Source organism: Telopea speciosissima, chromosome 6 (genome assembly GCF_018873765.1).
Source record: "Telopea speciosissima isolate NSW1024214 ecotype Mountain lineage chromosome 6, Tspe_v1, whole genome shotgun sequence".
NCBI lineage: Eukaryota > Viridiplantae > Streptophyta > Magnoliopsida > Proteales > Proteaceae > Telopea > Telopea speciosissima.
In genome coordinates this window covers 60,376,964-60,491,846 of record NC_057921.1, presented here as the reverse complement: position 1 = coordinate 60,491,846, position 114,883 = coordinate 60,376,964, and the positions used below count along the sequence as shown (strand labels likewise).

At 38.6% G+C, this 114,883-nt stretch overlaps 9 protein-coding genes and 1 non-coding gene across 15 annotated transcripts; 6 read left to right on the top strand and 4 right to left on the bottom strand.

The window, feature by feature from the left end:
- The first annotated feature begins 17,852 nt into the window (after positions 1 to 17,852).
- On the top strand, positions 17,853 to 22,577 carry LOC122664734 (calcium-dependent protein kinase 26-like). Of its 2 annotated transcripts, none has more exons than XM_043860699.1 (4): positions 17,853 to 18,649; positions 18,748 to 19,044; positions 21,405 to 21,824; positions 21,912 to 22,577. In XM_043860699.1, exons 1-4 carry the CDS (start codon positions 18,061 to 18,063, stop codon positions 22,178 to 22,180), a joined length of 1,575 nt encoding a protein of 524 aa, XP_043716634.1. In that variant the 5' UTR covers positions 17,853 to 18,060; the 3' UTR covers positions 22,181 to 22,577. The 2 variants fall into 2 exon arrangements, with proteins under 2 accessions (XP_043716634.1, XP_043716633.1); XM_043860698.1 differs by having other exon boundaries at positions 17,854 to 18,649; positions 21,909 to 22,577.
- Positions 22,578 to 25,733: 3,156 nt separating this feature from the next.
- Positions 25,734 to 49,788, top strand: LOC122665258. Of its 4 annotated transcripts, none has more exons than XM_043861358.1 (16): positions 25,734 to 25,830; positions 25,908 to 25,998; positions 26,080 to 26,254; positions 26,343 to 26,448; positions 26,783 to 26,865; positions 28,617 to 28,643; positions 34,416 to 34,546; positions 34,728 to 34,841; positions 42,448 to 42,528; positions 42,964 to 43,028; positions 43,559 to 43,615; positions 43,831 to 43,902; positions 44,407 to 44,655; positions 45,853 to 45,965; positions 46,772 to 46,858; positions 49,600 to 49,788. In XM_043861358.1, the coding sequence occupies exons 1-16, from the start codon at positions 25,780 to 25,782 to the stop codon at positions 49,745 to 49,747; spliced, it is 1,650 nt and encodes a 549-aa protein (XP_043717293.1). In that variant the 5' UTR covers positions 25,734 to 25,779; the 3' UTR covers positions 49,748 to 49,788. The 4 variants fall into 4 exon arrangements, with proteins under 4 accessions (XP_043717293.1, XP_043717292.1, XP_043717295.1 ...); XM_043861357.1 differs by having other exon boundaries at positions 46,772 to 46,867; XM_043861360.1 differs by having other exon boundaries at positions 46,772 to 46,871; positions 49,600 to 49,780.
- Positions 49,789 to 52,620: 2,832 nt separating this feature from the next.
- LOC122664939 (phragmoplastin interacting protein 1) lies at positions 52,621 to 56,529 on the top strand. Its single transcript, XM_043860986.1, has 4 exons — positions 52,621 to 53,178; positions 53,330 to 53,501; positions 55,785 to 55,831; positions 55,912 to 56,529. The coding sequence occupies exons 1-4, from the start codon at positions 52,682 to 52,684 to the stop codon at positions 56,417 to 56,419; spliced, it is 1,224 nt and encodes a 407-aa protein (XP_043716921.1). The 5' UTR covers positions 52,621 to 52,681; the 3' UTR covers positions 56,420 to 56,529.
- A 1,525-nt stretch (positions 56,530 to 58,054) lies between these two features.
- On the top strand, positions 58,055 to 79,875 carry LOC122666011. Its single transcript, XM_043862127.1, has 9 exons — positions 58,055 to 58,207; positions 58,360 to 58,568; positions 62,154 to 62,241; positions 65,276 to 65,633; positions 65,923 to 66,006; positions 68,787 to 68,884; positions 77,847 to 77,972; positions 79,088 to 79,177; positions 79,472 to 79,875. Exons 1-9 carry the CDS (start codon positions 58,055 to 58,057, stop codon positions 79,598 to 79,600), a joined length of 1,335 nt encoding a protein of 444 aa, XP_043718062.1. The 3' UTR covers positions 79,601 to 79,875.
- A 611-nt stretch (positions 79,876 to 80,486) lies between these two features.
- LOC122664943 lies at positions 80,487 to 81,594 on the bottom strand. Its single transcript, XM_043860991.1, has 2 exons — positions 80,945 to 81,594; positions 80,487 to 80,858 (listed from the first exon to the last, which is right to left on the bottom strand). The coding sequence occupies exons 1-2, from the start codon at positions 81,425 to 81,427 to the stop codon at positions 80,586 to 80,588; spliced, it is 756 nt and encodes a 251-aa protein (XP_043716926.1). The 5' UTR covers positions 81,428 to 81,594; the 3' UTR covers positions 80,487 to 80,585.
- A 2,113-nt stretch (positions 81,595 to 83,707) lies between these two features.
- Positions 83,708 to 91,066, top strand: LOC122664941 (post-GPI attachment to proteins factor 3-like). The gene is made up of 5 exons (XM_043860989.1): positions 83,708 to 83,945; positions 89,012 to 89,273; positions 89,359 to 89,555; positions 89,908 to 90,095; positions 90,550 to 91,066. The coding sequence occupies exons 1-5, from the start codon at positions 83,851 to 83,853 to the stop codon at positions 90,834 to 90,836; spliced, it is 1,029 nt and encodes a 342-aa protein (XP_043716924.1). The 5' UTR covers positions 83,708 to 83,850; the 3' UTR covers positions 90,837 to 91,066.
- A 1,262-nt stretch (positions 91,067 to 92,328) lies between these two features.
- LOC122664942 lies at positions 92,329 to 93,392 on the bottom strand. Its single transcript, XM_043860990.1, has 3 exons — positions 93,163 to 93,392; positions 92,803 to 93,023; positions 92,329 to 92,726 (listed from the first exon to the last, which is right to left on the bottom strand). Exons 1-3 carry the CDS (start codon positions 93,371 to 93,373, stop codon positions 92,343 to 92,345), a joined length of 816 nt encoding a protein of 271 aa, XP_043716925.1. The 5' UTR covers positions 93,374 to 93,392; the 3' UTR covers positions 92,329 to 92,342.
- A 2,099-nt stretch (positions 93,393 to 95,491) lies between these two features.
- On the bottom strand, positions 95,492 to 97,951 carry LOC122664940 (UDP-galactose/UDP-glucose transporter 2-like). Its single transcript, XM_043860988.1, has 7 exons — positions 97,678 to 97,951; positions 97,217 to 97,245; positions 96,911 to 97,112; positions 96,535 to 96,777; positions 96,289 to 96,390; positions 95,976 to 96,083; positions 95,492 to 95,873 (listed from the first exon to the last, which is right to left on the bottom strand). The coding sequence occupies exons 1-7, from the start codon at positions 97,801 to 97,803 to the stop codon at positions 95,610 to 95,612; spliced, it is 1,074 nt and encodes a 357-aa protein (XP_043716923.1). The 5' UTR covers positions 97,804 to 97,951; the 3' UTR covers positions 95,492 to 95,609.
- A 3,123-nt stretch (positions 97,952 to 101,074) lies between these two features.
- On the top strand, positions 101,075 to 101,150 carry LOC122666441. The gene has a single exon (XR_006333630.1). It is a non-coding gene; the product is annotated as a small nucleolar RNA U31b (small nucleolar RNA).
- Positions 101,151 to 107,002: 5,852 nt separating this feature from the next.
- Positions 107,003 to 110,277, bottom strand: LOC122664012. Of its 2 annotated transcripts, none has more exons than XM_043859686.1 (3): positions 109,250 to 110,277; positions 107,856 to 107,991; positions 107,003 to 107,757 (listed from the first exon to the last, which is right to left on the bottom strand). In XM_043859686.1, exons 1-3 carry the CDS (start codon positions 110,081 to 110,083, stop codon positions 107,186 to 107,188), a joined length of 1,542 nt encoding a protein of 513 aa, XP_043715621.1. In that variant the 5' UTR covers positions 110,084 to 110,277; the 3' UTR covers positions 107,003 to 107,185. The 2 variants fall into 2 exon arrangements, with proteins under 2 accessions (XP_043715621.1, XP_043715622.1); XM_043859687.1 differs by having other exon boundaries at positions 107,856 to 107,985.
- Between the last annotated feature and the right edge of the window lie 4,606 nt (positions 110,278 to 114,883).

Sequence of the window (114,883 nt, the reverse complement as noted above, 5' to 3'; positions counted from 1 at the left end):
GGGAAGCACAGGTCCATCCAAGAGCCCAGAGGGACTACAGAGTACAGAATACAGAATGCTATAAAAGAGGAGTTCTGGGAGGAGAGAGAAATCAGTGAGGATCTTCCCCAAGAATTAGAGCAGATTGGGATGAAGTAGGGAGATGCTCATGGAATGGTGTGTGATCAACAGATGCCATTAATATTGAGGTGACGTTTGAGATGGCTATAAGATTAAGAATTCCCCCATGCACTAGAAAAATGTTGGGCAATCAAGAAAAACTACATGGGATGAGTATACCTGAGACGAGCATGGGAAGGTGAGTGACGGACAACACTATAAAGGACAGAAAAAGTAATAAATGCATTCATGGAAACCTTTGGGAACCATCAATAGGAACGAAGGTAAGGGAAAGTCTACTAAGATGGTTGAGTCATGCACAACAAAAGTAAATGGCTGCACCCATAAGGAATAACATCATTCACACTTTACGGTGTAGGAGGTTAAGTCAATAGAAACAAAAAAAAATACCACAGAGGTTCTGATTTGACAAAACCAATGTCCAACAAAGAAATGAAATCTGGAACAAGATTCATTAAGCCAACCCCAAATAGACGCGGTAAGACTGGGTTGGGTTGAACAAAGGGAACCCCTCCAGATTGGTCACGTTCAAATTCTCCTCTCCCAATCAACTGTACAGCGCATAATATAACTCGTCCTCCCAATTTCGTCCATCAAAGTTTCTTTTTCTTTTTTTATTTGGCCTCATTTGTTTCCACATAAAATGCCTTGAATATGAAAATATTACCGTAAATTTTTCATTGCTTGTTTCTTCCTAGGTTTTTAAAAAAAAATAGAAAACTTACAAGGTGCCCCCTTATTTGCCAGCCTTTTGGTTGGCAAGTTATCCTTATAAATTGGGCTAAAATTTCACCAAATAAAAATATACTCAAAGGTTCTGCTCAAAATGCCTTTAAAAGGCCAAACAAACACAAAGATTTACAGGATATTTTCAAGCACGATTTTGACCTTACATTTTACTTACAAATATTGAAAACTTTTTGAAAAGTTTATATGCAATATATCCACTTAAGGTAAAAAAAAAATTACCAGAGAGCCTTAGGCTCCAATAATTTCTAGGTACAAGCCATTAAAATGAAAATTTACAAGTCAAATCTCACTTCTTTGGTACTGGTTTTACACTTGAAGATCTCCTTTTACACGGATTTTACCTGGAAACAAACTGAGCCTTCAGAAAAATTTGCACAGAAGGTTGTTTTTCTTTTACCACGAGTCCACGAGAGTTCAACTGGACTCATTTACAACATTAAGGAGGATGATATGGCCAAATGTAGAGCCCCTATTGAAGGCCCACTAAACTTCCACCTAAAAGAATTCTAGGTTTGCTTATATCACTTTGCTAGTCTTTACCCAGCCAAGCCATCCCAATAGATATGAGATATCCATAAATGTAACCTCTCCGTCACCGATAGCTTTAAGCTTGTGATGCAGGAATTGTTTGCCACTAGAAGGGTTAAAATGGCAAACCCTGACCATCCATTTGATAAGAGCCCTTCCTTATTAGTCATATACATGCTACCTCTTCCACATGATCATCATAATTCTCAATGTATTGGACATTCATCCCATTCACAATGGCACTTTTTTTTGGGGGGGGAGGGGGGGCCAAATAAACAAAGCTTGCCGAAAATGGCTCTTTCTGCCACGTGGCAAATGGCGAGGCCAATGATCTGACAACTTGCACATGAAAACAGGGTAACTTGGGAGCACCTCAGTTTGTCATGATTAAACAAGCTCCAAATCTTGTTTACGTAGGCTCATAACCAAGGTGCAAGAACTCGCGAGACCTCCGCCAATATCTCGCTATTTCAAAATCTCAAGACGAGATGAAGGTTGAAATAGCTTTATACCCCAACTTGGTCGAAATCTCACTCGACCCGACCGAAATTTCAACCCAAACCCCATTATTTAAGTGTCAAATCTCGACCGAGAGGCGAGATCTCACCTCTAACTCAACCGAGAGCCGCCTTTGCTTGCTTGTGAGCTACTGCTTCTTCATTTTTCACCTAGATTTCGACATAGAACCTGCCGAAGACATCATTCAGCTACAACCGTGGAAGACTTGTTCATGATTTGTGATTCTTCATCTCAATTCTGTGGCAACCTATGTGCAACACTACAGCAACACTATGACGTGGGAAGACTTTGTGGAATGTTATGGGACTGAATACGTGATTTGGTCATATGGCATGGGATGATAGATGTAATCTGTTAAACAGATTGATGGATATTGTACACTTTTACATTTGTAGTGTTTATTTAAGTTGTTTTATATTCATTGTATGATTTGATTGCACTAAATTACTAAATTGTGTAGAATAGGGCCTATTAGTACGTCGTCACCTACCAATCTAGGGTCCGAAGTGAAATTCTATTTGGACTTTGTTTTTGCAAAATCTAAGTGTTCCATTGTGTTTAAATGGTCTAAAATAGGCTGAGTACCAAGTTTCAGCCCCAAAATAGGTCTAAAACCCACCGAAACCAGCCATCGAGTTGAAAAAAAAAAAAATTTACCCCAACTCGCTTTTTGGCCAGGTCGAAACCTGTACTCGAGACGAGTTCTTGAACCTTGCTCATAACTAATTTATCTATAAGACGCTATTACATTATTAACCTCTATATATGATCTCGTCAGGTCTGATCCCAGAACCCAGACCAAGATTGACACAAACCAGCGCTAAAGGAGGAATCATTATGCCAGACTGAGACACAAATTTATGGGCTAATATCCACATCATTGGATTGGAGAGGACCATTACAGATCAGTAATTCGAGATTCTCTCACACCCTTGGAACTCTCCTGTGTGATCATTTCAGTTCTTTTATACATTGAACTCATTGGTCAAAAAAACTACAAAAAAAACAAAGGAAGAGGTTTTGTTATTTTCAGAGGATGTATTGTTTGTTTTACTATCTTACAGAACCAATAAACCTGTGGGTAAGATATAAGAATGGCACTATAGGCGCACATGAAACAAACATTATTAGAACATTGAGATGCTGGAGACATAGGGATCATTAGAGATTCAATTACATCATAAGATAATAATTCAAATTTACAAATCAAAACAAAAAATCTAAGCCGAAAAAGTTATTGAAATGCTTTCTTTGGCTGGGATTAAAAAAAATATTTATTGTTTACCAACAATTTTCTGCATTTTATATTTAATAACATTTTTAATTAATGTCTCCAAAATGCTCAAATTGAATATGGACATTTATTACACTGTGTGAAGCATTAGTATTAAATAGTGCAAGAAGGTAATTTCTAAATGAGTAAAGGGAAACTATATGGAAGTGATCATAAAAGATAAAATCACAACAACCTTACGATGAAACTCATCTAAAGGAAAATGCAATACAGAATTTAGACTGATGGATAACTGAGAGGACCAATTCTGAAAGATTTAGGACCCTATATAATAACATTATTTAACTTAGAGATGAAGGTTCAAACTGGGACCGACTCCAATCCATCTTTAGTTTTAAGTTATAGAATGTGTAAAATGTTTAAGCTTGATTCATTAAATTGTGTTTATTTCATGTGTAGATTACTGTATGACGTGTTAATTTTACATAAACACCATTCCAGACTACTGAATGTAAAGTGTCAGCGTTAACTAATTAGGTTCCTTCTTAGAAGATTGCAGAATTACTCATTAATAACTATTTGTTGCATTTATCTCCCAGAAAATTTTGCATCATGTCCAATGAAAACGCACAACCCTGGACAACTAAAATCTAATATTTCAATTATATTCAATTATATTCTTTCTTTTTTTTCCCTTGGGGGAGAAGGAGAGGGCAACTCTAGACAAATTCTTTCCGCTGTATGTTTCTGATATGTCAATTAGTTGATCTACAGTCTAGGGCCCAAACTACATATGGAATAAATATATATTGTACTCGGGATAATTGGAATCTCCAATTGTGTAAAATAATCCTAACGTATGACTTTGACAAATAATGAACTTGGAAAAGGCCACAAAAAAGAAAAACAATAACATGATGAATAAATATTCCGAGGAGATTATCAAAGGAAGTTCACATTAGGTGCTATATAATTAACAGAATCTCACTGAATAACGTATAAAAACCCAAGGTTGATTGATTAATGATTATGCTGCCAATAAAATTCATGAAGATACAATAAAAGGGAGTACAGAATAGATGGCGATATGTAATACAGATAAAAGCCATAAGATTTTAATCATTGGGTTAAGTAGGACGTTTTAAGAAAGATGCCAAAAAGGAGATATTCTGAGATGAATACCTATAAGAAAATTTCTGAGATGATCATCCAGAAAGGAGAAATTTTGAAGGAACCATCAAGGGGTCGAGCAGTTGCTTTTCAAAAAATTAATAATAACAAAGGATCCAGTAGACAATCGGAGTATAAAAAAAAAATTAAAAAATAAAAAATAAAAACAATCAAAAAGGTAGAAGGTATTCATCAAACATGATGCACCACTACCAGGCAACTTTGCGATCTATTACTACAAACATGAAGCATACTTCTTCAATTTATAGGTTCATAAGCTCTTCACTTTGAACAGCATTGTCCACAGCTCCCCAAATTCTAGCAAGAAACAGTAAACAGAGCAAACTGAAACAGATACAGTTCACGAAAACCGATAATACACATAGATTCTCACGCACATTGTCCAATCCTTGTAAACTTAAACCAACAGAATGAAAAGTCCAACAAACATTCATCAATATCTTCCCAAACCATAACGGACGAAGAGATAAAGATGCAAACTTTTAATCGAAGTTACTAAGAAACGATATCAAAGCAGACCTAGGCAACGAAACTGTGAAACACATGAACATGCAAGAATCCCAGCAATTTCAACAATGACGAGGCCATGCAAAAGGAAGAATCAAACATGCAAGATAACAAAAAATTCGAAGCAAAACAACAACAAAAAAATACTATAAAGAAAGCAACGAAGCAAAATAAACTTCCGTACTGAATGATCGAACGGCTGAGAATGAAGGAGACAGTTGAAGAGATCACTTAAAGAGTCTCTGTTCTGTCACAGTCTGGAATTTGAAGCAACGGATACTCCAATATCAAGTTCTGTTTTTGAGACTTCGATCTTCAGAGTTCAGACAAGAAAGGAGGGAATTTTAGTTTAAATAGTTAACAAGAAGCGTTAAAATCTCCAATTTACCTAAGAACGAAAAGCAAAAAACAGTCTCTCTCGAGTCTCGGGAGTGAAAAAGAAAGCCAAACAACAATCGGCGTCAGCGTCGAACTAAAGCGCCGTCGGTTTGTTTCGGAGTTCGGACTGGTTTACCGAAGTCGCCGAGTTCCAGATGGAGAAGACTCTGTTCCACGAGAAAAGGTTATGACGTCAATGTACTATACTTTCATACCCTCACATTTTATTTATAATTACAATACCTACCCCTTGGACCTTGGCGGAAAAAAAAAACTAGTATTTACCTTTTATGACCGACACCTGTCATTACAATACCAATTCTTTGGCTAAAAAAGACTATTAACAACTGTATATGACCGACACCTGTACACCTGTACATGGAGCTTACCAGCGCATTAAAAACAAGATTTACAAAAGAGAAACTTTTCTCTTTCATCCAAGGGGAGACAATCAAGAGCCATTATATCCCATTCTCCTCTCCATCTGTATAAAGTCAAGGATTTAAAAGGTAGAAATAAAGTTTCTCTTCATCCAAGGTGAAGACAGGCAAGGGCCATCTCTATCCCTAAAATCACATGTGATGATAATAAAGACAAATAACACTATAAGAATTAAAAAGAAAATTAGTTTTTTTTTATCCAAAATAAGAAAAGAATTTCTTCATCCAAGATGATTTGATATTATCATTATTATGGAAAAAGTTGGGCATAACTTAGGGTATCCAACATCTGTCTTTTTCTCTTCTCTTTTGAAAAAAAACTTCATTATCCTCCTATGTCCAATCTTGTAAAACTAGCGACATGTCCAACCCTCCCTTATTATTAATTATTTATCTTTATTTACAAAAAAATCAAAATATCTTTTCTGTATTCAATTAAAAAGTTATCTTTTCACAAGTGGTGAAGGGAAACTCACATTCTTAAAAAAAATCTAATGCAATTCCAAAGAACCCTAAGGATTTCTAATGGTTGTTTCAATTGTTTCTCACTTTGAAATTGCTAAGGTTTTGCATACCAAAAAATTAAATAAATAAATCATTTAGGTGAAAAAGTTGCGACTCAATTATCAAGAAAAACAAAACTTAAGTCACTACATCCCCTTACTTTTATAGGTTTTGATGCCCAAAAATCCTATGCCATATGTTTGTATTGAAATTATAACCCATGTCTCTCACAACTTTGGTGAGGTTATCCAAATTGTTTCCTATTTTTTGCATGATGGTTATGATACCATCGGTAACAAGACCCAACAAGAAAACAAAAAGTCTTGTGATGGGCCTTTCCATTCCATATTGAATAAATTTTAAATGATAGTGTCAGTCAAGTTACTATAATTATATATATATATGAGCAAGAACGCCATCCAGTCGTGTGTTTGGGTGTGTACTTGCGCCCAAACGCAGTCGACATGAAATGACCCCCACCCCTATAGAAAGGTAGGAGTATGCCAGTCATTTTGCATCCAACTATGTTTGGACGCAAGTACACGCCCAGATGCACAACCAAGTGGCTTTCCTTTTCCTTATATATATATATGTATATAATTATAAAATATCTGTTGTTTTAGGCATAATAGCAACAATTGCATTTTTATCATATAATTTAGGGATAATGTACATTCTCTGTCGGAGAGTGTGGTTACACCAATGGTCCCTACGTCTATATCTTTCCTCCACCATTAGGTGGTAGAGATGTCATTTTATACAAGGGAGGAGATAGATAAACACAGAGAAACGTTGGCGTAGGCCACACTCCCGAATAGAACACATTTTCTTATAAATTAAAAAAAAAATGACAACGGAAAAAAAGATGTATAATTTAGAATTTGTAAGTGTAGATACAAGAAAAACACATGCATGATTAGCTCACGTATAATTCTATATAATTATTGAAAAAATAAGATTAATTTTAACAAATACATTAAATATGGGAGATAGTTTTTTAATCAAACTGTATCTACTCTATCATGACCCAAACGGAGTTGACCATATGGCATATAAGATCATTGAATTTTTAGGAAATTGATAGATGTACAAAGGACTACCGAAGGAATGCATGGACATACATAGGTGGCGATGGAATTACATAAGGGAATAAATGATTGAACTTAATTATTAAATTGACATATAATTTACTTAGACCATCTCTTAGTTAACCAACATTTTAATAGTAATATTTCATGCCAAAAGTTTCGTGATCAATCAACCACATATGAAACAATAAAAAATGGAATAAATCCCCATCTATTGATACAAATCTGATTTCTTTTCCATTAAACCTAATAAAATAAGCACAAAGCATGTGAGAACGTTCCAAAAAGAAGGGAAGGAAAAAGATTAGAAAGAAACCAGTAAGAGCTAGAGTGGGTGAGAAAAAAAAAAACAGGAGTGCTCTATATGGCTGATCATAAAAATTAGGATAAATTTAGAAACAAATTTAAAAAATGGCATGATCGTAATTTATTTAAGAAGAGAGTCCTAAGTTATCATTTGAATAAAGAGGTATAAAACTTAAGAAAAAAGTCTAACAGGGTCAAACCCTTCAAAGGGTTAACATGATAGAAAAAACAGACGTGGTAAAGCGAAAAGACAAGTCGGCTGCAATTGGTACAAATCCGAACAGCAATAGATTCGGCGCAGCTTCTCCTTCCATCGGCTTTTGGTTCCCAAAATTTTTCGCACTTTTTATTTTTGAAAATATTTTTTTCCCCGATCACTGTGGAAAGCGTTACTTGCGTAGTTGCGTTGCGTCACGTGCGTTACGGAGTAAGAAAACAAAGCGTTTCAAAGGAAAACACGTTCTCTCTGACAGTGTGAATAGTGCGGGCGAATGAGAAGCGATGCTGGAATGATACACGGGTCGGATTTTACGAGGCGATGTTCCTAAAATGGTAAATCCCTTATATTGGACCGTACCGTAAGGCGTGAAACATGTCTTGTTGCTACGTCCCGAAATGGAAAGTATCAGATTCGACCGGATCGGATATGGATTTTTTTTTTTTTCTTAAAAAAAAGATATCGACTTTTTTTGAGTTTTTTCTATGCAACCAAATACCATGGGTAATGTGGTGCACGGTCGGACCGGTCCAGCTTAGGTTGGTTTGAATTAGGTCTGTACATACATTGGCTCAAATCGATGTTAAGGCAAGTTTCGATTTTGAACTGGCCGGTTTGTTTTTATCGGGTTTGTCTTATCAGGTAATTATTAATTTTAATGATTTTTCCCTTTGATTTCTAACATTTTGTTTATGTATTCTTAAAATCCCCAAATAGAACACTAACATTATAAGGGTGTCAAAGTGTAACTTGAACCGAACAGACTAAGCAGTGCAATCAAAATTAGACGACAAAATGCATCAGTTGAAACTAAAAATCAGACCAAATCCAATAAAAAATGGAGACTGGACCGTTATTAACCAAAAACCCAAAAAAAGATTTCCAATCAATTTTGTTATGTATCTATGTAAACCCGAATGGCCAAATTCCACTCCTTGGCTCCATGAGTTTTGTGCTCAAAATGATTTAGGTTGCTCACGAGTTCATTCTCAATAAATCATTTTATTACAAAAAAAAAAGATGTAAACCCGAAACCAGACTGGACCACATGATAGTAGTCCAAGTACAAACCAATATAAAAAAAAAATTAATAAGACCGGACCAAACTCAGTCCGAAACCTAAAACATGGTGGATAGTGGGTCCAATAGCTATTGTCCGACAGTTCATAAAGCCCAAATTTTATATTTTTTTGTAGAATAAGCCCAAAAATAAGAACAGGCCCATTGGGCTATTTGATTGCGGATATTGACTGTTGGGTACAAGCACAACAGCCCAAAAGCCCAATTCTAAGAGAGCCCTAAGGCTTAGGGCGCGTTTGGTAACGATCTCGGGAGCTGTTTTTCAAGCCCGGGAGTGTCTTGGGACCAGAAAAATGGAATCTAATGTTTGGCAAAACTGATTCTGATTTTCACTCCTAAAAACGAACCGGGTACCAAAGCTGGTCTGGAGATTGGTTTGGAGAAACATGGTTACCCATGTTTCTCACTCCCAAGATCAATTTTAGGGTAACTTGGTAGGTGAAATCCCGATAAAATCTTAAAATCTTTAGGCGTCTCCACGATAAAAAAAACGAAGGCCGCTGGACGTCTTGACGGCAAGACGCAAGACTCAAGAGCATCTCAGGTATTCTTCTTCTTTGTTCTTCTGCTTCTTCTTTTTCTTCTTCGTTCTTCTTCTTCTTCTGCTTCTGCTTCTGCTTCTTCTTCTTCTTCTTCTTCTTCTTCTTCTGTTGCTTCTGCTTTTCTTCTTCTTCTTCTTCTGCTTCTTCTTCTTCTGTAAATTCGTTTTTTTCCTTCATTCTTGTTTTAAAATTTGTATTTGTATGTTTCTTTTTTTCTTCTTTAAATTTGTATTTGTATGCTTCATCTTATGCAGTTTTAGAAAATCTGCAATTTCCATTAGAGGATGTTCTGTGAGAGAGAGAGAGATGGAAGCTATACACTATTTCTTTTGTTTGGTATGGTAACCGTCTCTGTGTTCATAGGAAAAAAAAAAATCAGAATCTTTTATGTGGTAGCTATTGCGTATTCTCAGCTGGATTTGATTAGTGCTCGTTTTTTGGAGAGGTAAATTTCCTGGTTACAAAAAGATTTCTCTAATTCCCTGGTCACGTGTGTGTAAACCAAAAAGCTATAGTGGTTTGGGTTTACATGAGCTTTGTGCACAATAAATCTGTTCTTGGAAGACTTGGCTTGAGTTGTGTAGCGTCTAATATGGAAAACTAAAGTGCATCCAAAATTTAGGATTTTTAACTGTTGAATGGTGGAATTACTACTAGGGGGAATCTTACTCGGTTTCTTTATGTTGGGGATACTCATGTATTTTGTTCAAAAGAAAAAGAGACTGGTTGACATTTATTTTTATCATGTCCTTTCTCTAAAGGTTACAGGTAGCAAGGGTATTAGGATTAAGATCAGAATAATGGCAATAGTTTTAAATTTCTATCCCAGACCATGTTTTACCAAACACCATTTGGTTCAGGAATGATTTCGAGAATAGTTTCAGAACAGGTTTACCAAACGCCTAACAGTAGGACAAAAATGATCTTTCGAAGAAGAAACAGAAAAAGATCATTTTATCGAAGAACACCGTTCTCAGAACGGAATCGTTACCAAACGCGCCCTTAGTTGTTGCCTAGTTGCAATGATCAAATACAGCCATATAGATATGTGGGTCAATCAAGGTTTCAAGCCAGCCAAATCATATCGACTCCATTTGGTTGCAAGAGAAATACAAATATTTTTGTAGGGAAATGAATTATATTTTACAAGAAATGCAAGGGAATTACAAATATTTCCTTTGAAGTGAAAATATTTTACAAGAAATACAAATATTTCCCTCTCCTCGTTTCCCTTGCAATCAAACAAAGTTATCGGGCCCAAATACTGAAATAAAATGTTAGATTTGATTGATCAATTGATGTAGATCATCAATCTGTGGGATTGTAAAAAAAAAAATACTACCAGGAATCTACCCATACATGGTAAGTTTTTTATTTTTTTAACAATATAATGGAAAAAGGTTTAAACCTCAATAGGGTGTTAATGTTATAGGAGAAAGAAGACTGTTAGGCTGTGTGGAGCCCGCACCCAAACACAGGAAACACAAAATGACAACGATCCCCTTCCCATTATGTTATTTATAATTGTTGACGTATGATGACATGTATACATCACATGATGAGATCTGAAGACATACAAAGCCAGTTTTGAGTGAAATACTTGGTCATCTTCTTTTGATAGTTTTTCTTTTATATCGAGTTTCCCTCCACCCACGGTGAATGGTCCATTTACAGAGGAACGGGCAGAAATGGACATTAGAAGGGTATTTTGAAACATACCAAAACCCTAGGATGGTGGATAAACCGTCCTCTATTGGTGGAGGAAAACTTTATCCTTTTTCTTTCTTTCTCTGATAAATAATAGCACTGAGAAGGTTTATCCTACCGAACCAACGAACCCACCAACATTTCCCCATGGGCCTTGAAAAGTATAAAAATCAAAGCCATAAATTTTCTTTCACTTCACCGTAAGTGAAGAAAACTCATGGTTGATAAGAAAATTTTACTAACTAGAGAAGCCCAAATGGAAAAAGCTCCATTGAGACGAAGGTACATAAAAAGGAATAAAAGGTGGGGGAGAAACCCACCAAACACGAGTTAAACAGTGAGATGAAGCCTTCAAAGCCCAATTGTCAGCTTCTAAGTTGAGGCAATGAGGAATAAAGTGAAACAAAACAGAAGCAAAATGAGTAGCTAGCAGATGAATATCATCAACCAATAGTTTGGTGACCCAATCATCTATAGTGGGGGCTATGTTGAGAGCAGCAATGACCGCCTGACAATCCGAGAAGATAACCATATATCGAATGTATAAGCTTTGAGCCAACGGGATTCCCCCACGTATTGCATCAACTTCCATAGCTGACGTACTAAGGATTCAAATCCTCTACTTTCAGGTACAGTCGTTGGATGGACATAAAGACAGGTGGTGCAATGAGAATTCGTTGAAGTAGGATGGAAGTACAGGATTTGAATCCACGAACTAAAGTTTGTACCATGCCTACAAACAACCACACAAAACTATCAATATGCATTACGAATAATCACACCACGTCCACCATGATGTTACCAAGAAGACCAGGCAAACAAAAAATCAAACTAAGATCCCAAGGGAGAAGGAACAATAGTAATGCTAAAGAAAAGGTCGATCGATCTTGTCATAGGCCTTATAAGGTAGATCCATAAATCGCGATTTGCTTTTCCTGAAGCACAAATAGTGAAGAAATACATGAGCAACGTGGATATTATCATAAATGGACCCAATTAGATTAAAAACACTTTGACGTGGACTAATAATTGAGTTCATTAGCGGTCTAAGTCTATTGAAAAAACATTTCATAATGGTTTTATAGATAACAGTGCAAAAACTAAAATGGTGGAAGTGCCCTATTGTCTTGGGATGTTTTGTTTGGGGATAAGAATGATCGCAGTTTTGTTAAACTCCAAATCATTAACAAAGAATTGTTGAACCACTACCACAACATCATTTTCAACAATATCCCAATGGATTTGAAAGAATTTAGCAGGTTGCCCATCAAGTCCAGCGGCCTTGAAAGCACCAATTTGAAAAGCTGCAAATTTGATTTCGACAGCCACAAAGCCAACATAGAGATGGGAACTGTGGGCAGACAATATTTTGGATGGCATATGACTGAGGTAATTAGGGATATTAATTGGGCTTGACGGTGAAAAAGTGTATAAGAAAACCCTAATATGTGTGTACCTAACCCAAAATCAGCAATTAGCAGCAGTTGTGTGACAACAAGTAATGTTACAATTACCCGCTTTTAATCATTTCAAGCAACAAATCTCAACTTTTTCTCTCTTCGGGCCCAATAGACCTCCTCCTAGTGGAGAGGCTCTTCCAACCGAAGTCTATGGGCTTCAAGGTCTTGGAGAGCAGCTCCATTAGAGCTACATTGAATGGATTTGAGTGCCTCTTTGACCTTCCAGATGTCCAACTGGGCAATTCGAAAATCTGAATTGCTTACTTCAATGCTTCAATTTAGATCCAATCGAACGGAGTTTATGGCAAACCTAAAATAAGGCAAATTCGAGACAAGAGAAAGACCAAGAAGACACGAAAACCTCCCGAACCTCGGACCTTTAGGGTATGTATGGCAATCATTCTCTTTCAAAAAATTGATTCTAAGTCAGAATCGATTTTTTTTGTTTCTGGATTTTTTGAGTAATTTTGTATCAACTAATGTTGTATGGTAAAAAATTGATTCTACCTCTGTACTAGCCCACTCCATCACAGAAGAACTGCAACCAGACGAAGCTGAAGACATTGACGTTGACGACGAGCTCCCCATCTTCAACAGACTCTTCTTTATCTTCTTCCATTCGAACCCGTTCATCCCAAACCCACACAGCTGCATATTTTAGCGTGTCGTGTTGAGTCATGGATTTCAGCGGCGTATTTCCCCATGGCTAGCGTCTTACGCCTCTGGATTTGCATAAAGATGGCTTCCTCATTCCATAATAAGCACTCAGGCACCATCTCTGAGACCAGCATACATGTTATCTATATACACAAACTTCTGCCCTTGGTTTTACATTACTTTATATACCTGCAACAATTCTTATAGGCTAAATGGAAAAAATGGTTTTCTTTTCTTTAGGATCCGTCAGTTTCTAGATAGGAAGCATTTGAAAGGAAAATTATTAAGCAAAATCTTTTTCTTTTCCCTCAAATTCTACCTGAAAATTTTGCTTTTTAAAGTAAATTTTACCTGGAAATAAACAGAACCTTACTGTGCTTTGTATTTGCTATTTCTTTTCATGGGTTCCTCATGAAATAGTGCAACTATAAGTGGAAAAGGCTTACCAAGTGAATGCAGTTTATCACTAGGCGGAGATTAGTGCTGCCGGAGGTAGGCGGCGCCACATGTGACTCCTCTGCTGATGGGTCCAAGATCCATGGGTAGAGGGGTGGAGCAGAAGCAAGAAGTGAAGGAAGACAATATGAAAGGTCAGCCAGAGAAGATTTAGGTAAAGGAAGAAGAAGAAGAAACAAAGGTTTAGGGTTTTTTTACAGAGAATATTTGGGTAAAGGAAGAAGAAGAAGCAGCAAAGGTCAAACGTTCGTCTCCACAACAAGTCTTGTCATGTTTTGATGGTAAATTCCATCAATGCCCCTGATTCACTTAAGTCCACATGGTTTCCCCGATTTTTGGTAGAATCAATTCTAAAATGTGAGAAACACCAAAATGGTGTTTCTCAAAAGCTTGCCATAATCTATTTTATCACCTGGTCCGTTTCAAAAAATCACAGAAATGAACTGGACAATCCATACATATTCTGTTTCAATTCTACCCCCAGAATAAAAAAAAAACACCAGAATCCATTTTTTAGAAGGTTACCATACATACCCTTATCCGCTCCAGTACAGTAGCCGTTGCTGAACGCATCATGCGGCGCAACAATGGCCCTGTCTACACAATGGGGCCCGCTATGCACACATGGCCGCTGCTACACCACACGATACGTACAGCAGTGCTGCCTGTACAACAGCGGATAAAAATTCCCGAACCTCTAGATACCCTTTCCATTTTGCCTCAAACCAGAAGCCAATCCTCACTTTATTATTTTTCTAAAATGAGGATTGGATAATATACCAAAATTTTTTTTTTTCTAATAGAAACTGTATTTTAATCCTTAAATCCAATAAATTAGTTGCAAAAAATAGTAAAATTTAATAATCATATTTAAAATATTTTGAAATTAATTACATAATCATAAAATAATGACAACAAAATTTATCATTTTAGTTTTAATTTGACCTCCTTCCTTTTATTTCCTTTGCAACCAGAGTGATCCTTCGTATGCAAATGTCTTCCTTTTAGAGTGTACAATGTCTCACATTCTACACTCAATAGATATACCCAATGTTTATAAAGTCAAAGTCTACACATGTGATTCACTACATTCAGTACACTGTAGAGATTTTGGAATCATGATTGGATACTCAAGGTTGGAGCATTGGCAAATGGGTATTAATTTGCTTCATAAAGCATTATCTAAAGGAGATAAAATTTAGTGGACATTCCAGTGAACTACTAATGGGTATCATATTCTTAAAAAATATAATTTATGTATAAGACCAAGTATTTTTTTGGTAGAAACCAAGTTAATACATTAACCCTTAGAAAAATTGAGGCCAGTTTTTATACATGATCATGTATCTGAAACAGTCAACACTTCAGTCATTCAATAGGAATATTCAATTCTCGTGCACCAATCGAACGACAGAAGCACTGACTGTTCAAGATAGAAGATACATATATATGTTCAATATATAAAACTTTTTTTTTTCACCAAAAAATAAGACAAAATCCATATATTATTTAAGACTTGAGATAAATTACAAAATATACTATGCAATCGATTTAGATACTTAGGTCGCTCTTATTCTATTCATCCATTGATTAAAATGAACAAATATGAATTTATAATTATAAAACGAGAATGATACTTTAAAATAATCTACCTCAGTTTGTAAGTGTGGGTTTAAAAAAAAAAAAAAAAAACAAAAACCCACGTCTACAACTCTACAAGCACACAGGCATTCTTATTTTTATTTTTAAGTTTCTTTAAGAAAAAGGTACAAAAAAGTACATGCTCTTATAGAGTCTCCGTATCTCTTTTCCCATTCAATGCATTGTTTCACTTTTCGTTATTAACTTGGCATGAAAAATGTAACCTGTCATGTAAAATGCCAATAGACCCACAAGGGGTCCATAACATGGTTTTTAGGAGTCCTCATCAATAGGACCACACTCTTTTTTTTGGTAAATAATAAAGTGGTGCATGTACAAGGCCAGGATTTGGTATGATTTCTATTCCAATTTCAGATTTTCATTAAATAGTCAACAAAATAGATTTTTGGTAAAGAATTGAAATTGTTTTGATTGCATCAATTTGAAAAAATGTAGGAATAAAAAATTATTTTGATAGTTTAAATTTTGAGAATAAATTCTCTATATTTCCTTGGGAGAGGATGATGATGGTAGTGGAGGCAATGGTGGTGGTGGTGGTGACACTAACAGAGTGGTAGTGATGGCGGTGGCGATAATGATGGTGGCAATAGGCCAATGGTGGTGTTAAGAACATAAGAAGAAGAAGGATGTGTTTTAATTTTAACTTGAAATTACCACTTCACTCATCAAAATAACAATGTAATCATTAAAGAGCAAAAGTAAAATCAATTTCAACTTTAAAATTGAAACATCTCTTCACCTATTTTACATAAGAGTGTCAAATGGTGTAGTTCTGATTCGATGCACATTTTGCAAAATAGAAATTAAAATCGCATCGATTAAAAATCATTTAAAATATAAATCGTTTTATATGCGATGCAGTTTTAACGTTTTCCATCCGATTTTCGTTATATGATTATATCATTAAAAAGTTAAATGGTCTAAAATCATTGGTATTAATATTTTTGGAGGTAAAATGATCCGAACTTACTAGATACAGCCGATCAGTATCCCAAAATCGTGTTGGCAACTCCTATCTTATGGGTCTCACTCTTGACAAAAACAGGAGAAAAAAGAATTCTTGCTGGGCCCTTTTAGTCCGTTTAACACCGGACAGTATTCTAATATCATCCGAAATACAAGTATACATGTACAGCTAAGCTTAACGTCACTCACAGCTGTCACCTGCCCACAGTTCACGCCAACAAACACAAATTCCACTCACGATTCATTCGAATGCTTGTTATGGGACCCAGCAATCCAATGGGGTTGGGGGGGGGGGGGTGTTTTACATTGGCGTCAACCATCAAACTCATCTGATCGTAACTATTTCAACGGCCAGAAAAGCAGCCGTGAGGCCCGTGACACTGATTAAAGTCTTTTGTTGGCCCCACAATCTCAAAAACGTCCTTTTTGGTTCCGAATTTTACTATTTAGTCCTTCCCTTCGTTTTTTTTTTTTTCCCGTTGAGCAACGTCACTTCGTTGGAAAAAAAATAAAAATTTGCCCAGAATATTCTACTTTCACAGACAAATAAAACATTCGGAAAAAACTCCTGATCCAGTAAGATTCAGTAGTAATTACTAGAAGAACTCAATAATTTTTGTTAATTTCACTGAAGCCCCTCATATAAAGTTTAATTAAACCCGGTTTTCGCGTCCGTGAGAGATTTTTTATTTGTATTTTGAAGAATACCATTTTTAAAACAAAAGAAGTGCTTTCAAACCCACCGGGAAACGGTGGTAGAACGGAGGAACCCATAGATGATCGGTCGGGCAAACGCGGAGCTCAAGCGGAGTTTTTCTACTGTGGTTCTCTCTTTCTCCCCTCCGTTCTTCTTTGAGTGTCTGCTTGTTCGGGTCAGTCTCTATTTACACATTTCTTTATCTCTCCCTCTCTCTCATGTTGATGTTTGATCTTATGAACTCAATTCAAATTGTGGGCTTTTGATTTAGTATCTATTTTATGATGTTGTTTTTTAAATCTGTTTTGAGAGAATTGAAACTAGCGTGTCAGTTTTATCGTGGGTTTCTTGAGATTTTTGTAAAAAATTTGTTTTCTAGAAGATTGCCGGCGGACAAGTGTTTGTTTCAGTTGGTTGAAAGTGATCTAGGGTTTTATCTTTCCGACCATCACCTGCTTGAGGATCCCTGGAGACGTTTAGTACAATTTGTGTCTTTTTTGTTGTTGTTAGAGTTTAAGGGCATTTTCCAGTAAACTTTATGTTTTTCTCCTGTTTAAACTTTAGAAGATTTACATTATCAAGGCCTGCTGAAATTTTTGTTCAAGCAGAATTCAAGGAAGTTGATAAGAGGATGAAAATCCCTTTGCCCGGAAGAGAAATTTCTTTAGTGCTTCTTAAAAATTGTCTAATTATTTTTATTTTTTTGACTTGGGCCTAAAATATATACGATAGGGATTTTTTTTTCCCTGACAATTGGAGTTGTATTGTATGAAATTGCAAACCAGGTGATCAAGCAGGGAAGAATTATAAATCTCTGTTAAAATTCTCATCTTTTCGCATACACTGGATCGACCTCGTTATCAAGCTTCAACTACTACCTCTGAGGTGTTTCCCTGAACCCTGTGGACATGTTACGTGAAGAGGGGTGTCTGGACGAACGTTATAATTTTTAATTTGAAAGGGCTCTTAGAATAGGAAGACTGTAATTTGATCCAAGCGGTATATCTCTGCAAATTTATCAGAGAAAGAGAGAGAGTTCTGTGATTTTCTTATGGCTGTTGCCCAGAGCAACAACATCAATACAACAAAGGCACAACCTTTCAGCTGTTACAAAGTTGCGAGCCTGTCTCAGACTATCTTAGATTCAAGCCAGACCTTGAGATTAGAAGATCAATATGTTTTGGGGGAGCAATTGGGTTGGGGGCAGTTTGGTGTCATCCGTGTGTGCTCAGATAAATTCACTGGAGAGGTGTTTGCGTGCAAATCCATTGCTAAGGAAAGACTGGTCACACTGGATGATGTCTGCAGTGTCAAGTTTGAGATTGAAATAATGACTAGGCTATCTGGGCATCCAAATGTTGTGGATCTTAAGGCAGTTTATGAGGAGGAGGATTATGTGCATTTGGTGATGGAGCTTTGTGCTGGTGGGGAGCTGTTTCACCGGTTGGAGAAGCATGGGAGATTCTCTGAGTCTGAGGCTTGTGTTCTTTTCAGTCATCTTATGCAAGTGGTTATTTATTGTCATGACATGGGTGTTGTCCATAGAGATTTGAAGCCAGAAAACATTCTGTTAGCCACAAAGGCCTCATCGTCACCAATTAAATTGGCAGATTTTGGTCTTGCAACCTATATCAAACCAGGTATTATCTTAATTTTCCTTCAGTTTGTTTCATTACCTCAACCTTTTGAAACATTCTATCATTATGTGTTTAGTTATTTGGATTCTCTCCTCCAACAGGCCAGAGTTTGTATGGGACGGTTGGGAGTCCTTTTTATATAGCACCAGAAGTGCTGACTGGGGGCTACAACCAGGCAGCTGATGTTTGGAGTGCTGGGGTTATTCTTTACATCCTCCTTAGTGGGATGCCACCTTTTTGGGGAAAGACCAAATCAAAGATCTTTGATGCTGTTAGGGCAGCTGATTTACGGTTCCCATCAGATCCTTGGGATCGCATATCTGCATCTGCGAAGGACTTGATCAGTGGAATGCTCTGTACAGATCCCGCTAAAAGGCTCACTGCAGCTCAGGTTCTTGGTATGTTGTCTCCTCTTTGGTTATTTTATTTTCTTATTTATGATCATTGCATTGTTTATTAAGGTCGGATATATCTCGCAGTCATAGATATTATGAGTACCAGGTTCTGATTGTTTACTTTGGATTTAAGGGTCATGGTATGTTGGCTCCTCTTTGGTTGTTTGTAAGGATGATGACCATATGATAAAAGCTTGCTTTTCATACTCTTCATTGTCTGAAGGAAATTTCTTCTTCACCACTATGTAGTTTTTTGTTGATTCATTCTCCTGCCATGATCAGTGAGTGCACATCCTTTTGGATCTTTAACTCTAATCTTAGGTTAGGGTTCAATGTCAAGATTTAATTATTGGTTTAGTTTCTCCTCTTCTCTTTATGAGATCCTCCTCCCCCGCAGGGGCCCAAAAAAATTTAATGGAATAAAAAGATTGTGATTTAATTTCTTTCATTCTAATTACTAGTTGATGTGAATATTTTTTCGTTTTTTTCCCCCGAAGGGGTTCCTTTGTTGGATGAGTAACACTGGTTTTATTAGGGGGAGGATGTGACTTGAGCTAAAATCCTACCGTGCATGATGGTGTCTGAGACACGTCTACATGGGCTAGCTTAGTTCATTATCTCATCTTCTAGAGATTTGCTGATATAATTATAGACAGCTGGATGTTCATTAAGGCTGCCAAATTATGGGCTTCTTTGATGAGATTCCTATTGAGGAGAGACTCATGGACCTTATTCATGGCAGGTTTTGGGACCCAAATTTTGTTCAATCATGTGTCTCACATTCAGAGCATCAGGACCTGTTCTTAGGTGGCCTCCACATGAAGGATTCTTTAAACTAAAATACAATTTGATGATTTGATCTGATACTGTCGTGTTTGTCCAATCTTTGCATTGGGAAAGTTCAAAGTTTAAAACAAAAAGTGTAGGAAAGAGCTAGATCTTGTTTCAACAAATTGAACAGTGATAAAGCTGCTTTCAGTTATGTGCAATTTCTGATATTTAAACATAAATATCAGAATTTCAGGTGGCAAAATTAAACTTGTTCTTGCTCTTATTTAACCTCCTAGCTCTTTTCCTTGTCCTTGATTTTATCATGGCCCTCCCCCTTCCACCATTTAAAACATTGAAGATTGTTACGATTACTTGATAATTGCTGGCTGTATATTTGTATCCTCAATCAATCATTTTAGGTTTGGCTAGTAATAGATTAAGTGATTAACACACTTCGTTCTGGTTATTCTTATGCACTTTGGGAATCATGGAATAAATAGTCGTCAGCATCCTTTCTGCATGCTGTGCATTCAGCCATTCCTCATTTTGGACTAAATGTTTTCTTGACTATTGCATCGTTTATGAATGATGGAGCAGCACCACAGAAAATTGATGTCCTGTTAATGTGACAATATAGCTGGCTGAGCTTTTGTCATAATTTGTTGGTGATTTATAACAATTTTTATTAGAAGTAATCACAATATGGAATGTATAGTATATATAGCCCATGAAGGATGACCTCCACAAAACAAGGAGCACAAATATACAAACTATGAGCTACAGTGGAGTGGAAACCCACCACAAATCCTATAGCTTATTAGCCAGACAACGCTTCCACTGAAGTCGAAGATGAAGCAAAAAGGAATCCATACCCGATGAGCTGGGAGAATCTCCACAGTCCATATCCATCTTTCTGCATTGCTTGTCAAAAAAAGGGGGAAAAAATTCTTTCCCCATCCAGCCAAAGGCACTGAAGGAACGCCTTGCCTCCACAACCTTAGGGAAGGCTTCAGTCTTTAACATTGTGCACCTATAGTGAAGAGAAAGCAAATGAGCACCAGCAGAACTTATTATGAAATTTAGGAGAGAAGGAAGGAAAGAGAATATCGAGTAAGAGAGAATAAATAGCAAGTAAGAAGAAGAAGAAGATGAGAGAGTAATACCCGGGGGGGAGTGGGGAGGGGGGAGGGGGGAGGGGGTAGAGAGCCACACAAGGCAATAATAACCAAGAAACTAAATCCATTCCTATAAAATTCAAAGATAGAGTATAATTCTGGTAATTAGTTGTCAAGGTCTGGTAGTTAACATCTTAAATTCTGACTATTAGATCTGAGATCAGATCTGGCCTACATCTAGCTGTCAGATCGGGACCTCTTTCATTGCATCATCAGGCCCATTATTTGCAGACCAATCAGATGCTCTGATCGATCCTCAGCATCACTAAAGGTTTCTCAATTTGAATTATCCAACTTTTTCAAGATATACTGGGTGTGGTTCTGGTTAGGCTGAAACTCAGCCTTGTTTTTGCAGCTCTTCAATTCTTTCATGTTTCCAGGTTTTGTTTTTAAGTATTGGGTTTTAACCTTTTGCAGATCATGGCTGGATAAAAGATTGTAGGCATGTGGCTGAAGGACCATATGAAAGTGATGGCCTTAGTTGTAGGCAATTGGACTTGGGTGGCAGCTCATTCTCTACTCCATTTGTCGCAAGGAATCAAGATGTCAGCTTTAGCTCTGCTTCACCTCTGCCTGGAGATGCCCAAATAGGCAATTCACCAGCATTCACATGCAGATCATCGTTCTCTTCTTTCTTGCTTGATCCCGCCACACCCTGCACTGCAATTGGTGGTTTTTCTTTCCAGAGCTGTTGTGCATCGACTGTCATGGAATTCTCTTCCCCTGTTCAGTCCATGCCAAGCTTTGATTTTCTTAGCCCAAGCCCGGCAGTAGAACAAAGGAATAACTCTGTGTGTTTCACAGCCAATGTTTCCGGAATTGATGCAATTCAGAGAGGTATTCAAATTTTCACCTTCTCCTAATCTGATCATTGCTTGTTTGCTGAAACTCTGTTAGTAACTATTGTCCTGTTGGGTTGTGCAGAGGCAAACTTGGGGAAGCTCATCATCTTGGATTCTTCTACGTCATTGGGGCATGAGGTGGGAGAGAAGGATCACAAGGCTGTTGAGGTTCGAAGGGGAGTAGGGACACCTGCCTCTAGGGTGTTGGGCATCCACAGTAAGAGGAACCACACGATTGGCCTTGGGGAATTTGAACAGCTTGATCTTATGGTGACTGAGTCAGTTATCCGCTGGGCATCATGCACACATCTTCCAAGTGCACCATCTCTTACGTCCTCTCTTGTTTGTTGATCTGTGAGTGATGGGATGGTAAAAGAGAAAAAGGGGGTGGGAGGAGGGGGGGTTGAGTTTAAGGGGCTAGGTGCAGAGATATGACCCATTTCACGCTTGATCTAACATGTTGTATTGTAGAGGAGTTGGAGAAGCTGAACTCTGGCACAAGTTCGAGTTTCAGCGAGGCTTGGTTGTGGTTGTATGATGAGTTATTCTGCTTTTCTGATGTGAATAGATATTGTTAGCTGTTGCTGCCCGCCCTCTGAAACAGCATGTCTTCGGCACTAACAGGGGTGTGCCACGTGTACCAATTTAAAGGGTCTTGAGAGTTCCAAGTTCAAACAGTTTAATATGTAGAAGATTTTCTGGTGATCTCTCAAAAAAAAAAAAACTCTTTATGTCCATCCCCTTTTGTTATCAGGATTCGATTACTCTGTAGCACTGGTGGTTCAAAATTTCAGTCAATGACACAAAAACCTCCATAACCATGGCTTAAAAAATCGGATTCGAACTGGGTGAATTGGTGGATTCGTATCGTAATTGGGTATCTTTGATTTCGATTTTGAAAAAATGTGTTATGTTTGGCGGATCAAAGACCAATCTCGTTCCTTTATGGTGTAATAGATGTATTTGAATTTTGAAGTGGTGATGGTGGATTGAAAGAATATTTTCACATCTTACTAAATGAAGTCAGTTTGAGTAATAGTGTCAAAGACGATATTATTTATCAAGACATCACATGTTATAAATATATATGTCAAATTAAGATGCGGAAGAGTTTATAAATCGGTGGTTTAACTTAGTTAATCAAGTTGTTCAATAAGAATATTAGCACAAAGAAAATTATAGATGATTGTGAACAACCTAAGGCCTCATGAACAAGAAGTTCATAAAGCCAAGGAACAGAATGCGGCCATTCAGTTTTACATGAAATAGACAAGGCCTTCCTGGCCAGGCTATCAACAATTCCATTGTTAGTCCTGGAAATACAAGAGAATGAAATTGAATAAAATGTCGCTGCTACACAAATTATATTATGGATAATTGGTGCAATGGTGAGAAGTATTGTGGTCACGATTTACAAAATTAAAGATGATATTAAAAACTGCAATAACTATAGAAGCATAAAACTAATGAGTCATACAATGAAGTTATGGGAAAGGGATGTTGAAATCCACCTTAGAGAAGAAATTACTATTTTGGATAACTAATTTGGTTTTATGCCAATAAGATCCACAATGGAAAGTTGAAAACTATATTCTCCAAATAAGCTTACGAAAGAGTTCCTATAGAGTTAATGTGACATATATTAGAGAAGATGAGAGTTTCAAGTAAATATGTTGACAGAATTAAAGATAAATACGTTGGTGTGGTGACAAAGTAAGACCTATAGAGAGTCAATGTATTGAATTCCCAATTACAGTTAGATTAAATCACGGATCAACTTTAAGCCCTTATTTGATTGCGCCTATCATGGATGATTTAACCAGTGACATACAAGATGGGGTTCCTTGGTGTATGCTTTGATGAAATTGTCTTGGCGGATGAGACAAAAACAATGATTAATGCCAAGTTTGAGTTATGAAGATCAATCTTGGAATGAAAAATTGTATCAAAAAATAAAAAATAAAAAATCTTAGAATGAAAAAGGTCTTAAGATAAGTAGAACAAAGACGGAATGTATGGTGTGTAACTTTAGTTACGCTAGGACAGTTAATAAGGTGGTAATTATCGATGAGAGGGAGATCCCACTAAGTGATTATTTAGGTATCTAGACTCAATCATAAATAAAGAAGGTAATATAGAACATGATGTTGCGCAGAGAATTAAAATATGATGGATGAAGTGAAGAGGTACATGTAGAGGGATTATTATCCTCTCCAATTCTTAAAGTGTGGTAGTGTGGCAGTGCTAGGTGGAGATGTCAACACCTGGCAGCTGCCGCATCTAACCGTCCAAGCTCATTGATATGGACCGTTGGATGCGCGGTAGCTACCAGGTGTCGACATCTCCAGCTAGCACTGCCGCACTACCACATTTTAAAGAATTGTAGAGGATAATTTTTCCACTTCTAGAGTGCTATGCGATCAGTGTATAACATTAAAGCTTAAGGAAAATTTTGATAGGATTGTCATACGACCGACTATGATGTATGGTGCTGAATGTTGAGCAATTAAAAAAATATTATATAGATAAACTAAGTGTAGCAGAGATAAAGATGTTAAAACGAATGTGTGACAAATATAGGAGGGATAAAATAAGAAATTATAATATTAGAGCTGAGTCGAGAGTAGCTTCAATACATGATAAGTTGCGAGAAAATTGTTTGAGGTGGCATGGTCATGTTCAATGGAGACCTTGGAATGCTCCAATACGGACGAGGGATTTGATGCAGATAGAAGGAACTAAAAGAATCAATGACAGACTTAAAATAACCCTAAGAGAAGTGGTGAGGAAAGACTTGCATAGCTTGGGCCTCATATCTTCTATGACTTTGAATAAAACTTATTGGAGAGGATCCATGTAGCCGACCTCATTTAATTGGGATAACACTATATTGTTGTTATTGAAAACCTTCTATTAGTGTCGCTTTTTATTTGAGTAGTCTTTAGTATGGAACTTCTCCATGCATACTGCGTAGAATCTGATATCCTTTGGAGTTTTAGGTTCGAACTACGAACATGTCATGCATGGGCGCATGGCATGCCATTGGACTACAAATTTGAGCACCGGTTATGCACCGTCGAAAACTTGAGACCTTCGGTTCTCTTAACATCTGTTTAGTTGCATGGAAAATAAAGAGAAAGACATGAAATTAAATTAATATTAAAGTGAAAATTTTATAATAATGATCTTATATGTCGATGTAATTAACTTCGATATATACTAAATTTGGTTATTGAATTTTGGGAAAAGTCTCTTCGAACATGAGGTGCACGAAATGTCAATTAACATTTCATGTTACTAGACGTTTCCTACACCTCATGTTCAAAGAACCACTATCCTTCATTTTTACTTTATTTTGTAATCTAAATTTCTTTGATTTGAGAAATATTATAGAATCACGAGTACAACATTTTCCCCCTTTACTTGTAATCAACCAGAGTCTATGATTGAGAAAATCAAAATTAGATTGGTCGAATCGGCCATGACTGATCCTGATCCTATACATTTTGAAGAGATCGATTTTAGGGTTTTTAGGACCGAAATCACTGGCTTTTAAATTTGAGAGGCCGATTCTAGGGTATTTAGGACCCATTCCGAGTTTTAAACTATGATTGGAATTGACAATGACTGATTTCTTGCTTCCGAACATGCAAGTATCTTCAATGAGTATGTCAACGTTAATAGGCGGTCGCACAATCCATACCATGGTTTTAAAAATTGGTAATCGGATCATTGGAATCGTCCATGACCGATCCAACATGGCTGATTCACACTCAAAATCCTAAAAATTTATCTGTTTTTGAATATGTGGACCAATTCTAGGGTTCATGAAGGCCGATTCTGATTTATTCCGATCCAGACATACCAACTACGACTTGGAGCCCAACTTGGAACCTAGACTCTTGAGTGACTGACTAGTCGAAGCCGCTGAGATCTAGAGCTCCAAAGTAATGGAGGGCCAAGAAGAAACCAAGCTCGAACTGTTCCTTCAATGGTTGCAGGTTCCACTCCCTGTTATTTCTTTATTTTTATTGTCTTCTCCTTTTCTTTTACTTGACATTCGAATTCTCGAATCCAGGCGAACATGGTCGAATTACGTGGTTGCAGTATCAAATACTGCGGTCCCAATAAAGGTTTCGGCATTTTTTCATCTGACGACGTCGTTGAAGGTAACAGTGGCTTTATTCATTTCACTGGCGAGAGTTACACAGGAATTAATGCTTAAATAAACCTTCTATTACAATTTCCAGGGATTCTACTTGTTGTTCCATTAGATTTAGCGATAACTCCGATGAGAGTTCTGCAAGATCCTTCATTAGGACCGAAATGCAGAGCAATGTTCGAAGAAGGAGAAGTAGATGATCGGTTCTTGATGATTTTGTTGCTAACTGTGGAGCGTCTTCGTAAGAACTCGTCATGGAAGCCGTACGTGGCTATTTGTTTGTTTTTTCATTTCATTCGGTTTCTTGTTTCATCGTTACTCGTTGAGTGAAAATAGTTATCTCTTGATCAGGTACCTCGATATGCTCCCGACCACTTTTGGTAATCCGCTTTGGTTCACTGCTGATGAGCTACAGGAGCTGAAGGGGACAACATTGTACCGAGCAACCGAATTGCAGGTGAAGACCTTAACAATTATTTCAGTTGCATTGGCTGCGGCTCATGAACTCTTAGTTTTGGCTTTTTGAGGAGTTGTGTGCTCAAATCATATATCACTCACCTAGGGAGTTTGGTTTAGTTACATATAAATGTAAAGCATGCCTACTCTGGCAGTACTCGTGAGATTTTAAATTCCTTGAATTACCTTAGCTAAAACATGTACCTTCTTGTGCTATGTCTACCTTGTTTCTGTTGTTGTTATGCACTTATGCATATGGATTATGTAATAGACTTCATCCCAGGATTCTATCATTCTTGCAATAACATCTGATGAGAGACATGTCTCCATTGCAGAAGAAAAAGTTGCAGTTAGTATATGACGACAAAGTAAAGAATTTGGTTAAGGAACTTTTACTTCTTGATGGGGACTCGGAAAGGTAAGAAAAGGTCATGATTCCATCTTATCTTGAATTGCTGACATTACTTAGTAGTTACTTGTTTTTGTTTGCTCAGGTAATTTGAGTTTCTATGTCAGTATATGTTCTTGGTCTTCAGTTTTGGGTGTGCATTGCATTATTCTTGAGGTTGCTTTGATGTAGTTTGGCATTCTACTTGTACCTTCTTTATTATTGCCTGATTAAGGACATTTTAAAGTTATGGAATTCACGATGGTGTCGAGCTGCCGGGACCATTCAGGTGTCTGGATACCAGGATTATTCAGGTAGCTTTCATTCGTTCTTCTCTTAGTTCTAGGCCATTTATTTGGCTGTCTTGGATGCTTTCCATGTGGAGTTTATGTCTATTGTAGAAAATATTGTCTGAACTGTTGTTGAGACAGCAGACTTGGACATTAATATCAGCTGGCCTGTTGGAGTCGCAGACCCAGTTTAGTAACCCTATCAGTTCGTATATTTCTTATTGGTAGAGGCAATCTGTATCATGGATAAACGAGTGTTGATTTACAAGCATCCAAGTTGGTAAACACTCAGTAACTGGACTAGAAATTTTTTGGTAATTTTGAAAAGAAAACTAGATATGAAGTTAAAGTAGGGATAATAAGCCAGTGTACACTGTACAGTTATTCCAAACAGTTGGAATGATTCTAATAATAACTGAGTCTGATGGACCTGGAAAGTTTCAATCTATGGGTATGATAGATATTCGATGTCTCTAGATGAAAATTCATAATTTTTCATTATTTGTAACAGTAGGATCTTTTTTTTTTTTTTTTTTTTTTAAAATGTCCAAATAAATTCAAAGAAACTTTTTTTCCCCTTCTGATGAAAAAATTCAAATAAGCTAAAAGGACCATATTGAAGGGACCCTAGTTTCATTGCAGGCTAGAGATTAATTTCTTTGGCGAACAATTAACGCTATGAAAAGCATTAATACCAGGGGCTATCATTTGGTGCCCTAATAGAGTTTTCAATAACCATGCTTTAACAGGACATGTAGTGGTAAACTGGGGTAAACAGAATCTCATATGGTGCGCTTCTCCACTGTAAAGTTTTCTTCTGTTAATATCTCTGCTATTAGGTGTCAGTGGCACCTTCTTTTGCATAGACTCGAGGTGTACTTGTGCATTATTTCCTTTTATATAGGGGTTATCTGTTCATGTGTAGGCTCTTTACCCTTTTCTCTTTTTCTCCTCTTGCTTCATTAAATTTTTTTTTTCTGACTTCTCCCTCCCCCCCCCCCCCCAAAAAAAAAAAAAAAAAACCTGATTGTAATATATATATATATTTTCTACAGCCTGTGGATGTCTTCTAATCCATGATTTTCTGTCACATGGATGAATTTTGCGGTACAAACATTTACTTTGAAAGTTGTATCCTACAAATGCTTAATTGTAGTATTGACATTACAACAACAGAGCCTAGTTTGAAATTTACAAGTTTTTCATGATTATGTATTTGTTTATTATTAGATCCTTTCGTCTTATATAATTTTAAATTTTCCTTAGCATTATTCATTGCATAATATAATCTAATTTGATGCTGCTTAACTAGCCGACCCATTTAGTTGGGATATGGCTGAATTGAGTTGAGTTGATGCTGCTTAACATTCCATGTCGAACCTTCTTAAACTCTTATTTTATTTTATTTTTCATTCTTATTCCTTTTTTAAGTTTTCCTTTATTGGGTTATAGATACTGAAAATGTGGTATTCTTCTTGATCATCTTACCAGCGAGGTGCAATTTGAAGACTTCCTTTGGTAAGTATCTTCTTGGGGAACTATTGTTATGTAGAAGATTTCTTTTTTATTTGTTTCTTTTTTTTTTTGGAATAAGTGATAGTAGATTATTAAAAGCACCAGCTGACACCCTTCACAAAAAAAAAGAGAGGCTCTTATTAGCAAGAGCATAAGGCTGGGGGAGTGAAACTCCGGCAAAAGATAGTAATAGAAAATTCACTCTAAACACTCCATTCAAAGCACTCAACATGCAATGTTCAAGCTTATCAACCCAATGTCCCTCACTAGCCCAAAAATAATTGATGCAAAATGATCACCAAATAGGGCTTATTTCTTTAGAAATAGGCCTAGGGTTGGGTTATATATATGTTGGGCCTTTGTTCCCAAGGGTTTTTTATGTATTAGGCCACTTTAATGAGCTTAAACTAGGGGTATATAGGTTGCATACGGGATTAGCCCAATACTTAGTTTATTTTCCTATTTTTAGATTGAACCGGTTTAGAATTGGTTGCACCCAATTGGTTCAATTGGTCTAATTTAAGTGAAGTGTTCCTATTGGTTAATAAGTCCTTATATCCTATTGGCTAATATGGAATCTTCTTTTAAATTAGTTATTTTAAGTTAGATATCTTTTAACTTAAGTTAGTAGGGTTAAATAGGTCTTTTACTGTTTTAAATTAGTTAAGTTAGATTAAATCTCTTCCTTCCACGATTTTTGAAGGAAAAGACTTTAAATTGTACTAGGACTTGGCATAAAGCCATCTTATTAATATAGTAAATCGTGGAGGGCTCCCCCACATTGAAATTTGAATTTAAAAGACTGTTTTCTGTTGCTGGCCGACTGCTGCTGCTGTTCTGCTCCTTTGAGTGTGCATCCTTGTGGATTTCAAGGTGGAAAGGGTGGGTGGATTCCTGCGACTCCTTACGCCGTGACGGTTGGGAGGATCTCTCTCTGAAGGTGGTTTTATCCTTCATCATTCAAGCTGCTGCCGGTGGATTCCAATGGTGAGTTTGAATTTAATTTTTGTTTTATCATTCCTTCTCCTTCCCCATTCGATCCATTTATTTTCTGTTTTAATTTCATAAACCCTAATTTATCTAGAACCTATCCAGACCTGTTCCCTCATCAGAATCCTCTCATACTTTGACCACAACTCCTCCTCAACACCCTCCATACTCGATCTAAGTTGCTGCCTCTTCCCATCACTCAAACCCTAATTCCCCTTCATCTCCACTAAACCCTAAATAGCCAAAAACCTGTTCAGACCTAATTAGCCATCCAATTCAGCTCATATTACAGCCGAACCTTCCCCCTAACCCCTCTAATATCTGACCAAAAGCCCTACTCCAATCTCCAACTCAAAACCCTAGTTTTGATAATTTTTCTTAATTTTTAAAACCCGAAACCCTAACCCTAATTCTGCAAGAATTTTAAATTGATCCAAATCCCAATATTTTTATGTCAAAAAGACCCCCTAGACCTGCTGATCATTACCATGTATTACTTTCATTCATAACCCTAGCCTAAACCCTAGATTTGCCCTAAACAGCTCCAAACTGCCTAGCCAAATCAGCAGCTGTATTTAGATCTTGTTGCTTGGCCTCTAATAGGATCCTTTTCCTATTGTGAGCTACATTAATAATCCCAACCAAGCAAACCCACTATTGTTTAGCTCAAATTGGTCTTCTTCACTTATTAGGGGCATAAACTCTATTTTATTGCTTTCTACATCTTTTTCCCCCGCTCTTTCAAATACTTGGGTAAGCTTTTTGTCATTGGTTAAAAATTAAATATTTTTGGTGCATTCTCTTAGGTTGGATTCATTTGGTGATAAATCCCTATCCCCCAAATATTAAGAATGAAAGATGAATTTGTTCATGGCTGATCTGAATTTGGTCCCAGCTGAAATGGTGATCTTTCTGTGATTTTGATCAAACAAATCAATGTAACTGTATGTCTTTACACACTTTCAACCAAAGGCATTGGCGTATTTTGAATTTGCTCCATGTCAAAATAACTGAAATATGTCAACATTTAATTCCATACCCGAACATGAGCAATATGGCGACTTATGGGCTTTTCAGAGTACAGATTCATTAATGGATCTTGTGCCCCCAGACCTCAGATGCTTTTGTTGCAATGAACTTTGTTACAGATCAGAAACTTAACTAATCAGTAGAAGAAAGAAGAAGAATTGAAGAATAAGAGGAGAAGAGTGGAGAATAAGTCACTGCCGAGAGAGAAAAGAAGGCAGCCAGCGATTAGCATTGTTTTCTATCGCAGGACCAGCAAATATATTTATAATATGGGCCAAACGAAATTAGGTGTGGGGTTAGAGGTTGATAATGAAATTACCCCAAGCCCTCACCTATTACAACTTATCAACCAATGACAGAAAAACAGGAAAATAAAATAGAAATCCCACAAACTAAAAGTAACAAGACAAAACTACCCCTAATTCTCAACACTCCCCCTCAAGCTGAAGCATATAGGTCTCCCATGCTCAGCTTGTTGCAACAGGTGCGAAAATTAGGGGCAAGCGACTTGGTGAAGACATCAGCTTGCTGATCTGAAGACGAAACAAACGAAGTCTCAACTAGCTTTTTCAAGACGGCATCGCGAACAAAATGGCAGTCCACCTCAATGTGTTTAGTCCACTCATGGTAAACAGGGTTACTAGCAATATATATGGCTGCCTGGTTATCACAGTACATCTTCATCGGCTTAGACATAGAAAATCCCATCTTAAGAAGTAGGGACCTAAGCCAAATCAACTCAGCTGTAGTGTGGGTACTCTGCCTGTGCACTTGACCGTGCAATAGTAGTCTGCTTTTTACTTCACCACGAGACAAGGTTACCCCCAACAAATGTACAATAACCTGTAGTGGAACAATGATCACACACCGATCCAGCCCAGTCTGCATTAGAATAAGCAACCAGGTCCATATGCCGATTAGGAAGATAAATCAACCCTTTACCAGGAGCACCCTTCAAATAACGAAGGATGCGAATAGCAACATCCCAATGAGCTTTCTGAGGAGTTTGCATAAACTGGCTCAGAACTCCAACAGCAAAAGAAATGTCTGGTTTCATGACAGTAAGGTAAATCAACTTTCCAACTAAACTTCTGTACTGGTGCACATCTTTGAGGGGATTGCCATCATCTACACCAAACTTTTGATGAGGATCCATGGGGATATCCACTGGCTTAGACGCAAGCATACCAGAATCATATAAAAGATCTAAAACAGACTTCCTCTGGGAAAGACTGATACCCTTCTTACTTCTCACAACCTCAACGCCAAGAAAGTAGTGAAGTTTACCTAAATCCTTGTTGTTAGTAAGCCTTTACCTCAGCAATGCCTGACACATCATCCCCAGAAACAATAATATCATCAACGTACACAAGCAGAATAACCAACTTGCCACGATGACGACGAACAAACACAGAATGATCAGAATAACACTGTGAAAAACCGCATGATACAACTGTGGTACTGAACTTCTCAAATCACGCTCTTGGTGATTGTATGAGGCCATAGATTGCTTTCTGCAATTTGCACACCTAAGCACCATTCTCCCCTTGAGCAACATACCCAGGAGGTTGCTCCATATACAGCTCCTCATGAAGATCACCATACAAGAAGGCGTTTTTAATATCCAATTGAAAAAAGGGCGAATCAAAATTAACTACCATAGAAATAAGTAGGCGAACAGAATTCAGCCGAGCAACAGGAGAGAAGGTCTCAAAGTAGTCCACACCATAAGTCTGTGTATACCCCATGGCAACTAGACGGGCTTTAAGCCGCTCAACAGAACCATCTGGAAGGTATTTGATGGTGTAAACCCAACGACACTTAACAAGTTCCTTTCCAGGAGGCAGATCAACCAAACTCCAAGTGTGACGAGATAAGAGAGCATCAATTTCCAAATCCTTGGCCGCCTTCCAACCAGGAAGATGAAGAGCCTCAATATGATTTTTGGGAATAGGTTTGGAAGACAAGGGTAAGGCAAAAGTATGAACTGAAGAGGGTAAGTGAGAAAGGGACACATACTTATCAATAGAATATAAAGCAGTGAACTTTTGAGTGCAAGAGCGAGTACCTTTACGCAAAGAAATAGGTAAGTCATCAGTTGAAGAAGAAGGTGGAGCTTCACTAGCCGAAGAAGTCGGCAGAGGTAGTGAAACAGGTGGAGCCATTGGAACCTCTTCTTGTGGTACTTTCTTGTCACGCCGCTGATAAACCTGTATTGGTGGTGTAGAGAATGGGACAAGTGCAGGGATAGGAGGAGGAGCATTAAGATGCCAATCATCTTCCGAGACAGAGGAGGATGAAGAAAAATAAGAACGGTCCTCAAGGAAGGTGACATCAACACTCACAAAAACCGATGGGCAATAGGGTCATAACATTTGTACCCTTTCTGGGTACAAGAGTATCCAAGAAAAACACACTTAGTGGACCGGGGAGAGAGTTTATCAAAAGGAGCATGGAGATTGTGAGCAAAACAAATACACCCAAAAACATGAGGAGGTAAATGACAACTGGGTTGGTCGGGAAAAACAATGGAAAATGGGGACTTGTCGGCCAGAACAGAAGAAGGCATTCGATTAATCAGGTAACAGGCAGTAAATACCCCTTCACACCAAAAGTGCTTGGGAACATGCATATGGAACATTATAGTGCGGGCAACCTCAAGTAAATGTCTATTCTTACGTTCCGCCACCCCATTTTGTTGTGGAGTGTAGGAACAGCTAGTTTGGTGAATCATTCCATGAGAAACAAAAAAATCCGAGATATCACGCTGAACATACTCCAAAGCATTATCAGACCGAACGATTTTAATAGATAAACCAAACTGAGTTTTAATTTCATTATAAAAATATTGGAATACAGATAGAAACTCGGAACGATCCTTCAAGAGGTATAACCATGTGAGACGAGAATGGTCGTCCACAAAAGTTAAAAAATACATGAACCCACTCCGATTCTTAACACAACAAGGACCCCAAATATCCGAATGAACTAAAGAAAATAAAGACGAACTACAAGCCATAGTGCGAGAAGGGAAAGAGGCACAGTGATGTTGTCCCAATTCGCAGGCTTCACACTCTAACCGAGACACAGACTTAAAAGAAGGAAATAACAACTTTAACCTAACTAAAGACAAATGGCCTAAACGACAGTGCCACTGGAACGGAGTCACCCCACCAACAAAGTCTTCAATCCATCAACCCCGAAAAACAGAGCAGCAACAGGTGGCTGCACACCAGAAAGCTAAAACCGAAGGAAAAATCAGCAGAAGGAGATAAGAGAGGAACCTTCCACTGATTAGTAGAGCTCTGATACCATGTTACAGATCCGAAACTTAACTAATCAGTAGAAGAAAGAAGAAGAAGAGAAGAATAAGAGGAGAAGAGTGGAGAAGAAGTCACTGCCGAGAGAGAAGAGAAGGCAGCCTGCGATCGGAATTGTTTTTTATCGCAGGATCAGCAAATATATTTATAATATGGGCCAAACGAAATTAGGTGTGGGGTTAGAGGTTTATAATGAAATTACCCCCAAAGCCCTCACCTATTACAGCTTATCAACCAAGGACAGAAAAACAGGAAAATAAAATAGAAATCCCACAAACTAAAAGTAACAAGACAAAACTACCCCTAATTCTCAACAAACTTGTATATCTTATGTATTCTCTTTGATATGTATGTCTATATATCTTATGTATTTTCTTTGATGTGTATGTCGTACTCAGATTTGACCCGACTATATCTATCAATTGCATTATGATAGGGCAAACTCTATCTTTTGGACTCGTGCTTTGAACATTCCTTTTTCACGTGCATATGTATTTCCTCAAATGCCTGAAGAACAAGAAAATTGCTGTTCCAGTGAGACGCAAGTTCAGGAGAAGGCTGAAAAAAGTGAGATAATCTTTTTATTTTCTTCTTATTTGTTCATTCTTTCTTAGTTGGGGTTTTCTTGTTCCTGAAAAGTGTGAAAGATGCAGGGTGGGCTTTAGATGAGTTACCATTTCTGTCATTGTTTACTTTTTGAGAAATAATTATTTCCCATTTAACTGGTACTACATACTTCCGATTTTAGGTTGTGGTGTTTCTGGGGTACAGAACAAAACTGGTGAAGATACATCACCTTCAACACAAGGAGAGACTGTTTGGGTTGAGGGCCTTGTTCCTGGAATCGATTTTTGTAACCATGGTATGATTCTGGTTTTGTATGAGTTTATAAACATTTCTGTTTTTTATTATCAGTTTTTGTATATACCTGTTTGTCTGAGACCTCTTTCCTAGTATTTTAAGTTTTGGTCATATATGTGTCTAGGGAAATTAACTGTTTTTAATTTTTATCCTTCTTGTAATTTCATATGGCTTAAAGGGCTCTTTCAATGAATGGACATTTTTCAGCTGAATTTATCAAGCCTTTTAATGCGGATTTGTGGTTGAAACAAACCCGAGACCCAGACCAAGATGAATCGCCCCAACCTTGTTCTGATTCAGTTGGATATTTAGAATTTATTTTATTTGGGATAGCTATTAGACGTGTAGGAAAATTTCGAATTTTAGTTTTATTGAGTTTCTATTTTATTAGTCTATGTTTTAGGAAGTAATTAGGAGTCTTTGATTTTTTGGCTTTCATAAATAGATATGTAACCCAATGATTGGAGTAGTTGATAGAGAATGCAAAAGTGAGTTGGTTGAGTGTGTGCCTGCGTGGCTTGGCAGCTTAGCTGTCGTCTCCTTGCTTCTACCCCCTTTCTTTTCCCTACCCCTGTGAGAGTTTCTTCTTCCTTCTTCTGTCTAGTTATTATTTCCTTGCTGGTCAAATCTGTTTGGGCGGTAGTTGCAACACCCACGTTCTGGTTCTAATCTCTTGCATCATGCGTCTTTTCTCACTAATGCTTTGGGTAGTCCATCATCTCCTTTGGGCGACCCTAACTGCCAAGCTCCAGCAAGAAACCCAGGAAATCAAGAGTTTCAAAGTGAACTCGAATCTAGGTTCTGTTCTTGCACCAGAATTAGTTGCAGGTTTTGAATCTTCTCTTATCATGAGCTGTTAGGTCTGTCATCATTTGATTGAGAGAGAACTCCTCGTTGCGATGCAAAATCCAAAGTTCCAGCTTGGTTGAGTAATTTAGTACTGAATTTGAATGGTCAAAATAGTAGCCAAATAATATCTTTTCGCACAGAATAAAATCTAGATTTAAGAGAAATCAAATTAAACAAAATCAGATGGTCAAACAAGGCTGAAACGGAGATTGAGTTTAACAAATAGCATAGGGAAGATTTGCTGAAAATCTGAACCCAATCGGATGGCCATATCAGCAAATAGGCCAAGTCTTTGCAGCAATAGGACTAGGGGTAAAACAGTAGAATAGCTTTGAAAGTGAAGATAGGTTGCTGATTTTAGATATGAAATTAACCTACAATCAGTAGCTAAATAGGATCACGAAATCAGAATCAGAATTCAGATGTAAAACAGGGTTTAACAAGGTAAAGGGTAAAATAGAGATTTCACTCCTTCATCCAATCGTCTGGTCAGAATTGAATGAGATTTTAATGGGGGACAGAATAGGAGAAGAGGGGAGCTGCAGAAATCAGATTAGCAGGGGAGAAAGAAGAGATAGCATAAGAAGAAGGGGGAGGGGGAAGGAACCGTAGAAGGTGAAGAAGGAGAGGGGGGAGGGGGAAGGGAGTGCACACGCACAAAACTCTTCAATTCATTCTATTCTTCATCTTTAATAATCAATACCGTGGATTACAGCCCAATTTAAAGAAAATAAAATCCTAACTATTTGGATACTAACTAACAAAGAAACCGGAAACACAATCTTATCTCCCTACCCAAAATAAAAGAACTACTAAAATAGATCCTAGCGCTAAGACCGGATTTGCGCAAAAGAAAACTAAAAATCCAAACTGTCCTGTGGGCCCCACATACAGCTGTTGAAGCAATCCAAATCTGGAGGATCTTCCGCAATCCACAGGAAAATAAGGCTGATCGAATGCATCTCCAAGGGACTGGCCCATCTCGGTCGAGATTGCTAAGAGGGTCAACCCGGTTCAGCCCTTGTTCTGCATCAGATTTAAATTGGAGTCCTTAAGTTAGGGTTCTTAAAATTAAATCCAAATTTAGCCAAATCCAACTGCTGGTTTTCTTAGTCTCCAAAAAAGTGCTACGTATAATCTTCTAGAAAGTTGGGTTCTAGTTGTAGGAAAATAGAAGAATACTTGTTAATGGATGAAGAAGATGATGGAATAATAAGAACAACAGATAATAACACCTGTGCTTCACACCGCAAGGTGGTTCGATTGGGTCAAACACCAACCTACCTTGATTACACGCAAGGGGTTCCTTGATCAAACACAAGGGAACTTCAATGGAGAAGAGAGCAGCAAAAGCAGCAATTTTATTTATCAAATTCATCTACAATGTTTTCCCCCCTTACAAACCTATATGAAAGACTTAAAAATAGACTCAAATACTGAGAAGTAAAAGCCTAACCCAATCCTTAACTAATAACGTAACCTAAAGTCTAAACTGACTAAGAAAGTGAAATAATAAAGGAAACAGACTCAAAACAGGACTGAACTTATAGAATCCTACTGCAGCCCAACTAAAACATTTAATAACAAGGCCCAACATTGAAAAGCAATCTCATATGCAACCTTAATACCCATAGTTTAGGCTCATTAAAGTGGCCTATTACATTGAAAACCCCATGGACCAAAGGCCCAACATGTATACAACCCAACCCTAGACTTATTCCTAATAAAAAAAGCCCCATTTCGATGATGAATCTGCATCATTGAGGCTCTTGTAAAGGAGATCTCTTCAAAGATCCCTTATTCCTGCTGGTTTTAGTGTTTGGATGTTGGGGATGACTCTCCCCTTCCCCACGACACCTTATTTCTTCTTTTATTCATCCAATTCCCAATATTGCCCTTCCTTTTTAAGCCTTATTTCATTTTATTTCCTGAATTGCCCACTCCAATATAACCTTATTGTCACCTTCGATAGTTCATCTTTAGGATTTGTTTCCATTGAAGTCCCTTCACCCTCTATTCCGTAAGAGCCATTGAGGATTCCTTTTAATTACACATCTGCCACTCTCTTATAACTTCCAGTTATTATCGTTTTGCCACCATCTCTTGTTATTGACCCATTTAGAGCTTGGGTGGGCCCATAGTGGACCTAGACCGGGTTTTGTGACCACCCGGGTTCTGCATCAATTTGGTATTCTGACAATGGTTTCCTTTATGTTCAAGACCATAGTACTAAAACTCGCGAAATTTCGGTCGAGATATCGAATATTTCGAGTATCTCGACCTGTCCGAAACGAAACACAAGTCCAAAATGAAAAAATGCAATATTTCGAATATTTCGGTCATCTCGTTTGTTTCGAAAATTTCGGACATTTTTGGCATTTTACACCCACAGAAAAATACCATATTTCGACCGAGATTTCGACGAAATTTCGGTATCTCGGCAATTTCGGTCAGACCGAAACACCGAAATGAAACGAAACGAAACGAGATTTAGTACCATGTTCAAGACGAGAGTGCACTTGCCCAATGCGAAAATTGCTATTTTATCGTCAATGAAGGGTAGAGGGACTATTTATCTCACAGTCCGTGGTGGATATGTTATCAAAGACCAACGAGATCATCATTGAGTTTGAGGATGATGTCTTTGTCAAATTCTCCATTTCTCAATACTATGATGGTGCTTATTGTGAAGTGTTTGATTCTCCTCAACGCATTATTAAATTGGGTCGAGAGTAATTAGAAGAACGAAGAGGTGTCGTTGATTACGACAGGAATTTGTGCACCTTACAACCTTCTCAACTGATTAAAAATCTATAGTTTTTCCTATTTTTTTAGATTTTTAATCAGTATACTTGATACATTGCGACCCGGTAAGGTTGCTCCATTGTGACCTAGTGGTCGCGGGTTCGAGTCGGGAAACAGCCTCTCCTCGAAGTGGGCGGGGGGGAGGCTGCGTACATTATGACCCTCCCAGACCATACAATGGCAAGAGCTCATGCACTGGGTACACCCTTTTTTCTTATAACCTTCTCAAATGCACCAGACATTTTCTTCAAGGATTGGTGATGAAGTATGCTCAAAGTCAAAGATGGTGACACTGACAATGCATCCACAGGACGAGCTAACAGTCAAGGGAGACAAGACGATTATTATGGATGAGGCAACAGCAGACTCTATTGTTGCAACATATGTACATATTGAGTTTGTTATCCCCCACATATTTGAAGACACAGATGCAACATCGAAGCTTCATATCTTGGATTTTGTTTGGGTTGCAGACAAGGAGCAGCAATCCCCCGTTATAGTGTTTTTACGGTGATTACTAAATTGGGATCTTGAGGGGGGGGGGGTAACCCCATTTATTTCTTCTAGAAACAAACTTTAGTTTAACACTCAAGTACACATATTTCTACCATTCTACAAAACTCGTGGGCGAGTTTTCTCAACACCAGGGGAATTCATGCAGATTTGTGGTTGAACCGACTCGAACCTGGGAACCCAAACCAAGATGAACTGGGTCCCAACCTTGTTCTGATTCATTAGGATATTTAAAATTTATTTGGGTAAATTACAGATCACCCCCTGGTTTTCAATCGAAACTCAAATCACCCCTTGGTTTTTGAAAAAACTCAAATCAGCCCTTCTACAGTAACGATGTTAGTCTGCTGTTAGTTTTTGGGGTGAAAGGACTATTTTACCCTTGTACTAAAACATTGGAATGAAATTTACAATACTACCCTCTCCATCTCTCTCTCTCTCTCTCTCTCTCTCTTGTAACTCTTGGAGACGACAGCGGCGGTGGCGGTGGTGGTGGTGGTGGTGGTCTAACCTCAGTCTATCCAAACGGAATCGACCCAAACTCAGGCTCATTCCCCAGTTCAACAGTCATCATTTCGTCTCCCACCACCACCGGAGCATCCTTCCTCTGCCTCTCCGGCGTAGGCTTCCAATCCTTCAACCTCCTTCTTCTCCCTTTCTTCTCCCCTTCTTCTCTCTATGTGCAATTCTGATTGAGCATTCGATGTTTCTGTAGAACAGAGGTTACCAGATGACCTAGAACGTAAGCTCTTGAACAGACTATGAAATCAAGTTTTACAGGCACCAGCGCCGTCAGGTTTCCTCCCAAACTGCTCAGAGTCGCTCCACCACCATACATAGGGATCTGGTTTCCAGAAACCACCACTGCCACCGTTCTTTGGCTCTTCCCCAACTCTATTAAACCAACACAATAACAGTCCCAAAAGCTAAAGGGAGGTTGAAGCAAAAAATCTCTGCAAGTTGTATCTACCGGTAGGAGAGACAACCAGCACATTCTTTTCAAATACGGCTTTCATCAGCCTTCAGAGTTCAGCTTTCATCATTCTTTTCTCCTTCTTTTCCTTGATTTTGTGGGGAGCAAGTCAACCTCAGAAACCCATTATCATCATGCAGGTAGGAAATTGATTTCCATTCTCAAACCCATCTTCAATTCCATTTCTGTTTTACCTTTTCCCGTTCTTGAGTTCAACGAATCGAGGAACATTTCTCTGAAATAGGTGGGTTTCTCTCATCAATTTTATTGGATTGAATAAAGGATGAAAAATCCTTCACCCTAGCTTTAGCTTAAGCTTCTCTTATGGCGGAATCTGTCCTTCCCACTAAGAAAACTCCTCATCTTCGCTGCCCACTTCGGATACTCCCATGGCAGCTCTGGTTCTTCTCTCCGGTGAGATTGAGTTGCAGGTGTGAGGAAGAAGATCAAATTTGGAGTTTTTAGTTGAAAGGGTAAAATCGTAAATCAACACTGGTCAAGGGTAGTTTAGGGATTTAAATTTATTTAATTGGGTGACATCATCACTTAACAGCATAAAACTAACATCAAGGACTAATTTGGCATTTTGGGGTCTAAACCAGGGGGTGATTTGAGTTTTTTCAAAAACCAGGGGGTGATCTGAGTTTCGATTGAAAACCAGGGGGTGATCTGTAATTTACCCAATTTATTTTATTTGGGATAACTATTAGACATGTAGGGAAATTTCCAATTTGAGTTTTTTTTATTGAGTTTCTATTTTGTTGGTTTATGTTTTAGGAAGTAATTAGGAGTCTCTTTTTTTGGCTTTTATAAATAGAAATGTAACCCAACAATTGGAGTAGTTGATAGAGAATGAAATAGTGAGTTGGTTGAGTGTATGTCTGCGTGGCTTGGCAGCTCAGCTGTCGTCTCCTTGCTTTCCCCCCTCTCTCCTCTTCTTCTTTTTCTCCCCTCCCCTTGTAAGACCTTCTGTAAAAAAAAAAAAAAAGAGTCCCAGTGCACGAGGCTCCCGCTGCTGCAGGGTTTGGGAGGGGAAAATGTACGTAGCCTTACCCTCGCTTCACAGGGAGGCTGTTTCCAAGTTTTGAACCCGCAACCTGATGGTTGCAATAGCACAACTTAACCGTTGCTCCAAGGCTCGCCTACCGCTTCTTCCTTCTTCTGTCTAGTTATTTCCTTGCTGGCCTAATCTGTTTGGGTGGTAGTTGCAGCCACCATGTTCTGGTTCTAATCTCTCGCATCACACATCTTTTCTCCCTAATGCCTTGGGTAGTCATTCATCATCACCTTTGGGCGACCCTACCTGCTAAGCTCCAGCAAGAAACACTGGAAATCAAGAATTTCAAGCTGAACTCGAATCTGGGTTCTGTTCTTGCGCCAGAATTAGTTGCAGGTTTTGAATCTTCTTTTATCACGCGCTGTTGGGTCTGTTGACATTTAATTGAGAGAGAACCGCTAGTTGCGATGTGAAATCCAAAGTTCCAGCTTGGTTGAGGCTCTAGTAAGGGAGATCTCTTAAAATATCCCCTATTCCCGCTGGTTGTAGTATCTGGAGGTTGGGGACAATTTCCCCTTCCCGACGACACCTTATTTCTTCTTTTATTCTCCCAATTCCCATTATTACCCTTCCTTTTATCTCTTATTCCTTTTTAAGCCTTATTTCATTTTATTCCTCCAATATCAATATAACCTTATTGTCACCTACAATAGGGCATCTTTAGGATTTGTTTCCATTTATGTCCCTCCATCCTCTATTTCCTAAGAGCCATTTAAGATTTCGTTTAACTACAAATCTGCCACTCTCTTATAACTTCCATTTATCGACTCTGTTAGAGCTTGGGTGGGCCCATAACGAACCTGAATCGGGTTTTGTGACCTGGGTTTTGCATCACCTTTTCACCTGGTATGACCACAGTCACCACACTAGGTTTTGCTTTCTTGCATGCTTTTTCTTGTTTTATAGATTATTGTTCCCGCCATAATTGGGTTTTTGTTATTCTCTGTTCCTTGCTCTATTTAATTTCCTTTCCCCTTGCTAGTAATTTTTTTTTTTTTTTTGTGTTATTGATCATTGAAAAGAACAAGAGATATAGAAGAGTTTGCTTCATTGGACCTGTCACCTGTCTATCATGTGTAGTGGTCTAAGAGAATGTAATTACTGTTTATCCCATGAAGAATATAATGTAACTGCTGCTCTATTTTGTCCTATCTTTTCCACCCTATTGGTTCATTTTTTCTCTCGTCTCCTAGATCTCTTTTCTTTTGATAATCTTAAGTAATATTTTTGAAGGCTAAAAAATTTCAAGTTATGTAGATAAGTATGCAGATAAATTTTAAAAGACATAATTGAGTACGAAGCAAATTTATTTTGGAGAATCATAATAATTTCTTAATATTTTGTATCATAATGCTGAGAACATTTTTCATGCTGAAGATTTTCACAGGAGTAGGATGTTTCTTGTTTCAGATTTGAAAGCTGCAGCAACATGGGAAGTTGACGTAACAGGATTGGTAACTGGAGTTCCTTCATCTATGTACCTTTTATCAGGTAATAAATTGTAAGACACAAATTAATTCAAATATCCTTGTAAAAACGAGAGGCACAAAAGGAAGCCAATAGGAAACTTTTGGCTTATAAAGTCATTTTGAGGTGTACCAAACGACCTCCTTTCTTTTATACTTTTAGAAGTTGTCTATGTTTGCAGAGTCCCAGTAGGGTGATAACTTTGGGCTGTAATGCTAAGAAAAGGACTCAATCCAAGGTCTTGGCTACTGCAAGCCAATGACCTTAAAAGCTTAGCTAGCTAGCACCTCCATATAGTCCTGTGGTTATGTCAAGTTCATCTTTCCTCAAATGGTAGCTATGCTTTTTAAAAAAAAATAAATTTCCTGAAGTTCAAATTTAACTGCTTTTGGTTTTGTTTGACTTGCTATATTATAGTACTAATCACCTCATTTGTTCATCTCTTATGCATTGAAAAAGCTGATCAGATTCCCTATCAAATAGAGAAGGAGATATTCATTAGTTATGGCAACAAAGGAAATGAGGTATCTTCTACTTTCCTTGAAGAGGTTCTCTAGTTGGGCCTCAGTTTCTGTTACCACAACCTTTTTGTCTTGTATGTGTTAATCTATAACAATTGGCGATTTCCCACCATCCTTAATACGGGGAATTACTCTGGCTGGATACTTACTATGATGTTTAATCCATAAATATCACAGTTGCATTATATCTGTTTCTATTCTTTCAGTGTCTGGGTAATATAGGCGATGGATATTCCTGAACTAATATATTTTTTCTACCACTTGATAACTTGATTTCGTTTATGTGAGCATTTTCTTAGTTTGTTACTTGTGTGTGTGACTTTCCAATTTGTCTTTCTGGCTCTTTTATGACCACCAATCAATATGTGAGACAGAAAATAATATTTGTAGTGAATAGTTTCTTTATAGAAAATGGGCATTTGTTCTTTTAATTATTACAGCATGATCAAAGCTTATTTCACCCTTCTTCATGATTACAATTGTAGCTTATTTTCACCCTTCTTCACGATTACAATTGTCTCCCATTTTTGCAGGAGCTACTGTACCTCTACGGATTTGTCATTAATAATAACCCAGATGACTTTCTCATGGTAACGTTCTCTACACTGTGTTTTCATACCCACTCATAAGATTGTTATCCATCAATGTCAGTATTTCCTACCCTGTGATGGTGGAACCCGATTACCCCAGTTATCTGATGTTTTCTGGTCAACTTTGAAATATCATTGTGGATGGCGCTAATTGTAAAATACATTTATGAATTATCAGCATATAATTGCATGAAATGCAGTGTTGAATATTGCAGGTTCATTATCCAGTAGAGGCCTTTCAGAATGTTCCATTTACTGAAACCAAAGCACAGCTTCTTGAAACACAGGTCATCCATTTCCCTTCTCTATTTCTTATGTGATTTAGACGCTCATATAAACAAACTTAGTGTAGCTGAATGAGGATGTTGAGATGGGTGAGTGGTAAAAATAGAAAAGATAAATAAAGAGTGAACAAATTAGAACTAATTTAGGAGTAGCTCTAATACATGATAAGTTGCGAGAAAGTCATATGGGATGGCTCTAGTACGAAGGGGTGATTTGATTCAGATTGAAGGCAGTAAAAAAGCCAGGGGTACGCCTAAAATAACTCTAGGAGAAGTGGTGAGGAAAGATATGCATAGCTTAGGATTAGTAACAAGTTATGACTTTGAATAGAGTTGATTGGAGAAAAAAGAATCCATGTAGACCCATTTAGATGGGATAAAGATGAGTTGAGTTGTATCAGGGAATAAAATCCCCTATCCAGAATATGATTTGTTGGTTTCCCTGGAAGCACCATCTTAAATCTCAAATAAAGCTGCTTTATTGATAGATTTGATTGGTGTTTACAGATGGCTGAAATGAGGTGTCTTCTACCTAGAAGTTTGCTGGACCGTGGATTCTTTTCTACACTCCCCCTGCAAGATGAAGCCAGCGATAAATGCCAAAGTGGCTGGGACTGCACATATAGTTGGAGTGGTCAGCGCAAGAAGCCCTCTTATTTGAATAAGTTAGTTTTCCCTGAGGAATTTTTAGCTGCCTTACGGACCATAGCCATGCAAGAGGAGGAGCTTCTTCATGTGTCAGCATTGCTGGAAGAGGTGCAATTTTGATTGAGCAACATATTATGTTTGAACAGTTGTATCTAGGGGTTTTTATGGGCCATCCATGAAGTTGAGATAAATTTGAATTATGTCAGCATGGAACTGTTTGAGATTTAACAAAAAAATTTGCTGAGCTACGGTCCATGTGCACCCTAGTTCTCTGTTGTTTTGAAAGGCTTAAAACCTTATTCTATTCCTAGCAGAATAGCTGGAATGGGTGTCTCATTCCAGTTTCCAAACCTCCTTGTTATCTTCTTAAAGCGGTAAACAGCTTCCAACACCTATTATAACACAATTCATGTAACTTCTTTAAATGTTAGCTGTAGGAATCACTAGTAGGGATGCCAGGAGCTTGACAAAATTCATGTGGACACCCTTTTGAGAGCTAATTAAACTTTCTTCATTCTCTCTTCTTGGTGGCAAGGTGAACAACTGAACATCGTTTGAAAAAATTGAAGAGGAAAGTAAAGAAACTAAGTAATCTGCAATGAATAAGTTGGATGAAAATGACATCAGGAACTGATTATAATATCTGAATATGAACATGAGCAAATGAAAACTGAGAATTAAATTCAGTCATTTTGTGGTCGAGCTGATCGTAGGGCACCTATGTGCATTAGCATGCTTTGACAAGGGAGCGTGCTTATAGCTTGCGCACACCTTACTCAAACAGGGGCATTTAGCTATTGTGAGGCCCTTGCTTGTTAGGTTAGGGGCAAAGCAACCTGACGCGTTGCGGCACCCTACCCTGTCCACCGAGGCTCTGGAGTTTGCCGGATTTAAGTAGGAAATTCTCCATTTGCCTGCTAGCAGCAGAGCGGTTCAATTCCCATTATCTGTGATGTGGCGAAAAAGACTGAAAGAGCCATTATACTGGCAGCCAGCATTTTGGATGGAAATATCATTAGACAAATATGCAGTTGACTACTGAAAATCGATAAGAAATCTTCACGAAGGCAAATAAAGACTATCAAAGATAATATCTCCTTGCCTCTCTTTTTACATTTATTTTTCTTTTACATTGGTGATAGTTTAATTAGTTTCTAACAGAAGATGGAATTTATTCTCTGTATAAGTGTGTGTTTAACTGAACAAAGCTCCAAATATTTCATTCTAAGTCATGAATGTGCTTCTGTTATGCAGTTCTTAGTCCTAATTGTGTTTGTTTAATTCTTTGTTTTTCTCCTCCTCAAGCTTGGATGTGGAGAGGAGAGGCAGCCATCAGCAGCAGAAGTTCAAGCAGCAGTATGGGAGGCTTGTGGGGATTCTGGAGCTCTGCAGTTGCTTGTTGATCTCTTTCATATGAAGTAATCACTGTGCACTATCGAAACAACAATCATTTCCTGATGGTTTTATTGTATAAATTTTCTTTTAGCATTCCAATTGCTTGCCTCTGGTCCAATTTACAATGATAGTTGAACAAAAAAAATTTAAATGGGTATATGAAATTGTGAAAGCTAATGAAGGTGAAAAAACACAAATCCATGGAAGGAACTCCTTTTTGAGAATGTATTCTTTGTGGACATTGAACATCCTAGGATTTGCAGTCCTAGTAGAGTTGTGCATGAAAGTTTAACCTTTTTTTCCCCCTAATAATGTGTGACATGAATATTGAACTTTCTATTTTTGTTAATTATCTTTTATTTTCTCAACTTTCCCCACTCTTCTGGGTTGGATGGTGTGAATAATTTGCTGAATTTAGGGAAAGATAAAGTATTTCAAACATTTGCCTGTGCTCCCTATCATGTTATCTTCTTTTCAATTTTGTCTTGAATGACTATTGGATCTACTTTTGTCTCAAGATAAATGTTCATCTCATTTACTGAACAATTATTTAAAGAGGAACTTGGCTAACGACACCACACTATCCGTTTCTTTTTATTTCCTGTTTATTAACTTAAAAAAGAGTTACAGATATCAGAGTCATTACCGCTATAAAAAATGTTAATTTTTTCTTATTTAAATTTGTTTTCTTTGTCCTAGCTCTCTGACAATTTTATGCTAGCCTACATATCTTGCTTTGCTTTCATGGTTTCTTTGGTTGCTTGTCTGAAAATTCACATTAAAGATTCTCTGATTTGTCAGCCTTAAGAAGTTTTGTTCATTTGCCTAGGATGATGGAGCTTGAAGAAGGTTCTGGAACGGAGGACTGTGATACTGAACTGCTTGAAAAGGCCCACGTCATGGAAATGCCGGAAGAGTACGTAAGGTATGTATCTTTGGCAAAAAATTTCTTGCTAAATTCTTTGAATTGAATTTCATAGAAAGAAACTGTTGTAAGTTAAGTATATGTTTGTTTTCCAATGGAAAATGTTTCCTCAAAATTCAATTTGAAGTTATAAAATTTATTCTGATTTTTTGTCATTTACATGACTAGGAAGCATATTTGTGGTGTGGTTGATTGAGGGGAAAAAATCCAACCATATGACCAGTAGTGTCCCTTAGAGGTGGCAATTATATTTTTGACCAAGATAACATCACCTTTTTCTCTTTCCTTTTTTTAAAAAAAAATTTAATAACGTAGAGGAAGTTAAATTGAAAATAATTTTTGTAAACTTCTTGTATATGTGTGTGTGTATATATATATATATATATATATATTTATTTTTTTTTTTGACCCTGTATAATTTTATTTTTCTTTGAAGATAATTCCTATGAAAAATAGAGGCTTTAGCATGTCAACTATTTTGTTCTCCATTGAAATTGAAGTTATGTCCATCATTTGTAAGCTTAATTCTGCCTTTGACAAGATTTTAGCATTTCCATTTATGTAGAGTGCTACACTGCTACTAGTTCAATACAACTGTGGGCATTTGCATTTCAGTCCTTTCTCCATGTCGCCTCTAAAAATTTTTGTTTTCTGGCAAACTGCCTTTGTCCTATGGTTGTCGGAATAAAGTGATATTTGTTTGGTGGAAGTCTTGCAGTATCTTGTGTCTTTGTCCTAGCAGTAGGTGGCGATTGGTTGGGTTGGTGAATGACCAACCCAATCTGACATGAAGTTGGAGAAATGCTGAAATGCAAACCCTAACTGGACAAGTCCAACTTGTTGGGCCTTTTGCTTGACAGTCAAGTCCAGGAGGCCTACCTGGAGTATGGGCTGGCTTGTGCTGGGCCTTGGGCCTGTTAAAAGAATACAGATTCTAATTAGTGAGCTATTTTGCTTGGTTTTTGTACTTGCATTTTAAAAGGGGGCTTTTGCGTTCAAACAATGTTTAAAAAACAATGTATGTGTGTATATGACATATCGGAAAAGGTTCTCTGAGCTGCCAGTGGAATGGAATCTCCCACACCTCCCCAAGCCAGTGGATGGGAGAGAAAAGATCCTAACCTCACAGCTGCAACCCATCGGGGTACCACCCCTTGCATCTCCTCCTTTCTAAATCTCTTTCCATAGTACATAAGAAAGAATCAAATTAAATTGACACCCTGGATGGAATTCTTCTACTGTTGAAAGCAATTCAGCTTCACCACAGCACTCAATCGAGCTAGAAATGAGAATTCAGTGAACCCTAAAACTTCAAAAAAGGTGAAAACTGAAAAGTAAACACAAAGCGACTTTTTTCCAGGAGAAATAACAGTGTGCAGTGAACCCACCAAAAAAACACCGAAATTTCTTGATAAAATAAGCTCAGGACACTGAATCAAGCCAAACATACTACAACTCCTCTAAAACTACAAAGATGGAAAGAGAATGGAATTGGTTCTGTTTCATTACAGCCAAGAAATCCAGTGAGAGTAGGTGGTAAGTACCTCTTTGGATATTCGAAGCTTTCATGATTCCTCATTAGTTTAGATTAGAAAAAGAACCTCACTGCCGATCTCCTCACTCATCCTCTACTGTGTAATTGCCTGCTTTCTCTGCTTATTCTCCACCCGAATAGTGAACTTAATTCGCCTCGCCTGACCGGATAGAAAGAGCGGCTCTGCTCTGCCAGACCGCAATTCTATCGCTTAAGTAGTCTAAGGAGAAACAAAATTCATAAATGGTTTGTAAAGCTTCGGAAATTTACCGCCACAGACTCACAGGAAACCCATTTCCATTTTCTAGACACCGAATCCTAACCTAACCTCAAATTCCAAGACCCTGATTTTCTAGAACCATTGGCAACCTTCATTTCCACCTTCTCAGCTCTTATCCTCTTATATGGATACAATTCTGAGTCTACACTCCAGACTCGCTTCTATTGAGCTGAAAAGTATCATAATTTTTCAAGGAGTGGGAGACAGCGGGGGAGAGGGGGGAGATGCAAGGGGCGGTTCTCCAGTTGGTTGCACTGGCAAGTGCAGGAGAGAGAGAGAAAGGGGGCTGTGCTCCGGTGGGTTTCAGCGGTGGAGAGAGATGCAGTGGCAACGAATTGAAGGGGTAGGATCTTTTCTTTGCCACCCAACAGTCAATATGGTGCCACCATGTGGAGGTGTGGCAGATTCCATTCCACCCTGGCAGTTCAGAGAATCTTTTCCCTTAACATATACTCATCTTCGTTAATGAAATATAAGTGTATATGCATATATAACTGTGTATTTGTACTACATATCCATTTTATATACCTTCAATGTTCGGTTTGGCTGTGGTCCAAATTTCAACAGGCTTGGACAGATTAGGCATTCTATGAAAACTCCAGGCCCTACCCCACCCAAACATAGGCTGGGCCACCCATTGCCACTCCTACCTGGGAGTATCCTTGGATTCCAAAAAGCATTTTTTTTTGTGAGGGAGAGGGTTGTTTAAAGATTCATACTGGATAATCAATTGTGTGATGGTGTGTTCAAACATGTGTGATATTATTACTTCCCATTTATAGATGCTGCCGCTACAAGATTCACCCATTATTTTAATTTAAAAAAAGAGGCTGCATGAAACATATGCATGCAATTGATAGAGTCTAGATATCTACTGATCTTTTGAGTGCATACTTCTGTATTGGGTCATTGGTGCAGAGATACAGAAAGCAGAGATGGAGGGCAGTTGATGAGTAGGAACAGGTGGTCCAGTATAGTCTATCGACGAGGGCAGAAACAGCTCACTCGCCTGTTCCTGAGGGAAGCAGAGAATGCCCTGCAATTATGCTTGAGTGAACAGAGCTAGTGTTGATGTATGTATAGATATCTGTCTGTTTTGAAAAATTCAATTGAGTCTATTATCTTCTCCAGACAGTCAAACAAGGTTTAACGGGACTGACCTCTTTTTGGTTCTGTCGAAACGTCAAAAACTGGGTCCGACCTTAGTATGCTTGTTAATCTAGGGTTCCAAAAAATGAGATTAGATTAGCTAATCCTGATTCTGGTTGATCTCCTTCCAAAACCTAGGGTTAACACATGTTTTGGTACTTCTGATTCGATCTCGAGATTCAAATCCCAAGTCCATGGTGCCCTTTTTAGTCAGTTTCTAGAACAAATATTAAAAGGGTAATGTTTGGTTTGCAAGAAATGGATAGAAAAAAGAAGAAGAAAAAAAAAAAATAAAAAAAAAAAATATATATATATATATATATAAGACAAAAATCATGATGACACAATGATTGATTTATGTGTGTATATATATATTTCTATCCATTTCTTGCCAACCAAACATAGCAGAGAAATGCCAGCAACAGTGAAAGGTTCCCAAAAGAAACCCAATGAAGGGTTCCCAAAAGGCCCCATTGTGTGTAGATGTGGGGCTTTGGAAACGTGTAGAAGTTAAAAGTTAAATTTGAAAATAAACCTGCACACAGCCCACATGGGCCTTTTGTAAGTTTTCATACGGAAACCTTTCTTAGTAGTCCTAGTATCTGTATTTCATAAGGGAACCTTTCGTCGTGCTAGTATTTTCCTATGGTTTTACCTAAAAAATATAAGTATAGTGGAAATATAGGACTTTTTTTTTTGGGAAGGAGTACAGGGGGACTTTGCACCCAAAATTGATTCAAAGAGGGATTCGCTTTAAAAACAATGAAAAAATGGTTTTAATCAAAAGGCTGGACCATTTAAAGAAAGACTTTAAACTCAGTTTGTTTTCAAGTACAAGAAGGAAAAAGATCCTATGACCCGTTAGGCAGGATACACTACACTCCTGTCCCTATCCCCACCTCTTGAAATAATCTTGCTGTCCTCCATTTATCATTTATTGCATCGTATTGGTGTGCTCGAACAAGATTTTTATTAATGTTTTAGAAATGAGAGAAATAAATAAAAATCAAATGTGAGCATTTCTCCGCTAGCGTTTGCATTCTCAGAAATTTAAGACCTCTCCGTTTTCCCAAGAGGCTTTGGTTTCTTCCCAGTTCCGATTAATGAAGTTAAAAAATATCGGTATGTGCGTCTGGCGGGAGTCGAACCCGGGTGAGATTTCTCTCTTGATAATAGGATTCCTAGGAAGGTTTGGTTCCTTCCGAGTTCCGAGTTCAGACCATCGAAGTCCAAAATTATCGTAATCTGCGTCTGCCTGGAGTCGAACCCGGGTCTATTGCTTGGAAGGCAATTATCTTAACCGTTGGGCTACAAACGCTGTTTATTTGTTATAATACAGTTTGCTTATATAGATTAAGGGAAAAAGATCTCTGTCCGGGAGTGTGGCCTACGCCAGCATTCCCATGAGTCTTTCTCTGTCCTCCCCATGTGAAAAGACACCTCTGCCACCTTATTTTAAGGAGGAGAGAGATAGACTCATGGGAGTGCCGGCATAGTCCACACTCCCGTACAGAAAACTGCTTCCCATAGATTAATTATGTGTTCTATTTGAGTTTATCTCAAAAGAAATATAACTACTTGTAACTTGTAACTACCCTTTGTTTTTCTTTTATTATTTTATCTTTTATATTTTTGGTACTAACACTTTGAACTGCTTCACAAATTTTTATTTCTCTTTAATACTTTGTAACCAAAATTGAACATTTTCTTTGGGGAGAGGGACGGGTAGAGTTAAGATCACATTCACGTACGTGAATGTACGAGAATGGCACATAGTCGTTCAGATGGAATCCACTTTGTGGAACCCACATGGAGTGGATTCTATCTAAACGACTGTGAGCCGTTCTCGTACGTTCATGTCCACGTGAGTCCAACTCGTCTTACCATGTCAAGACAGCTTTTACTTTCCATTGTCCTAAATAATTTCCTTGCTGGAACTTGGTTAGGGCCCAATTTTTGTGACAAGTAAACTTCAAGATTTTTTGTACACGTGAAGTTTCAGCACAATTTGAATTGACTAACTACGAAAACAAAACAATAGAAAATGTAAAACTACCGAAAAAAAATCATGAGAATTATAGGACTACTAAGAGGGTGCATGGTCATATATGCCTATGATCGGGAGGGAGAGTTCATTGAATTGGTTATGAAATTTGATTTGTAGCTTCACTACATCATTTCCTTGATATCCAACGATTGAGATTGTCACTTCTCTGTTCCACACCGCAAAAGCGGAAAGCTTTCCCCCTTTTTCTTTTTGGTTTAAAAAAATCCTTTCATGTAATACTTCTAGGTTACTCGGACCAAAAAAAAAAAAAAAAAAAAAAAAAAAAAAAAAAGAGAGATCATGGGGAGAACATTAAATCACGAGTGAACTAAGATTATTGTGTATGTGGAGGGGATCCAAACTCAACTTATTACATAGTTAGATGATGTAAAAGAGATCAGGGTATTGGTATCCTTCAAACAATTAGCAAAGGAGAGAGCTAGCTATTGTTGCCTATTTTGCTTCTCAATAATCATAATTAATTATTTTAAAATAAAGGCGGAGCTGGTTTGGGCTCAGCCCAGTAGATGTTGGCCTGGGCTGAAGATAAGTTGAGGGGACCTAATATTGGGCTGGAGTTTTAAAAATTCTAGCCCATCTCGGTCTGATTGCATTCCCAAACCCTTGATTCTAATCAGGAAAAGTCGATTAAACATGGAAGCGATTCGCATAGCAACAGAAGCTGTTTTCGCAAGTGGAGAGATTATTCGGAGGTGGTTTTGGCAAGTGAAGAAGAGACTGTTTCCCTCGAAAGGAGTTTCATAAACCCGTAGCCATTATCGCTCTTTGGAAGAACAACGACAGATGGTTTTATCTAACAAGAAGCTCAAACAAAAGCTGAGAGTTGATCTTGCTGAATCTTTTGCAGCAACAGAAGCTGTAGACAAACCAAATGAATCTACGAAACAAGATGTAAAATCTCAAGGTCAGTCTCTTAAAGAGTTATTGAGTTCTGCATCGCATAAGCCCAGATTAACCAAGAGAGAGAAAAGAAGAAAATTTTTACCTTTAAAGGTATCTGAAGGAAGTAACGGCGGTTCTTGTGAAGGGAGCAAGGATACTGTTGCGGAGGATTTGAACGAGAAGAAGAATAAGAAGAAGAGGAAGAGAGAGGATAACAAAAACCAGGAGAGTGAAAATGGAGTCTCAAAACTGAAGGAGAAGAAACCAACGAAGAATTCAAAGAAGAAAAAGGCAAAGAAGAAGAAGACTAAGAAGAAAAAGAAGAACAAGGACGTTGAGCCTGGAAGTGGAGAGGTTAAAGGAGAAGTATTAGAAGGGTCAGCGAAGCTCAATGAGAGGTAAAAACCCCAACCCAGAGGAAGAAACGTTTAACATGTTAATGTGTGATTTGCTGGTTTTTGTTCAGATTGAAGAACGAAACATTCTTAATTTAAATCCTTAGGGTTTCTGTTGTTTGTTGGTTTCTTATGTTCTGTTGGGTTTTTACAGTCAAGTAAGTGGAGATATCGCTGCGAAGGTTTATGTGGGAGGCATCCCATACTACTCCACCGAGGATGACATTAGGAGCTTCTTTGAGGGCTGTGGCACCATAACTGAAGTTGATTGTTTGAGGTTCCCTGAGAGTGGGAAGTTCAGGGGGATTGCCATGATCACCTTCAAGGTTAAGTCCTTAACTATATTGGTTTCTGCCTTCAAGGTTACATGTCCAGTTCAGTTTCAATTTTATCTCCCAGTAACTTTAGACAATTTCATGTCATTTATAACCCTTGTTGTATATGGGTGGTGAAACATCCAAATGCATCTAAAGCCTGGAAATCTAAGAAATGATTTTCGTATGGGACTTTTTTATTTTTCTTCCCAATCAGAAGACCATGGTATAATATAAGAAGATCGTATCCTTCCTCTGATCTGGCTACTTATGAAGTAAGCAAGAAAGAATGGTGGAGCCTGTGGACTGATGATTTCCTCCTGTGGGATGTATGCGTTATTTAAGTTTATTCTGGAAACAAATACTAACTGGTGTTTAGATCTTTGGGTTTATTTACTCAGTTTGAGTTTTAACCTCTGACACCTTATGTGTTGCACACAGTATCTTTTATGGAATGCAATTTCCCTAAAATTTGCTGAAATTTCTAAAACTTGCATTAATGATATTTCAGTAAAAGAAATCTTTGCTCATTGGATTTCAATAAAATATAACCAACTCTACTTGATGTCATGAACTTACCAAATTTTAGTTAAAATACCACGAATTTTGTTTGTAAGACCAGAAAAGATCTCTAAAAATGACTAGAAAACTTTTTTTCCCCTTTTCAAATGCAAAATACATCTCTGTGGAAGAAGTTGATGCTTGTACGAGGATTTGACTGGTAAATTTCCGGATTTGTAAGGTACTAAGGTCTATAAGTTGGGGATACTGGGAAAACGCTATTTTCTGGCTAAGCACCATTAAGATAAATCTCTCATAATTAGTTACATATGTGAAATATCCATTCTGATTTTTTCTCTTAAATTTATGTGAGAAGTATCAATTGAACTTAGTTAAAAATAATAAGAAACATGTTTTCATGACATAAAGTTGTTGGTTATTTTTCTTAGTTTTTTTTTATAGTATGATCAACAGGAGGATAGAAATTTCATTCTTCACGCGCCTTAAAGCAATACATGGCAGACAATAAAGGAGGAATTTGAGATTTTCTTTCTTTTACTTTAAATTCTTGCATGAACTCATTATTTTTTCTGTTGTTGGTGTAAAGTAATACTCAATACTCCATTAAGAAACTAAACTCTCAAATTTCTAATAGCTAAATAGATTCTTGGTCATCCTAAATTATTAGTTATTTAAGTGGAGTAAGAGAGGTGGAGGTAGTTCTTACCTACATGTTTGTTCTAAATGATTACCAAGGAGAATCTCTTTTCTTATACAGTGGAAGCAAAATGAAATTGTCTGATCAACTTTTGATCTCTTATGTTTTGAAATGTAACCATGAATGGAAGAGATAATGTGTCTTGGAGTAAATATTCAGCTGGTAAATGAATGCTTTGGATTAAACATTCAATTAAAAGAAAGGTGAAAAGTTTTCAAGGAGAAGACTTTGGGCATGCCAAATAGGAATCATTGCTCTTATGAATGGGAGATTTTTATGAGTTGTTTATCTGTTGGCCTGATGTCCACTTTGCTGCCTGGGTTGTGGCTCTTCAGAAGATGGTGGGATTGGGATTTGGGGCCCTTTGCAGCCTACCCAATGATATTTGCAGATATCAGCTTCTGCTTTATTTATCCTGTATTTGTTTAGAGTATAAGGACTCTAGTTGGGCTTCTTTTTTTTTTTTAAATAAATGAAAACGGAGATTAATCTAGTGACAGTGTGCAGAATATGACCATTTTATCTCTGTTTTGTCTCTTTTGTTTCTTTGGGGGACTATTATTTCCATCATTATGATGTTCTGCTACTTACTAGAGCAGTAGTGCAATTTCCTTTTGTTTTTACCTCCCCCCAAAAGTACAATTTCCTTTTGCTCCTTATTAAAAACAAGGTTCACCCCTTCGAACCCCTCTTTGTACGTTTCCCCAATTTTGGCTTTGTTTCTATACAGTTGGTTATATAAGGCTTGAGTTCATGGTAAAAGAAATAGAAATGAATGGTTAGGCACCTATGCTTGTTCCAGTTCAGCGTCCTCGACTTGTAGAAATTGTCTAACGGCCTCGTGTTCCAATATGTTTATGTCAAGATATGGATATGGATAGGGATGATTTAAAGTTTAACCTGTTTCCACTTCAGAATTTAATTGATGGTAGGGATGTGGATATGGATTGTCTCATTTGTTTTGTGATCTATTGATTGATTGGTCAAAAGATATATAAACTATGCCTGTTCGCACTTCAGAATGGATGTGAATTTGTCAGTTTACTGTTGATTTTGATGATTACTGCTTATTGCAGACTGAAGCTGCTGCTAAGAGAGCATTGGCTCTAGATGGAGCTGACATGTGAGTACATATGGTATAATTTTGCTCCACGGTAACTTATTCTATTTGGTTATCCCTAGTAACACTTGCTTCTTGTTCAGGGGTGGACTGTTCCTGAAAATTCAGCCCTACAAGACAACTCTGCGTCACGACTCGTCAGATTTTGCCCCTGCTGTGGTGGAGGGTTACAATAGGATATACGTTGGAAATTTGTCTTGGGATATTACGGAGGATGAACTGAGGAAAATTTTCTCTGACTGCAATATACTGTCTATTCGATTTGGTAAGGACAAAGAAACAGGAGAGTTCCGCGGCTATGCACATTTAGATTTCTCAGACAGTCTCTCTCAAGCAATGGCCTTAACATTAGATCAGAAGGTAGTCTCTGGACGACCTGTGAAGATAAGATGTGCTGTTCCAAAGAAGGAAACAAAAACCCGTCCAAGATCAGAAGCTGCAAGTAAGAACAATGAGAATGATAGTCTGAGCTCTGGCAGTGGGAAAAAGAAGAAGAGACGTACTTGCTATGAGTGTGGTGTTCCAGGACATCTTTCCTCAGCCTGTCCCAAGAAGAAAGCAGTTGATCCTGTGAATTCTACTTCAAATTGATCATGTTTGCAATCTTTAGTCTTTTTTAGAGTATTGATGTTGTTTTTTTTCCCCCTGAAGTTGAGATGTTTTCTACCTTCGGCGAATTGAAATGCAAATTTATTTTTCATCAAATGTTTAATCTTCAAACATGCTCCTAAACCAATTCAACTTATTTTTGAAAACCTTTTTATACCTCTATTTTTATTTTTTTTTTGAAAATAAGATAATAGACAACTAAAAAGAAAATGTCAAGTTCTAACACACTTATAGAGATTCAAAAGTAATAAGACAATGTACAATATACGTAAAAATATCTGATAAATATGGATTCCAAGAAGCCTCTGTGCAACACCACAATATTGACAACATATCGGCAAAAGTTTATGTAACTTCCCAAACCATTTTGTTTATAGAGATTGCTTGCAAATTCTTGTAAGGCAAAAGTTTTCAAGCACAACTGGGCATCCTGTATTAAATGCAATCAGATTGGCATAAATGTTAATTCAAAATGACATAAAAAGCCTCTGGACCCTTTATTTGATGAAGTTGATAGAAGAATCTTCCGTGTTCGAAAACATTTCTCTTCTTATAATTACAGGCTCTTGGTCGAAGATCATGATGCCTTTTGATTCTACAAATTCTTATAATTACTAGTATCTGTCAGCAAATTAATTCATTCTACTGTTGTTGTAGTGAGTAAAAAAAGGCCAGTCCAGTTCACCTGATCGCCTATCATCGCCTCAAAATTTTTTTTTTCCTTTTTTGAACGAGAGGTGTTTGGCCTGCGGGAGACTAATTCCCCAGGACTTATGCATGACCCTGCAACAAACATGAACCAGGAGATACTAGGGCCCCCATGTTCACCAAGGAGTTTCCTCTCAGGCGGGTGGCCCCAAGGGGGAGGCAGAGTCGAACCCAAGACCTTCAGCTTCCTTAGGCCAATTGCATTGCCCCTTGAGGTTCATCTGGCCTCAGTTTTATGTTAACAGCGTTGCATCTGACCAATTGCCTTGTGCCATTTGTCATAGTTTTGGATAATAGATACTGTACTACTCTGACTAGGAGGCCCCAACAGAGTATGATGCTCATCAGACGAATATCAGGCAATATGTTTGACGTGGGAACGTTGATATAACCAAACAACCACTACTTTGGTATCTTTATAGGTTGGTCGGAAGAGTCGGAGCCACATAAAACAAATCCTCGTATGAATCAACTTAAGACCAGTCAGTAGTTTGAACTGATCAGACGGTTCTGATAATTCATCTTTTTTTTTTTTTTGTTGTCATCTTAATATGCTTTAAATAGTGCGAGAGATCAAAATTTTGAAAAAGCCTGCTCTTTCGCTCGCTTCTTTAGTTTACCTCAACCTTGATAAACAGGTGCAAACGAAACCAACAACCATGAAATGGATGAAACGATTAGTCCAATCGGGCTCGAACCTCGACACAAACGATTCGTCTGTAAGTTGCATCATTCTTGTTTGAACTTCTACTCCGTTTATTTCAAAAAAACCCTAATTCTGCTCCTGTTATGAGTTGATCTTGTGCTTTCTTCTGAGTCGCATTTGGAGCTTCAATAGTCGCTAGAATTCTAGGGTTCGAGCTTGTTAGTTCTTTCTGGAGCGAGTTTTCAGCCCTTCTTGCTTGAAGTATGTCTTGGGGGATTCCAAATGGAATGCTTATGCTTAAGGCTTCTTGGAAACGACGATGGAATGTCCGTGCTCCTTATATGCATAGATGCCCAGAAGAGGGTTTTGGTAACATGAAGCTTAGAGCGACTTTGTGCAATTGTCTTTTCATAAAGGCATAAAGCGGATGTTACTGGGACGTCAATTGCTTGGTACTGCCCTTTTGCAGTGCTGTCTTCTTGAATTAAAATTAACATCTTTTTCTTGTCTGTCTGGAGAAAAACTGCTGGTGTTTTCTTCAATGTCTTTTTTATTTTTCCTATCGTAGTTCTTATTAATACATGTGAGAAGTGTGAACACCCCTTCCCTTTTTATTCTGATGCAGTTCGGCAGTAAGAGAATAATGGCAGCATATGCCTTTGATGATCACAGGGTAGAACCGTCTCGGCTTCATCCGATTCCGGAACCCAAATTGGATTCTCACCGAGCAGCATCAGCTCAGCAGCATGTTAGAGCCCTCAATGCCCAGTTTGCAAGGTAATGGTCAATCTTTCTACAGAGTGCTTCAACAACCTATTTTTGAAACATATTTTGTTGTTACTTTGCCGTTGCATATGGAGGAATGAAATCATGAGTAGATTACTAGCAAGTCAAATTTTATTTTCTTTAAATCAAATTAGGAGATAATTAACCTTTTAGAATTACATGGTTAAAAATGTGTACAGAAATGTAGACATACATTATTACATATGAATATAAATATAATCATAGATATATACTAGAAAAGACACATGCTTTGGGTGATACTGTAAACTAATGATGCATTTGAGCAGATGTTCTATCTTATCTGTAAAATCTTAACTCAACTAAGCGTTTTACCAACTAAATAGAGTCTGCAATATGGGTTCTGTTCCGCCATTCAACTCTATTTAAGGTCATGTTATTTGTCAAGCATAGGCTATTCATATGTTTTCTCAATGCTTCTTACCAAGTCACTTTTGGTCTACCTGTTTGTCTTTTAACTCTTTCAATGTCAATCATATGACTCCTCCTTACTACTGTACTCAATGGATGCTGTTGCAAAGGCCTGTATCACCGTGAATGACACTCCTTCAACTTATCTTCTGTTGGGGCCACTTCTAGATCACCTTTTTTTTTTAAAATTTCTTGGTTTATCCTGTTTGTTTTTATTGCTTATCCATCTCAACATCCTCATCTCAGCTACAATTATACTAATTATGCATTGTTTCTTTGTCACACAACATTCAGCTGTATACAACATTGTAGGCTTTACATCTGTTCTACAGAAATTCTCTGAGTTTTAATCTTGGATGCGTCTATCACATAACACTTTGAAAGGACCTCTCCACTTCACCCATCCTGCTTTAATTCTATGATGATATGATCTTGTCTTATCAGAAAAAAGTGTAAAATTTTAATTAATTTAAGTCAGTCACAGCATTAATGATGATTTGAATTGATCCTCACTGGAATTTTATTTGAAACTGAAAACAGAGCAATTGTATGTTATGGTAGAAATGCATTTACTAATAAATTTATGGGCGAGAGAATGCTGCCTGGGCCTCTAGAGCCTGCACGTGTGTGCTAGCCAATGGAAGCGCATGTGTAGGCATCAACCTGTGCAGGATTTCCGCCTTTCCATGGGGCAGGGCGGTACTTTCCATGGGGACAGGGCGTTATTGTGTTTACGTGCAGGAGCCACGCTGGCCACGCGACCAAGTAGTATTCTTTTTCTCTAAACTTATAGATACTGTAAATTAGACAGTTAGAGGTATACTAAAATTTAAATTGTTTCCTAATGTTATTCATTGATAAATTTATTTAAATTATAAGATGCTAGTGAATGTTTAGTAAGCTGTACTAACATACTACCAAAGGAACCTACTTATAGGGAAATTGCATTAAAATTGATCATATTTTATTTATTAGTCTGTTCCTTGCTTAAAGTTTTTTAACTATACGGATATTACAATAATCATATGAGTTATGTGTATTCAGTTAATAATCAGTGGTTACATTATAAGAAGGCAAAAAATTATGTACCAACAGTGGTACCACACTGGCATTGGTGCAACCTGCAGCATTGTAGGGTTGCAACTTTGAACAATGGAATCAGTAATGTACTGCTGATACTAAGGATTTAAAATTCGATATTGTAGATAGGATAGGAGACTGCCGATCCGGATCCAATCCTGCTGATACAGCGTGATACTGACCAATTCTGGAGGGGAGAGCGGTGGGATAAGCCTTTGTTGCCTGGATTGGTGCTGGCTGATCCCGATCTGGATCGGCTTATCTGCCTGTGTCAATCCTTTACTCGAATCCATGACTTAGATACACACTGAGGAGAGTGATCAGAAGCGAAAAGTGTTTGCAGTGTGGATAAAATTTATGACAGGATAGTTTTCTACTTTGCCCTGTTTAAATTTTTTTTTTTTTCACTGTTGGAAGTTCTACCTGCAGTGTAAAATTTTTCTCCTGCATTATGGTACTGCCATTGTTACCAGAGTGAAACCCTTATAAGAAAGACACGGTGTCTCTCATGTTAAATGATGAAGTAAAGAAATAAAAAAGTTTGTATAAAACATTTGGGAGAGGGTTCTCTGAACAAGCAGGGTACTCTACACCTCTCACATGATCTTTTTTTTTTTTTCTTTTAAATCATTATTTATCTCTTTTTAAAAAATAATATAATAATTCATTGTGAGAAGGCACAGTGTACACCTTAGGCTCAGAGAGCCTTTTCCCAAAACAATTTTATAAAAACAAGGACCACTACATTGTAAAATTTAATATTGGTTAAAGATATATGACACATGCATCTGATTTTTTAATGGAATTTGCATTGTTCATTGTTCAGAACATAGTTTGTTAAGGTCCAGACTTTAAGAACCCACATGTGAGCTTTGTGTAGCTTGAATTCTTCAGTGTATTTAACTTTTGTGCAGTTCATTGGCATTGGCAGTATGATGATTATTTATGACTTCTCTTTCTTCTGTAAAGAAAAGTTAGTGTGGCCATCAAGTAACAAAAAAGTTTAAAAATCATACTGGTTTGTAAATTATTTGAAAGAAGACAACTCTTTAAAGGAGGTATTGATGTTTAATTAGTTAACTGAAAGCATGCTGGCATTTTCTTTTTATCTTGTCAAATAAGGATCAAACTGTAAATAAGTATTGGACCTTCAGAAACTGTTGAGAGATCAAACTTTTTTTCCCATAACCACAGTAAAGCTTCTTTGTGAGGCTGCATTTGGGGAAAGTATAGATTAATTTAAATAGATGACACTCTTTTAACCTTTAATGACTCAATATCTGAAGTCCACCAACTGAGACAATTTTATCTGAAGTTCTCCATAACGATCTTGACCGATGCTCCATAATCTTCCCTTAAACAATTAAGTTCCAAATTGAAATGAAAACAATTTTATTTCTTCTAAAATTCCTCCATTTTTCCTTATTTTAGTTTGGAAGCAAATTAGAAAATAATGGATCATATCAGAAAATATTCAATGATGGTTTTGGAGTAGGATTGGGTCCCACATGGTTCTGTCTGTTTAGTGGATGACATGTTTTATCCTTCATGTAATACCCCACTGCTACTACTTGAACTGTGGACTTTGTTGTCTTTGATTACTTTTTGTTGGAAGAAAAGAACAAAGGAGAGAAGTAAACTGCAAATCACTTTGAAATAATGGAGTAATCAAACTTAGACAAAGGGTTCAGTTCTTATAAAGTTCAAAAAGACAGTAGTAAGGGTATAACTGGAAGACAAATGTAGAAGGAATGCTGCAAATCTGTCAAAATATTCCAAAAGTCCTTATATGTGTATGGAAAGTTATTACATTTATGGCAATATCCTATGTTGTTCTAATCGGCTAGATTTTCCCTCAATATTTCTTTGAATGCACTTACAGAGGATATATTAATTTCTTGGTCCTCTCACATGCTATGTGCTACTTCCTTTTACTGTTATGAAAATAGTTGGTGTTAATCTTCTATGTTACATACAGTGTAATGAAAATGGCTGTCTCTGCACCCCTCCCTAAAAAAAAGCCTTAATTTCTGTGTTAATGATCCCCCCCTCCTTCTATATGACCAGTTGGGTGCAATATCAGATGCAAAACCACCCAAATGAGCTTTGGGAAGATGGCGTCCAAGATTACTTAGCTCATGCTTCACAAATCATGGTACTATTGATCATTCCTTATGACAAAGGAAGGCCTCATGTATTGCTTGTGCTTATTGAACTGTTAATATTTCTCTGTTATGTACTGTCATTGCTATTGCTACTTGCTAAGTATGCTCAGTCAACTAGTAACAGAAAATGCTAACCTGTTCTACTAACTTATGTTTCTATAGAATTTTATATAAAACGAATATGGAATTTTTTTTGTATTTGATGTTATTTTATTGATGAAACTAATAATGTTGAAGGCATTAGTCTTTATTGTGTATCAGGGCAATAGCATTCGTGAACGCCTTGGCAAGATATCTTGCTTAGTGCTTAAGTTGAACCGCAGGTTGGCACATTGACTATGTCAACTATCAACTCATTAAATCAAAATAACCTGATGTAAATCAGTTGCACTTGGTAGCTCAATCCCAAGACATAAAAAAGGCCAAAATTAGCATCATAGCCTCCTGATTCAGCATGGATTTGAAGGTAAGGTAATTGGAAATCTCCATAGATGGATAGCCAATATAACTCCTCCCATGATGATTGGAAATCTCCTTCCATGCATCATGGGAGGAGTGATGTGCCAGCTCAGCGCAGTTGCAATGGGGAATAATAGTAAGCTCATGTCTGTGGGGTTGCTTTCCATGCAACTTCTTGTTACTATCAATGCTTGTGTTTTAGGTTTGGCATAATTTACGTTTCATATACATTGTCTATTATAATTTTTTTACCTTTTTTTTTTTTTCTACATTCATCAGTTTTTATGTCATAGCTTTTATAGTGCATCAAACTAGGCTTCAAAGTTGTAGCCATTTATTAATGGTTTTCTTGTACTGCTAATCATTCTTAGATTTTTTTTTGGCTGTATATAAACCGGTCCTACTCTACATTACACCACAAAGGGGAGGGAGAGGGGAGGCACCTTTTTGCTCAAAGTGAACGGCTGATCCCTTGACCTCCTGGGACCCTGCAACAACCTGCAAGGGTGCAGACCTAGGAGTTAATTTATATATAAATTATTACTAAGACTCCAAGAGGTTTATGTGTACAGAAATTAATACTACAAAACATTTCATGGCAACGTTTTTTTTAAAACAAAATTTAATTTCCCTGAAGTGTTCCACATTTCACTGATTCCAATTGTAAGATTCTTGTTTCAGCTCTGACTGAATTCACTGAAATTTCAATGTCTAATTCTGTTTAGACTTTCACTTTCACAGTAGTCAGAACTGAATTTGTTTGCAATTATTCCACATCTTATTAGTTCTTTAAATGATCATCTGTTTAATTTTGCTTCCCCAATGAGCTTCTTAGTCGTAGGGTCCCAACTCTTCTATTATCCCACCTCACTTACTATAGCTCCTTGTGGTGTGAAGTGGAAGAAAGAGTGGAGTTTTGACCAGTTAGGGCTTGCTGGGACCTCTTAGACTTTAAGTTTCACATAATCATTAATTAATAATCTATATGCTTTAAATAATTCTTTATTCATTTTTTAGAGGAAAGAGAAAAAATAAATTAAATATTTTCTGTGAGTAGGCGTAGGATGCGCTGGTGGCTCAGATACTGTTTTCCCTAGAAATATATAGGTAATCATGAGGTTACCTGTGGTTGACTTATATGATTGATTTCATGTGCAGAAAAAGTATCTAAAAGGTATATTTTCTTCCTTTCCATCTGATGTGTTTACATAAATACCACTGGACACACTTTTCCCACTTTTGATCCTATCATGTGAGATAGCTAGCTCACCAGCAGGTGATGTAATCACTGCCTAAAATTTATTATATACAGGTCAGATGGAGAGGATCTGTACCTTTTATGCGTCCATTTATTTGTAGTTCTCTTTTCAAAAATGCCTTGGATTAGCCTAATAGAGGTAAAGGGTACTAAATGTATTTCCTTATCTTTGTTGCTTGTTTTGAGTCAGCGAGAATATGTTTTGGAGACTTTTCAGATTGCCTAGTTATTGGGCCTGGTGCATTTGGTAGGAGTTCACTAAGAGTTCTCTCTCTCCCCCCCCCCCCCCTTCTTTCTTCTTATCTTTTCAAGTTATGAAAGGAGCTATTCCAAGACTTTTATGGGTATTAATTGTTTATGGTTGAATGGGCTAGCATCCTTGTTCGTTAAGGAATTTAACAAGGACTACAACATTTGGTATCAAGGAGTATCATCAAGGTGATTTTAATAGATGGGCAATGGGAACATTGAAACAAGGGGCATGGAAACTCAAAAAAATCACTAGGGGCGGTGGTGCTTGGAACTGACAGTTGCACACTTTCTTTTTAAGTTGCTGGTTTTTGCGAATTAAAAATGCAGCATAGCAAGGTCAGCTATCCTATTTTACCAAATTGGTAGGAAGTTAATATGGTTTCATCTTTTTTAGCCTGTCATCCGTCCATAAAATTTTAGCTACATCCACTTTGCATTATAGTCTTTGACAGACTTCTACTACAAGTTTGTCAGTTCTGGGTCTTTCAGTTTCCTTATGATTAGTGGATTTTTCTAGTATTAATTGTTGCTTGTCAATTGTCATTTGGGCCTGTTATGCACTTGGATATTGATTTCTTCAATGCCATCCTGCATCAGTAAAACTTTTGAACTGCCCAGCTTCCAAACTAGTGTTGGACTTTTAATTTTAAAGGCAATGATGAAAGATTAACTCACTGGAATGTGCTTCTTACTAGCTGCTACATATGATCTAAAACACTTTCTGAGTATCCAAGATAAGATCCTAAACATCTAAGTGGGTGTGGTTTTTTGTTTTCTTTTTTTGGGTGAATTGCAAATGAATGATGTTATAATTTAAGAGGTGTATTGAAATGTTTTTGAAAGTTCTGTTAATATGTTGTTGTTTAATGGAATTCTTGCAGACACTGAGGGCTAAATTGAAAGTTGTGTAAATATGTTATTAATTAATGGCGTTCTTTCAGACACTTGGGGCTAATGATAATTCTAGCCATATGTTTGTGATACTCTGTTTGATTTTACCCAGTGATTTCCTTTTCATTTCATTCTTATATTTTTCAATTATTCTCTCATCACAGGAGACGTTCCGTGATGTTGTTGATTGGCTTAAAGCAAATGCTGCAAAAGCAGAAAATGCGTCTTTAGGCTCACCTATCTCTGAGAAAAAGTTGGTACCTGAAGCAAAGAGCATTGAAATAAAACAACTTCAGGAGAAAAGTATATTTGGTTTAGCAGGTCCAACTTTCAAGCAAGCAAATGCTGCAAAAGCAGAAAGTGTGTCTATATGGTCACATATCTCTGAGAAAAAGTCGTTACCGGAACCTAAGAGCAATGAAACAAAAACACTACAGGAGAAAAGTGTATTTGGTTTAGCAGGGGGAACTGCAAATTTTACAAGTTCATGGAACTCTACTGTACTATTCAACAATCAATCTGGTATGTTTTAATTCTATGGACTTGGACAAGCATCACAAATGGTTTTAGAAAGTCACATGCAATACATCAAGATGCCCATTTGCCAAAATTCCCGTAGAGCAGTTCAAATTTAAAGGAAACTTTTTAATGTAAATGATGGAAGCTAGTAAAAAATAACTGAAGTAGTTTGAGAATTCACTGATGCGCAGTTGCATGTTTTATGAATATTTAAGTTTGGGTAGAAAATCACGGTGTTTTTGTTCTTCAACTTTGATGTTACTGGACATAATTTTTATTAATTTTTGTGTATGAATACTGAACATGCTTTTTCCCACTCTTTCAGGGTATCAAAATTCAGTTCCATTAAATTTAGCTACGGATGATCCAGATGGTGGTGAGACTGGGAACTGTTGCCTTTTGTTTGTATAATTGGAAGTTCTATAATTCTGATATTTCATTGAGCATAATTCTTTTTTTGCTTTGCCTCCCCCCCCCCTTCCCCCTTCCCCCTTCCCCCTTCCCCCTTCCCCCTCCCCCTTTTTTTTTTTTTTTCTCTTCGACTTGTGCATACAAATGGTAACATGTATCTTCAATTTTAACTTCATTTTGTGAAATGTTATATACGAGTTATCCAAATTTACTTTTTTATATAAACAAAATGTCCATAAAATTAATGTTCATAATTCGCTGTCATCTGCAGTATGTAAAGGCTGCTCTCACTTGTTCAATATTTCGCTAGCGTTAGATGTTAGGTAGATGAATAGTTGTATACTGGTTGTTGGTAAGCTGAAACCAGAATAGTTCCTGATGTTTTCAACAGTCTGGTTAGGACAAATCCACTAATGTGGACATCAGTAACTCCAAGAACTGTATTTGTGATTGTTCCCAAACTATGCACAATTATACTAGTTATCCTAAATCTCTCTTTCGAGGAGGACAAATAATGTAGTCTTAGAATAGGTGATAATCCTACTAGGAGCCAATTGGAATCAAGCTTTGGTCAAGCCTGCTGTTTAGGGCTGATTAGGGGCTGTTTTAGGGCAAAATTAGGGTTTAGGATGGGAATTTGGGAATGGGGTTTATAGGGTTTTAATCTGCAGGTTTAGAGGGTCATTATGGTATAAAAATATCTGGATTTGGTTAGGTTTCAAAATTCTGCAGATTTAGGGTTAGGGTTCCGGGTTTTTAAAATTAGGAAAATAGCCAAAACTGGGGTTTACAGTAGGATTCAGGGGCAGGGCTTAAGGTCGAGTGTTAGAGGGACTAGGGGGATGGTTCGGCTGCAGCAGGGAGGTTTTCTGATGGCTGAATATGTCCCAGCAGAAAATTAGGGTTTTTTTAGGGTTTAAAGGATAAGAGGGATTTTAGGGTTTGGCTGGATAGAATGGGCAGCAAGTCTGGTCGAGTGGGGGAGATGGTATGGGAAGGCTGTGCTCTGATTTTGGTGTAAAACAGAGGTAGGATGATGGCTGGATAATGCCTAGATGATCTAGGGTTTTGGAAATTCAAATAGAAAAACAAGAGGGATCGAATGGGGGAGGGAAGTAAACTAAAAACAGAAATTTAAATCTCAACTTACTATAGGATTCCACCGGCAGCAAGTTAAGGGATGAAGGATGAAATCACCTTCGAAGAGAGACCCTCCCAGCCATCACGGCGTAAGGAGTCGCAGGATTCCACCCACCCTTCCACCTTGATGTACCCACAAGGATGCAAACACTCTTGAAGAGCAAGGAGCAGCAGCAGCAGAAAACAGTCTTTTAATTCAAATTTCAATTGTGGGGGAGCCTCCCACGATCTCTTATATTTATAATAAGGCCATAGGCCAATTCTTACTACAAATTAAATGCCTCTCCTTCACAAAAACGTGGAAGGGAGAGGTTTAAGTCTAATTAATTACTTAAAATAGTATAATGACTTAACTACCCCTACTAACTTAAAAATAAAAGAATCTAATGACTTAACTACCCCTACTAACTTAAAAATAAAAGAATCTAACTTAGAACAATTAACTTAAGTGAAGATTCCATACTGGCCAATAGGATATAAGAACCTATTAGCCAATAGGAACATTTCACTTAAATTAGACCAATTGAACCAATTGGATGCAACCAATTTAAGCCGGTTCAATCTAAAAAACAGAAAAATAACCAAGTATGGAAAAATAGAAATCCTAGCCTACGGCTCCCTATTTAAACCCTAAGTTTAGGGTTTCTTCTTCTTCTTCTTCCTTCTTGGAGCTGTATCAACAAATATGTAATTTTTATCCCCACCAATATAAATTTCTAGGATGGGGGAATTTATGAAGTTGAATTAATTAGGACTTTGTATTATATTTCTTGAGCTTGAAGAAGGTGGTGGTGCAGCGGGAAGAAGAGGTTCGTGGAAGTCACTTGCTTCCTCTGCTTTGCCTGTAGTTTAAAGGAGAATACCCCTTGTCTGTTTTTTATCCTCTCCCCCCCCCCCCCCCAGCAAGAAAATGAAATGGGAGGTTCTCTTTTGGCATTGCTCTCCTTCCTCCCTGAGCTTTGAACAATATGGTGTGAGAACTCTAGTTGTTCGAAATTCGAATCTCTTGTAAATTCTATATGGGTTTGTATTGTTTTGGGCAGAGTTTGACAATATACAGCGAAGTTGAAGTTAGCAGGAAGTTATTTTTCTGAAACAGTCGTATAATGGTTTCGGTGCCAGTAGAAACGTGATTTAGATTAAAGTTCAAGTGAAACAAGTAAACTTTTTCAACAATGGGGATAACCTTATTTAATAAAGTAATAGAGTTTCACACCTTAGGAAACCTAGTTAGGTCCTTGGGATTTGGGAAAGTCTTAGGTCAATGATGTTATAACTTATAACCTTAGAGTTGCTGCTGTAGGAATCAATCTCATTTTTTTTCTTGTTAGTCCTGCATTTGTTTGTCAAGGCATAAGGCCCAATCAATCAATTATATGATAAGTATGTTCATTTCCTATAATATCCAACCACTAATCTGGACATATTGAGCCTAATTGGTTTAAATAACATTCTCATATTTTATGAATAAAATTCCCAAGCCATATTGACCCTAATTGGTTTAAATAACCTTCTCATGTTTATGAATAAAATTCCCAAGATAAAGTTTAGAATATCAATTTACTGCTCAGTGGCATACTGAATGCTCTTCTTTTGGATTACCAGAAAATGATATGGAGCAGCCAAGCAGCCCATCTGTGAAGAAGACTGAGGAGAAGGGTATTGTTGTAGTACATGAAGTTAAATGCAAACTATATGCAAAGGTACTTCTGCTTGTTTGAATTCTCGTTACTGTATTTTTAATTGGTGTCCATGTATCTTTCACTTGGCTGGTAGTAGTTATGCCACATGCTGTTGTTTTGTTGAGTAAATCCATAATTATTTCTTCTTTATGTTTTCTAGTGTCACGTATCCACCGGAAAAATAAAAATAAAAGGTACTTGTGTGCAGAAAAAAGAAAGATGTCTTATTCTTGAACTGCAACACTTGGGAAAAAGGGTTTTCTAGATTCAATTCCCTCTGGACTTGCTTTCTGTTCAATCCTTTATTTGAGGTTCATTTGGCAGACCTAGTTGACCTTCTCTTTTCTCCCCTTTCCTTTCTCTCCTTGTCAATAAAGGGCTTTAGTTTAAAGAAAAAAAGGGCGTACCCAGTGCAAAAGGCTCCCCCCACTGCAGGATCTAGGGAGGGTCATAATGTACACTGCCTTACCCCACTTCCCGGAGAGGCTGTTTCCCTACTCGAACCTGCGACCACTTGGTCCCAATGAAGCAACCTTACTGGTGAGCCGAGGTCCGCCCTCGAAAGAAGGCCTTTAGTATTATCCCAAAATATCAGATGTATCCATAGAGTAGATATGGAGCTTGGACCCAATCATCTATGCAACTTCTATGTTCCACTTTTCACATATGGGTCATAGTTTTCTGAACTTAACTGTTCTGCATACAATAGAAGTAATTCAATGCAAAGAAGTCGACACAGTGGTAGAGTTGAGTGGTATTTTTTTTTTTTTTTGGGTGTATAAATGAATTCATTACCAAGGAAAAGAGAAACAAGGGCCCCCTTAGGGGGAAAACAACAGCCAACGGCTAAAGAAAATCAGCTAGGGCCAGCTGAAGAAGAGAAAGAAACATTTGGGACACCCCAGGAGACAACAATTAGCCTGTTCCTTGGGATGTCAGAACAAAAGGAGGGAGGAGCTGACAAAAGTTTGGAGGAGATTTCAAAGGAAATGGAGTACCAAATCTGTTGATAAGAACGAGAATTGGAGGTCCATTTCCTAATATTTCGCTCCATCCAAATGTGATTTAGCGCAGCACAGAAAGCCATCTTCCCCACAGTGTCACAAATAGAAGCCCCTCCGAAAGTCATATCTATCCAAATCCATTCTCTAGAGAAAGGGAGAATTCTTCTCTGGGTGGGCCAGCACTTAGCTAGAATACCTTACCAAATGGCTTTGGAGGTCGGGCATTCAAAGAAAAGATGATCCGAGTCTTCCAAGTTGTTCCAACAAAGGCAGCAAGCATTGGGAACTTGTATGTGATGCCTGCGGAGGAAAGCAAGGGTAGGAAGACAGTTGTTGAAGACTCTCCAAGCAGTGAAGGAATGGCGCGGAATATGATGCTTGAACCAGAGGAGCTTCCTCCAACCAACCAAAGGGCCTTTGGATCGGATAAGATTCCAAGCTGCCTTGGAGGAGAAATTCAGCGAACCATCAGCTGTCCAGGAGACACAGTCACCTCTAGAAGGCAGTCTTCTTTGGATGGGCAGAAGGTCATTCCAAAGAGGAGACAGAGACTGGGAGGAGGAAGGGGGAGGAGCACACTCATTGAGATGAAGGATGTCCGCAACAAGAGCCATTCTGTGAAGGCCTGAAGCATAGATCGTCCTTGGTGTGACAAGGTGCAAAAGGATCCCTTTAGGGTGCCAGTGATCCAGCCAAAGGGAGGTAGAGAGGCTGTCTCTAATGCGGGAGTGGATATAGGGGAGAGCAAGGTGGCGGTACTCCAGGATCTTGCGCCAAACCCAAGAAGCATCAGTAGAGATGGAAGCAGTCCAGATGGAGTCTTGCCAAAGAATCCTCGAATAAATCCAACCAACCCAAATGCTCTTCTGTTTAGAAGCAATCCTCCAGATCAGCTTGATAATACCAGCCTTGTTGACTTCTTTAATTCTTCTTATGCCCAGCCCTCCCTCCATTTTTGGGAGACACACAGAAGCCCAAGAGGTGGGGTGGAGAAACCTGGATGTCTCAGCTCCCTTCCAAAGAAAAGAAGCACGCAAAGATTCTATGGACTTGATGGTAGCTTGCGGGAGACCAAAGATTCCAGACCAATTGATATAGGAGGCTTCCAAGACAGATCTGATAAGGACCAGCCTACCCGCATAAGATATGAGCTTGCCTTTCCACAATTGCAGTCTTTTTCTCATGAGGTCCAGCATGGGGGTGCAATGGTGAGCAGTCAATCTAGCCGGAATCAAAGGAAGGCCCAGGTACTTGATAGGAAAGAGCCCCTCTTGGAAGCCTGATTTGACAAGGAAGTCCCCTTTGTGAAGATTTGGAAGACCCGCAAAGAAGATAAGGGACTTGGAGGGGTTGATGCGCAGACCTGAAAGCTCATGAAATTGCTGCAGGCAAAGCATAATACACTCGAGAGAAGCAATGGAAGCCTTTGAGAAAATCATCAAGTCATCAGCAAAAGCAAGATGGGTGAGCTTTAGAGCTTTGCACTTCGGAATAGGGGGAATAAGGCTGTTGATCGTACATGTCTGAATTTGCCTAGAGAGAACTTCCAAGGCCAAAGTGAACAAGTAAGGAGAAAGGGGACACCCTTGCCGAATCCCAACAGAAGCTCCAAAATAACCCGCAGGACTGTCGTTGATAAGGACCGAGAACTTTGGGGAGGAGATGCAACAACTGATCCAGTGAACAAAGGGGATAGGGAACCCCATCTTGAGCATGACTTGAGAGATATAATCCCACCTTAAGGAATCAAAGGCCTTGTGAATGTCGATCTTGAGAAGGATAGCTGGCCCATGGTTTTTCCTGTCAAATCCTCTGACTATGTCATTACAGAGCAAAATGTTGTCAGAGATGTTTCTTCCTGGGATGAAAGCAGATTGGTTGTCACTGACCAACAGGTCCACAACAGTCTTGAGTCTTCTGGCTAGGATCTTAGCAATTAATTTGTAGAGGATATTGCATAAGGCTATGGGCCTGAAGTCATTCATAGCTGAAGCACCATCCTTTTTGGGGATGAGGCACAGGAAAGTATGGTTGACCCCATTGATCTGGGTGGGATTGTAGAAGAAGCTTTCAATGGCTGTAATGAGATCCAATTTGATGATGTCCCAGGTCGAGAGGAAGAACCCCATGCTAAAGCCATCTGGCCCAGGAGCACCAGACACTTTAAGGGAATGAATATCTGCCAAGATCTCATCTTCTTTGGGGATGGAGCTAAGGATATCTATGTGACTGGGAGGAAGGAACTTGTTGAGTAAATGGCTGGGCAGAGGAGTATCTCCCATCGAGGGGGCATTGAAGATGCCCTTGAAGTGCTGAACAGCCAGGTCCTTTATATCCTTGACAGTTGTAGCAAGATAACCATCATTGGAAGTGAGTTGAGTGATGGAGTTTGCATTGACATTGGCCTTGAAAGAACGATGGAAGAAAGCAGTATTTGAATCCCCCAAATCAAGCCATTTGATCCTTGACTTTTGCTTGAGGAAGCTCTCTTCCTGTGAGAGCAAAGAAGTAAGTTCAGCAGAAATAGTCTTCTCAGCTTCAGCCAAAGGAACATTGTGCAAATCTGCCTGCAGCTGAATCTGAACAGTGGCCAATCTCTCTTTGCACTCAGTAACTTGGAGAGAGATATCCCCAAAGGTGCTTCTATTCGAAAGCTTGAGAGCTTCCTTGACATTACAGAGTTTTCTGGAGAAGGCTATAAGGGGAGAGGAGAAAGCCAGCACAGGTTTGGACCAAGCATTCAGAACCGTGGGAAGGAAGGTTGAGTGAGAAGACCACATGTCAAAATACTTGAAGGGTTTGGGGCCAAAGGAGATGTAAGGCTGGATGGGAAGGGATATAGGGGAATGGTCAGAAATGCCTGGACTATCAAAAGAAGCCTGGGAGGAAGGGAAGGAGGTGAGCCAGGCTTCGTTGACTATGACTTGGTCTAGCTTGCAACTGATACGGTGGCATCCAGATCTTTTGTTGCTCCAAGTAAGGGGAAAGCCTGTCCACCGAAGATCATTGACCCCAATGTCATCAATACAAGAGTTGAAACTGTCCATAGCCTCCAAGTTGAGATGATTGCCACCTTGTTTTCATGACTGAAGCGGATGACATTGAAGTCACCCCCCAGGCCCCAAGGAAGAACACCAATACTGCTGGCAGTGGCATGCAGGTCATCCCAGAGAAGAGTTCTTTGTATGGGGCAGTTGAGAGCATAAATGGCAGTGAAGAGAAAGGAGTCAAGGCCTAAAGGATCAGAGAATTTAAGGTGGAGAAATTGGGAGGAAGAGGAAAGAAGGGAGATGGAAATTTTTCTAGGGTCCCAAATGACCCAGATACGGCCATTCGGATGGGAGGAATAGTTAGAAAGGAGGGACCAGCCAGGGGCGATGGACAAGAGGATATTTACAGAATTTTGCTCCTTGATATGAGTTTCAAGGAGACAGTAGAAGACAAAGCGAGAGGAGCGAATTTTGGAGCGAACAGTGGCTTGTTTCGAGGCAGAGTTTAGGCCTCAAGAATTCCAAATCAGGCCTTGGATCATTGAGGAAAGGGGAGAAGGGGCAGGGGGGACTCCAGGAGTCTAGCCATAACCGATCGAGATCTGGTAGCACTTCGATGCCTCCGTTTGTAGGAGCAGAGGCGAGAGGAATTGCAGGAGGTGCAATGGGGTAAAACAGCAGGTGTGCCGGGTGAAGGGGATGAAGAAACTGGGTTTTGGGCCAGGGATGGGTAGAAAGGCAAATCCGACCCAAGGGCAGGGGGGATAAGTGATGGGTTGAAGCAGTGGCTGGACCAAGAACCGAAGGGTTTAAGTTTGAATGGGCCGAGCCAACAAGGACATCGCACAACTGGCCCAAAGCAGTGACATCAGCTGGAGTGGGCCCCAAGGATGACGCAGGAAGGAAGCCTGACGAGGCGTTTATCTCTAAAAGCCCAAGGAGGGACAAGGCTCAAGATAAAGACAAGGTAGCAGGAGACGGCAAAGGAAGGCTTTCCAGGGTTGGCAGCGATGGCAGGTCTGTGGGAGAGCTGGAAATGGGAATTTCAGAGTCATGGGCCTCCGACATCCCTGGACCTCTCTGCGAGGCAAGACATCAAAGTGGAGCTTTCGGGGCAATCAAGAGCTTCGTGTCGTCGCCATCAGCCAAAAGGCTGAATCTGTCTTGAGTCGAGCAACCTGGTCAACGATACCTTCCTTTTGCATCGCCGGAGTTTGGTGAGAGCTCAAGAGGGTTCCGGTGACCAGATCTGTGCCTTCTTCTACCCCTGGACTGCGACGATGACGGAGAGAGCTTTGGTGCGGAGGATCAACTCGACAAGAGCGAATGAGAGACACCCTCCGGAAAGGACCTTCGACGTCCCAGGCAAAGCAACGGCAGCATCCGAAATAGCAGAGGGCTCAACCGAAGGAGGGGAGCAAAACTTGGAGTCGTGGCCGAAGATTTTGCAGACCGAACAATGGGGTGGTTTCCAGTCGTAGTGAATTTCTTGCTCAAAGGAGTAGTCTTCTCCTTCTTTGACCGTGATGAAAGAAGAGGGAAGATCATCATGCGCAGAGTCGCAGACACTTCCACACAGAGTCTGGCATAAGCCAGCCGGTCCTTGCGCCTTGTCCTTACATCGGAAAATAAAGGTTTGCCCAAGACAGAGCCCAGGGAACTGAGTCCATCAATGCACCAGTAATGAAGCGGCAGTCTAGGCAAAGAGATCCAAAGCGGAATCGTAGAAAGGTCCAGACGCCGGAGCTGGAGGTGAGGATGCCACTGCCGGAGAAAAATTGGCTTCTTACCTATCAGCCAGGGGCCACCTTCTAAGGCTCGAAGCTTGTCTGTGTCAGAGGAGAACTTAAAGAGGAAGAAGCCATTGTCAAGCATAGAAACGTCCAGGGATCCTTGGGGTCTCCACTGCTTGGAGAGGGATGCCTTGATGATATGGAAAGGTGGACAAGAGCCAAGGAAATTTCCCACCAGGCTATTCTCCCAGAGTTTAACTTCAAAATCCAGCACTACAGCAGGGCAAACGGCCACCTTGGTCGAACCATCCAAGGCAGGGGAAACAAAGTGTAGGGGAAGGCCATCAGGGCATGAAGCAGAGACAGGATTAAAGAGGGAAGACCAAGGGGCAATGGAGGGGGGATGGGAGGCAGGGGAGGAGGGGCCAGGAGAATGAACAGCGTTGCCGGAGGGGGAGGCCATCAAGCTTCTCTGTAGTTAACACCATGGAAATTGAAGAACTATCTTTTTCCCCTGGTTGATGATCTTGGAAACATTTTCTATGAAGGACACCTCGAGTGGTATTTGTTGTTTCTAATAGATTTGGCATATCGAACTCAAAACTGTTAAAGAAAAGAGAAATGAATAAGTACAGCAGTAGCACTTAGTAACAAACGAGGCTTTGTATGTTGGCTTCAACCAATCTAGATCTCAGTACTTCACATAGCACTTGCCATTAAGGAAAGCAAGGAGAGTAGTAACTTTATTAAAAGGGGCAGTGGGGTAAACTTTCAATTCCCTTTGAAAGACACCCCTAGACGTGATCTCAGTAGTCAGTTCATTTGAGTTTCCTAATACCAATCTCATTGCTACTTGGGAAAGTAACAAAGAAACTAGAAATCATCCTACTGCTCATAGTTGTCAAGGCTTCCCCAAGGCATTGCTGGGTGCTGCCTTGGCATCCAATCGTTTTTTCTACCCCTGTGCTTGTGAATGCTTTATATTTGCACGCCTTATTTTTTTTTTTAAATTATATATTTGATGCCTTTTCCAATGCTTTCATTGGACTGTAAATTGTCTAGATACACTGTCATGTATAGAATCATGAACGTGTATTTAAAAAAAATAATTAAATACCCTTTCTAGCTTTTTGATTGGATTGTATAATTTATTTAGTTTCACTATCATGCACTTAATCATACATATGTATAAAACAAATAAACACACACACAAATGTAAGAGATTGAATCGAAGAGAGAGATCTCGAAGAAGATGAAGGAACTCGCTGCAGCTGCTGCTGACGCCTCTGCTGCGAACAGGTAAGTGACTTCCTCCTCCTCTTCTACCTCTTTTCCTTCTGTTTCTGGTTTCTTTTCTTGTTTTCTACTTCTTCCCTATGCTTGGGTGGCTCCATCTGACAGCACCCTGGCACTCCTCCCTGAAACCCCCTCTCTCTCTCTCTCTCTCTTCCATCTCCTCCTTGAAACACTCTCTGCCCTGTGTTTTTTTTTTTTAATTCTTCTTATTCTTCTTCACTTCTCTGTTCCCTCTTCTGTGCTTTTTTTTTTTCTGTTCCATCTTCTGGATTTTTTCTCTGTTCCGTGTTTTTCCCTCTTTTTTTTTTTCTACTGCACTGCTTAGCTAACTCCGGTTCCTTCTTTCTTGTTTTTTCCTCCCCTTCTTTTTCTCCTCCTCTGGGTCCTGCCAAGGAGGTTTTTTTTCCCTTGTTTTTTTCTACTGCTGTTTCTTCTTTTTCTTCTTGATTATTTGTTATTCATTACTCCATTTAACAGTCCTTTGCATTTGAAATTTACATTAACATATCCTTCCTGTTTGATTATTTATGGTTCCAAGCAATGAATCAAAAGAGTAGGAAAAGTTTAAAAAAAGGTTGAAGTCTGAAATCAGAACATATGTAGAAATCATATACGATGTATCAAACTTTGATTCTTTCTTGTAATTAAATATTCAATAGGTTGAAGTCTGAATTCTGAAAAGAGTTTTCAAACTTTATTAGTTTATTTGCTGTTTTGCAATTTGCATTCTCACTGGCATAAACTTGCTGTTAGAATACATGTTCAGGAAGCAGCTCTCCGCGAAGCGGGGGGTAAGGCTACGTACATTATGACCCTCCCTTACTAAGTGGTGGCAGCCTATGTTGAGAGTGCTGGAATGATATTGATTACCCTTCTCATTCTTGATTTCAACTTAAGAAACTATTAGTTAGCTGTTAGCATATATTGATTGAGTTTTCTGTTGTTGTAATGGGCTCTGTTAATTTATTCGTGTATGTGTAGCTTACTAGTTTTATTGGGCTGGTAAATTGTTTATAAATCATACTTTCTGAAAACTTTTGTTTTGTTTTGTTAATTGCGAAGTATTGTGTTTGTGACTGTGTAGTTTATATCTAGTATAGCATATTTATATCATTGCTACACTTGGTATAATGGATAGTTGGATACATAAAAGGATAAAAATTAATAGGGCGCCTAGACAACGCCTAGGCAGGCGCTTTCGCTCAGGCGACCCTCCAATGCCTTGTGTTGCCTAGGTGCCGTGACTGCTATACTACTGCTGAACTCATCCTACTTATTGATTCTTAATTTTTTTTTTAAATGCTTCTAATTGCTAATAGGGAAAATGATCCGAAAACCAGCAGTGTCATGCGCCCTCTCACTCTCTCTCCTATCTGACAGTGTGGGGCCTCCTGTTGACGAACCATGCAGCACCCTCTCCCGTTCCCCCATTGACTCGGCCTGGTGATCCCCTGCCCTTACTAATAGTTGCCATAATAGATCCTTACTGATATTTACCATTATAGATATGCCTCTACAGAAGGAAAAAAGTAGGAAAACCGCCTAAAATTAAAGACAGACTGAGTAGTAGCCTATACACCTGTAGCGGCATGGCTCTTAAATTATTTTGCATCTATGACTTTTTCTGAGGGCGGGCTTCTATCTGCTTTACCTTTTCTTAGGCATCTATGAGGTGCACACAGTATGTAAATCAACTTGAGTGTTTGCTGATCTTTAACTTCATGGATGATGGCGTTCAGGTTAATTTTTTATTTTCCAGGTTTATTTTTGTTGCAATAGTATTGCTTATGCTGGGTAGTGATCCTTAGTATTTTGGGTTCGCTGTTGACATTTCCTATGTCACTATCATGATTTTGCAAATGACAAGTTACAGATGTCAATTTGCTTATGTGGCTGGTTGCTTATTATTCATGCAAAAGATAGATCCAGTGAATAACCTTGCTTCTTTTCATTTATCCAGTCAACTGATCCTGTTGATAAAGATGCCTGGAAAGATAAAGGCATGGGTCAGCTTTCCATTAAATGCCAAGAGGGTGCAAGCAAAGCTACAAAAGAATCCAAACCTATCATTATTGTTCGGAATGATGTATGTTTTCTTTCTGACTTAATTTGATTATGCTGATTATTTGAAAACTTGATTGTACATTGAAACTTCAGATATTCTTGTGCTCTTATTTTTTGTCTTGTCTGGAATTGTAAATTACTATATACAGATCATTTCATAACCATGTACCACTGGGGAAAAGAATATTCATGCATGTAACCCAAAACACTTGTACTTAAGCCTCTTTGTGAAAGAGAAGATGCAAAACACATTAGTGGGCTCTTGTTTTACGAGGAGTGTGGCTGATTTTGACAGGGACTTCATATCATTGGGGGCGGGGTTAATGAGATAACATACACAGTTGTATCAATAAGAGCACTAAACCATGAGCCCCTGATCCAATTGATTGATGTATTCTATTTCATTTATCACTTTTTGTCTTTAAAGTCAGTGACCCAACCTCCAAAAGGAGGGGGGGGGGGGTGACAAGGGATAAAGAGGACCATCTTCAGCCTGGATTTTCTTGGTTCATAGGCATAGGTCATTTGGATAATGTTATTCTGTTTCCATTGCTTATTCTTGGTCCAATGTCAGCGAGTCTGTTCAAAACAGTTATTAATCTGAAACCTAAATTCTACTACCAAATTGTCACGAAAAATTCTTCAATTTGGCTGTTCTAAGTACTAAATACAGCACTGATGTATTGCCGTAAAACTGTGACAACTGTTTTGGCACTTCAAGATATTTTAGCTGAAGGAGGTCGTGTTCATGATATTTAATTTTATTTTTTAATGGTAAAGGAAGTTCTTGTGCACAAACCCTGCATCCACTGCCCCCAGATGAGAGAAAAAAGAGGAGCACTCCCCTTTGGTAAAGCATTCTCATGTTGATAGGACCCATCCGATAATTTGAGAGTTGGGCTCCAATCTGTTGGAAAGAATATTTTATAGTGGTTATGCACAATAGTTTAGAGAGATAAGTGGAAACTTTTGCGCTCTCTTGTAGTTTGTCTATATTGTTGTTCTGGAAGCCATTTCATGTGACTTTCTGAATATAGCACCCTTATGTATATAGTTATATACCAGCACCATCTTGAGAGTTCCTCTTCAAATTTTGAGCCATACAATTTGTATCTCAATGACATTAATTGATTGCAGGTTGGCAAGGTGTTGCTCAATGCTCTATTGTATCCAGGCATCAAAACAAACTTGCAGAAGAACTCTATCATTGCAATATTCCACACCTTGGTAATCCATCTTCAAGCTGATAGTTGCAATATTTTTTGTCTGGGTTGGTAGTGATTTAAAGCTTATTTTTACTGAATTAGAGTCCATATTTCACCTAGAAGTACTATCCAATTTCTGTTGGGATGTACTACGAATGGGTTTCATATGCATTAGTGGAGGGTGACCGATGGTTTCTTTGGGCCTCCTCCGATAAAAATAATTTTTCTGGAGTCATTTTTTTATTTTTTTAATTTTTTGCATTTTATTTTGGCATGTTTTTCATGGCCTCGCGGCTGTCTTTCTCTACTGTTACAGGATGAGAATGGTGGAAGCAATGGTGGCAACGATGCTGTTATGGCACGTACCTACTCAATAAGGACAAAAACAGAGGAAGAGAGGAATAAGCTGGCAGCAGCAATTCAAGAATATGCTCCAGCATCTTGAAATCAATAAAGTGGCATCGTCAAAATTTCAGCTATGAGAAATGCTATGATTTATTCCTTGGTAAATCCTTGTTTCTTTTCTTGCCAATTTTGTAAGGGGGTAGCTTGTTGCAAACTGAGCATCTATCCTAGAGCCCCAAAGTGGGGTATAATCTTTGTAAGTGAATCATGGTGCATATACGAGGCTGCTGTACTTGTAATATAATAGAGGGAATGAAGGTAGATGAGAATGTACAATTCCAAAACCAATTTTAGAATGATCTATGAATTTGCTTTGATTGTATGAGTCAATCAAAGGTTTTCTAGGCATGCTCCCTTGGAGAAGATTTCATACAGGCAGTTAAACAGGATCATTGAGCCATATGAACTGGTCAAGTGTCATATTTTGTGTCAAATTTAGTTTATGTTCAGTTCTGGCTACAATTTGCTTGATTTTGGAGCTCGAAGTCTAGAGTTGGACCCAAAATTGCGGCTTCAGGCCTGTTCTGCCAGTGTCAGTTGTTTTGTGAAGAACTCTTAAGAGTGCAAAATCCAAATCTTGGTCTATTCTATGCACAAAGTCATTTGTAGTGTGTTTATTTGGAAAGGTCAAATTAGTCTTTTTAATTTAACAAAGTTGAGCAGAGGATGAATGGATACTCTAGGCTCCAGGTGGAAGGAAATGGAAGTAAAATCAGTTTTGAAGTGAAAAGGGAAAATTTTATAATCTTGATTTTTAAAATCAAAGGGATTTGGTTGCAAAAGTAAAATTTAAATTCCAGATTTTGAATGTTTTTGGAGTATTTTTTTGGTCAGGAATATTTTGAAGTTAGCTACACAATCATGTAAAGTAATGATCAATTCTTAAATCATCGGGTGAAGGAAAGTCATTTGAGGTGGCATGTACGTACGTATGAGATGCAATATTTACTTGTAATCCATATTATGTGAGCCGTATCGATAACAGATTTTGCAGAGAATGAGGAAAGCTACGGTCTCTGCTTCAACTAAGAAGCAGAGATGGAGATAAAGGCATTCAACTCAGCAAGACATTCAGTGGGGAGACCGAGGAAGGAATTCATGAAAACATCATTAACAGGATCCACGACTGCAACCCCAACCAATCTGCACTTCCCTTTGCCATCCAACCTTTCTCCTCTTCCCCTTTTCATTGTTCCACTTGATTCCTCGGACGTCAAAATAGTCCTCACCATCAGTGGAGGAGCTTTGTAAATCCTTCCAGCAGAAAACAAGAATTTGGCCTTGAATTCAAGATCAACCTGGAATGAGAAAAGCTCTTATTAAATTTTGTTTTCCTTCAGAAAACCACCTTTGAAATGCAATTTACTGAGGATAACTAGTCTACCTTTCCAGTTTCTTCATTGATGGCCCCATGGAAGAGCTCTGGTACAATATCTATCTTTAGAAATGGTGGCAATGGCAACCCCAAGAACCTTGTTGTTTCACTTGTCAATGGTGGAATATAGAGTGTTTGCAGGTCAAAACTCACTGAAATTTCATCTGGGCTAGAGTCATTCTTGATCCCGTTCCCTGTCCCCGTCCCACCTTTGGCATTGTATTCGAAATTGGGATATCTGGAGATGCCAAGCCTGCAAGCGCTCAAAGTCTTGAACTCTACACTGTAAGGACCAGATTTTGCTGGTTGAGTTGGTATGGTTGTGGTAGAGGTGGTAACCAGTTCTTGGGGGTTTTGGTTGGAGGAAGATAAGGCTATAGCATGGATCCTTCGCTTTGGTTGGATGGGATAGAATGAAAAAGAGACAGTGGTGACTGTTTTGGGGGAGAATTTCAAAATTGTTGCAGGATTTTGGTACATCTGACTCTCCATCTTGGTAGTTTATGTTCAGTAGCTGATGAGAAGAGACTAGAAGAGATGAAATTTGTTCCTGAAAAAGAATCATCTCGTTCACACGGACAAACCCAAGGCATGGTTGTTGAAATTAGTTATTATGAGGCTGGGAATGGCTTCTGACCTTATCTTGCTTTGGCAGTTTGACTTGGGGGGATTTCCACTTGTCCCCTTTGGTCATCACTGGTGAAAGATTTAGGCATCCTCAATGAAGAATTTTTTTGGGGGAGATTTCTCAGATCCACCCGGTAAGAAAATTAAGGGAGAATGTTCTCTGTGTCGCAGAGCAGGCTGTGCTCAAGCACATGGGCTTGCCACTCAGGAGGGCAAGGTGGTCATTGTACCCACTCCCATGTGCCTGATCGCAACCTACGCTACGGCACAGAGAACAGTGCCCCAAAAATTAATTACAAGATAAGTAGGTTTAAAATTTATTTTACATCTATTAGTTTCAATTTTGAAACAAATTTACTGGATCTCCAAAGTTAGTTATTGCTCATGGATTTTAACGAAAAAACAAGATTGAACTTCCTAGAATACCCCAACACTTCATCTTCTCTTCATTTTTTATTTAATTATTTAAGTTTTAATCACATATGTGGGACCCGCCACCACCACCACCTCCTCTTTTCTTCTCCCCACAAGGCTACACCATCTAGCCGTTGCAAGTCGGCAATCCCTGAGTCCTGCTGTCCCACCTGCAACACCCCCATCTCCCTCTCCATTTCTCAGTCTCCCCTCCCCCAGCAACCCTGCCCCATCCCTTGCTTCCTTACCCTCCCCCCGTCACCCCTGTCCCACCCCTTGTAAGTGGGATATATTTGAGTGGGCTATAACTTGAAAAGTAAAGTAATGTGATATATCCGGTGTTACAGAGCTTCTCACAGCCATTGACATACGAAAGTGCATCTAACAGGCCAGCTGTTGGATGTCTTACTAGGCACTCCCTGGGTTCTGGGCTCGCAGGAGAGGAGTCGGATCCCCATTAGACACGTAGACACCCCTATGTTAAAAAAAGAAAACGTCCAAATGTGGAAATAGGTTCCTATACCAATAATGTAAGACACATATTTATTATGAATTTAATACACTTCTTTTTTTTTTTGGTAAAAGAATTTAATACACTTCACATCTTTGGGCATCGTGAATATCATTAAATTGGGGGTGGGGGATGGGGGACAAACAAGGTTTTAAAATAAAGAATCAGAAACCGATTCCGATACAGCCAATTTCGATTCACACATTACATATAGGAATTGTAAATTGTTTTCTAAAACCGGCCACTACAAATTGCATGTAAATTTGGATAACGAAATCGAATAAAAATTAATAAAATCGGATCAAATTTAAAACGATTCTGAATTTGACTTATTTCTATTCGATTTGGCTTTGATTTGTACTTTGTCAAAATATAAACCAAATCAAAATCAAATCAAATATTAAAACCGGACCAATCGATACCCTTATCAGATACTCAGATAAGTTAGATCTATCGATTTGGATTGAAATTAGTCAAAGCGACTGATCTTTATACAAAAACTAGGGTTTATATCGATTATGACTAATTTTGGAACTATGGAGAACTCCAGCCCCCATCATAGGGTTAGATTCTCTCTCACTTAATTATGTTCAAATATGTTTATTATTAGTCATGTATAATTAAACAAATATAAATAACAGCACCAAATGGCCATATTGAAGCAGGATATGATTCTCAAGACATTGTTATAATAGGAATTATTATTGCATTAACACACTTGCCAGCTAGGCAACGTGGCACCTTCAATCCAATGAACTGGGTTGATCTAATCAGCACTGGTTCGATCTAAACCGGAATTGATTCGATGTCCGGTCGGGTTCGTCGCATAATCGGAATTATGCAATTATTAATACTCAATTATCAACCCTTTAAAAATATAATCCAATCAAATCCGATGAGATGCTTTGTTTGAGGAACCAAGAAGCAAGTGACACGCGTACTGTCAAGTACAAGTGTTGGCTTTTCTTTGGTCCAGGAGATTGGGAAGCTTTAAACATTTTTAAACGAGCAATCACCTGGCATTGCTGGACTCCACAGCTCATTCTCGTGAGCTCGGAACCCCAACCTCGGTCGAACTTTGTGATTCGCTGCCAAGTCCGAGACAAAGCTTCCATTCTTCTTCCTCTCCTTAAATCTGTGTTCTTAGGGCTTCGAGTTTCTCTTTTTATTTTCAAGTTCTTCCTCCTTTTTCTTCATTTGCCCTCAATTTTTGAATCAGAGATGATTTATTATAGATGACAAGTTTTTGAAGTAGTGGAAAATTAATCACTAGCCATCTTGTGCGACATTTTCGTGCTATTGATGCGCTTCCGGTGTTCTAGATTATCTAATTTTGCTTCAAAGAGATTTCTATTTGAACCAGATGGCAGATCGTTTATGGATTGTTTTTTTCACTACGTTTGCTTGTCTCGTTGGAGTACTTAACGCTAGCGGTGGTGAATCAGATCCAGTGTACAGGTAGATTTCATGTTTTTTTTATGACTTATTTTATTCAGTTTTGTCAATTTGGGATTCAATTAGTTTTGTTTTGTCAATCTTTTCTTGTGCTTGTTCTGAACCTGGTTTCGGTCTCAGATTCGTTAAGAATTTTGGATTTCTAGCTAAATCAACAAAGAAACACTACACTTGGTGACATACGGACATTGTTCTTATTTTTTGGGTGGTTTTTACTTTTGAGTTAGAATAAAGGAACCTTTTTAACCGTTTTCGCCATTAATTGGAAAAAAGAGTGTTGCGATGAGAATCATGAAGCTTGGTTTGCTTGTTCCTCATATCATCTCGCCTCATTTAAATAAGCTTGTTGGAGCTGAAACCCTCGCTGCTGTTTGAATAGTAAATCTCCGGATACCGCGTGACATATTCGGGGGTGGGGTTTAAGTCAACTGACTTTTGGTGGTGATCAACTGGCAAGCATCCATTAGTCAACCAGGGAAAATTAAGAACGGGAGGCATTTTTCTATGAAGTGGAGAAGAAAACGAAACGGAAGTGGTGTTCTCCTTATTGGGTTGCCCATTTTACGTGCTTGAACGATGACAGAACCTAACTAACTATACATTTCACGTCTGCTGAACTGCTCGGGAAATCTTTTATGATGTTCTTGTATATCTATATTATCATGTTTAAATTGGTATTAAGTAGCGTAACTCGGTTAAAAATCTACCTACAGTAGTTCCTATGGAGCTTTCTGATACCCAGGATCAAGTTTTATGGACAGATAGGAGTGAAATTGATTGGATTTCTTGGGTTCATTTCCTGTGTCTACTCAATGTTACCATTTTTAGCCACTAGCAGAACCAAATTAGATTGTGATGCTGAGAACATGACTCTGATTCTGAATATTGGAGGTATAAATAATTATTTTTTAAAACTTTGTATAGGTTGGCACAATAGATGGTACAAATTGATATATTTGTTCTACTGTCACAAATTAGCTCCAAGGTTTCATACTTATATGATAGATTTGGTTGTTTGGTTATATGATCTATCTGAAAGACGGTTTAATGTTTTCAACCATATGATATTCCTCGGATTCCCATATACAGTGGGTCAGCGATCTCTTACACAGTGGGCTCTTCCCAAATAAAAATCCTGAAATTCTCAGATATTGCCATACCATCAAAATCTCTGATTATGTGGGTGTCAAATTCCACTGCAATGCATGGCTTGAAGGCCAATGAGCCAGAGACACCGGATCAAGGAATCTTTTGATGGATCTCAATATAAGTATAAGTGCATAACTGATTCTGATAGTGCTGTAAAAGCTCAAACTGCTGCAGCTGGCATGCATTTGGTGCGAAGGAAATGATTATGCTTTATGGATGAAAGGAGTGGTGGTAAAGCATGATGGTGACATTGCACATAGTGTTTCAAGTATATATCCTTTTCCAGTTGAAAGAGATAAAGGCTGTGGTAATCAACAATATCCATTAGCTTTTATTCAAAAGAAGCATATGTAGCTTATTATGATGTAAGAATGTGTGGTATGCTAATTAATTGAAGTGAATCCTTGTACTTTATGGATAGAAGGATATTAATTGCAATATGTTATTAGTATAGGTGAATGAAATAGGTTGACCCGTCCTGCAAAAATATTTCTTGTTCTTTAACCTTCCTAATAAGAGGTTAGATTTTATTTCTCTTCATGCCAAATTCTGCATAGTCATAAGCAGGAATTCTTCTGTCAAAAGGCTTGTAGATTGATTAAAAGACCCCCCCCCCAAAAAAAAAAAAATCTAGAATCTTCTTTGCCCTGCTCATGATAGTTTACACCACTTATGGGAGAAAGTTCCCCATATTGAGTTGCATTGCACCATTCATACTCTGGGGCAGGGTGGTCAAAGGGCATGTATTGAGGCCATCAATATCGCATACACAAAGATGAGTTTGCTCTTCAATATGATTAGAATGAAGTCTGGATTGTTGCAGAAAGCAGTGTTTGGATTTGGAGTTCCTTTGTCTGCTTGCCATGTGCATTAGAACAAAATTCTTTTAGTAAATAATAGTTGCAGGATTTGCTCTACTAAGAGCAGATCATGAATCCAATGTTTTGTTATTTTTGATAAGATTGTGGCTAATGCTATAGATTAGCTCTTTTTTGTGGCAATGGGATTTATTCTTTTGGAAAGGTTTTACTCCACTGCCTGTGATGAAATGGTTTTAATTACTAGCACCTGTATTGCTATATTTGCAACATGGAGGGATGATTTGGTCATTTTGTACATTGGATCAAAAGGGTATCCTCAAGATTGTCCTTTTTCAAAAATATAGTGGTCTATTTCACCATATGGCCTTTCACCTTTAGAGTCTGCCCCTTGTGTTTTCAGTGGTTTTATTGTTTTTTAATCTAAAATTTCAAACCCTTTCTAGGCACATGTCAAAGCCCAATCGAGTTTTAGCCAAAAAAAAAAAAAAAAAACCCAATCGAGCTGAAATTTGGCACATGAGTATAAGGTGATGCTGACAACATGGGCCAAAATTTTATTGCCAACCTAATTGGCATGTAGCAGATTAAGCACCAGTGAGAAAAGTCATTTTAATGCTTGCAATGGGGGTGCCGCTTCCTGTTTTCTTTTCTTAACCTTTCTTCTTGACTATTTCACAGAATGTGATAAGAGTCTAAGAGTGCCCTTTTTACAAAACTGGAAGTTGTGTTACTTTCAGATACGTAAACTGAGTCTGTCTTCTCTATGAACCCCTCAACAGCTGCTTTTAACCAATACATTAGCAACTTAAAGTTTTCCTGTTGGTTTGTGTCATTGTTTCATGGTTTTTTCTGAATGAACATTAAGCGGTCTGAACAATTCTTCGATAGGATTTTCTGCTCTTGGCAACTTAAAAGTGTTTTTGCATGCAAGTAATCTAATGGAGATTGGGGAACTATAGATGCTGACCATTTGATTGGTAGTTTGTGCATAGACCAGGCTTTAGAATTGTCGCCAGTTCATCATAAGTTGTTAAAGCTGTTTTTGTAGTTAAGAGTTTGATCATGGGGAGCCAGGTTGAAACCCAAAGACATAAAACATGTGATTTTAATAACCATGTTTCATATCCCAATAGCGGCAATGCTGTCATATGCCGTCATAGTACTTCAAACATAGAGGTTGTGCTGTTCATTTTATTGGTGTTTTTCTTGGGAATCCTTTGAATATTTTGGAGACTGGCCCATGCAAGGATGAACCATGCATTTGTTTTGCCTCCAAAAAACTATGGTCCAAGTCTTTTCTTTTTTTTAATTCTCTATTTTCCCATTACACAATGATTATCTTGCTGTTCATTTAATTTTTCATTGCATAAAAATGAATCTATGATAATGGGTCTATTTATAGAATTTATTTTGTGAAGGCTTGACTCAGGTCCATCATCTTGTCTAAAACTTGTTGTAGCCTTATAGTGCTAGAGAATTCCTTTTGCTACCTTGCCTCCGTGGGAGGTTGGTTTTACCAAAATAATGGTCCACTTTGGGTTTTTTCATGTATTCCACTTCAAATATTTAATGCATTAATATTCATTCCTTGCCCATTTTATCCCTTTTCACACTAACAATTAATGTATCGATTTTCATTGCTGCCCATTTTATGCTCCACATTTTCAATGAGGGTAGACTTGGAATCCAAGTTTTAGTGGAAGTGTAAAGTTGGAAAAATAAATTATACAAAGTGGGAAGTTAGAGAATTGATTACCATTCCTTAAAATGTGTGTTTTTTCAAAGTAGACTATTATTTTGAAACACATGGAGTAATGAGAAATTTCTTGCCCTGCCTTCCCCTCCCCCCCCCCCCCCACCCCACAATACTGATATCCTCTCCCAACTCAATGTAGGAAGGAAACTATCTAGTTTTCACCATCCTTCAAGTGCCCTTCCCCATTTGAGTCAGGGATCTGCCATGTAGTGTTTGTGGACAAGTAGTGCACTCCACCATCAACTCAGTACTGTACCAAGCGTATGATAAAACTTTGAAGAATGGTGGAAAAATTCAGAATTTCATCTAAAGCCTTAAAAAGGGTTGGACAGTCAATAATACAAGCGGGAAGCCCAAATTCATGTTGGGTATAAGGTTGAGTTGGATCACTAAATTTGACATATGATGTAGTAGAAGATAGGTGGGCTAGATATTGTTCTAGCACAAACGACCCTCGAATCCACCAGGTAGAAGGTAAGGATGAAAATGTCAAATTTCAATAGATTTCAAGCTGAAGATTACAAACCCTAAAGAGGCCTTATATAATAGGTCAAATACAATTCGAAATTAAAAAAATGTGCTAAAATTCAAAATTTAAAAATTGCTTCAAAATTCAAATTCAAATTTCAAAACTTTGGCGGGCTGTTTCACCTTCGAAACGCGCTCAAACGGCCAAAAAACGTCCTATTTCGCTTAATACCTCCGATCAGTCCGGGTGGACTTCTGCAGGTCCAACTGGCTCAAGAACTCATCTGATATTTCCTCTACATCAATATATGACCGGTGTTACATGGACTCTTTCAGGTGGACTGCATGTCTATTGGATTCTGCCGTCCACGAAGTCTTCCTGGTGACACTTCTAAGTTTCCTTTTCTTCTTTGAGCCTTTTTATTGGTATTATAGAGGGGTAGTTTTACAGTATCTCACTTGTTCTATTGAATGTATCTACTATCTATTCTTGTTCTTTTAAACAAAAAGCAACCAAAAGTTATCCTGTAAAAATGACAAATGTTGTTGCCTACAAGGAAAATACTTTTTAGTTTCCTGTACTCTGGATTGATCTCTTTGTAGGATCAATTGGTTTACTAATTCATTAAGTGCGCAAACATATTTGTTTATTTACCTGTTTTGGTAAAAACTTAATTGATTGTGTGCTGATATTTTGGTGATAAAAGGCTTTATGTTGAAAAAAAGTTTCTCATTTTGATAACTTTCATTTCTGTATTGTCCATAGAGTTAGAATAGCTTTTCTCTGGCTCCATAAGCTAGATTTAAGTATGATGGTCGGATTTTTCCTTGGGCTAATAATTATGTTGATGTTGTAATGTATCTTTGCATGCCAGGGCTTGTGTAGGGCAGTGTGAGACGACTGGTTGCGTGGCAGACAAATGCTTTCAGCACTGCAGATTCTCATCTAATGGTGTCCCTGTTGATGGTCCGTGGTACATGCAGGAACCACTTTACTTGCGGTGGAAGCAGTGGGATTGCCAGAGTGACTGTCGGTATAACTGCATGGTTAATAGAGAGAAAGAAAGGGAGATGGCAGGGCACAAGCCTGTCAAATATCATGGGAAATGGCCCTTCAAGCGTGTCTTTGGGTTCCAGGTTTGTCATTCTGCTACGTCATTATCTGATTACTAGTGAGGGGCTGGAATGATTTCTTGATTGCCTATCTGGTTCATGTGTTCAGGAGCCTGCTTCTGTGGCGTTTTCTGCTTTAAACCTTGCAGTGCAGTTTCATGGTTGGGTGTCCTTTTTTATTCTGTTGTACTACAAGTTGCCTCTGAGGCAGAATAAGAAAATTTACTACGAGTATACTTGCTTATGGCATATTTTTGGACTCCTGTCAATGAACTCCTGGTTCTGGAGTGCTTTCTTTCACAGTCGGTAAGGTTCGTTTTCTTTTTCCTCTTTATCCCCCACCCCAAACTGTAAATGTTGGAGAAGCCAGAGGAAGGCTGTTGATTCCTTTCCATATATATTGTTCTGAGCCAAACAATTGGCTAGCTCATTGTTTCTCCATAAGGGTAAGAGTAAAGCAAAGATTTTGATCACAATATGGACATTCTATCCTCCACACTTCAAGGTACCCATATGCATTTGTGCATATTAACCATCAAAACTGCAAGTCTGATTCATTCCCATGGGTAGAAGATACAAAGGAATTGATCTTGTTTAAGTAGTTTTTTCTTTTCTATATTTCTTCTCCCATCCTTGATGGATATTTGATCATACACAGAGACGTGGATCTAACTGAGAAGTTAGATTACTCTTCGGCAGTGGTATTAATAGGATACATGCTTATCCTGGCGATCATACGAACTTTCAGTGTGAGGGATGAGGCTACCAGAGTGATGGTTTCTGCTCCAATAATTGCATTTGTGACAACCCACGTACTATATCTCAACTTGTATCAATTTGACTATGGTAAGCATTTTCTGCTCCTAAAGCTCTGGTAAATTGAAAGATGTGCTATTAATGGCATATAGTTTGAATTTCTAAATCTATATTTGGTGCAAGAATTAGAATGTTGCTTGGACATCTTTGGGATGTCTGGCTTAGTTTTCATACCATCTATTAGGACACTGCATGTATTTCAGAGCTGGAAACATCATCATGTATGAACCGTGTTACTTTTCAAGTCAGATAGATTTCTATCTGTTTCTTTGTGACTTTGTCAATTGATTTTTAACTTGTACTGCTTCTTACCAATTCTATTTTCTAGAATGGTTGAAATTCGCTGGTTACCGCAATCCATGATTGCTGCTTAACCAGAAACACTGAATTTCTTAGTTGAGGATGGGTATCTCTGGAAAATGTGTAATTAGGTTTTTATGCTGTACTGTAAGTAGGCATTTGACCATTTCTGGGAATCTTGCAGGATGGAACATGAAGGTCTGTGGTGTAATGGGTATAGCTCAGCTTCTACTGTGGGCAGTCTGGGCTGGCATCACATGTCATCCCTCACGGCGGAAGCTCTGGGTGGTTGTCATGGGAGGAGGGCTGGCCGTGTTATTGGAGATCTATGATTTTCCTCCCTATTGGGGATATCTGGATGCACATGCTCTCTGGCATGCATCCACCATCCCCGTCGGCTTCCTTTGGTGGAGCTTCATCAGAGATGATGCCGAATACAGGACCATGAGTCTCATCAAGAAGGCAAAATAGGCAAATTCTCTCCTTACCCTGATGCATGCAGCGATTATATTAACAGTGGGTGTTACAGAACTATGCCACTGCCACACCTATACTTTGTTGTAATAATTGGAATTATCTTTTCTCTCGTCTTTTTTTTTTCCCTCTTGCAGTTGTAAGAGGGAACTTTGTAGAATTTTGTTTTAAGATCTTTAGGATCATAGATTCTCTATATGGATGATCCTCAGTATTTAGTGTTTGGATAACAGGTCTGTTTTATGAATACCATTCCTATCATTGACAGTTTGTTTTCTTGTCTAAGGGGATGTATGCAGAATCCAGATTTCAGGCTTGTGCAAATCAATTGTCCCCTCTGGTCCAGTGAAAGGCGTCCAATTACCCCAAGAAAGCATTGAAATTGATCTGGTGTAACACCTTATATGACCCAAGGATTTCAAACATGGTTTCGGATATGATTATCAGATGGAGCTCGATCCTGATTGATTCTAGCTGAGTATTTTGTACGGATAATTCATGGGTGTTTGGTTTCTACTTTATATTTTGGTAGAAATGGAATCATTGATCAGTAATGAAGGGTCTGCTCAGCTCTTTTACATTCCTAAGAAGAAGAGGCATACATACCTGTTTACAGTAAGAGTTACCACAAGAACAAGCGAAAGAAACTTGGTCTATCTGTCAGAAATGATCTTCATTTTCCAGATAATCTGACATTAAGGAAAGGCTCATGGATCTGGATTAGTTATCCATCAGAAATGATCATCTTCAGGTTGTGCAAGCTGGTAGGGTCTGGGTCTTCAATCCATATCTGGTCAGATCCATGGATATGTTGTATCCGATAATCTTAAGGTTAATCTGTCACAAGGACCTACATCTAGGGGTGTAAACAGATCAGTTCCGGCTTGGATAAACTAATAGCATTTTATCATTAGATTGTAAATTATTCAAATATTATCCCATTTGAAATAGAACAATCCACATCCAAATACGATTATCTTTGGAACGAGATATTTTTCGAAAACCAAAATTCCGGATTTAAAAACCCCTAAACAGATTCAAACATGGCTTTTCGATATCCATTTATATCCTTACCTACATCTCAGGTCTCAACCTGTCCCTAGGAAAATTTTTTGGATTCCGAAAAGTCACCCTAAATTTCAAGTATTTTTGTGGAAAATGCTAGCTGGTGTACTTTGGAAATCTGTCTTATCCGGGGGTGAGTTGCTAACACAAGGCAATAAGGAATATGATTATACCTAATACCCAGAATTCATGTTCACCAGATATTCACTATCAAACAAGTCCCGTCAGTGGTTTAAGCTCTGCTTGAAATCAAATAACCCAATTAAAACCGAAACCGGAGCTTAATATTCTGCTTCTAATAAATGCAGCTCAATGGGTGGTTAGGACTTCTGCGAATTGAGCAATGAGCATGATTTATCGTGCAGGATGGCCCAGTTCAGCAAAAAAAAAAAAAAAAAAAAAAGAAAGTACAGATTGGATATTCCATTGAAGAAAGATTTAGTCTTGGAGACCAGCAAGGTTCCTGAGAGCCCAGCCTATGAGGTAAGCTGAGGCAGCAGCAATGGCACCGTTGAAGAGCGTGCCGGCTATGGAGAGGGCATAGTTTTGACCGGCAATCTTGGCCTTGGCCAAGCCGAGAAGGGCTAGAGCCAGGGCTGAGAGGGCACATGCACCCCAGAATTTGAGGGACTCATTCCTAGTGAATGGGAGGAGTATGATGAACGACAACAAAGGAAAACTCCCGAAGACGAGGAAGGCCACAAAGGTGATGAGTCCATTCTTCCATGGCTTCTCCGCCTGGTCCGGTGGCAGCATTCGTTTCTCGGCCGTCATCTTCTCGTCCACCAATATGTCCTTGTACTTGGAGAACACCTTCACTACCTGACATAGTTTGATAACAGAGGATTTGGAATTCAAATTTTCAGAAAGATTATAAGAAGAAGAATTGGGAACATACGGTGACAGCATCATGAAAGTCCATTCCAAGCGCTTGATATCTCTGGATTAATTCGTCTTTCTGCTGCCGTGGGTGTCCATGCTGGTTAGTGATCTCCCATTCAGTGACCATCCTCTCCTTTGCGGCCATATCCCTCTCTGCTCTACTCGACACAAAATCCCCAAACCCCATTGATATCCCATCCGCCACCAAATTCGCAAAACCCAGCACTAACACATCCACTGGATTTGGTACACAAAGAAGCAAAGAAATTAAAAAACACAAAACAATAGAGCAATCAAGTTGTCATTTTGTGATATCTGATACGATTGAAAGATGCATTATGGAATTGGAAGAGGAAAAAGTGTAGTGAAGACTGACCGGAAGAGAGGTGACCGGCGGAGATGGAAGAGATGAGGGCGAAGCAGGTGACAATGGCGTCGAGGCCCGCATACACGATGCTTTTCACACATTCTCCTCTCCATGGCTCTTTTGGTTTAGGTTGTTGCTCTGTTTCAGTACTTCGCACATCAGATCCTTTTTCTGCTTCATCTTGTGATATGAGCAGGTGGGTAGAAGTGTTGCCATCCATTGGAGTTTCGTAAGCCAACAAGTGAGACAAGAGAACCGAAAAAAGAGAGAAAGCGAAACAGGGGAAGGGATGGTAAACTGTGAAAAGGCAAAGTCAGTGTAAGACGGGAACGTTTTGGAGTTGCCACGCAAGTGAATTGGTTGATACGTGTTGAACACCACGAAGGTATGATCTGAATTATGAAATATGATTGACGTGTGTCCTCAGAAGAGGTCAAGGTGTGTAATATTAGAGTGGGTTCTGGTTCTATATTTTATTCATTGAACAGAACACTACAAATTACAAATTACCAAGAAGATTGAAACAGAACCCACACAGATCCATGAATGGGTTCATGTGGTTGATCCTCCCAAACCCAAATCCCTTCTTCACTGCTACTACTCTGTTGTCCCTTAGAATTCCTTTGTAAACAACACCAGAGCTTCCCCTTCCTAGTTCTTCTGTAAAGTTACTGGTTGCCTTCCTCAGTTCTGTGTAACTGAATTTCCTAAACTGGTTTGTTATTTCTGTGTATCCATCCATCACTGATTTTGGCATTCCATGTTTCCTAGAAAGAAACCGCCAACCTGAAATTACATAGAAAATTTAGATTACACCGATGGCCAATGCAAACGAATACAAATATATCCATGTCATTACAGAAGAACCCAGAGAAGGTTTGTCATTAGATAGAAAAAAAAAAAAATGATTAAATTTAGGCTTGAATTATGTAAATGCAACATTTAACCTATTCTAATAGAATTCATGGAGGAAATTTTAAAATCAAATATGAAAAGTATCAACATTCGATTATGAGAAGATGCACTCTTCACAGATGATAACTAACACAATGCAAAAACAATTCCAATAATTCTTAGGGTAAGAGATCGCTGCTAGGTTGTATGGTCCTGTACCAACGTGGGCCAGTCAACCAAAGCACGCAAGAGAATCAATATGGATGTAATTTTTTTATTTAACAGGACGAGGCGATAATTTTGCATGCTCCTATGTTTGGGTTCACACATTACGTAACCTGAAATGAATCTTTTACCATAATTCTTAAAAATAAAACTCGGATTTTTTTTTATGCAATGAAATACCGATTTGAACAATAAAAATGGAGAAAAACAAAATCAAAGATATGCTGACAACAATTAAAAACCTTTTTTTTTTTTTTTTTTTTTTTTTTTGGGGTTTTGGTAACTATGAATTTATTGAGATGAACGTGCAACAACAATTGACATCCGTGAGACATGCCTCTTGGAGTCATAGAGTGAAAAGTGGCCAATCTATTCTGCATGAAAAGGATAAGGCTTTTTGAGCTAGAGAATAAGCAATACTATGCAAAACAAAAATATGAAAATGACATGAAAATATAGAACACTATAACTAGGCTGATGATGAAAAATAATGCATAAATTAAAGAAAAACAATGCAAACAAAATACCAAATATGAAACATAGGATGAACTAACAAAGAATATCATGACAATCTATCGACGAGATAAAAAAAAATCCATTACAAAAATTAATGGAACAAGGATCAAGATTGATGTACCATTGACAAAATGACTTTCTAGAGTTCAGGACCTTCAAATTCCATCTCTTTTATTACGGTTTTACTTTTAAATCTTCTAGAGCTACAAGATCCCAACAAAGACGCACATGGCACATGGCATGATAGCCGCTGCCTTGGTGCTATAGTGCACAGTGGTTACTTTGACCTCCACTCCTCGTGGTTCACAAATAATGACTAAAGAGAGAGCATATAGGACTCTGGAGTCTCCTCTGGGGAAATACTTAAGAGCCGGTATCTCCTTGGTCCATGGTTTTAGGAATTAAGATAGAATCGATTTGATTCGAATTGAAGGAATTGACTAGTCCTGATCTGATCTCGAATACCACCAATTCAAACCCATGTGATTGGAGTGGCCAATCTTGCGACCACAAAATCATGAGAACTTTCTGATTTCTAATGTTTAGAAAACTATAGAGATCGTATTCATCCAAAAAAAAATAAAAAATTATAGAGATCGTTGGTTTTTTTTTTTTTTAATGAAAAGTAAATAGATTAGAAACTAAGAAAATTATAGAGATTGGTTACATGACAAATTTAAGATCAAGATCAAAATTCAAAATCTTTCCAAAAATTCTCTCCTTTATATTTTCCATTTTTTTAATTCATTTTCAGATTGGAAATGAAGGAGAAAAATGAGAAATTACAAAACAAATACAAAAAAGTGATCGATTTCTGTTCATCAAACTAAAGACCTCCTTTCTTCATCCTCTTCTTGATTGCTATTTAGAGGGTTCTCTTCTTTGAAAGAAGATTTCAAGGTCTTGGCAATTGCAGGGGAAGTTGTGGATTTAGTGGAGTGGAATTTGGTGGTGTTCTCAGGTAAAAGCTTCAATACGATGCCCATGGATATGAGCAATAGCCCTGTCCCATGCTGTTCAGTTAACGGCTTCGTGAATATCAGGTAAGATAGCAGTAGTGTTACACCCTTTCTAGCTGTTGTTACCTGCGTTTAAGAAAGACAGAGAAAGAAGCAAACGATTTAGAAACATTTTAATGGTGAAAACCCAAGATCTAAATTAAGATTATAAGAGAAATCCAGGCGTACCATGGCTGTGGTAGCAGCCCCAAAAATGGCAATGAGAGACAATACTGAGACTTGACCCACGAAGGTGGCCATTGCTTCAAAAACTAGCACTCCATATACATATGGATGCTGCATCAACACAATCAGTCAAACAAACAAACAAACACTTCATATCCATCAGAAAAGAAGAAGAAAGAAGCAGAATCATAACCATTCAAAAAGTGATCAGCATATGCGTATTGAATAAGACATGCACGACCCAGTTACAACCCTATCCCTAACCAATTACACAATGAAATCCAAGTCCCAATTTATCAATTTCTTTCTTCCTTACCTGCCAGCATGAATTCCAGGCCTTGAACAACTCCCCAGTCAAAACCATGGGAGGAATCAAGAAAGGCAGCCCAACAACAGTTGAGCAGAAGAGCATCTCCATCTGTCCGTGAACATAGTAAAATAAGAACAATCAGATAGAATGTAAATGAATCATCTTCATTTTTCTTCATTTTCACCCCATGGATGAGTTTGCTTCAAGTTTAAAACACATTAAGGAAGGAATTATGAGGGGAACGTGGACCACCTGTGTGGTTTCGGGGTTCATTGTAAAGATTGCTTCCTGGAAATTACCCAAAAATGAGTCCATGATCAAAGCACCAGTCACCATTATAACACCGATTACACTGAAGTTGGGAGAAGTATGAGCATCTGCTAAGGTGAAGATGATCAGACCCACTACAAGAAGCAGAGCAGAAACATATTCCAGGGCCGAATACTTCCGTCTCAGACCTGGAATAAATGCACCCATTACCATCACCGGCAACACCTGTACTCCCACAGCCACACACAAAAGAGGAACCCAATAATCCAGAACAAACAAAAAGGCTAGTAAAATCTAAATCGAAGTTCTAATTTTAGTTTAGCAAAAGGCCAGTGGAGTGCAAGCATTGCGCGCAGACCTTTGTGGATTTGAACATGAGCTGAGCAGGGTAATTCAGAAAAGCCAAAGAACCCTTGGTTAGTCCATGGGATCCCATTAGAACCGCTGAGAGCTTCACATAAGTCTTCCATGGATTCACCATCTGCTTGGTGGTGAATCCCTGTAAGTATAACAATGCCAGATAAACGAAGCCTTGTACAAAGGTGAAGTACCAACCATAACTGAAACAAGACCATGACCCAAAGTCCATTCAGGGATTAGTGATTTCCAAAGTGTGCCATGATTGAATAATGCAGAATTCAGAAGAAAAAAAAATTTTACGAACCTAAACTGGAGACGGTTGTAGACGTATTCCTGAAATAGACAAGGAATTCATTAGATAAATTAACAGCAAAAATGTACACAAGAATGGTATCACTGCGAAATCTTAATTCTAATAAAATTATTCGGAGGATCTAAAAACAGGGGATTCATGATCAATAGAACAATGTGAACGAAATACACATTTAACTCGGAATTCCAACAGCTCCACCCCAAAGCTTAGAACCCGAAAAAGAGATTATAGGTACAAAATTGCGTATATCATTCATGCAAGAAAATAAAACGAAGCAATTCAAGAGAAGAAACAAAAATCAATACAAGAAGCCCCCAACAAAAAGCAAGTTTCCATAAATCAGATGCACAATGTGGCGAGGTAACCGGAGAAATATTGAAAGGGTGATTGATCTCGAGCGACCTTAACTAGGTAACCGAAGAAATATTGAAAGCATTGCATGTGGAACAAACCTCGCAGATGCCATTAACGAGGTAACCGAAGAAAAAACCCGAAGAACAGAGGAAGAATTGCTTCCACTTGGGTTTATCAGAGAGAGAAATCCCAAACAGTGACCGAGGTTGCTCCTCGTTTTTCATCCCTTCCCACCGCTACTGACTCTCTTTATCTTCCGGTACAAGGTAAAATCAAATCAAAGACGGAAAAACCCAATCAACGACCCCAAAGATGACTGGATTACGATCGGAACTTTTTCAAAGGTGGGTGAAATTCCTTCTGCTTCCGTTGCACGTCGAACCATTGACGGAAAGCGCCTTGTCTTATTTGAAGAACAAGAAAAGCATCTCAGGAAACTGAAAAAGAGAGAGAGACAGAAATACGAATTGCTTTTTTCTGCAAATACTGATTTCTTGATTCTTATATAGATTGATTTGATACCCAGAGGCTCAAAAGAGAGAAAGAAGGAGAAGGAGAGAGTGACAGAGAGAGAGAATTTTGGGCTTATTTGGTCCCTGCGAGTGTATTTTAGGAATTGGAGAGTTAGAAGAGTCGCAGAGAAAGAAAGAAAGAGGCAACTGGCAAGTGCTGTGCAGGGGAAGTTAATTTAGGAGGGAAATTTTGGGAAATAGAATAATAGTCGATTTAAGTGCCCTCCCTTTAATTTCTCGCCCGAAATATATTCCCTATATTTTATTACCTTATTTATCGCGTGATACGGTGCTACCAAATCCGTACATACTGTTTATCATCATTCTTCTCAGATTTGAATATTTGATCAGGGAGAGTGATGTAAATGAATAATCGAAAATCTGTATTTAATTTGTGTTTGTGCCTGTTTTTGAACAATTTATATTCAGAAATTTGATTTTCGAAAACTATTCAAATCCATTTGAAAGATAATCAGATCTGATATTGTGGAATAGCAGAACGCACCAATGAGGTGAAATGAAATGGTATCTTATATTAGAGGGCAACAATGTCATTTCATGTAAGGAAAAGAGAGAGATAGACACAGAAGTGCTACCATACCCTACCTCAACCGAATCGTTATCGTCTACGATTCCTTGACCAGTGCGGTTCCCTAGTGTCTCTCACAAGAGGGATGTGGGACCCACCCAGAACACCTGACCAAACATTCTGCCTGGCTGGGGTCCACCCTCCTCTTGTGAGAGGCACTAGGGAACCACACCAGTCAAGGAACTGCATAGGATAAAAATTCTACCTCAACCACTTTGAGAATCTTCTCCCTATTTTGAAAAAAAACACAATTTTTTATGCATGGTTGTGTAAGTACGTACACGGTCATGCCTTATAACCGTTGAACGAAGGTGGAGGCAAAAGTGTAATTACACAATCCTCTGTCCCAACCTTGTTAAATACCCCGTGGGCACTCTCAGGCCCTGCGCTGGTGTAAGGACCATGCAGCTTGATAGCGAGAAAAAGTTTTCTTCCACTATGGGAGAAGGGTTCACTCAAAATCCTAGGGTCAGTAATATTCCCTCTAGTAATGATGGTCGGAAATATTCATCCCCTATTTCAATGATGGACATCGGTGAAAGACTACCTCCTTCACATGGGGGATTTGGATTCTCTGCGCCTTGGGGTTGTGTGGCCATCATGCTGCGTGCAACTCTCAAGTTGCCACCTCAGCATAGGTGCCCATCTAATGGTTGAGCATCGAGCTCGATTCTAATTTGAATTTTGAGTGACATTTTTGAGGAGCTTGATGTCCAACCATTGGATGTGCATCTGTGCTGTGGTGGCGACCTGGGAGTTGCACGCAGCACGATGGCCGTACAACCCTAGGCCGCAGAGAATCCAAATCCTCACATGGGATGAGAGAAGGGTCACTTAACCCCCCTTTTCTCTTAAATAGAGGTTTTAACTTGGACCCAATCTGTCATATATGTCAACAGCACATTCGATCAACTAATCAGCTCTTCAAGGATTGTACAAGAATTCAACAATTATGGCAGCTTGCAGGGCTTCAATAGCTTTTTAGTGATGAACCAATTGCTTCTGCTATCTTGGAAATCTTGTCTCACAGAGATTCACCTAGCAGGGATCAAAGATTGAGGATTGCTCGTTTCTGTAGCATTCTCTGGTTCATTTGGATTGGATGCTGGGATTTAATTTCCAGGCATTGAAATTTCAATCATAGAGAGATTTTGCTGCGAGCAATTCCCTTCGCAAGAGACCATGTGGCTACTATCCATAATCCTATCCACCCTCTTTCTCGGCTGGTGAAATGGTTACCTCCTATTTTTCCATTCGTGAAATTTAATGTGGATGGTGTCAGCCAAAGCAATCCAAGCTGGGATTGGTGGCATTTGCATGTCCCATTCTTCCTCCTTTATTTGTTGCTTCTTAATTGGAATTGGATGGAATTTTACGTTGGTTGCCAAAGCTCTTGTCGTTAGGTATGTCATATGGAAAGCTTCTTTTTTGAACTTTAGAAGAATAATCATCGAGAGTGATAACCTACTGATTATCAATATCTTGAATCATGGTCTCAATGCTATTCCTTGGAAGATCGCTCCAATTATCAGGGATTGCACGTTGTTGTTTCATGGGTTCAAAGAAGTCCTCTTTAGACACAAGGAAAGCTAACGTAGTTGCTGATTTCCTAACCACCGTTGGTGCAAGGAATCAAGAATCTCTCTAGTGGCATATTGCCTCTCCTCAGTGTATTCTTCTTCCATTATGTGTTGATTCTATTGAAACTTTGTTCTTTCATTAATAAAGTTTTTTTTACCAAAAAGATAAAATAAATCTTCTTTCAAAAATAAATAAATAAATAAAAATCGGAAAAACTCAAAAACTCCCTTACTTTTTGAAATCTCATCCAATGGCAAATGATGGTAACAATGCCAACACTTATAAGAGAAGAGAAACGGCTCTTTCTTAAATTCGTGACGGTTACTGACGCCACAACTTGTCGCAGTTACGTGTCCCGTGGTGGTCAAGATTATTTGCATGAGGTGTGGTACCCACGTACTGCCAAACTCCAGAGTTCCCAGAGTTTGGTATCCAACGTAAGTGGTGGGCCAAAGAAAACCTGAGGTAGTTAAAGGCTTTTTAATGTCAGCTCAGCATTTGAAAATACCAAAAATAAAAAATAAAAAAAAGGTAATTTACACATATCACTCCGGAGGTTTGATATGATTTTACTCCCTACTTTTGAAAAATTCTACGTATCTTTTGAGGTTTACAAACGGTAACAAATAAACCCATTCCGTCAATTTATAATTAACAATGTTAAAATTAAAGGGTAAAGTGATAAAAATGCCTCTTCAAGAAAAACGAAAAAAACAAAAACAAAAAAAAACCTGCAACTCATCTTCCCAAATCGATTGGGAAAGATGAGTTGCAGGTATCCTTATAGGGAACACCATGGAAATCAATTCGGAAGAACATGATGAGGTTATTTATCGCCCTAGTCTTACACGCATCGATAGTGATTGACACTCTTATTCACATCTGATTCTTCATCAGATGATAACCTGCAAAACCAAGGGATTGTTGCTCAATTGAATGGCAACGATTCCGCCAGTCTTGAGGATTCAATTGATGAACTCGCTGGCAATGAAACCAGACGCGATGACGAAATCAAATGTGCCATCTAGGATCGAGTTCTGTCGCTCGGCATCGGATCAGAGACGAGATCCATGTTGTGGGCTTTCAAGAACTGGGCACCATGAATTGTAACCTCGTCGCCATCGCCGTGTCGGATCACAAAGAGGGCTTTGTCGCCCGATTTAAAGAGACACTCACTGGTTAAGTCGTGAAGGAGTGCAGGCAACAATGATTCACCATGGATGCGAGCCTCAGAGGTTACAGAACTTTAAGTTAAGGAAGAATCCCGAATGACCATTGATCCAAGCCAGGAAGAAGTGATAATGGACAAAGCCAGAAGGACCGATCGAGCGATAACCTTAAGAACCCTTGAATCGGGTAGCTTAGTTATGAGCTGATTGTGAGGAGTCACAGTGATCCCACCTCTGTGCAGGTGCTTGATCCTACACTGGGTCATGGCGGGTTGAATTGGAACCAACCCCATTTCTTCTTGTTCAAAATTTCTACTTTGAAGTGTCGAGAATTCGATCTGAATTCTTCAGAATGCAGGTGAGGAAGGGAAGAAGAGAGAGTGTCGCAGGTTTTGCTGGTAAATGGGTTTTTTGGTTTTACAGACGACGATGATGATATTAGAGAAAGAAAGAAACTAGGGGGCAGAGATAGAGGAGAGGGAAGAGAAGTTAGCGAGTGCAAAACCTGGAAGCCGTGTGGTTTCCACCCACGAGGGCCACTCGGGTGCTTTGGATTCTTGACCAAAGGAGCATCACTGCCTAAAGCTCTGAACTTCCATTATTTCCGACCAAACCGCCCCAGATTGAAGAAGGGTTTTCCTAAGCCGCCATGGTTTGTTTCTTCCTTTTTAACAGGACTACGATAGGAGGAGGAGAAGAAGAAAGAACGAACTATGGAAGGCCAAGAATTGCAGGAATCTTCTTTCTTCTTCTCGACTGTAGTTTGTTTGAAATGGAGAGAGTGAGAGGGTGATTTATTGAGTGAGCCAATGGAATTCAGTTGGATTAAGAAGGGAAAGATGAGCTGTTTGGGGTTGGGAGTTTAGGGTTATACCTGCAATTCATCTTTCCATTTTTTTCAAACCCTAAGGGATTTGGGGAAGATGAGTTGCAGGTTTTTTTTTTTTGGAAAATTTACACATACTCTCCTGAGGTTTGACGAAAGGATATTTTTACCCCCCAAGTTTGGAAAATTATGTGTACCCCCTGAGGTTTGCAAACAGTAACAAATAAGCCCATTCTGTCAATTCATGACTAACGATGTTAAAAACATGGGATGAAATGACAAAATTACCCTTGCCAAAAAAAAAAAAAAAACCTGCAACTACTCATCTTCCCAAAAAAACCTGCAACTCGTTCACCGGCGTCGATGCCATCCCACTCTTGCCGGATTAGTTCGGTTGTCTTTTGTCTCTAAATATCAAATGCCGTTTGACGCTCCGACGAACACCTTGGCTCGAACCAACCTCCTCACCTCCTCGATTCAACCCAATCTCCTAACTACCTCGGCTTGCCCTGACCTTGTCACCGTTACTCCACCGCCACAACGGTTCAGTACCCCTTCTGAGATGCGGCTTCACCGGAGACAGAAGACCTCAGATTTTGAAAACACTCTGGCGCCCATCTCTCCTTTCTCTACCTTTTTCTCCATTAAACATGTTAGAAATCGTCGCAATTTCTTGTTTTGTCGGATTCTCTTAGCTTCTAGTTTTTGTTTATTTCAGTTCAATTTTTGTTTTGATTCTGGAGAAACCTTGCGGATGCAAATGTTCAAATCGTTGATGGTATTACACCACATGACGTGCTTCGAACTCTCACTTCAGAATTCCTTTTCAAAGGGGTAATTCCAGGGCTTTCTCATATTGAACCCAACAAGCTACGACTTTGCTTAGAATTGATTCAATTCTGGAATTGGTGATTATGAGTCTCGTATTTGGGATTTCAGAAACGGAAGGAGAAGAGGGTTGGGTGGCTTATGGATTCAGTTGCCGGCGATTTGACTGGAACGGAAGGCAGAGGTGGGTTGGCAGCCATGATTGGAGGTTGAGAGGGTATGAAATCGTTGCTGAAAGGTAGAGCTGAAGAGGAAGCAGATGGGAAAAAGGTAGATTTGCGGAAGATCTCTCTCCCGTCTTCAGCATCTTTCTCTGCTTATAGTTTCTCTGTTATTTAATGTTTAAACCCCTCTCTCTCTCCCCCCCCCCCCCCCCTCTTCCTTGTTTCTCATCCGAAAAGGGAAAAAACCAAGTTTTCTTCAAAACCCCTTTGCAAAAGAAGATTGACTGATCGAAAGCTCTCTTTTGGATCTATACTTGAAATTTTTTATCTAAACAAAAGAAGATTGGCAGTTCAATTTTCGGGTTCCCTATTACAACTATACTTAAAATTTTGGACTGTCACTGGAAGACTACTGCAGAGGGAGGTGCCGTGAGGAGTTGCATTGCTGCCAGAGGTTTCTTTCTTTTTTTTTTTTTTTTTAAAAAAAAAATCCACCGAAAATCATTGCTTAATTTTGAATTTGAAATCGGAATCTGAATCCAAGATTTTGTTTTTGTTGTTTTCTACGTGAAGTTGCCAGCGATACCTACAGAGAGGAGGAGGGCAAGGACAAGGAGGAGGAAGAGGGTGGGTGTTGTACAGAAGTGGCCATGAGTACGAAGAAGAGTCACTAGAAGACTGCTGCAGAGAGCTGAAGCGGGTGGACGACAGGGTGCAGGTGTCCGGCCATAGAGAGGGCACTGGACGAGGCGCAGAGGGAAGGGGAAGAGGACGAGGATGAGAAGGGAAACTGTATTTCTTCGTTTTGAGTTGGGATCTTTGGAGTTCCAAACCTGCAACTCATCTTCCCCAATCGATTTGGGGAAGATGGGTTGCAGGTTTTTTTTTTTTTGGCAAGGGTAATTTTGTTATTTCATCCCATGTTTTTAACACCGTTAGTCATGAATTGACGGAATGGACTTATTTGTTACTGTTTGCAAACCTCAGGGGGGTATGTAAAATTTTCTAAACCTGAAGGGTAAAAATATCCTTTTGTCAAACCTCAGGGGGGTATGTGTAAATTTTTCTTCTTTTTTTTTCTTGAAGGGGCATTTTTGTCATTTTATCCTTTGATTTTAACACTGTTAGTCATAAACTGACGAAATGAGTTTATTTGTTACCGTTTGTAAACCTCAGGGGGGTACGCAGAATTTTCTAAAACTGGGGGATAAAATCATACTTTCGACAAACCTCAGGGGTGGTATAAATGGATCGAAATCCTCTCCAACGCACATCGTGCGGCTCGGGGGCTTCGATCCACACCACCGCACACATCCCAGTGTAGTGGCATGTGGATCGAGGCCTCCCCAGCCGGACGCTGTGCGCTGGACATCGTCTCACGCGGGAGAGGATCTCAATCCTGTATAAATTACCCAAAAAAAAAATAAAAATCACAGGGTTGGTCAACTTTGTAAAGGTTAAATATAGTGGACATGAATGTATTATCCCAACGGTACAAGTGTCAAAACTGTGAACTTAATAAATTCACCAATAATTATGAACGTTATCGGTCCTTTACTAAATTAGGGCTTTAAATGAGAATGTTAAATAGTGACAAGTGGCACCCCAAAAAAAAAAGTAATGACAAGTGGCAACTGACTGATATGAAGGTTAATAATGCTGATGAGTGATGACAATCAGGTTATGGTGAATCGTAAATTTGCAAACAAAAGGCCCAAAATCCATTCTTAGCTGTCTCATAGCAGGCCCAGGCCCTACCTTAAATGATGGTCCAGTCCAGATCGTTTACTAAATTAGGGCTTTAAATGAAAATGTTAAATAGTGACAAGTGGCACCAAAAAAAATATAATGACAAGTGGCAAGTGACTGATATGAAGGTTAATAATACTAATGACAATCAGGTTGTAGTGAGTCATAAATTCACAAACAAAAGGCCCAAATTCCATTCTTAACTGTGATATATCACTGTCTCATGGCTGGCTCAGGCTCAGGCCCAGGCCCTACCTTCAAAGATGGTGCAGTCCAGAATCCAGATCCAGGCCACCCTTGATAACCAATCTTGTGGCCCGTCTTTGGGTTTCTCTCTCTTGTTGCTTTTGCCGTCGCTATCCTTTGTGGGATATGCCCAAGCCCACATTGGGCTTCTCTGTATATTTGTTTCTTTTGTTTCTCTTGTTTCTTTTGTTTCTTTTGCCGTCGTCCTTTTAACTTCTCTTATGTGATGGGCTCAAGCCCACAATGTAGTCCCTCTTTTTTGGTAGGAACAATGTAGTCCCTCTCAATCCATAGCATATTGGCCCTCAGATATATCCTTCCCTTCGTCTTTTGTGGCATGCTTTATGGAAACTCTTATTATGGGTAAGAGATCGCTACCTTGTCCTGTAAGTTGTACTAGAGGTATTAAAATAGATATAATTTTTTTTATAGGGGTAGGGTGGTACTTGTGTGCGCTCCTGTGTTTAGGCGTAGGAGCCACGCAGCCCGATGGTGTTCTTCTTCCTTTTATTTATTTATGAAAAAATCTTTTTGTATTCAGGGTGGTGAAAAAAAATTGTAAATTTTACTTTTTGTTTTTTTTATACAACAACAACTCAGCTTTAGTTCAATTAAATGGGGGCATAATATAATATCTATATTTATTTCAACCATTGTAAATCATATCATTTCACATGGCTATTAAAAATGTGCAACTTTTGCTATTGACATAGTGACAAGTCATTTTCAAATTATTTTAAAAAACTTATTTTTTCCATAGATTAAATAACTTTTGGAAATGAGAAAGGGGCAATCAAAAGAAGATTAAAATTTCTTATTTCACCATTTTGGTGACAACAAGATACATCTTTTTATTTGAAAATTATTAAATGGAGGTATTGCTTTTAAGGATCTTTTAAATTATTTTCTTAATGTTGATGAGACCTGGGTTCTATGTTTGTCTGAGAAAGAGATAGTCTGGCATATTTTTTTAGGGAAAAAAAACTCTGTCCAAGAGTGTGGCCTACGCCAGCACTCCCATGAGTCTATCTCTCTCTTCCCCATATGAAAAGATAGCTCTGCCCCCTTGTTTTAAGGAGGAGAGAGATAGACCCTCCTAAAACATGCTAGGAGGGTGACCCTCCGATGGCACCCCCTGGGGGTTTCATTTGACTAATGGTTACGCCCTTGTTGGGCCTTAAGCATGCTTTGATTGATGTCTCGGTTTGGGTTGACAGGTGACTAGTGCAAACCATTTGCTTGTGCAAAGCCTCTGTCTTATGACTTGTCAAGGACCAAAATCTTTTGCTTTTAGTCTGCTAGATGATGCTTCAGTGACAAAGCAACTCTTCTTTGTACGCCTTGGCCTTCGGCCCACCGTGCACTGTTTGGTGTTATAATTTAGGCCCACTTCATTATAAGCTCTGTTTGTTTGTAGGTAAAAATCCACATAGAAGGAAAATCCTCATAAAATCAGTATCAAAATTGAAAAAAGATTTTCATCTTATAGAAAGGCGAACAAGGACTGCACGGGCCCGGCATGCCGCACAGTTACACCAAAACTTCCTGGCTTGCAGCAGAGGCACAGGAGGCGAGGCACGAGTTGTTGCCTCTCAATCAATTTCCCCCTCCCTAAACGTACAACCCCATCCCACTACCCCGGGGTCTCTCACTCTCTCTCATTGTCATGTCTAAGTGAAGACAATTGAGAAGACAGTTGAGACAAAGATTTGCAAAAGTGAAACCACCGCTGCCAAAGTGCTCGTCAAACTCCTTTCATATCTCCTTCGTCCTTGACCAAACCCCTCTCGAGCCTCGAGGTGGTTTTGATCATTTTGACTCCCCAAGTATCAAATGACGAAAACCACCTCGAGTTTGTACCAAATCAAACTACCTTCAATTCATTCAATGATAATGATGAATTGTTGGTCATCGCTTGGGAAATTATAGGTTGGTAGTTCTCTCAAGAGAAGAGATCAACCAACAGTTCATCTACCAAAGAACCCAACACCCCATTCTCTACTTCCATCGCCAGTTCGCTTTGTTCTTCCTCAAACTTCCTCCACCTCCCCTCCTCACTCTCCATTTCTCTAACATATGTCTCCCTATTGTATTCCAACCCCAGAGCCATCCCACCAAAAGGCTTCTCATTCACCCAAGCTCTTGCCACCTTCACTACCTCCTTGTAATCAAATCCGTCAGCTTCTTCTGCTACTGCGGCAGTCCCTGTGATTCTTTCCTTGAGAAAATCCAGCAACACACCATCCAGATTCCCTGTTGTTGTCCAGCCTTCCAATGAGCTTGTTGTTTTCATAAGCTTAAGCAACTCAAGTGCCCTTCCTTCTGCCATCTTTGTTTCCGGCTCAACCTCGCATTCTTGCTCTTCATCTTCATCTTCTTGTGACACATTCTGGGAGGAGCTCTCACCAGAGTCATCCTTCTCCAACAATGCAATCCGTTTTCCAAGGTCCACGGGTTCCAGTTGAGCAAGGCTCTCAAACCGTCGGATCTTGTGCATAAGCTTCTGCTTCGTCCCTGTTCAAAATTGTATCAATAATATATAAATACCCAAATCAACCAAACCATTTAACTCTTTGAAAAAGGATATATATGAAACAAGCTAAGACACATACTCTCCATGTTGGCAAGGCTCTGGTGGAAGGACGAAGGGGTCTCCGTCTCTCCATCATCATCTTCTTCTTCTGGAAAATCAAGCACTGAGACTGGGCTAAACTGCTTTTTTTCCTCGTACGTGCAATCTCCCTGTTTCTGTTTTGAAACCAAAATAGTAGAGAACCGTTACAACTTAAAAAACTAGGAAAAGAAACTAAGAAATAGCAGAAAACTAAATTGAAGACCACAGCAATCCGGAAAATCGCGGCCAATAGATGATAGATTCGATTACATGGTTCAATGCTTCAATCCATCCAATCCAATGCCACTTCAAGTGGGCAACCCCCAGTTTTATGGTTACCCTCCATTGTTTCGAGAGTGGTCCACCGTTCAGATTAAATATCCTTAATTAATCCATTAATCACATTAAATTTGAAGCTTCAGAGCAACTAGGCAGGAGCTTAGAAAGTAGAAACTTCTTTCAACAATTAAAAAAAAGTTTTAGAATTTGGAAAAGAACGTAAACGACTCAGGTCAATACTGTCAAATGGAGCAACAGATTCGTCCAAGGGGTTATTGTCTTAATTCCATTGGCTAATTTGTTTTTCTACAACCTCAGATTGGAATCCCCGTTACCCAGTTCTATTTCCATACCGCTTGACCTGGATCTGACGGTTCTTGAGAGACACGTCACGTGTGGCAAGGAACGAAAGTAGAAAAGGTACAACGAGTGGTAAATCCCAAGACCGATGGACGTAGCAGGGTCAAAGCATAGTAGACAACAAAATAATATATTAACAAACAGGTTCCTCATCTTAACTGTTCGAATCTCCGAATCCCGTCCACCTGTTTATATTTATTCATTTTTTTTCCTCTTTGGTTTATCTTCAACAAATTAAGAAAGGGGAAGCAGCGACGTACGGGAGATATTAAGGACCTTAATTTTAATTAAAAATCCACCGGAGTTCTTCACCCACCGACAAAAATGGTGGCACAGAGAATATAAGAATCATAATTACTAAAACATCACCTCTACGGCTCGACCCCCTTCTAAACTGCGTAGAACACTTGAGAAGCTCAGGGATTTCACCGCCGTGGATGATGGATTCTTCATACCACAGAGAAAGAAAATGCGGGACCCAAGAAATTATTTTAAAGAAAGTTAAATTCAAACACACTCAAGTTTCAGGGAAAATGGCCGCCCAAGTTAACCTAAACAGTAACTATTCATATTGCCTCAACCAAATGAAAACTTATGAAATTTCTGGAGTGCCGACTGCAGACACATGGAACAGTGCAAATCGAATCTGCAACTGAAAGCTTACGAAACTAACCCATCAAGAAACCCTCACCAACAGACCGAGATAATGTATCTTATTAATCTGCAGCATTAAATAAGAAGTCGGAAGCTCACCTTTGGGTCTACAGAGTTGGTCGTTGTCTCCATGGAATCCTCACGGATCGCATTGTGTCCTCCGTTGCTCGTCATCTTCTTCTCTACCCCCGAGCATTCTTTACTTTCATCACCTGAGTACTCAGAACTACCGCCAGATGACTGTAAATATTCCGATGTGAAATCACTTTCAGACCAACTGTTACTTTTACTATTGTTGCTGCTGATACTAGAGTTGGTGGTGATAGTGGTAGTGTCACCGTCAGCGGTGGTGGCGCTAACGGCGGCGATGCTACTGATTTGGAGAGGAGAGGGAGAGAAATCCAATGGTTGCTGCTGCTTCTCTTCGATTAAATCTCTAAATGATTTCCATCTTATAATGTCTTTAATCATCACTCTTACCTTGATGTCCTTGATACTGTAGTTTTCCACTACATCCCTTTTCTTCCAGAAACTCCGTCTCAGCCTCCTCGAAAGGCTCCTTGGGAGGATTCCCTGCTTTGTTTGGCTCTTTGGTTGTGACGGAGCCTTCATGGAGGAGAATGGGAGATGCTTGACGACGTTCATCACAACCTCTGATGCTTTGTGGAATGCAGAGATCGTCTTGGAAGCAGCTTTGGAGCGGCTTCTCATTAGTCTGCAATAGTGATTTGAATCTCTTGATTTGAGATCCATTTCGACCAGATTTCGAACAGTTTTACGACATGCGTGTCGAGGGAAGGATCGGAAGCCGTTGGATGAACATGAGCTAAAGTCGTCCATAAGAAAATCTTTCAGCATTTGGGGCCTCTGTTCGATTGGGAACGGTTTCCTCCTTCTTGACTCGCTCCCTGGATCAGAACTCAGGTAAGCCATGGCTTTGGAAAACTAGAACCTCTAAGCTACTAACCGTTTCTGAGATAAAGTGTATGGATCTGCAGGAATTGGAATGTGGAGTTGGGGAGAAGAACAAGGCGAGACGAAAAAAACAATAAAGAGATTGCAGAGACAGATATGTGGAGTAGGTAACAAAGGCTTAGAGCCTGAGTCTATCTGTTTGAAGATTGGTCAGATTTATAGGGAGCATTAACAGTGAAAGAGAAAGAGCGTAAAGCTGCCATCAATTCACTTGCTGGTGTTTCAGAAGCTTTGTTGCAAACTAAGAGAAAGAGCGTAAAGCCGCCATCAATTCACTTGCAGGTGTTTCAGAAGCTCTGTTGCAAACTAAGAGAAAGAGTATAAAGCCGCCATCAATTCACTTGCAGGCGCTTCAGAGATCTTTTGCAAACTTAGCAGCTTTACTGATCTGGGATCAAATGTGAAGGGGAAGAGCAAAACGAAAGTACGAAACAGCAAGAGATCGAAGAATAGAGAGAGAGAGAGAGAGAGAGAGAGAGAGAGAGAGAGCTGAGAGTAGAGTAGAGTGAGTGAGTGAGTGAGAAGATGAAAAGTGAAGTAGTTGAAAGTTGAAAGGAGAGACATTTAAAGGGAAGGATTCGAAATGAAAATGGTGAAAAAAGAAAGAGAGAGGTAGCTTCTGAGGTGAAGATCTCTAGGTATTCCAGGTAAGAAACCCGGCTAAAGCCACCGGGAAGGAGAGAGACAACAGAGACGAAGAACAGGGGAACGCACGAGCGTGGATGCTTCTTGTTAGGGTTTGAATATTAACAGAAAAAAAAACTCATATTTCTTTTCTTTTCTTTCTTTTATCAACACAGACAACAGTTGCCACGCCGGATTGGGTGGAGATTCTCTCTTGGACTAGTGCAATACCGGCATGTCGCTTTGCGGAGACACCTAGTTGACCTAATTTCTCTTTATATTTTCTTCCAAGAGTTGCACACGTGTGGATGAACTGTCGTGGGCTTCCAGCGTCAGAATGGAATCTTGATCAGCTATAATTCTTTTGGGATCTATTTTGAGGTGAGTACACACCTCTTTCATTCCCTGATCCCAATCTGATGGTGGCCACTATCATGGATGACGAATAATTATGCAGATCAGATGGATTTGGGATTTAGTAGCTAGAGATAAGAAAATAGCTAGGGTTTTACACCAAAATTAATAATAATAGGGAAATTTTGTAATAATTTGAAAATGAGGGGAGGGAGGGTGCAGCATATCATTGATTCATTGATATGATTCGCGATTCGGAGCAGCGACATGGCATGGGCCTGCATGCATGCTCATTGCGCAGAGAGTTCAGTAATGACTAATGATATTTTCCCCCACTTTATGCTTTCGCGTACTCCTACTAGCTAGTATGAACACATAAAATAAGGAAAGGATATGTTATTTGATGGTGGGGAGTAATGATTTAAAATTTTGAAATTGTCGTATACGGTATACCTCCCCTCCCGCCCATGGTTAAACAAAGACACGTGTCAGTAGAGCCCAAAATATTGCATGGCCATGGTTGGTATATGGGAATGGGCGATTACGAAGATGAAAGAACGGTCAGTGACTCGGTGGTGAGGTACCGAGTCTTCATTTTAATGAGACTTCAAGTGGTTCTCTTTTCATGCTTTTAGCATGAAAGGTATTATAGAAAATGCATGCATAACTTGGGCTTTATATTAAGTATGACATTGAATAGAGTTGATTGGAAAGCAAGGATCCATGTAGCTGATCTCATTTATTTGAGACAAGGTTAAGTTGTTGTAGTATTGGTTTTGTTTTTTAGAAATCGTTAAATATTAAAAATCGACCAGACCACTGGATAAGACCATTTGGACTGAAATGAAATAAAAAATATGCGTTTTTACACTTTCTTCTATAATATGAAAAGTTGAGACCAGATTAATAATAGATCGATGAGAAACCCCTAAGGGACTATTAAAAGAAAATCGATATAGCACTGAATCTGATCAGATTAATAGTTATGGGTTTCAATTTTGCTTTTGTGGTCTAAACATTTCATTAGTTTTGGTTTTGATCTACCTGATCAATGTAGAAATTTAAGGGGGGGGGGTGATCGCAACCAAACCAACGTGTTGACACCCCTGGCTAATGGTCCTAATCATAGCTAGCAAAAATAGAAAAAGAAAAAAAAATGAAAATAGACGATACGAGTTTTAAATGGCGTAAAACTCCAAATGATACAATAAAAAAAAATAAAGAACAAAAACAGCAGGTACATGTTTTAAACATGTAGATCTCCTAAAAAAAAAAAAGACAAAAAAAACCCGGTAGTATACTCATATAAATTGAAGAATTTATCTGAGTACCTACATCTAATGTTCCTTATAACATCTAATATTAATGCATGCATATATATTCCAAAATCAATTATACTTTCCAAGACACATTAACCAAAATATAATTCCAAATTCATACACCATTAAAAAAAAAAAAAAAACACATGTCCAAAGTCCTATTGAATAATGTGGCTTAGTTATGGTGTTGTTCATTGTTATCAACACAACCAACACATTTTCGGAGTGATACATGCTTAGTTGGAATTGAGAGTCATCATTTTAAAAATCCTTTAAATAGATGCATCAATTTGTAGCTCAATTTCAAGATCCATGTATTGAACATGAGTTAAAGTTGATAACATAAGAAATATAATCTTTGAGTCAGTTTTACGTCTGTAAAAGAATCAGGTCAACTGGAGTTCAATAGAGAGGGAAATGATTAGTTAAATAAATCATTGTTTAATAAATTTAAGGTCTTAAAATGCTCACAAAAAAAAAAAAAAACAAGAATATGTTTTAAATGCTTTTAAAACATAAATACTTTCTGTTTACCTTTTTTCCTTGTATTATTGAAAAACAAACAACAAAACGCGTTTAAAATCGATGTAAAAACAGGAACCTAGTACTCTATATTGTCCTTATTGTGAATGTTAAAAATGCTAACAGAAGGGTCACGTACACTTATGAGTTGTTGATTAGTGAAACAAATGAATTGTCCTGAAACAAATTACCAAAATGCAGATTGTACCATAAAGACAGACAAAGTTGAGTTGCTTTTGAAGCTACAGATGAACAAAAAGGAAGATTGGCTGAGCTAAGCCAAGGATCTTGACCAGCATGTGTTCTTGTCGGAAATCATTTTAAAATCTCCACAACGATAACCAATAAAGAATTTACGATACAAGTACAACGTTTATTTGGTGATCAAATTAAGCCAATTCAAATATGGCCATCTCCGTTTAAGTTTGTACTTTACTATTTGGTGATCTTTTCTTTTTCCTTAAAGAGAGCTCCCACGCTACTAATGTGGAGAGGAATCTACACATCCCATCAATGGTGTTCTTAAAAAGATATCTACTATATGGTATTTACATTTTCAGAACAAATTAGAAAAAATATTAATATAAAAGAGCAAGAAATCGTTGCTTAGTTGCGTGACATTTGCACCAACGTAGGGGCAAATGAGAACATGCAGAGGCAGGCATCAATATGGGTGTGATTTTTTGTTTTCACAGTTATTTTTGCATCCTCTTGTGTCTAAACGCAGTGGCCATGTGACCAATAAATCTTCTTTTTTCCTAAAAAAATTGTGACCAACAAAACTAAATATTGACACGGTGACAATCTTTTTTCATTACTTCGTACACTTTGTGGGCTTCGCTTTTTGGCCAGAAGCCCACATTTTGGTGTGAACCCATTTATGAGCACATATGGGCCCATGTGAACCTGGGAATTTTAATATCCCCATGCTATAACATCAGACTACTAATCGCTACATGATATTAGATTTTAATCCTCTCAAATTCTTAAAAGTGTGGAGTACGGCAGTGCTAGGTGGAGACATCAACACCTGGTAGCTTGGACATCCAACGGTCAACCATTTTTTTTTTTTTCTCTTTTCTTCTCGAGCGTGACACCGTTGGATGTCTTAGCTGCTAGGTGTCAACATCTCCACCTAACACTGCCGCACTACACACTTTTAGGAAAATTAGGAAAATTTATTGAAATTTTACATGTGTAGATTGTTGAAGTATCTAATAAAAAGGCGTAAGCTTTTTCATGAAAATGCTTAATTGGAATATAAAGTCATCCAAGATCCAGAGTTTTTCAATGTGGAATTATTTTCAGCATAGATCACATAGTATAATCTTTCATATTCACTTTGTGTGTGTTGGAATATACTCTTCGAAGAAAGTTCTTTGTGGGGAGCGTGTGTCCTACGTCAACACATAGAAGGGGCAAAATGATTGCCCTACCCCATGAAAGGCAGTAATGTCCCACCCTGTTGATGTCATTGCATGTGTGCAAGGGTCACGCTCCCCCACAATGAACTCTTGTTGTATTCTCTTTGTTTTTAACTACTATGAAATATTTGCACAAAAAAAAATTACTATGAAATATCAATTTTATTGTTTTTTCATAGGGTTGATGTTCTGTGTCCCGTAGCGTAGTTTGTGCCCAGACACATGGGGTCAGTATTTCTGCCATTCAGGGGAGCGAGGCGGTCATTTTGCCCACCCCCATGTGTCTGGGCGCAACCTGCAACCCCAACGCAGAGAACAGTAGGCCTTTTCCATAATATCCTGTCGGTTTGGCTATATATCACGTATTTGATGTTTTTCAGTTTTCTATAGTGCCCAAACGATCAATAAATTAGTTTTTTGATCAGGGATTTAGTTCACGGTATTGAATCATATCAGACAGATATTGGTATCAATCATGGCCAATAACTATACGGATCAACAGGTAACGCAAATCC

What these genes read in the sequence shown, in the direction of transcription:
- LOC122664734 (XM_043860698.1), top strand. Translation starts at nt 18,061, where the DNA reads ATGGCTGTTGCCCAGAGCAACAACATCAATACAACAAAGGCACAACCT. An exon ending in TGCAACCTATATCAAACCAG is followed by an intron (nt 18,650 to 18,747) that starts GTATTATCTTAA and finishes CTCCTCCAACAG; the next exon opens with GCCAGAGTTTGTATGGGACG. An exon ending in CACTGCAGCTCAGGTTCTTG is followed by an intron (nt 19,045 to 21,404) that starts GTATGTTGTCTC and finishes AACCTTTTGCAG; the next exon opens with ATCATGGCTGGATAAAAGAT.
- LOC122665258 (XM_043861357.1), top strand. Translation starts at nt 25,780, where the DNA reads ATGGAGGGCCAAGAAGAAACCAAGCTCGAACTGTTCCTTCAATGGTTG. An exon ending in ACCGAGCAACCGAATTGCAG is followed by an intron (nt 26,449 to 26,782) that starts GTGAAGACCTTA and finishes TCTCCATTGCAG; the next exon opens with AAGAAAAAGTTGCAGTTAGT. An exon ending in ATGGCAACAAAGGAAATGAG is followed by an intron (nt 43,029 to 43,558) that starts GTATCTTCTACT and finishes CCATTTTTGCAG; the next exon opens with GAGCTACTGTACCTCTACGG.
- LOC122664939 (XM_043860986.1), top strand. Translation starts at nt 52,682, where the DNA reads ATGGTTTTATCTAACAAGAAGCTCAAACAAAAGCTGAGAGTTGATCTT. An exon ending in TCAGCGAAGCTCAATGAGAG is followed by an intron (nt 53,179 to 53,329) that starts GTAAAAACCCCA and finishes GGGTTTTTACAG; the next exon opens with TCAAGTAAGTGGAGATATCG. An exon ending in GCTCTAGATGGAGCTGACAT is followed by an intron (nt 55,832 to 55,911) that starts GTGAGTACATAT and finishes CTTCTTGTTCAG; the next exon opens with GGGTGGACTGTTCCTGAAAA.
- LOC122666011 (XM_043862127.1), top strand. Translation starts at nt 58,055, where the DNA reads ATGTCTTGGGGGATTCCAAATGGAATGCTTATGCTTAAGGCTTCTTGG. An exon ending in ACTATTCAACAATCAATCTG is followed by an intron (nt 65,634 to 65,922) that starts GTATGTTTTAAT and finishes ATTTTTGTGTAT; the next exon opens with GAATACTGAACATGCTTTTT. An exon ending in TACGGATGATCCAGATGGTG is followed by an intron (nt 66,007 to 68,786) that starts GTGAGACTGGGA and finishes TTGGATTACCAG; the next exon opens with AAAATGATATGGAGCAGCCA.
- LOC122664943 (XM_043860991.1), bottom strand. Translation starts at nt 81,427, where the DNA reads ATGGAGAGTCAGATGTACCAAAATCCTGCAACAATTTTGAAATTCTCC. An exon ending in TCAATGAAGAAACTGGAAAG is followed by an intron (nt 80,859 to 80,944) that starts GTAGACTAGTTA and finishes TTCTCATTCCAG; the next exon opens with GTTGATCTTGAATTCAAGGC.
- LOC122664941 (XM_043860989.1), top strand. Translation starts at nt 83,851, where the DNA reads ATGGCAGATCGTTTATGGATTGTTTTTTTCACTACGTTTGCTTGTCTC. An exon ending in GAATCAGATCCAGTGTACAG is followed by an intron (nt 83,946 to 89,011) that starts GTAGATTTCATG and finishes TTTGCATGCCAG; the next exon opens with GGCTTGTGTAGGGCAGTGTG. An exon ending in CTTGTATCAATTTGACTATG is followed by an intron (nt 90,096 to 90,549) that starts GTAAGCATTTTC and finishes GGAATCTTGCAG; the next exon opens with GATGGAACATGAAGGTCTGT.
- LOC122664942 (XM_043860990.1), bottom strand. Translation starts at nt 93,373, where the DNA reads ATGGATGGCAACACTTCTACCCACCTGCTCATATCACAAGATGAAGCA. An exon ending in CGCCGGTCACCTCTCTTCCG is followed by an intron (nt 93,024 to 93,162) that starts GTCAGTCTTCAC and finishes TACCAAATCCAG; the next exon opens with TGGATGTGTTAGTGCTGGGT. An exon ending in ACTTTCATGATGCTGTCACC is followed by an intron (nt 92,727 to 92,802) that starts GTATGTTCCCAA and finishes AAACTATGTCAG; the next exon opens with GTAGTGAAGGTGTTCTCCAA.
- LOC122664940 (XM_043860988.1), bottom strand. Translation starts at nt 97,803, where the DNA reads ATGAAAAACGAGGAGCAACCTCGGTCACTGTTTGGGATTTCTCTCTCT. An exon ending in CCTGGAATTCATGCTGGCAG is followed by an intron (nt 96,084 to 96,288) that starts GTAAGGAAGAAA and finishes GTGTTGATGCAG; the next exon opens with CATCCATATGTATATGGAGT. An exon ending in GGGCTGCTACCACAGCCATG is followed by an intron (nt 95,874 to 95,975) that starts GTACGCCTGGAT and finishes TCTTAAACGCAG; the next exon opens with GTAACAACAGCTAGAAAGGG.
- LOC122664012 (XM_043859686.1), bottom strand. Translation starts at nt 110,083, where the DNA reads ATGGCTTACCTGAGTTCTGATCCAGGGAGCGAGTCAAGAAGGAGGAAA. An exon ending in CCAACTCTGTAGACCCAAAG is followed by an intron (nt 107,992 to 109,249) that starts GTGAGCTTCCGA and finishes GTTTCAAAACAG; the next exon opens with AAACAGGGAGATTGCACGTA. An exon ending in GAGCCTTGCCAACATGGAGA is followed by an intron (nt 107,758 to 107,855) that starts GTATGTGTCTTA and finishes AATTTTGAACAG; the next exon opens with GGACGAAGCAGAAGCTTATG.